Source organism: Cyprinodon tularosa, unplaced genomic scaffold (assembly GCF_016077235.1).
Source record: "Cyprinodon tularosa strain WSP-4 unplaced genomic scaffold, ASM1607723v1 ctg10, whole genome shotgun sequence".
NCBI classification, from domain to species: Eukaryota; Metazoa; Chordata; class Actinopteri; order Cyprinodontiformes; family Cyprinodontidae; genus Cyprinodon; species Cyprinodon tularosa.
This window is the reverse complement of record NW_024037782.1, coordinates 798,066-942,244: the sequence shown is the minus strand read 5'-3', so window position 1 is coordinate 942,244 and position 144,179 is coordinate 798,066. Positions and strand designations below refer to the sequence as shown.

The window sequence follows — 144,179 nt, the reverse complement described above, 5'->3', positions numbered from 1 at the left end:
TCTTAATGGCATTTTGCTGTGAATGCATGTAAATCCCATATGCCAACAATTTGTTCACATTGAGCAAGGTTGGGGGCATATACAAAGAGCAATTTATTTGAACAATTTACCTATTTTACCCACAAGTAAGTTTTGATCACTATAGAATAAAAAGAGTAAATAAAATCCATATTCAGGTTTTTGATAAAAAAAAAAAGTATTACTAAAACATTAGAGTCTGTGCACTCTAATGAGATGTACAGGACCTTAATAAGAAATGGCCATTACATGGCAGAACATCAACCATACCTTACAGTAGGAAGGAGGAACTTGTTCATGTATTCTTCCATTATTTTACACCTGAAGCATTCATAGCTGAAACATTGTTGGTTTATCTCAGATAACAATTTTTTTTACTGTATTTTTAGGCTTTAGTGACCTTTTTTGTCTCTTGTATTATTACTTTTTTTTCTGATAACCGTTAAGGCAATTCAAGCTTCAACTTTATTCATGTTAAAATGTGGTATGTAATATTCTTTTTTTACTTGATGATCTGTATTTTAACTATTAAGTTAAGAAACACACACATACAAAAATAACTGCTCTGGTACTGAGCTTCTGTAACATTAAGCAAATGTTAGTGTGGACCATAGAGTCAAGTAGAAAATGGACTTTGGGACACAATGATATTAATCTAATTAGCATATTTAATATTATATGTATTTGTATATATTACCTAATTAGCGAATTTAGATAATATAATTCAATAACTGGTTTATTTCCTCAACTTTCTACAAGTCTCTGTAAATAAGAATCAATTTAATTGAATTGCCAAAGAGTAAAGAATAAATCACATGAGGAAGAAACAAGGAAGAACCAGTCTGGACTTCATCTATAGAGAGGTTATATGAAGGTGCTCTGAGACTGTAGATGCGTCCCTCTCTGATTTCTTGGCAATTCCTCATAATAACCACAAAGCATGTAAGAACTAATTATATTTTGGCTTAGGAACCTATTTTGAGTCTTAAATCAGAAAAAGTTTGGTCATTTGATTCCTTTTCAGAAATTAAATTCAATTAAGAATAATGATGATAATAAGAAAATATGTTTTTACTCTAAAAGGCACACGAGATAAAAGAATACAGTACTTATATGCAAATAAATCCATAATAGTAGTTGATAAGCTAGTGATGTTTCTTGTGGTTGTTTTCCTTGTTGAATTGACTTTGCTTTATATTGAATATTAATTAATTTCCACTCACCCAGTTAGTAAATTAAAGCCTTTTACACTGTAATTGTATAGGTCATAAGCTGAAATGTTTTAATGGAATAAGGCCTTCTGTATTGGTAGCAAGATGCAATTCCTCCTGCCACGTCTCTTTTGTCATAATTTTGGTTTCTTTTTAAATATAGCTTTGTCAGTACGGGCAAGTTTACTGTTTACTAGCAAGTTTACTGCAAGTTTACAACTATTTTCTTGTATACCATTGCCTAATCTATAAAGATCAACACATATCTACCTTGACTTAAATAATAATTTGTCAATAATCCAAAAGAGAAAGGTCACATGATATTCATGCAGCAGGAAAATTCAAAGTCGTATATTCAGTGCTAAATAAAAGTTTACCCTATGGCCAGTTGTAATAACCTAAATAATGAATTAGTAGTATAAAAAAGCTGTAGATACTGTAGATTCATTTATGGGAACTGTTTGAGATGGAATGGTAAATTTGTGATTTATTTAAAAACAATTTGTTTTAAATGAATTATTTCTCATTCAATAAAAGTACTCCTTGAATTTCTAAAACTGTTGTTGAAAAAAGATAGGTTTAATTCATTTGAAACTTCTATACTAGAATTCCAGTAGTTATAGGGGCTCCTGTATAATAAACTGCACATCAACTGCACTTTATTAAAGTGATGTATTAAGACAAAGATCTTTCACTGAGACCGAAAAACTACACAAAACAAAATAAATAATAATCTTAAGTTGCTTTGCAGAGGCAGAAAAATTGTAGATTAGTGAAGCTCTTGCTGTTTAGGAATGAGGTCTGTCTGGAAAGACAATCAGAAAGTTTAGAGGGAAAAAGTAGAGAGAAAGGAGAAAAATGGGCTAGACAGCAAAGGGAGGTTCAGAATTGTTAAAAATGTGAGAGAGAGTCAGAGGTAAGGTGGGTGGGAAAGTTGGAATGCTGAAGGAATGGTGGGAAGAGACATCTGAAAAAGGAGACACACTGAGTAGGAAGGAGGATGAGATCCACAGGCGCAAAGGCTTTAACTGAAGCCATGTGAGACCACAGCAGAAATAACAAAAGCTGTGACATCACCAGCTGCATTGGCACTGAAAAGCAAACTTTAGGTACAATAATATTACTTCCAATAGCCTGCTTCCTTCCACAGGGAAACATTCAGAAAGAATTCACTGTTTTATGTTGTTACACTCTAATAATAATAACAATAAATAATCAGAATAAATATTACATTTTCCTGAAGGAGATCTTTTAAAAAAAGTGTTAATTGTAAAGTTAGAAATTTGTTGATATCAAATTATATTATAAGTACTTTAAATAATACTCTTTTTGAATTTCAAAGAAATACACTGACCCGTCGACTATCAAAAGACTGTACACAGTCTTTAATTAAGAGCAATAAAATCTGCTGTCATCCACATACACTTCTGTGTTTAGAAAGGGTACTTGAAAAAGGGGCTGGGAATTCGTAGACAAATGTGTTTACACCCTGGCAAAATAAACTGTATCAACTAAACACTGTGTGGTCAATTGATTTTCAACATGACTGTGAAGATAATTAACTCAAACTGTTATGTATATTTTTAAGCCCAGTTGTTTCTGTTATGTGCAACTGGTATTTTCCTGTTTTAAAACAGAATGCTGATTTCTGTTTTGATTTTGACGTTGAAGTGCAGCTTACAATCTCCATATTAAGACATAAAAGAGTTTCAGTTTCTGAAAATAACAGATGCCACTAGTTCATTTCAAACCAGTGTATTTATATTGCACAAAAGTACAGCACACATCATGTAAAGGTGCATTACAGAGTCAGTTTTATCAAATCATGCAGAGATTAGTTAAAAGTTTTCTATAGGAGGAAATCAAGCAGATTGCATTAACTCATTTACTGAAGGATTTGTTGTTCCTAAACAAGCTTGTAGTGACAGTAGACACGCTTTTCGATTTTTTTGTTTACTCTGAAGCGATCCCTTTAGCCAAGCATGCAGCGCGGGTGGAGAGGAAAAATTGTATTTTAACAAAAAGAAACCTCTAGCAGATTCAAGCTCAGAGTGATCAGCATTTTATCATGGCTGAATAGGGCAATGAGAAGGCAGTGACAGAAACACAAAATGAAAAGAGAAGCCCTGATCCATACTCTCTATGACAGATGATGTATATGTACACTAGCTCCATAGGTGGCCTTGTCTAATTGCACATTTAAAATGAAAGATTGGAGCACTGTGCATCCTCTCTTGGCTTAAATATGTGTGTGTTTTTTAATGATAAAACTAATGCTGTCAAAATACTCCAAACCTTGGGGTAAGCTGTGGCATCTCTGTATCACCGTTTCTCATTTCTGTTTGCTTGTGCTTGTTTGTTTGAAAGGAAAGTTCTTGATTCAGAGACAGCTCCCCGTCTGATTTAAGTTTGGAGCATTTATGTTTACCAAGGCTTTTTGTTGTTTCACCCAAATCCTTCTCTGTTTGGATTAGCAGCAGCTGACATCCAAGTGTGAACCTACCAGAGATTCCTTAGTTGTTTTGAAGTGAGACAAAAGAGAAATGTTCAAGCAATCTTACCATTGGTGCTGCAAATTATTTTTTATAACTCAGATTACTCAATAGTAATATCAAACTATCCAAAATCACAGAAATAATATCAGGGTGATCATTTGCAATGTAATTTTGTTTAATCGTCTCTCTCTTTTCAGAGTAAATCTAGAGAGCTTTGTTAATTGAATAAAGTGGATGTTGCTTGACAGGAAATATGCTTTCAGACTGATGAAAGCAGTATGCACTAGGCAAGTCTTGGTCTAAAATGACAAAAGATTGAATATTCATTAAAGTTTAGAAAGAATAAAAGAAGAAATAAACAAATTTCTAGACTGCAACTATTTTAAACATGCAGAAATTACTTAACTACCTGTTAATGACAGCTGTTTGCTCTACACACTGTTGAGAACCCTTCCCTGCTTGCCCAGGGTCAGGTTGAAGAAAAACATTTTTTTTTACACGTTGAAACTTAGTTCGTAAACCCACCTATAACACTTCTTAAATCTTTTTAGATTTTTTTTTCCTGAATGGGTTTTTCTCTAAGTGGTGGTTGGCTTGACTCTTTCATTGTCTGAAACAATTAAGATGATAACATCTGTAAATATTCTGTACAGCCATTTTTTTTTTCAAAGATACAGCTCTATAATGATAAATTCAAATAAATGTCAGTTCCCCATAATAGAAGTCACCAGGGTTACGTAACTAACTGGATTGAAAGTGTGAAGAAAATTCTCTTTCTAGCAACAGCCAGAACAGATGGGAAGCGGGGGTTAAAAAGGCAGATTCAAAAACTGAAGAGAAAATGGGAAAAAGCTGTGGCACAATCTGTGGAAACCTATTGAAGTGGTTGGGGGTGGGGAAGGTGTGCAGTAGTCTACATCTCTTCTGAAAAGTTTGGTTTTACTAGTGGAAGCATGTGTGCTGAGAGTCCCTGAGAGTCAGAGAGAGAGGAGCACCAATGATGATGAGGAATAACGGTAGTGAGGAAGGAGGAGTGGAAAATTCATAAGCATCTACTATGCTTTTGTAGAGAAAGCTTAGATGCTTTGCATTTTTCTCTGAACTCATACATATCTTGGAGTATTTTAGCAGGAAAAAAAAGACCAACAAGTTGAAAAATACAGATACTTATTTGTTATTTTTTGTACAACTTTAACAATACAGCCGACAGAAAATAGAAATGTATAAATCTTGAGAAAAAGGGATGTTTAACTGGACAATCAAATATGTGTTTACAATTGCATCTCTCTTTTGTTTCTTGTTTTGGTACCTGCCATAGCAATACAGGGAACGTCATTGCTTTGCATGGATTGCCATATCTGCTGGGCCAGACTGGCCGGATGATTCCATAACACAGATAACCAGTGTGCTTAAACGTCTTATTTACAAAAGCAATGAGAATCTTGAAGCGGAGAAAAGTACAAAGTCAGTTGAACTTTCTGGTTGGTCTGTGGGCAGAAAGTAGATGGATCAGGAAGGAGTTGGTGATGCCAACTGATTAACTTGCTTACTTAAGCTATGAAGGGGAAGAAGCATGCAGGTGTTTGATTCACTTGGCTTTGCAGACTGTAGTCCAGAGGTCCAGGTGAGAGCGAGTGAGAGCGTTGGTACTTGCAGGAGACTTAGTGCTTGAGAGTGGACAGGCAGGTGATGAAGACAGAGAACTGCTGCACACAGATAAGACCTTTTTTGTGAAGATCAGAGATGAACTGTGGTTCGCTAGTTGTCTGGATCAATAACAGAGTCAACAGTAAAAGAGATTCACAAAAAGATAACATTTCAACAAGAATAAAAGATATTCCTGGTGTAGGTTTTTGTCTGGAATACTATCAGGGGTAATCACACAGCAAAGAAATATGGTCCTTCGCTTAGCTACATTTTATTCATCTTGATAGAGAAACGTTGGGTGTGCAGCAACGTGTGACGGCTCATCCACCAGCAAAGATCTTCTCTGTGAGAGGAAGCCCTCTCCCACCGGAAAAACTTTAAAATGCCAGAGACCCTGACAGTTGTTGCATGTTCCAGGAAATTATGGGTTTTACTCAAGTTCTTTTTGCATGAACATTTTCCAAACTGTGTTCATGCCTTCATCAGGATGTAGCTCTTGTTGGTGTGAGATTAGGAAAGCACTGTTCTAAAATATAGAACATACAACCAGAATATAGAGAACCTGCTAGAGACCTGTAGGTCCATATGGGTCTAATTAGCCTGCTATAACGGAAGAATTGCATAGAAGTCATTTAATGTTTAAACGTGCATCCTTTTATGGGGAAGCTTTTCCTTATATACTGTCACTTTCTATAAATGCTGTTATTTTATCTTATTCAGAGAACAATTGTGCAAATTGATCTTTTCTGTTCATCACAAGGAAAATAAATTTGGTTTTTTTAAGGCCCAGAGTTTATGAAATCAATTCTATAAATTATGTATGTTTAATCTATATAAGCTTTTGCAAGCCAAGTATATCAGCATAAAATCAGAACGTTTCTTACCACTTAACCCCAGATTCCTCTTCCCAAGTCAGTATATAAGGTTCAGATGATATTTCATCATGGCTTTACAGAATTAACAAAAGCTGAGCAAGTTAAAAAACATGTCAAGGACTGTGTGCATCTTACAACCGATGGCTATGACACAAAGAAAACATCAGAGGCCATTCCTGACAAAAGACTACTGTGGTGTTGCTTGTACGTATGGAGCTAATTTCCTGCAGCAGATCAGTTGAAGCTGGATACATGAATAGACATCTTTGAGGCTTCAGAGGTCCTTGCAGATGAAAGTAACTTCTGGAAATTCAAAGGTGTTGAAAACAGAAAATGAGGGTAAATAATACAATATGTACTTTATGTTTATAGTTGTTCTGATTAGCCTTGCTCCTCTTTGTAAATGTTTGAAATCACCAGTAGTTCAAACTACTAATGATAGCACTAAATTTAGAATTAAACTAATGAAAATTAAAATTCTATGCAAAAATTTTAGATTATTAAACAGTGTGCCATATACCATTTACAACTGTTATTTTGAAAAACTATTTTAATCCGACAATACAAGCCTTATCAAAACCCATATTCTAATTTATTAATAATAAACTTAGGGAACAGTTTGAAATAATATTTACAATGCTTATTGTTTGTTTCATATTGTCATGATGGATCAAAGGAGCAAGCCCATATGCAGAACACACACGTAGGAGGCAGGGAAAAAGTTCAAAGGTTTATTAAAAGTTCTGAATACGAGATCATAAACAAGTTCTGAGACTGGTTCACTGAAGTCTTGACTGGGACCGGAGACTGTTGGTTAGCAGAGTTCATGAGAAGCTAAGCGTCTAGCTTCAGGCTTAGCATGGCAGACCTTGATGTGAGCTTCCAGCTCATTGCAGAGAACAACAGGGAAAATCTACATAGGATTCTTCAGGCTGAGCTTCCAGCTCATTGCAGAGAACAACAGGAAATATCCACATAGGATTCTTCAGGCTGAGCTTCCAGCTCATTGCAGAGAACAACAGGGAATATCCACATAGGATTTTTCAGGCTGATTCCACATAGGAATCTTCAGGTAAACTCCACATAGAAGTCTTCAGGTTAAATCCACATAGGAATCTTCAGGTAAACTCCACATAGAAGTCTTCAGGTTAAATCCACATAGGAATCTTCAGGTTGGCTCACCAGGGCAGATTAGCAGGTTAGGCTCACCTAGAGCTTCAGGCTAGAGACAGGGTTCCAGTGAGGCAGCTCATCCAGAGCTTCAGACTAGCGACAGGTTTCCTGTGAGGCATAGACAAAGGAGAGATTAGAATCTGATCTCACACTTGAGACAACTAAGATTCAATCAGTAACAGGGTCTCAGGTAGCTAACCAAACTAAGATCAACACTGCGGCGTGGAAGCAAGGTCTGGCAGGAGCTTATAAAGGGGAGGTCTCCTGATGAGTAGATGAACAACAGGTGTGCTGGAAGACTCCAGCCCTAGGAGACCCACGGCGCACTCTGCTGGAGACAGAGGGTAATCTCCAGATCCCAACAGTAACTCCAGTCCTAAAAGACAATAACAAAGAGCAGAAGAGGATCCTCGGTGCCCACTGGTGGGCAAGCCTGAGGATCCCAACACATATGTTGTTTTAATGCTTTTCTGGTTTTCTTTTTTTTAGTGAAATGCCTACAGTACATTATAGCCTACTGATAATCTTAAGCGAACTTTTCGAAATTCTGTTTATTTTTCCAACTCAGAAAATGTAATCAAAATTGAACAGAAATCCCCTTGACTTTATTTAGATGTTCAACAATAAAACATTCTAGAAAAGTGTTATTCATGCTTCAACTGAAACCAATTGTATTGATAAGTTATGAAACTTATTGTACTTTTAATGCTTATTAGAACTGTTTGAGGTACAAGCAGCAACGTTGTTAAGAGTCCAACAGTCACACTGTAACATCTGACAACACCTGAACTGAATTGAGAAGGTAAGTTGATTGAAAACCATCAAAAATAGAGAAGGAAGAAGGAAATCCTCAACTACCTTTCCAAAGTCACTGAACTACATTCATTTAAATTATTTAGGAAGCAAGTTTTAGCTTGTTTGTTTGACACTTTGGAGAAACACACTGAATTACTTACTTCCAGCAGGAGCAGTAGCTTAAAAAACAGCCATGATCAAGTTGCTCGCCTCGAGCAAGGATGTCGATCTTTAAACAACTTAAAAATTTTAAACAGACCCCATCATCCAGAAGTCAATTTATCACTAATCCCTGGAGCTGGAGAACTATTTTAACAATGTTTTGACTCTGCACAGCAAGCATACAAACACACACACTAAAAAGTGTGATATGTGATATCAATCTTTTGAAGAAATCCAAAGTCATTATTCTGTTCCGTTTTAAGAATCACAATGGACTTGCATCACTTCATGGCAAAAATGCGTTTGTGAAAATGAATCCTACTTGGCAGTCATCTTTTGCCAAAAACAGTGAGTCATAAAAATCACATAGACCCACGTCCAAGAAAATAGAGAGAGAAGAAAAGTGAGGCAGAAAAGGACAGGTGTAATGAAAAAGAGATCAACTCTTGGCACAATATTCATCCACACCAGTTTTTATTCTCCGGGTAGCTTTATATGGAGTCTCTTCAAAGAAACATAAATATAATTTTTTTTTGTATTTGTCTTTACCTCTTAAATTGCTTGGCTTGATTTCCTGACCCATTGATCAGTAAAAACAGTCTTAGCTGTTGTTCTCTCTCCCCCCACCTCTGCTTTTCTGCATGTCCATCTGGAGTCATTCTTTTAAAATAAGAACAGCTAAGGGCACTTTAGAGTCAGCTGCTGTCAGCACAGCTGCAGTACCCCTGCAGCTCTGCAAAAAAAAATCACTGAAATCACATGAATTATCTAAGGTAAAAATCCTTTTAACAGACCAATTTGAGGTATCATAAAGGACTGAATCTCAAAGTTGGCATCCGGACCCTAGAGTGGGTTTAGCCAAAATCTAGTGCAACATTTAAACATGAGATCAAGAAATAAGATTTAATTTGAAACTGCTTCAATCACCGGGGGTGTTGCTAGCCATTTAGTTGCCCTAAGGGCAAATGCTTTGTGGTGCCCCCACTCTAATCGGCCATAGGCCATTAATAGGACAAGGCCCCGTCAACTTGTGATCCTCTTGAAAATGTGGGCGTACAGGAACTACTAAAATTGATAAACACTTGTCTATATCAGATCATATTCAGTCAGAACAAGGGCTCTTATTTGAATATAATGTTAAATTTAGATAAATCAAAGGAAATGCACTAGTTAACTCACAATTAATTACAAATGTTGTCAATTTAACTTTTAGAACAATTGTTGTGTTTCTAATATTTGTTTAAGCATTGGGGTGAACAAATACACTTGTTTTATACAAATGCTTGTTTAATATGATTGCAGTAACATCAAATATGACAGTTTATTCTAAATGAAAAATTAAGGAAATTAATTTTTATTAAAAAAGAAAATGCTGGAAGAACTCTTATGTGTATACTTCAAAACAAGATTACTGTGTTATAAATTTGATGGATAAAAATTAGGTCGGCACTCTTGCCTTGCAGCAAGAAAGTTCTAGGGTCTTTCTGCTTAGAGTTTACATGTTCTCCCTGTGCATTTTTGGGTTCCTTCTAGGTACTTTGGCTTCCTCCCTTGTTCCACAAACATGACTTTTTAGGTTATTGGCTTTCTCTAAATTGTCTTTAGGTAGGAGTTTGTGTGTGTGAATGGTTGTATGTCTCTGTGTATCTCTATGTTGCCCTTCGACAGACTGGGGACCAGCCCAGGGGGTACTCTGCCTCTTGCCCGTAGACTGTCATAGATAGGCACTGGCCCCTCCATGACCCTAATGGAATAAGCAGGAGAAGATGGATGGATGGGAAAAAAAACTAATAAACATAACAGATTAAAACAGAGAAAAAAACAAAGTAGGCCTAAAATGAAAAATATGCTCATGAAGATTCTCAGTCATGCAGGTCATAGTCATTCCAAAAAAGTCAAAAAACAATCCACTGGACTTTGTCTCCAAATTTGAAGATGTTTCGCTTCCCATCCAGGAATGTCTTGTTTTTGCTTAGAAAGCACCAAATTGAACCAGAAGAATGGAGTCGTTTGGGGCTTTTCTTAATTGTAAAGAAAACAGACCTGCTCTCACTGTCACAGTTGGAGTTTTTTAATCATAAATACAAAATATAATGTAAATTACCTTTATAGACTGGAAACTGGAGCCACAACAAAGAGTGCAAATTTTTTTTATAACAAGAAGGCCAGTGAAAAGTAATTTACAAAGAGTTTTTTGTGAAATTTAATATAGTTATTTTTCTATAACTAAAGGGAGAGCAGGATGTGGGCTGAAGCAGAGTAACAGTGTTAAATTTAATTACACAAGAAATGCACAGCTTGGCATTTATCATAATTTTTCCTGTTTTTTATTTGTTCAGTGAAGCTAAGTGTTGCTTCTGTAATGGATAGTTGCATGTGAAATTATGCTTAGCAATTTTTTTTGTCCACAACAGTAAAAAATCAGTTCTCTCTCTCAGCCCCTACTGAGGGTTTAACAAAGCCAGTCTGAGCAGCTAGGTGGATAGGAGGAGATCAGAATGGAATTGTATTCCCATCTCTTGAAGACAAAGAAGAAACAGCTAAAAATAACAGAAATAAAATTCCAAGAAAAGTGAAGACAAGGTCCAAAAACTGCGGAAGTATGCCCTTTACTTGGTGTATACTATTGCTCATACCGAAAAACAAGCATTATTTTCATGATCTTCGCCCTAATGGCTGGATTTGTCCCTTTTATCCCATCTGCTTAGCTCCGCCAGAGCTCATTACCACTCATCAAATTGACCTGTTCCTGATTTCTATTTAAGCTGCTGCCTGTTCCCAGCCTTTGGGACCAGATTATTCAGGCCAAGTTTGAGTGTTTTCTAGCCTTCCTGGGAGTTTCTGATTATCTGATCCTGACTCGTTTCTGTCCCTGGACTTCTGAGTATTGGTTATCCCTATTCTGCTGTTTTTGCCTGATCTGTTTCTGGATGGTTACCTGGATCCTGCCTGTTAATGAACTTTGACCTGTCTCCTGACTTTGGAAGTCCCTTCGGCACTTCTTCGGACTTCTGATCTTCTGGCCTGGAAACCTGTTCCTCCTCTACCTTTGGATCAACCCTTAATTTCTTCTGCTTATCTGCATGCTCTGACTTCATCTAGTCGTTGCTCCGCTTCTCTCCTGGAACTCTGACTCACAAGCTCATTATCTTTTCACGTCTGAGTTCTGAAGTCACCAACCTGAGTTCCCATCTCTACACAGTATCCAGAGAACCTGCCCCAGCTGACGAGCAGCTGCACACCTACTTTTAACAAAAAGGCTTGTTTTGAAATCACCCTGATCTGCCTGCTTGAACTCTGGGTCCTACATTCTGAGCTTCTGGCATTTATTTATTTTATTCTAAATATTTTTGTTTTATTATGACTACTGTATGAGTATGATGATTTTTTTTTTTTTTTTACCAACCTTATTCTTCTGGTGGGCATGAACAGAACACCATCGCTGGCTAAAATCAAATGATCTCCAAATTTTAGTCAAGTTAGCACCTTAAATGGATAAACTATGGGGCATGGTCTCAGAATATACAGGTTTGAGAGTCGCTGCTACAGCTGATGCTTTGTGAATTTATGACAGAAAGATTTGGTATTCTTGAAAATTAAAAGGAGTTGCAATAGGAATGAATGGCTTCTGTAGTATGAAAAAATATTATTGGCAATGAGGTTCATTTTTTTTGGACCTCCCCTTTTGGTCACCATAGTCCATAGTAGTGGCCTGATTAAAAAGTACGAGATTTACACATCAAACATTTAGGCCAAGAAGTGTGTTTGCCCAGCTTTGAAACTTGCAGTGAATTATGTTACGGACGTCCCTCAGAAAACAAAATGGTTGCAGCTATCTGCTCCAACTGAATCAATAGAAGCTTGCACTGTCACAATGCTGCTCTTCTGACCTGAGCCCACTCTCTAAAATGCTCTGTCTCAAATAGGAATGCATGCACTCACACACACAAATATATGCTTAGTCATAGTCAGGGACAGGCAAACAGACAAAGTTACACACTCACACATACAAGACACCAGACCATTCACAAACACAAACATTCCTCACACCCAAATGAAATCCTCAGTTCCTTCGTTTGACCTTCCTACTCATCAGTCCTATTAGACATTTGAGTTTGCTGAATTACTCCAGCTATTCGTTTCTCTGATTACCTTCAACAGCCACAATCTAGATCAGTATATTGTCAAGAAAGAGGATCAATTGATTTCTTTTATATTAATCATGGCGTTAATAAACAACAAATCAATTGAATATTACATTTTTTGTCAACAAAGCAAGGCATCTATAAATTCAAAACTAAAGAGTTTTCTTATTTGATATTAGCAAGAAAAAATGGGTAGGTGTCTTTTTGGATGTGTTGTATTCAAAGAATTTTCATTTGTTATTTCTAAAGTTTATTAAACGAAACATTACAAATCAGAAAAGGTTTAGTCTGTCTGATTTGAAACATTTCCTTTAAAATCAAAGAAAAATGTATTCATCTTTGATGCTGAGCGTTTTTTTTATTTAAGACTGGCAGACTTTTGGGTAAACATGTCTACAGTAGAGCCCATTGATGAAGTAGACATCTTTTAAGAGTGAACCCCCACCCCACCCCATCCAATAATGGCAATACATTGGTGAATATATAAATGTATGCTTTCATAGTTAGCTAAAAAAACAACAGTAATTTTAATTAATTGAACTTTATTAATCACACATTAAAGAAATTTTCCTCTGCATTTAACCCATCTCCTTCGGGAGTAGTGGGCTGCCACTGAGAGGCACCCGGGGAGCAGTGTGGAGTTAAGGGTCTTTCTCAGGAACCCAGAGTGGAGGCTGTTGGGATCGAACCAGGTACTTGCAACCTTCTCAGAGCACAAGCACACTGGTCTAAACATTAGGCCAACACTCCAGCTTTCAAAACAAAAACTCACCCTAATTGGTTTTTACAAGACTAAAAATAAAAAACAAGATTATTTTAGAATGTTCTTGTTTACTTTGGATGTTCAATTTACAAATTTTATTGTATGAGTGAACAGATGACTGTAACTAATCCAAGTAGGCTAAAAGCATTTCAGATTAAACACAGGCTTCTTTTTGTTTCTGGTGTGAAAATTCAGTAGAGATAATAAAGCAGATATTAACAATAACATCATTTAACACTTCACTTCATTTTGCCTGTTTTAAGAAATGGTGCCAGTTTATTTCTCTTTCAGCTTGTTCCATCCAGACTTCAGGCCACGGTCAGTGCTCTAGCTGACTCTGTAATCTGGCTGAAAGGAGGCCACATGGCTCCCGATCTCGTGAGGAGATCCCTCTGTGTGGCTACTCATTCTTTTCACCTGGGATCTAAGCCTCTGAAGAATGCTGAACTCTCAGACTCAGACTGAGTGTGCATAGTGTGCACATGTAGCATGAGATGTTGTGCCTCACCTTGTGTCTATTAGAATAGGTTACCATTGGTTGCCATGGACTAATTTTTATAATTATGTGTAGTGTAATTGGGTGCAAAAGTCCACCATAAACACTTAAGTTACAAACAACATTTCTATTCAAACTCTCCTCACTCCCATTTGGGCCCTCAAAGTCTTACAGAATTATGGTTCTGAGTTACACGTGATAATGCAACAATTGGGTCCAGCTGAACTCATTAACCCAGAGGGCAATTAAATGGGTCATTTCAAACACCACTGAGCACTTGCACAGACATTCACTGAATTATGTGAAAAAAAACTTAATGGAGTCATAAATATCTGTTCTAAGGATCATTTACTTAAAATTGCTGCTAAAACACCTTTCCTTTGTGTTCATGTTTTATATAAATGGTTAAGAACTGGTAAAGTAACCATATACAACATGGAGCCATATTGTGTTGACTGCAATGAATGCCTGTGTAAATTCTCAGTCATCCGGGTGATGGCAACCTGAAAACAGCTCTAAATTGGAACTGAAAAACTGTTTTTTCCCACAGACAGAACACCGAAACCTAAGTTTGGCTGCATTGCACATGTGATCCATGCAGTGAATACTCCTATATTTTAGAAACCAAAAACAACCAAAACAACTATTGAAATTCCTGGATCAGCATAGGAGAGCCAGGAACCCTGGTGCAAGATTCAGCTATACACTTACACCTGAAGAGCAAAGGTTGCACATTTGAAGACTAAAAAGTTCAGATTTTGGACAAAGAGGACAAATGTTGTGAAAGAGTTTTGAAGGAAGCCATCTTTGTTAAAAGAGAAAAAAACACCAAATAGAGGGCCAGGATTGAGGTTTCAGCATTCATGCATTCACAATATAGTCATGGAACTCATTCCAAATAAATTACTTAAAGCTACAGTGTGTAATAATTACAGGGATATAAAGTCAGAAATTTAATATATTATACATAACTATGTTATTTATCATCACCTATGAGCTCAGCCTTTTAACCATAATATTTGCGTTGCCTTAGAATTCGTTATTTATAATTACATAGGAGCGGGTCTCGCAGCCATGGAGGCAGACATCTTTGCGCTACGGCAACCGCAGAGGCAACAAACTAGCGATTGCGAGATCTCCCATTACGCTCGAAAATAACTATGGCAAGTTGAGAGAGATGAACTGAGACGGTACTGAACAGTAGATGGCAGTATTATGCCTGAGAAGCGTTTAGTCTGCCTGAAACCAAAGAAGAAGAAGAAGCAGGTATACTGCGCCTCAGTAACAAGAAAGGTGAACAAGGCGGCAGGCGTGAGTGACTTTGCAAACTGTTTGGCACTGTGTGGCCAAACATCAGACGAATGGAGGATCATGCCTACTCTGTATCACAACGAAAAGCGGCGGACACCGAACCCCCGTCATCTAAGAAGCGGAAACACGACGAGAATAAACGCAAGCGTGACAAGAAACGGCAAAAAACACGGATCAACATTGGCACGGCATTTACACGATGGAAGTCACTGATGGAGGAAAAAGGTTTTCAAAGTGACGCTCAAGTTGCCAGTTTTCTCTTGGACAGGTAATTAATCCTACACACACAATTGTCTAATATCACTGCAGTTTTTGGAGTACAGGATGCTCAGACCTGTCTAAAACAATAACATGCTGCGTGATGATGCTGTTACTCTCCAGTATACTTATTCAGCAACGTCCCTGACGTTTCACAGGTAATGATTCAGTAATTTTCTGTAAAATAATTTTCTGGATATATACCTCGGTTACTTCTCTCCGGCTCCATTTTGAGATCTTCAAGCCTTTTCTCCTCTGCTCTAGTCATCCCGCTGGCACCCCTCGCTCGCCTGGCCCTGGCTGCATGCCCTCTCCCTCTTCCTCTTCCTCTTCCTCGCCTTGTAACCGCCGCGCCACAAACAAGACTTGGACTCTGTAAACAGGGAATATATATTCTTCCAGCGAACACAATCTCGCTGTTAAACTAATGACTACAATTACTTCGTCTGTTTATATCACCATGCAAAGCAGCTCACCAAAACGTCACAACGACGTAGAAAAAATAACGGGTATATTTATTATCTAAAGTCTACATGAAATCTATACCCTACACAGACTAATGAAATACTATCTGTAAAATTATCTATGTAAACAAACCTCATCACTTGAGAAGGTAGGTGATGCGGACGTCGTGGAAGACATTTTGTCCCGTAACGCTCGCCGTACTGTTGGGGGGGAGAAGCGGTGGCGGGGAGATGTTCATGTTGCTGCAGTCTGCAGTCTGGACGTTAGATGTCGCTGAAAATTACACACTGTAGCTTTAAGAAAAAATCATACATTCAATATATTCTGATTCAAAAGGTCAAACACACAGCCTGTTCACAAAAATGTCTCCAGGAGCATGAGAGCAACGGGTGGCCATTTGATTTGCATTTCACTTGGTATGTGCTTAGGAGCTAAAACCTCCATCCTGCTTTAGTACATCAGTCCTCCAAATACACTTTGTCCTATTGTTAGCCAAAAAAATCCTGACAACTCCTGGATAGGTGTTAAAATATATCTTCAGAAATAACTGAGTGAAAGTCCGGTTTCCTTCCAATTCAAGCCTGTGAATGTATCATAAGCCAGCTGCAATGCAGGAAGGAAACGTGGTAAAAAATATATTGATTAGAAAGTTCATAGCACAAAACGGATCCATAGACTCACAGATCAGTTTTTTTGTTATGGACAATAAGGACAGAGTTATATTGAAAAATAAGGAAATCAACCATAAACCAGGGAAACACATTTTTGGACTATGGTAGAGGCCTTGATCATGCAAACAATGCAAACAAATAAACACAGCGTACTAAATTCAACTAAATGGTCTCTCTTTATTCTCTTTCAACATATCTGTCTTTGTGACTTTAATGCCATTACATTGCTGTCCAATTTCACCAATATACTCAATTATCTGTGCTGTTAGGGACCAGTGGGTTAATTGCTGTAACCTCCTTCTCACCATTACTCGGCTTTATGGGCACTGAGTGATTCTTAATCTTTAACTCAAAAATATTTACTCCCTGATTTTATATGAAGCAACTGACTCCGAATTCAATAATCAGAGTGTGATATTTGATTAACAAAAATAAATATTTTGCAAAAATGTATTGTTCTTTATTATTTGTTGTTGGTTATGGTTGTAAAACTGCTCAATTCTCACTGTAGTCATACAATTTTCATGTTTAAAATCTCAGCTTTTTTACAGCAGTAGTTGGGCTCATTCCTTCTGGTTAAAGACCAAAGTAAGGGAACAGGGTGGAGGTCTGTACTCTGGTAGCTAAGGTATTTTTTTTTCCAGGACAGCATGGCCCTTGAAACTACACCTCCTCATTTCTCTCCACTGTAATCCCTCCTCCTCAGATCCTGCAGAACTTCTGCTTTGTAACCCTTACAAAATCTCATCAATAGCCTTTTGAATGCATCTTCCTTGGACTAAATAGAGGTTTAAAGGAGGGGTTAAAAACTGTTGCTGGTGGCCACTTTCCAAAAGGAGTTAAAGAGAGAGTGAAAAAAAATTGAACAGAGGTTGGAATGAGAGAACGCCTGGTAGAGGAGGGAGGGGGAAAGAAAATGAGGGCAGAAGGTGTCCAAGTGTGTTTGTGAAAGGTTCCACCATAGCCTGTCATCCCAAGGCATCCTAAGGTGAGCAGCATGCAAAAAGAGGTTGGGCTCTGTGCTCCCCCCTTGATGCTCTGACACAAAGGAGCTCTTTATGGGGAACTTCAGGAATTCTGTGGATAAGATAATTGAAAGCTGGACTTTGAGGAGAGAGAAACATATGGAGAGACAGGCTACGTCTTGCAGGTAATAGATACAGGTTAAAGATGCAGAAGTGATGATGAAAAATGTATTAATAATATACTCTTTCATTTAAAACTGAAGCTGATTCGACTGCAAGTTTTTTTTAGGATTTTTTTTCTTAGAAAGCATTTTGACTTTAAGTTAAAATATTTAAAATATTTAATAAATTTTGCTTCTCTTTTGGCTGTGAAGTCACAGTCAAACAGGAACAGACCAGACAAAACTACTATGAGAAAAAAGCAGGGAGAACATAAAGTTAGAGACTAAACTGACAAATTCTACATAGTGGGAGAATAGAGATAGAATGTTGCAGAATCATGAAATGGGGTCCCTCTATCCTCCAGCAGTCTAAGCCTATAGCAAACAAGGTTTCATTCTCAATGGGATTTTAGTTTATTTAGATAAATTAAATGAAATCTTTGACTGACAGAGCCCAGGTAGTTTGGGTCTAGCTAAAGAGCTTCAAAATCCTATCCTCAATTTTCTTATCTGAAATTCTACTTAAAAAAGATGCTAAACTAAAAACTTAGTTACCAACAATACCAAAAACTAGGGAAGGTAGACAAATAAGCAGGGGCATTAGCCGGGGCTTGTGTCATAATCCTCAGTTTTTATACAATTAGTCTTCAGTTTGTCATCATAATTTCACACACCTTTGTTTTGTATTATGTTTCTATATTATCGACATAAGACTAGAGCTGTAAAAATTCTGTACTGTTATGGCCTTAGAACCTAGATTAAATAATGTTAAAAGTTAAGTTTTATTTGAGAGTTGTGTACTATAAGAATAAGAGTTATATAAAACATTATTTGAAGAATGCAATGCTTGCTCTAGAAATGGGAATAAGCCCTAAGGTGTAAGCGCCTTATGAGAGCAATAGCTTACATTACAGAAGCTATTGTATTTAAAAACATGGATGGTCTAAACTTTTTGTTTCATGGCTTTATTTTTATTTTCTTTTGGCTATTAAGAGTAGTAATGCTGCCATAAAAAGTGAAATGTGTTGTTCTGAGCACTGTAAATAATTCTTTCTTCATCTCTGTAAGAAGAGAAACACAGGTTTCAGGTAATGTATTATAAATCGTTTATAATAACCCAGAAGGGTCTTTACAGAAATGTGAAAGTGTGGCTTAGAAAAAACACAAAACCAGGTTTTATATTTTGGTTTGTCGAAGAATGATCAGGTTTATATTCAAGTATAAAGGTTCAACTGAAATCCACATGAATAAACCCTATGTGTGGGGAAATAAACAGTGTGTATTTTTAACATGCTTATATAAATGGCTCTAGTATTTAATGCAAACTCTGGAAGGATGAGAGACTGTAAAAGCTTTTCTGTTAAACAAAGGTTTATTATCATTTATAGCAGGAAACAAGAGCCCTCTAAGCAATTTACATACTGTAATAAATGAAAATCAAGCATTCATTCAAACTGTAATCTCTACCAATATAATAGTTGTTTTTTTTATCTCTGAATAAAAAAAGGTAATCTATTACTTAAAGATAATATTTCAAATTAACTTATTTAGATCCATTTTACAAAATGCTATGATTTCTGCATGTTTATGTAAAGTTTGAATAAATCTTTCTGATCACGACAGCAGTTTGAGAAAAATAACTCTGTAAAGGAAACAATAGAATTTAGGCTGTTAAGGGGTTGAAACTTTTCTGATTTTGTCAACCTTACTGGTTATTTCATTATATGGATTGTAAGGTTGCTTTGCTCAGCATGCAACAGAAGTTCAGGAAATAGATCCAGTAAATGGCTCTCCTATGCACTTTTGTCTTTCTGATGGGAAATTTAGCTGTAAGTCACATTAAAGATAAGGATCTTTCTGATAAGGTATTAGATCAGGATCACCTGGCAAAAGAATACTGCAGAGATACAAACAGATGCCCATACCTGAGGGCCTGGCTGTTCGACTGCAGAGGTACACCAAAGAGTTAGAAGCCAGACGGTTAAACAGACAGTTTTCAACTGAACCAGGTGTACTACCAGTGGCAGGGTAATAACACATGAACCCACCTGCCAATGGAGAATGAACAATACTGAAAAGGTATGTGAGAGAAAAAAGCATCACATAACAATGCACAGTGACTAAAAGACCTAATAGGAGACCATGCTAACCTCCCTGAGCAAGGTCCAGCGAATGGCTGACTAAAAGCCAAATATTGCCGATAGTGGAAAAAAAAGAAAGGGGAAAGTCCAACAATCAACCATGACCTGTCTGGCATCATAGTGGCTACGATAGGTAGGAATATGGATCAACACATGAAAGTGTCATGATGGGTACACTAAGAGTGACCCAAATATGCAGAATACCACTAGACGGACACAGGAGTAAAAGTTTAACAAGTTTATTTTGTCACAAGCACACTGATTTGACTGGTTCTGGTTCGGGCCTGGAAACTGGTTCACCGGAGTCTGCGTGAGAGACAGTTCAGTTAGCGTTGCACCTTGGAGCTTGCGTTCTTGGTTGTAACTGATTGTACCTTGAGGATTCTTGTAGATAACTTTGAGAGGGTCACTGTTGGATCTGGAGAGGAGTTGATCAGCAGAGTCCGTTAACTGCTTCAGCGTATTACTTCTAGTTCTGAGCAGACCTTGGCTTAGGGTTTTCCAGCTCTTAGTCCAGAGCTGCATGGAAGTTCACTGAGGTTCTTCAGGTTTGGCTCTGAGGGTCGGCTCGGCAGGTTAGCTCTTCCTGAGCTCCACAAAGGAGAAACTGGTTTCCTGGAAGACAGAGACAAGGATTAGAATCCAGGCTGGATTCAAAGTAAAAAAGATTCACTGAGAGTCTAGGCTTAGGCGCTGACCAACTGGATCAACACTGCGGCGTTGAGGCAAGGTCTGAAGACAGCTTATGTAGTGGATCCTCTGATGATCTGATGGGCTGCAGCTGTGCAGAAGGCTCACTCAGGAGGATGCACGGCGGACTCTGCTGGAGAAAGGTGGAACTTCTCCAGCTCCCAACAGAAAGAGGTGCAATAAGGCATTTGCGATCAAAACAGGAGGCAGCTACATGTAAGATGAATGGTATGTAGAAAAACTAAGGTTGATGTGATCCTAAATAGATGCTAATGCAATTGATATGTAAAGACACATTAATATGATTTATTTAACTACTTTACTAGTAATAAAAATCATATGAAAAAGATGGGATGAAGTTTGGATGTATCCATGCTTGCAGCTGTGGTGGGACGCTATTGTTCCAGTTATGACTTAGACTTGGTCATAGACAAACTTTATTGTCAAATGCCAATCAAGCTCCATGGTGCCGGGCAGTGAACACAGGGCCCACTAGAGGACGTCGGACCCTCAGGCCACCCTCGTGAATTCTGTTTCTGATTGTTTAGTCAGGGACGTTCACACCAGTGGCCTGCTGGAGGTCATTTTGTAGGGGCCCTGGCAGTGCTCCTCCATCTCCTCCTTGCACAAAGGAGCAGATACCGATCCTGCTGATGTGTTGAAGACCTTCTACGGCCCTGTCCAGCTCTCCTGGAGTAACTGCCTTTCTCCTGGAATCTCCTTTATGATCTTGAGATTGTGCTGGGATACACAGAAAACCTTCTGGAAATGGCACGTATTTATGTGCCATCCTGGAGGAGTTGGACTGCCTGTGCAACCTCTGTAGGGTCCAGGCATTATTTTGGTTTGGTGTTATCAGTGCGATGCAGAGTCAGTGACTTGATTTAGAGTTTTTTTCAACAGTTCAGCAGTCTGATGGCAGTGTGGAAAAATCTGTTGCAGAATCTACTGGACCTGCATTGAATGCTGCAAAGCCTCTTCCCAAAGCCGGCAGGAAGAAAAGTCCATGGTGGGGGGATTGAGGGGTCATAAATGATGCAATGGCCTCAAGACACGCAGTGCTGGGATGAAATTTTTGTAATGGAGAGAAGAGGGGCCCCGATGATCCTCTCTGCTGTTCTCACCCCTCTTCTCACTTTCTTCCAGTCTGAGGCACTGCAGCCTCCACACCGTGCAGTGAGACAGCCGGTCAGAATGCTCTCTGGTGCTACTGTAGAAGGCAACCCAGTCTCATGGGAAAATGTACCCCCAAATCGTTTATTAAGAGGAAAGAAATTGAAAAATGGCAAAAAAAAAAAGGTGGAATGAAGATAAAAAGGAAGAAGGTTATATAAAGTACAAAAGTCAGTATTAAATATAAATATTAATGAGAGAAACCGAAGGGAAGAAATAATAATGATCAGATTAAGAGTAGGTCATACTTATTTAAATGACAATTTATACTTAATAGGGAGGAAAATTAATGATAAATGTGAAGGATGTGGAGAGATAGAAAATGTAGAACATGTATTGATGAACTTTAAAACATCTGGACCTGAAAGGAAGAAATTGAAAAGAGTTGAAAGGACAGGCCAAGAATGGAGTCTTAAAGGATTATTGGGAAATAAAGGAAATATTAAGGATATTTATAGATTAAGAAAAGCATTATTTATTTATCTTCAGAATACAAAATTAAAAAATAGAATTTAATAGATGTAAAACAATGTTGCTACACACTCATGAACAGTAGGTGGCGGTATGCACGCCCCTTCCCTAGAGCCCGGTGGGATCGAAAACATTTTGAATGGAAATCAATGGGGAGAAATTAATAAACTTCTGGTCCCAGTCGCTCTCTGTCACTGATTCCAGATATGCTGGTTGTGTATTTAAATTGTTTTGTTTTTTTTGAGTTCCTCTTTGGTCAAAATCTGGTCAAAATCCATCAATGAGATCGCACCAAACACGAAGTTAAATGCACAAAGGATCCGGTAGATTTCCAAATAAAACACATCCGATCTTAACCCATGATCCTTTTTTTAACTAGTTTAATTAGTTTCTCCCGTATGCCACGACGTAATGCATTGATCCGAAAATCAACCTCAGACGCAACGCACGCAGTGGCGAGGGTTTGATCCGTCAGATGGAGTTAAATCACAAAGAATTCAATGTTGAATCGGGGCGGCAGCTAAATGCTAGGCGATGGGTAGCAGCCAAAATGTTGCAATTTCACATAATCCTGACGAGATCCGAAAAACTGTTCACTAAGTAAATATTATGTAAATAAACCCTACACCTCTCGCTATAAATGTAATCAAAACCCATTTAAATGCAGAAACTGATTGAAATAATTGATTTTCCCACTAAAAGTTAGAGAAATCTCAGCCATGTTTATACCAAAACGTTTCAGTTTCACAATATCTTGAAAAATCTTTGCAAGAAACGAACAAGCAAGTGAATATGTACATTCCCTGAGTAAATATTCTGGCAACAAACTATACATTTCTCACTAGAAATATAATCAAAACTCATTTTAATGCAAAAACAAACTCAAGTTATTAATCCTTCCACAAAAAAATGAGCGAATGTCGGCCATCTATATATATTTTTTTCTTCTCCCAGCTGGAATCTTGAAAGTCACGTGACTAGGACGTAAAACAATAGAAAGCGTATAGGCAGAAGAAACGTAACAGTACCACAAAAAAATGGCCATTAATGTACCTCCACTACGTTTTGCAGTGTGGACCAACGTAGTGGGGGTACATTTCCCCATGAGACTGGGTTGTGGAAGGCCGTGAGGATGGGTGGGGTCAGGTGGGCTCTCCTCATCCTCTGCAGGAAGAACAAGCGCTTCTGTGCCCTTTTCACCAGTGAGATGGTGTTAACAGTCCAGGTGAGGTTGTCTGTGATGTGCAACCCCAAGAATTTGGTGCTGCTGACCTCTGCAGCTGAGCTGTTGATGACCAGTGGAGCATGGTTAGGCCGGTTCTTCCTGAAGTTGATGAAGATCTCCTACGTCTTCATTCCTACGCCATATCCAGGATCAGGCTGTTATCTCTGCATCAGCAAATCAGCTGCTCCACCTCATCTCTGTGGTCCTGGTCGTTGTCATTTCATCACCGTGGTGTTGTCTGCAAACTTCACAATGTAAACCTGGGGACACAGTCGTGTGTCATCAGAGTGAACAGCAGGCTCTGGACGCAGCCTTGAGGGGAGCCTGTGCTTAGGGTGATTACATTAGAGGTGTTCTGTCCAACTTGGACTGACTGAGGTTTGTTTGTAAAGAAATCTAGCAGCCAATTGCAAAGGGGTGTATTGAAGCCCAGCTGATCCAGTTTGCCTATCAGATGCTGTGGGATGATGGTGTTGAAAGCTGAACTGAAGTCCAGGAACAGCATCTGCACGTGGGTGTTCTTCTCCTCCAGGTGTGCCATGCTTAGGTGAAGAGCTGAGGATATGGTGTTCTCATTGGAGCGGTTCTGTCGGTATGCAAACTGGAACGGGTTGAATGTTGGGGGGAGACTAGAGACGATGTGTTCTCTATCCAGCCTTTTGAAGTACTTCATAATTATGGGAGTCAGTGCAAGCTGCGGGTAGTCATTGAGCGAGGTGATCTGAGGCTTCTTTAGGACCAGAATGATGGCAGACTTAAAGCATGCTGCACTATGCTCTGTGGACTGGAGATGTTAAAAATGTCCGTGAGGACACCAGCCAGCTGACCTTTACACTCCTTGAAAACCCGCCCAGTTATGTTATCGGGGCCTGGGGCCTTTCTTTGGTTGACTCTCCTCAGTCTTCCACACATCAGCTGTGTCAAGGTTGAGTGTCTCCTCTCCCTGATGTGGAATGGCTTTCATTGCTGGAGTGCTGTTTAATGCCTCAAACCTTCCCAAGAAATTGTTTAATTCATATAGGAATTCAGCATCAGCTACACCGACCAGGGGGGAGGGTGCGTTGTAGTCTGCGATTGCCCGGATGCCTTGTCACATCCTCCTGGTGTTGCTGGCATCATGGAAGAGATCCTGGATCTTCCGGCTGTGGTTCTGCTTCACTGATCTGACGTCAGTGTTCAAGGTAGCTCGTACTGTCCTCAGTACCTTTCTATCGCCAGACTTGAAAGCTAATTTCTGTGCTTTTAGTGATTTCAGAACATCCCCATTCGTCCAGGGTCGTTTGGTGGCCCGGGTGGTGATGTACTTTATGGTGCTAAAGTCTGCAATGGATTTGCTTATTGAGGCTAAAACAGTTAATGTAACTGCACTGAATGCATCTTTAATGTTAGAGTAGGCTAAATCCAGAGTGTTTTGTCCCTGAGTTGAGAAGTCCACATGTTGGTCAAACTGAGGGAACACAGTCTTCTTGTTAGTGTGATTAAAGTCCCTAGCAATGATGAAAATGCCCACTGTGTGTCTTTGGGCTTAAACTGCTGGAGGACAAAGGAACCCCCTTTCATCATCCAGCATGACTCTGCGGAGTGAAAGAAAATATCAGGAAGGAATATGGAACGTGACAGGTACTGAAACATCTGTGCAGAATTCATCCTAGAGACCCCCAGGTCAGAATTGGAGCTACCTCCCGAGGAGGTGGAGATTGAGTGAGCTAAGATCTTCTGGCACTTCCAGATATGAACAGACAAAATGGGTGAGGCCAACTAACCAGATATCGTGATTATCAATAAGAAGGAAATTACAGCCACAGTAATCAATGTGACCATCCCAAATGAGGGAAAACACGGGAGAAAGAAACACAAGGAACTGGAGAAATAGCAAGGGCTAAGTGAAGAATTAGAAAGATCCTGGAAGGCGAAGGTACGGTAACTGTAGTGCCAGTGGTCATTGGAGCACTTGGGGCAGTAACCCACACACCAGAGATTTATATATACATAAAATTGACAAAAATATTTTGATTAAGATTTTAGAGCACACATATGACAAAGAGATCTTTATCAGTTTGAATAAACATATGGTTATCTCAGCTCTGAAAAGCATGTTTTGCAGCTACTGTCTCAGTAGAAATGGACCCATCAGCATTTTGGGCAATTTTGACATCAAAGGGAGGAAAAGGAAAATTTGTGGTGGAACGCCATAAATATCCGCCCCATGCTATTGTTCTAATGAGGAGAAACGGAAGAAGATAACGAACTGTTGGGGTGCCAGAATTTATGTTATCTCCCAGATGGTTTCCAAATGAAAAACTTTTTTCATTCTGAGAATTACAAGGTATTTCACTAGTAAGAAAATAAGTTAAGTTAAACACTCAACTCAAACGCATTTCTACAAAAATATATTTCTAAAATCCCAGATAACTCTGCTGACCTGAATGAAATACATAATTTTGAAGATCAATAAAACTTTTAGCCAAAGCATAACATACTTTTTTACTGAAGCTGTGTGCAGTGAGTAAAACCGTCCTGTGTCCTTACAGTGAAAAGGAAAAGACTGAACAGCCTCCTGCACATAGCTTTAGAAAGCAGGCAAATGTAAGCTGTATTTGTTTGCTGTAAAAACATTGACTGAGGGAGGTTTTCAGGGTTTGTTAGTTTAATATTGGAACGTTGGGTTACGTTGTACCTATATTACGCCCTACATAGATCTTTATTATGTTATGACCTATATGGAACAGATAATCTTTATGGAAAACATTAAATAAAAATTTTTGGTACAAATAGATGAATAACGTTTTGCTCATATGTTAAGATGAGTTGTCGCTATAGGAATAGTATTTATATTACTTTTTTCATTGCTTACCTGTAGTCTTTAAATAAAGCAAAGTCACTGGGTAGACCATTGACTTCTCAGCCTGTTTTTCTGTATATTTATTAGATTCTAACTAAATCCTTAATATCATCAAAAGTGTAATTTCTCAACCTGTGTAGTGTTTTTTAGCCCTAAAATTGGCTTTATTGTTCAGTTCTGGAGGGACTTGAATGCAGTGAAAAAGGAATATCTGCTTTAAATGAAAGGAAACTCAAATTTGAGAGTATGAGATAGGAAAAGCAAAGTATAATGCTGAGCAAAGTTAATTAATGCACAAGGTTAGTCCCAGCAGATTTTTGAAGAATTTCAACTAGGGCACGGTTCTTAGCCAATAATTTAACTTGCTATATGTGAAAATTCCAAATCCAAATGCAAAATAAGTTCAAAATAATAATCAAACTTAGCAAATCATTATCTTTTAATGTTAGGCTAATCTCTTAGAAAAACAAATTTTGAAGATTTGGTCTGAAGACTTTCAAGGAAATGTAATCCACTGCAATTTGGGAGACCACCACAATAAACAGAAGCCTCTCTCTAAATGTAGGCAATAAATTTAAAGCCCCACTCTGGCCATGAGTTTATTAGTGCTCAGTTGGCCCCCATTAGAAAGGCTTTGTTAAGTGCTATCTCTACCCAAGAATCTCAAACAAACTAAACTTCAGCTCTGTTTGTTTCTCTCTAACCTCTCTCACCACCCGTCATGCTTCTTGAAGCAGTTTCCCTGGATACTACCAGCCCTCCCAAAAGTAGAGGTCAATATTAGGGAGCTCACGGACCAATAATGGCCTTAAAAAAAAGTTATTTAAGGGCTTGAAAAAACTGTATTTCCTTTATTGAAAGTAATTTGAAAAATCCGCTGTCACGAATATCAAGGCTAAAATGTGATAACTGGCCCAAACATCAGTAGAGCATTAGACAGAGATAAGACAGCTTGTTATTGGTAGGGTTTTTAATCTTTCTTAGCTTAGTCAAAATGTGAATTTATAGGATTGTGGCAAAGAATTTATTGAATTTAGAAAATATATTTACAAAGAACTATTCACCATCTTCACAAACGTTCTTTAATTAGATTCCTAAATACCGGTATACAAAATGTGTTGTTGTAAATGTAATAAATATGAGCAGATGAATGATTAAAAAACCCCAGACATTTTCACATTTACATTAAAAAATACATGAATTATGCAACAGGAGAAAGCAGCGCAGATGAGCTCAACGTTTAACTTGTCATTCTTTGATTTGTGTTAAAATAAAATAAATTGAAAGATGTACATTTACCAAATGTGATAAAATGTGCTGATGTGCTAAAATGCTTGGAAATCAGGCTTTTCAATAAAGAGTACAATGAAGCTGATTAGGAGATAAAATCAGGGACTCTTTTGTTCACATCAAACATTGGGTCAGACCTACACCACTGAGAATTCTGCGTAGAATCACACTTTTGTTTCTTATTGATGCATTCAGACTTTTTAACCTGGTTTAAAGCTTTATTATTTCTTCCCTATGGTTTTCTCTCAAGCAATACAGAAAACAAACAGTTGGATAAGATAAATATTTCTTTACTTTTTTACTCATTTGAAGAGAAGTAGAAAAGTATCATTGTAATTTTGGCCAGGTAAGTGATGGTGATTGTGGCGAGAACTCAGAGTTCTAACCAAGTCGGCATGGGTATCCTTTAACAAAGCAGCCATTCATTCTCCTTCTTAGCGAAAAAAAAAAGTCCTATTAAACACTGAAACCAGAGCCTTGGGCAGATCTGCTAAGACAACACGCAGAGAGAGATTCCTGTCTTTGTGGATTAAGACCAGTTTGTAGTAAATTACATTAAAATATTCACACAGGTAGATGACCATGAACTTGCCTACAAAACAACAAAGAGGATTTAAAAACCAGACATTCTTCATCCATCAGATGAAGGTCAATAAAGAACTGTAGGAAGGCAACCAGTTCAAAATCCTGGGCCTGCAAACTGTGCATCTGAATCATTCTTTACATTTCACTGATAAATATGCAGGTATTTGTATACACTTGCTGTTATATAAATGTAACATAGCTGGCAGTTAGAAAGAAGACATAAGAACATATACTATCTAACTCCTAAAATCATATTTATCACAAGTATCGGAGCACTCTACACCAGACTCCAACGTACTTGTTGTTTACTTGTCTCACATGGAAATTACCTTTGAATTACCTTTTGCTTTTTCACCAGATGGTTGAAAAGGCTCATCTGAGGATGCTCTTATGACATCTGTTTTAGGTTGCATTTGAAACAGCCCGCTGTTTTGGTTCTTAGCCATGATTGTGTTTTTACATCTGTAGTGCTACTGTACCAATGTGTGTAGCTTTCCAAGAAGAAGAAAATGGTTTAGTTAGTACTGTTGCAAATTGGCATTTTTATTATTATTATTTAAAATTATTTTTCATTACTTATTCTATCAAATTATCGCCCCTTATTACAACAAAGTTTATCCATGAATGTAATTTTTGCAAAGGGAAAATGTTAAGGGTGAGTGTGCATCATACATTTTTTTGTGCTTTTTCTTACATGTACAGTGTCCTAATGAAGCCCAGGCATAAATTCAACTGAAGACTGTTATGTGCAATCATCTCCTTATGCACCCCTGCTCCAGCCTCACCTCACCCTATTAGTTATCAACACTCTTCATTTAAACCTCCAAAACCTAGGATGCTCTCCCCTTCTAGTCAAACTGCTACCCTCCTCTGCAGATCCACCACCACGGTCATTCATGCAGATCTTTTAAAATCAGCTCCAAAGGCTTCTGTCAGGGTCTGAGTGTGAAAGACTTAATTTCTTTATGTCAATAAAACGTTCTAATCACTGCTTTTCTCTGTCGGAGTCAAATAGAGAAATTGATGAATGTTAGTCAGAGATTTGACCCAGGGCAGATCTAAAAATGTTGCTTACAGCAATTTCTTCCTTAAAAATGCATTGCCCCCATGTGGATTTTTTTTTCTTTTTTACCAATATGTGCTTTTGTACATTTTGAGAAATAAATCTATAATGTCTGACTGTTCTTTATCACTTTACATGATCCAACTCCATTGGATCATTCTTTTCTCGATTTAAATGTTGAAAGATCAAAATGATCTAATCGTATTTGTTGTAGCTTTTATAATTTACCCAAATGGAAACAGGGTGCTATCCATATCTTTATTTATCTTATTTGCTCATACTGACCTACTGACATATGAGGAGACACAGAATAAAGTGACCCGATGTCCTGTTGTCAAGAGGAATCTCAAAGTCCAAGAAAAATTATCCTGCTATACAGTGTTTTTTCTCTGATGTCTAATTTAGGTGAAATAAATGTTTTGAAGTGTATCATGTTTCTCCTACCATAAGTGATTCAATGTTAATTTTTTTTTCAAACCAATTATATACATGTTTTTTTAGAATAATTTTGTTTTATGGTAATTTTACAGAAAAGTTCTTAAAACTCTCTCAGTTCCTTTAAAAATTCTACTTTACTCCATATTCTTTGGTCTTTTTTTATTACTTATTCAAAACTCAATTTTTTTTTTGCTAAGCAATTTTTAAACCTTAATTATGTTGGTCACTTAAATAGTTCCATAGAACTATAGAAAATGCCCATCTTTTATCAGCTTGTTTAGACAAAAAAAAGTATTTCTCTTCTTCCTAAAATATATATCTATCCAGCCCAACTCAATATTCAATACAGATATTCAGTTATTTATTTATTTATCTATTTTTGCACAAGTGATTTGCTTCCCCGAGTTGCATGAGCCAGATAATAAAAAATCTTGATCAACTGTCATTCTACAAACAAATGTGAGCTTTTACATAAAGTACCATCCCAAAAATCAAGAGGCATCCTTCTTATGTAATACCTTTGTTTTGTTAAATGACCTCATTAGAAATTATTTGGGAATTCAACATTTTATTTTATACTCTAATTCAACCTTTTCTATTCTGCTATTTGTTTACTTGATCATCTATATTTTGCCAATCATGTTCTGAAACATACACAAATAATAAATGTAGTGCCAGAAGTTTTAAGCATTTAATATTTTCTATGTATAACATGCAGAGGCCAAGTGAAAAGTAAATCTACGGTCCAAAGTATTTAATACCTAAACATCACTGGACACATGCTCCCCTGAGGGTGAATCCTACCGTTGATGGATGAGCAACCTAAGGTCAGTTGGTTTAATGTGATTTTATTGACTTGCTATTGGGAATGACTGGTGATTTGGTCAGACCTTTAGCATTGATTGTAAAAATAGCGGTTCACTGGCAAACCAAAATCAGTCCAAATCCGCTGCTGGCTTCAGCTAAAAAACGGCAAGAATAACTAACTTCATAGAAATTTACTTAGTGTGAGTCGTGCACTTATATATTATTCAGCATAGCTTAGCATTTAAAGTGCAATAATAACAAAAAGAAAAATAGACACATTTACAACATAGCAACATTGCTATCAAAAAGGACATTCTCTGCCTTGACGTATAAAGAATGCCATCCATGGGCTAAACGTCCTGACAAATTTGATAAAGAGATAGTTAAAAATCTACATTTTGTTCTAATCAAAACAAGACTTCTCTCGTGTGAATGGGTTTGATGAAAGCCTGTTTACATTGGCAGCGATTCTGCTTTCACAATACTATAAAAGCTTGGATGGGATGAAGATCAAAAGAGAGAAAAAGCTTTGGGTGGCCTCCGAGCTTCTGATTGCCCATATTGTGTTTGGTAAAAAGTTTTATTATGTTTAGGGGGGTCTTAGTTTTCTATGGGCACTAGTCTGAGTCTGGACATCCTGTTTCCTGAGGAGAAGATGTTTGTCTCTTCCCTTCTCTATCCTGGGGAGTTTCCTACAGTGCTGGACAAAGTTGAAGGTTATGATTGTTGATGTTTACTGAAACTGAAAAAAGCATTTAAGTTGTGTTTGGGCGTGAGATGAAAGTTCCCAGCAGAAGATAACTACCATTGGCAGCTCAGTGTGTCAAAGAGAAGAAGAATGTGAAACACTTAAGAAATAAAAAGAGGAAAATTGGTTCTTTTTTACGAAGTACTGTTTCAAGAAGCACTTTAGCATCAAGCTGAATATGCATCTCTGAATTATCAGTCATCCAGGTCAAGGCAACCACTTAAATGGTTGACAATTGGATTCTTACTCAGTTTCTCAGAGGACAATTTAACACCTTTTGAAGAGCCTATGTCAATTTAAACCTACCAGAATTGTAACATGGAACATTTACTGATTCTCTGAAGTAGAGTTTCTTAAAACTCTGTATGTCCTACTGACAAGGCAGAAAAAAAATAAATCTACACCAGCAGACATGGTTGCACAGTTATTCTCAAAGGACATGTTGTTATGAATTCCAGGTGTTTGTGAAGCCATGAACACAAAAGCACCATGAAAACTGATTTCTATGCAAGAACAACACAAGGTCTCTTTTAAGATGGAGCAAAAACCCCCCAAAAACATGCTCCTCTTTCTGTCCGAACAATCGCTCATTCTCTTTCCTAATTTTGAGAGGGCATATTTCCTCTCTCAGCATAAACTGAGGAGAAAAGAAAGCAAACTCTTTGTTATGACGGCTCATTGATATTTTCCCTTTTATTTCCTGTTTCAGAAGAAATTAAACTACTGAGCCCTATGCAACAACATGCAGACTAAGGAAAATAATCAAAACCATACATAGATGGATAATACAAAACTATGTAAAATTATATTATTGGACCATAATATAAAATAAATATGAATAAAAAAAAATCACTGAATAATTATGGTGACAAAGGGCTTTAAATTCAATTTAATTCAGTTTATTTATATAGTGCCAATTCACAGCACCTGTCAGACAATTCAACCGGACCATACTGTCAAATTGTCCTCCATCAGTCTAACGCTATAGCAGCAAAACTATAGAGATAGCTGTGGATAACCTGAGCCACTTTAACGATAAGCTTTATGTAAAAGGAACGTTTTAAGCCTACCCTTTAAAGTAGACTGGGTGTCTGCCTCATGGACTAAAACTGGTAGTTGGTTCCACAGGAGAGGAGCCTGATAACTAAAATATCTGCCTCCCATTCTACTTTTAGAAATTCTAGGAACCACTAGTAAACCTGCACATTGAGAGCGAAGTGCTCTGTTAGGAACATACTGTAAGGCACAATCAGGTCTCTAATATAAGATGGAGCTTGGCCATTTAAAGCTTTATATCTGAGAAGAAGAATTTTAAATTCTATTCTGGATTTAATAGGAAGCCAATGAAGAGAAGCCAGGATATGAGAGATACGATCTCACTTTTTAATTTTCATCAGAATTCTGGCGGAAGCATTTCAGCTGAAGGCTTTTAACTGCAGTTTGACTGTGGTCCAAAGACTGTGGTCCAAAGGTTGTAACTACATGGTTGGGAAGACACCACTTTAAATATATAATTGGGTTATGGCCTGCAGACTTTGCTCTTTCTACATTTCTTTTTTTTTTTTCACTGCATGCATATAATTGCATTTAAACAAATAAGAAGTACAAACCCACACATACATACATGTATCTACGGAAGCGTATTGCATTCACCGAAGAAAAAAAACCTGACATCTTATCATAATTACGAGATATTAGCTCATAATTACAAGATATTTTCTCATAATTACGAGATAATATCTCGTAATTATGAAATAATATCTATATATTTGGTTACGATTACTTAAGCCTGTAATGTAGAATCTCTCACAAAACTGGTTCATGATTACTTATTAAGAATATCTGCATCTGTTCCACTGAACAGTTCTCTGTAGGTCTAACATGATATCCGTTGGACTTCTGCTCCTGTTTTTCACTTAATCAGTAAATCCATCTTTAACCCTGGGATTACTACTTGTGGAGTAAGCATGCAGCGATATGACCATACGTGAAAATCAGTCAACAGCTCTATTAATAGAGTTTCTGTTTGGTTTTAGTATTTCATATGAATCGACATGCTGCATCAAGTTCGGACCTTGTCGTTTTAAACGATTCTGAAGCTGTCATGATGATTTCCCTTTCCCCTATGCTCCCCTGTCTAATTGGTCCTGCGGCTGATTAACCCCGATCATTTCCACCTGGTTATTCAGCTATTTACGTTGCGTGCTTGCCTTTTTTTCTTCGGTGAATGCAATACGCTTCCGTATGTTTCCCTTCTGTATAAAACACAAAAAAATACAGTATGCTCTTTTTAAAAATGTAATTATTTTAATTTCACTGAATATGGTATAAATCAATTTATTTTCTGTTTTGTCATAGTAATGCTATTTCATTTATTTTAACGCTTCTCCCATTTCACAACCATACAAAACTTACTTGGTCCTGTGAGCTGGATTTTGGCTGGCTCATCACATCATCACATCCTGTCATGATTTTACTAAAGTTCAGACCCAAATGCTGAAGACCAAACAGGGAGACCAGGAGAAAAGGTTTAAGAGGTTTTATTGAAGAGATAATGCATAGAGAAGTGTTGTTCTGAACACTGCTCAACCGGAACTGAAAAGTGAGGGAAAGACACAGCGATTAGTTCAGTCTCAGTGGGAAATTTGATTTGTGAACTTGGAGAAGAGGATCTGGTTGCTGACTCAAGTTTCCAGAGAAGTTGTTGAATCTTTGACTCCAGTCTGTATGCTGTTGTTCCAGTGTTTGTCTGATTCGGTGGAGGGCGGAACAGGGTTTACCCAGAATGCAGTTGTTTGTAGGTGAACCTAGAAGCTGACTGCCACTCAGATTTCCTGCGGTACTTGAACGGGTCATAGTGGAGATGAATCCCGTTGTAGTGGAGATGAATCCCTTTCTCAGTGTGAAGCTCAAACGATCTCTTGGAGAAAGTTTGTAACCCCAGCTCAGCTTGAAGCTCTGTTGATCCTTCCAGGGAGAGAAGGTCAGAAAAATCCAGTTTGCAGGATGATTTCCTGCCAAGAGGCAAAGACAAAAACAATGTTAAAACTCAGGTTGACAAGAACTCAGTTTGACTCAGCAGAACTCAGCTTGGCTAGAGTACCCAAAACTGGCAAACACTCAGGCGTCGAGGTAGTGGCAGTCAGCAGCTTAAGAACACTCCGTTAACGAGGAAACCATCAGCAGGTGTGTGAGGAGGCGGACCAGAACCAGGCGCCTCCTGGTGGAGGAAGGGAGTCAAACACAGAACACAAACACAGACAGGAATCCTGACACATCCTGGCTCATCACATCCTTAATCTGGCATTAATAGAACATACAGTATTCGAAAGGGACGAGATAATGCACATTACATGAACAAAGAGACAAAAGAAAAGGTGGAGGTAGATGCGCGATGAATTAGGATTGATGTGTATAAAGCCATGCACAGCTTTTTGATATTTATATTCTAAAGGTATTGCAATACAGAGCTATTGTGGTTTTTGTTATTGTTGAACTAAAAAGGTATTTTGGTCTGTTTGCCCCATTTGCTTAATGCTTCCCCCATTTCAAAACAGAACTAATTAAAAATATGTTGCAAAGAAGAGTATGGTACTGGTACAAGTTTGGAGAGAGTATGGTAGTAAAAGCAAACAAACTATGTAAACAAGACATGATTAATTACCAAAATAGTTTTCACTTCAGTCAGTATCATATTAGCAGAAAAAGAAATAAATTGTGTGAATTACAACATACATTTATTAAAATGAGTTTGAAATATATTTAAAAATTTCTGTCTATGTCATTCATAAATCTCTAAACAGATTAGAAGAATTTCAGAATGTAAAGGGTGCAAGCCTTTATTGCACAACCGATAATGTCTGAGTTGTCAGAAAGGAACCAATATAGGGGATTCAGAAAAGGCTAGTAAAAACACAAAGGGAAAACATTGCCCTTTGCTTTTATTTTTTTAACATAATATAAGGATACAGGCCCTGCCTAAAATTGGAAATTCTTTATTTGTAGTAAACCTCAGACCTAACTATAAATATGTGTCGATTAAAATTACTTATTCATGTTTGGGTATTTTCACTTAACAGCTTGTTCTAAAAACAGTATTCTTAAAGGCATCCTTTCCCAGTCCATTTAAACTCTAAAAAGCAGGTTATGGGAGAAGGAATATAGTAATTTGAGAGTGTAAAGATTAGGATTAATAAGAGGAAAAATGCAGCTGGACCTCAAGATTTACCTGGGGTGAGGCAGGAAAATACTTTCTTAAAAACAACGTGCATTTGCAAAGATGTGCATAAAGATGACAAAACAAGTGTGGTTCATTTTTTAATGACTGTAAATGCTATGACAAACAGTGGAACCTTTTTCTGTCAAAGATAGAAGTTGCAGTGTGCATCATCCCAAGGAAATCCACAAAACACGTAGAGTCAAACGTAACATGTAATGAAGGCTTCATACAGAATATTTCTGCTTTTTCATCATGTAGTTTTATTGCATACAGCTACTTGTAAGCTGGGTACATACCTTCACAGTGTACTGCACTGAATATGGATGCTTGACCAAAAATATTATAAATCTGTTACACTCTGATGGAGACAATTACATGTTAATCATCACTTTCATCACCTTTCATCGAGATGTGATGACAACTTAATAGAAATCTGGTTTGACCTTGGTTACCATGGAAACAATTGAGCATCCATGTTAAGAATTACATACTGAAAGAGTAACAAATGTGTTAATATAGTTAAAACATCTACCATTTTCTAACACTAAATCTGGAGAATATCATAGGCAAAAGAGACTTTTTCAACTGAGCAACAAGGACAAACTGTATGCAGAGTTAAGGCTTTAAATTCAGCATATGTATTTTCATACAGTAGAAAAAGGAGAAAAAAGTCAAGTGGTATCAAGAAAAGAAACCAAAGAAAACATTACCCAATCATGTCATTATTCATGTAGTTATTCATGCAGTTTTCAACTTTTAGATGCATTATTTTACAGAATCTCAGTCTGCTGCTCTGTACCAGCAATTCACATGCACATGTGGGACAGTAAATGACTAAGAGGAGTTTGATGATAAGGCTTTAATTGTGTTGAGGTCAGTGGTTTTTCATTAATATGACCAAAAACTCTACAACAGAGGACAAATTTAGGAAATGGAAAGTGAAAAAAGATGAGAAAATATATACAGTACTTAGGGGGAGAGGTATTAGAATCATCATCCAGTCCCTGTGATTTTATTCATGTGCTGTTGGATAAGAACATTGGACTCTCTGTGCCTATAAAGGTGATGCCTACTGAGAGATGCTATCTTTACCTCATAGGTACAAAGGCCTCATACACTACAGGCAGTTGGGCCTAAACCACAGGTCTACATAACCACACAGCTCAGCCAGACCAACTGCCAGGAAAAGTCTGCCACCTAGAGGTACTGACAGAAATTAAGACAGGAATTAAGAGTATGAGGATTGAGACTGTTATGGCTGTAATACTTTCAAGGATTTGTTTCAGGAAGCTCTTTTCTGGTGTAACAATGGTTCACAAAGCCAGATTAATTATCTATTATTTTATTTAACTGATAAATAAAAAATAACTATTTGAAAAAGGAAAATTTTAAAACTAATGCAGTTAAAATATTTTTAGTTAACAAGACAAAATACTATAAGTGTCTACTAGTGAAAGTCCCATCTTCTTTCAATTAGAGTGTTTTCGGTATCAGGAAATTAGTAAAATATTATGGTATTAATAAGGGTTTAAAATGATCTAACTAGAAATAGTAAAATTATATGAAACAGATTCCTATCTTTAATTATTTCCTAAACAAAATAAAGCCAAAACAGTAAGGCTGAATAACAGTCAGGGAGATCAGCACTGACTTGAGAGAAGCAACTAAATCAATCTACCATTAATCAGTGAAATGTTACATGCCATTTTCAAACAATATGAGAAATTTTATTTTACTTTGAGAAAGATTATTCAGAAGGGGAAAATATTTAAAATATTAAAGAGCCCAGGTCTTTAAAATGCGTAAAACAGCATTAAATTCAGGGGATTGCAAAGAACCAAGACCTCCATTTCAGGTTATTACTCATACTTGTGAACTAGCAAGGCAGCAGGCTAAGTAGAGATGCTCAGACTTCATTCTACTCACATTCTCACATAATCACATCCTTCATCTCGTCTAAGGAAGGCTGAAATGTTCCAAGGCTTTCCTCTCAATGGAGGAGCAGTGGCTTTATTCTGAGCCTTTCCAAGATGGTCGAGTTCCTCACCCTATTCTTAAAGATGAGTTCACCCCAAATTTAAATAACTCATCTTAAGCCAGGGATTTAGATGTTATCTCTATGTAAAGGGGCATCAGGGGTGACTAAATAGTTCGCAAAGAGGCATTTCAAATGTATATTTGGTGATTGGAGGGAGCAGGGGTAAAAATATAGGTGCGCTAGATAGAGTGAAATAAAACTTTGCAGAAGTTTAAAAAAATCTGTTTTTTTATCGCATAAACAAATTGGAGACTGGATGTCGTTGTGACATGAGTTTAAGTACCGCAGTGGATGCAAAGTTTTTGTTAGCCAAAGCTCACAACAACCGTTCAGTCTGTCCCTCTGCAGTGGCAGGGCAGTTCCTGTAGTGGTGATCAGGTTGATGTTGTTGACGTTCAGCCTTCCATATCACATAGAAACTCACTAAGGGCCATGGTGAATTTAACAGACAACAGAAAGTGTTATAACATATTCGATGTCCCCATTGGTGATGGCGCACAGAATATAATGTAACACTGGTTAGGGGATAGACACTCTACCTGTTGTGAGTAGTGAAGTGAACTGGGTTGAATTTCATTGTGGTCTCTACAACAGGGAGCTGATTGTCAAGCAACTAAACTAAACTAGTAAAAATTTTATTTTTTTGTGAATATACCCAGCAGAGGAGGCTTGTTTTAGCCACTTATGATGTCTTTCTTTGGGTCATGTACCAGATTCCATTAGTAGGTGAGGCAAGGAACCTAGACCAAGTAGTAAAATGAGAGCTTTGGTTTTCAGCTTAGGATTCTCTTCACAACATAATGGTGTATTGTCCTTATAACTGAGGCAGCCAAACAGATCCAACTGTTAAATATTAATATTGTAGTTTATATTAATAGAATCTGAAGTACAGTTTCTTTAAAGAGCAAAAAGTAATTTCTATAAAATGAATATACATAGAAGCATGGCTTAAGATGTTTGACCATAACATGCAGCAAAATGTCTGTCAAGGACCGAACATATCAGTTAAAACGCCTCATACCTTCCGCCAAGTATGGTGTTGGAGGGATGATTGTTAGGTTTATTCAATGATGATTATAAAATTAATGTGTGCTTATAAAACATTTTTGCAAGGGGATGCTCTACTCCTGTGACATGATTCAGTCAGGAGACCATCCTGCCTTGTCATTCTGATGGAGCATTCTGTCTTCATGAACAGATCAATTGTTCTGTCAGAACAATACTCTGTTTGTAACCATGTGTCATGTTCTGTTAATAAACGCTCTGCGGAGGAGGTCCAGTGGGAGACAGTGCGTTTGAGTCTGGGGTTCAACTGTCTCTCCTTCCTGCAGGAATTGTATCCATAATTTGTGTATTTCAGTTCTTCTTAAGCAAAAACCTACATTTTATGAACCCGACAATGATGATGTCAGCTTGCTTTGCAACCACACAACCTGGGAATCTTGCAATTGTTAGGAGGGCCATCAACTCCTCTGTATGCCAAACTATTATAGACCTACATGTGTGGTGGTTTTTTAGAACTGAAGTTTGTTCAAAAAAGGGTGAATTATTCATACTACACAAAAAAATATATGACAGGATGCTTAAAAAATCTGAAAAATCAAAGCCCAGACCTCATTTGGACTAAAATGTGGTTCTTTAGAGACCTGTACATAAAAAAAGGAAATAGAAAGATAGGCCTGGATCCATCTAGAGCAATATCATAGACGGGGTCAAATAGAAATGAACATTTGAAATAAATATTTTCTATTCTATACAGTTTAAATGTCCTGACATGTTAGCATGTGGCATCATGAGACTTTTGATTCCCCACATCTAAATAATCATCATAGTAGTATTTACATGAGTTTATTACGAACTAACACCTTTGGTTGAGAGATGTTTTTATATGTGAAACAGTGGAAACATCCTTCTCTCTACATGGTAAAGTAGTTTAACTGACTGTAAGGTGAGGGACCAAGTCTGTGAGCAAGTTGCGATAACATGATTTTTCTTTTTTTTTTCTGGGAAAAGCTGTGTCATTGTCAGCAGCAAAAATGTGTGCCTATCCTGTACTTTTTATTTTTTTATACCAGTTGACAATAAAACATCTGAATCTGAATGTGTTTTTATTTCTTACTTGAGCATTATTTTAAATTTATGCCCATCTGGTTGACATCTATAAAGATACTCTTAAATCAATATGTCACAAAAACTAATAGACTTTGATTGTCAGGGATAAGTTCATTTCACTTAAATAGTGCACTAAATCAAGCTGCATTGGCTAAAACTGCTTCAATTTTCAACTCAAAATATTTCAGTGACTCTGTCTCTGTTTCAGTCTGGTATGACAGAACAGTATTTGTCTAACCTGACAAACAGTAATACTACTTGTACAAAGATCCTGCCTTTTTTTGTTTTTATAGGCTTTTGGATTTTTTTTTGCAAAAGAGAGGCTTGCTTAGTAGCAACTCTTTGAAGGTCTGGATGCATGCCAGGCTGCAGGTATTTCCTTTTGGCAAATATTTGCTGCTAATGACGAGACATTTTGGCTAGCATGAGGAAAGATGAGGGGAGGCTTGGAGGTAGATGGGAACATTTAGCTTGGTTCAAATGCTAGGGCTTACATAACAAATAGAGAGTGCGCACAGTCCATTACATTGCAGGAAATATATCCCTTTCTACATTTCATGCCAGGGAGCAACTTTACCACAATTGTTGTATTTTCTTTATTTCTCCTTCCCCTCTTTTTTACAATTATCTCCATTCATCTGCCCCATTTTCCTCTTTTATCATCACTCCTTGTCTTTCTTTCTCACAGATCCTTTTTATGGCAGATATTTGCCGATATATAAATGGAATAATTTTTAAACCAGAAATAAGCATTAGGCTTGATTAGGAAGTGCTTTAATCCTGACAATACCAACAAAAAAAGCAAATCCAGAAAACAAAATTGCACAAGCATATTTATCATTAGATTATGATTCTAAGTTTCTTGTAGAAAGCTTTTGTTTACATTTCTTAATCAGCGCAAATAAAGAAATTAAGTAGAAACATAAACAGTTGAAAACAAAGAATCCAAATGAAACCAGCTGTTCTTGAATCGGAGCTACCAGCTGAGAGGTGGATAGGCAGCTGCCCTTTTTTTGATGTAGAGCCAAGCTGCCTGTGAGCAATTAGCATTCCTATCACTGAAGGTTTGACAATTTTTCGGCAGCTTGTTAAAATAATAAAACAAAGCACATCAGCCTCAAAGATATGTCACAATAACATACTTTTTAAGCACTAACTTGTTGCTTTGATCTAGATTTGGAGTTCTTATTGCATTTCTGTGTTCAGGCAGTCCAAACATTATCTTGGTCAGCACATTGAGGCAAAGTAGGAGGGGATTGCTGTGAGAAACTGGTCCATAAAAATAGCTCCAAATTGACCTTTTGAAAGGTCATTGTACAGGGAAAGAACCCACCCAGCCTAAATGAGCCCTGACAAGCTCTCGGAGAAAAAACGTACAGTTAGAAACAAGAAACAATGCCTCAGAACTAGCTAACCCAGGCAAACTGCTGATATTTTTTTTTTTTACATTGTCTTTGTTCTTTGTTCCGCCATATTGTTAGCAATGTGCATAGAAATAACAAGTCAGTTTTGAGAAAATAGGGATTAAAATGTACAGGTATTTACATTTTTTTTTTTCCTTTTCCCCAAGTTTATTCTACCTAAGAATTACCCTTTTGTTACCTGAGCATCTGGATAAAACTCCCCTATTAAACTAAGGATTCATTCTAACTACCTCTAAAACTCTCAGTGAAGTCTCCCTGCTGTCACCATCCTGTTGGACTGAGGAACCAAAATTTAGCTTCTATGCCTTCTACTGATTTTGAGGAAGCTATGGTTGTTTATTGAACTTATTCCCTTCATTTAGTTCATGCCCAGCCACTGATCTTTCTCTTTTCTTCTCCAGATCTACCTCACTCTGCTGGTGGTGTTTTAATAAAGTAATTCTGATTCTGATTTTCCTGCTGATTCCTAAATTCATTTTTCAATAAATTATTTAACTAGTGCTGTTGGGATCTCTATTCTCCATATGACATTCAAGTAAAAGTAAACATGGGGTGCAGCAAAAGTACTCCAGATAATGGTTTTTCAAAAGTTGCAAAAGTAAATGCATTGTGATCATTGATAAGCAGCACAGGACCTCCGTAGTGATCAATAAGGACATCCATTATGATGGAAACCTCAGGAATAAGAACAGGAGCAAGATAATAATAGTCATAATTATTTAAACTTGTATGATCACTCTTCAAATACATTCCATTTACATACAAGCTGTAACAACCAAAGCTTTGCTGCTGTGTGCTGTTGCAGCTTGTCAGTGTTTAAGTATTTTTTTTTCAGGTGGTATTATATATATTATCCTCCTCCACCTCCCTCCTTTCTGTCTCTGTGCCATGTCCCAACATGCCAAAAAAGAATGTCAACTCTTACAACTCCTCCACATGTTTTAACATTTAGATGTGTAATTATATGCAGTATTGTGTCGTACAGCAAAGGCAAAATGCTACTCATGTTTTATTAAAAGAAATTCCACATTCTAGCCAGACATGAGAGTTGCAGATAGTATGAAACAGCTGATTTGTGTAAACAATGCTGAAGTCCACCAACTTCTTTATTGTAGTAGACTGTAGCATTGTACATACAACCTATCAAAGTTTTTGTTGACTGGATGGACAATTGAGGAAAATTGATCAACTTAAAGACTATGTTTTTCCAGTCTTTGCTTTGTATTGTATCACTATATATATCCATGATTAAGTCTTTATGGTCTACTTTTTTATTCTTGAAAAGAGTCCACAAATGGTAATAAGTGGGACATGAAAGCAGCTATATATATTGCATTACAGAATAATCAGGAGTAACACTCCTTATTAGCACAGTTTTAGAGAAAAACAAAACTTTAGCTAAAGTTCAATGTAACTGCTTTAAAATATATTTTTTATGCAAGTTTCATTTATTGAGATTTAGATATGAATAAAGCATTTGACCCATTAAAAGTAAAAGAAAGAGACATTTCAATACACAAGCAGTTCCTCAGCACAGAATGAAGTATTCCTGGGAACAAAAGGAATGTTTACACAGCAGTCAGAAGGAAAGTGAGAAATGCCCCTTTTAAATGAAAGGTATTGGTTTGAGGTAATATTTGGGGCTAGAGATAAAAAGGAAACCTTATCAATTATACAAATAAATAGCATTGCTCTATTTAACCATATTCAAGGCCTAATTTCATGTGTGGCTCATGTAGATTGTAGTATGAAGAGTTGTCTGTATGGATGTTTAGGGCACTGAAGAGCTGGACTCTGGATATAATTTTGTCATAGGAAAAATTTTTGCATTTTCCCTTGGGTTACATGTCTAAAACCAAAGTACAGTTTTAGCAATTGGGGTAACGTACTGGGAAATCCCAGAGCTTGCTGATGAATAGGTTGTCTGAAAGAGGACCAGAGCAGTTCAATTTGAAAAGTTTAAGACCGTCGTTGTCAGCATGACTTTTCACTGTCACACAGAAGACCAACTAAATGCATATGGAATAAAAGGGAATATTGTCTGTCCCAACTGCTGAATGATCATATGTCATAGCTATGGCAAACTTATCTCTATATAAACGATGGTCACCTACATTATACCTCAATTTTATTTGAACCATGGGACATTTATCTGGGCGATTTAACAGTGAATGAAAACTTCGTCAGAAATATTCAAAATTAAGTAGGTACCCACCCAAATTTTCAAAACTTCCACACAGTGTATGAACACATTTTCTTCTTTAGAAAGACCACTTGCTTTTACTCTCTCCTTTCCACTCACATCTGGTCTGCAGTCGGCGCTCGGAGCACTTCCTCTATTTTCATGATAACAGAATACAGTGAAATCTTTACTGTCTAGATGCTTCATTAAACTATATGTATATTTAATTATATTTCTTTTAATCCATTATTCTAGCTACTTTTTTCTAAATCAGTGAGTTGTTCTTGGTTTGCTAAATAAATTAGATATATGGCACCTGACTGTGACTGTTCTATTCATCTCTAATTTCAAGTTGCATGAAAATAAAAATAAATAAAATTAGAAGAAGAATCTGTTGGTATCTTTAAAGAATACAGTTGTAAATTAATTTCACACTTGCATATTTCAGATTTCTAAATGCTGTTTATTAAACCTGAATGACTGTTCTAACTGTGAGCACTTCTTGCAACAATACCTTATTTTTTTTTTATTATTATTTTATGCAGTCTTGGTAAACTGCTGATTCAGCTGTTAGATCAACAGGGCATTGCAACAGGCTGATCAAATCATAGGTATCCCACCATCTCTCTGATTATTAGCTAGAAAATAATCCTTCTGTTTCCTTTTCTTACTTAGAGAAACTCCTGATCCGCCTTCCTCGATTGTCTGCTCCTCCTCCCACATCCACATTTTCCTGTCTGTCTCTCTATCCAGCCTTGTTAACATGTCTGCAGCTCAGTCTCTGAAAACATTGATATAATAAACAAATTATTTACTTAACTCCACTCAATGGTCGCCCTCACTAAAGGTTATAAACATAATGAATGTGCTGTGATCTTTCCACTTACATTTTCTTGTCTGTTCACCAAATTCCTGCTGAAGTTACTGAAGCCCTGTGACGAGAATCGGGAAACAACACTTGGATGTGGAATAACTTCAGGACATGATGAAGATATTTTGTCTGAGTACTTTATATGAGTAATAAAAGTTCAGAAGAAAATTTGGAGATTACAGATTGAATCTTTTTTTCTTCTTCTTCTTTTTCTATTTTTATTTGGTCATATAGAAATGACTGTAATCACCATAGATTTTTTATAACAGACAACATAAAGTTAAAAACAAGTTTTTGGAATAACTGCCAATAAGGTAAATGACTTACTTTATCTTTTTGTGCAAAAATGTTGCCGTACTCTTTTTCACAGGAATGATTCAGTCTAGTTATGTTGGAAAGCTTTTGAGCTGAAGGTCCAGGTCCTGAAGTAGAATAGGAACTTTATACCGTCACACTATCATGTGTGAATATCTCTATGTGCTTTTTCTGAAATTCTCAGCTATTTATCTTACGTGTTACATGTCTCACACAATACAAAACAATAAACTTTTGTCTCAATAGTTCACACATCATCATTCCAAAGGTCTTTGGGACCACATGTGTTTGGCGAGTGTGAGAAAATCGTATTTATTTTTCTTTCTTTTGGTCAGCAGGGGTTTTGACCCTTGACTCTTTTCTAAAGACCATTTTGTCCAAGCACTTCGTCCTGAATCATGTACCTTAATGTTAGGCAAGTGAGGTCTAAAATGCTTTAGAGCAGAGGTCTTCAACAGGGGGTCTGCGACCCCTAGGGGGTCCAAGAGGTACTCTGTGGGGGTCGAAAAAAGTTTTGGTTGATTAGCCGTTTTTATTTTTTTTATATTCCCCCCTGTAATTTTTTTTCCACAAGATGAAATGTCTTTAAATACACATTACCATGAATTCAACACACTGTAGTAAACAGATAAATGGAGGCAGAAGATGTCTTTCAATCATCAATGCACACATTCAGTGACACAGAGGAGCTCTTTCAAGCTGGGCTTCATTCAAAACACCTGTTTCATCAACGAGGAATAAGAATCAGAATTACTTTAATAGTCCCAGGGTGAAATTACTTTTGTTACATTACTCCATATGTAATAGAGTGAAAATATAACCAGTTTGATGTAACACAATTTCATACAATATATTTAATTAGGGGGTCCCCGTTCCATCTCGCCATCATTTTGGGGTTCTTGGCCTAGAAAAAGTTGAAGACACCTGCTTTAGAGTGTTCTGTATTATTTTTTGACCTCCATAATGCAGTTTGGAGTAAACTTCAGTAGGTCACTCTTAAAGGAATAGTACACCCAAAACATGATTAGCCTTCATTTTCTACTCACCCCCATGCTGAACAACACTCTGGAGTACTTTTTTGATATCTCAAATGCATCTGGAGATCTGGGAGGCTTCTTGCTGTCTGCTGACATTCAAATAATGGAGGTCTATGGTGCCCGAGACAGAAAGGTCCATAAAAGTCCACAAAAAACGTGTCAATATTCCTCCATACTGCTCGTCCAATGTATTCCAAGTGTCATGAGTGGGTAGCATCCAGAATTTACTCGAAACGAAGTCATTTAGAATGTTTTTAGAGCATAAACAGTAGTGTATAGGATTTCCTGAAAGCGCGCACATGCGCGTTCACGAGCCTACGGAAGCCGGCAGACCAAACCAGCGCATTCAGCTCGGCAAAGAACTCATGCTCTTCCTCAACACTGAAGTCCTCAGACATTTTTCTTTCATTGTTTCTTTCTTTGCACAGGTAAACAGCACATTTCTTCTTCTACGCTTGCATTATTGGCAGAGCAGACGCTGAATGCGCACTTTCATCTGGTTTGGTCTGCCGGCTTCCGTAGGCTCGTGAACGCGCATGTGCGCGCTTTCAGGAAATACTATACACTACTGTTTATGCTCTAAAAACATTCTAAATGACTTCGTTTCGAGTAAATTCTGGATGCTACCCACTCAGGACACTTGGAATACATTGGACGAGCAGTATGGAGGAATATTGACACGTTTTTTGTGGAATTTTTATGGACCTTTCTGTCTCGGACACCATAGACCTCCATTATTTGAATGTCAGCAGACAGCAAGAAGCCTCCCAGATCTTCAGATGCATTTGAGATATCAAAAAAGTACTCCAGGGTGTTGTTCAGCATGGGGGTGAGTAGAAAATGAGGGCTAATCATGTTTTGGGTGTACTATTCCTTTAAGTGTCAAAACAAAAGCAAAAATGGAGGGAAAAAATTAAAGGTTTGATTTCACAGCACCATCATTCTTCAGGAATAGCATGGCACCTTTTTTCCAGATGTTAGTGGGTATCAGTAACACCAGCTGGAGATTGTCCATAAATCACACAAAATGCTTTCAGGCTTCAGTTATTGGTGTTTTATAAAAAAAAAAATGCCAAGCTATACGTATTGATGTATTAGGTTCAATTATGTGATTTATTTTGACTGAGCTAATTTTATTACACTGTATAAACAGGAATATTTTACCCTTTAAAACATGATCTATTTGCTAGCCAGAGAAGGTAAGTTTAGTTATTAAATAGCGCCATCTGGTGGTTATCATGTTATCTTGCCACTGTTTTTAAATAAATACATATACAAATACATACACAACAAAACATATTATTTAAAAGTTAGGTTCAGAGATTCAAAACAAAAAGTGACGGTAACATCTTAGGTAAACTGATTACATAGAGTTTAGAGCATTTGTAATGTTTTTTTTCTGACAATTGTAATAATTACTTCCAAAAAAATTAAATGTAACCCCCTATTTTAGTTTATCAGAAAAGGAAAATATAGCATGAAATCAATGAAAAAAAAAAAAAAGTACATTTATGTGATAAAGCAAAATGTATATTCCAGGACAATACAGCACTAAAAATGGGGAGTATTTTGCATGAATTACTGTATCACTGCAGGGTAGCATGGAGCCTGTCAGCCTATGGCTCTTCCAGCTTGCTCTGACAGTGGTCTTCCGCTCTGGACTGTTTGCACTCTTGTCTTTCATATTTCTCCTAAAAATACATGAAAGAATCTTAAAGAGTTACTCAGATGGGTTTGCTGACCAGGCATGCCTTTGTAACAATAGGAACCTTAAAATGGAGCCTAGGCGGAAGTTCAACTGAAGAAACTTATTGCTTCTCTACATCCACCTGCGACACAGCCAATCAGCTTTGAACCACACATCCACGAAAACGATTCGGCATCAAAAGTTCATCTTAAAAGGCCTCCGATATGCACTTGTCTGCTCCTGTGTGCAGTTGGTGGATGCGCTGTGACTTCATTCAGATGATACCGTTTCAACCCATCTCCAGCCCCTCCTCCACCTTCGTAGCTAAAGCTTCATCAGAGTGTCATTCCTCCCGGACTCTTACTGCTTTCCCTGTCTCATCTTAACTGGTCCGGCAGAAGACCGCCATGTTGAGCCTGGTTCTGCCAGAGGTTTATTCCCAAAGGGGAGTTTTTCCTCTACAGACTGACCAACTCCATCTATCTCCACTCCACCACCAGGTTCAGGCTTGGAGGAAACAGCCCTATTCTTTGCTCCTGTTCATGCATATCTAACAAAATTAAACGCTATGTTTCCTGCCAAGGTCTGAGCACGAAAGACAAAGTAATTGTGTCAATACATTTCTCCCAATTGTCTTTACTCTTTGTTTGAGTTTTTCTGATTGGGTTAGGGTTCCAAAATGTCTTTTGGAAAATGCTGCAATGCACTGCGACCAGATGGCCGCCGGCTCAAACCCCAGCTCAGTGGTTGTGGCCTTTGGATAAGATGTTTCACCTGCATTGCCTACTGATTTAGTCAGCGGGCCTGGAGGTGCCTGCATATGGAAAAGCTACACAGGCTTTTAAAAACATCAGGCTTTTGAGTGGCTTAAGGAAATGGGTTAATGTAGCACGCCCCCATGAATGATTGGATTAGTTGGAATCCCCTGGCTTGGAAAGGTGTTATATCACTGAAGTGAATTTACCATAAAGTGTTGTACTCTGTTTGTTTTGAATCTGTAAATTATGAGTATATGTTTTGCACTGAAATACGTAAATCTATTAAGTTTTTATCAAATTCTTATTCTAAATGCAAGTCTACTAATTTTAAAATGTTGATTTAAGAGTAAATTTGGCAATCCTTAAAATCTTTATAAAAGCTCTTTAATATGCTGCACCGTCCTACCCGCTTGCTGCTGGCTCCCTTGCATGTAAAATACAGTTTAGGGAAGTATCTGACTTTAAAAGGTATAAATTTAGCTTTGAGGAAGCATGCCTTTGTAGCATATTTATAATGCAACAGCTTGATTATTGTAAATATACGCTTAACACATGTGATGTTAGTGTGTTAGTGTGTGATGTTAGTGTGTTAGTGTGATGTTTTAGAAAAAATTGTTATTTAATCATCATTATCTGATACATTTGAATGGGTGTCATATCTTCCTTCAAGACACGTAGGAGAACGTTAGACATGGCTCATTTTTTAGCTCCACCTCCCCCGATCAGTCCCATGTGACTTGGTGACAGGGTGAGGCTCTGGGTGCACTTGTTTCTGTGGGTTCGACTTCTTTATAGAACCAGGAGGCCAAGGTTTAAACGGTGGGGAAGGTTTTCTTTTCCTGAATAATGGATTACCAACAGAAACTGGCGGAAAAACTCACCATCCTCAATGAGAGGGGCAACGGGGTGCTGATACGCATGAACTACATTAAAAAGGTGAGGAATAGATGTAAGAATTAATAGGCATATGATACAAATACCAAAGACAAGAAATAAGGAACTAATATATTTTCTATCATTTGTTTAATAACAAGAATTATGCTTCTTCAATCAAGTTATAAAACTTGATATGTTGCTTCAGCTGTAGTTATTTATCTCAGAATTTAACAGGATGATTGAAGATTGACGGAATGAAATGTCAGTCAATAGGTCTAAAGAATATGTTTCAGAATTCATGGCAAAAACTGCAGAGCCTTCCTTTAGAGCACTGAGTTGACACTAATATCAGATCTAAATAAGGTGAACTGAGATAAACCTGCTCTTTTTTACTTCTTTGTGTCTGCTGGCTGTGAACTGTGGCCAGCACAGTTTCCAAACTGCAAGTGTGCTTCTTTCTCAAAAAAAGGAAGTGCAAACAGGAAGTCAGTGGTGTCTGTCATCAAAAGTTTCAGTTATTCTGAGCTGTAAGCAGTGACTCCCTGGTTTACAAAAACAAAGACAGAAAAGAGGCTGAACCAGCTAAATGGGAAATAATTAGAATGATAAATTTCTATAAGCAGAATGTATTATTGTATATTGCTGGTTTGCACAGTAAAAGCTCATGTATGAAAGTGCGGCCTTCTTGGGAAATCGCTGCAATTTTACTTACTTAGTTTTAGTTTACTTTACTGACATCTATCTAACAAACATACCAGCCCAAAAGCCAACTCCCCTTCCTCAAGAAAACAAACCCTTTTTGAGGGAAGGCCTCAGTTCAGCTTTAAGTCCATCCTGGATAAAGAAGCAATCAGCCCTATATTTAAGGTGGACCTCACCCTGTTTACTGAGGAAGATAATTTCTGCTTCTATCCAGTATTTTTGTTGTTATAATCTTTGCTGTTGTCCATGATGCATAGCTTATAAAAGCAGTTATAGCTTTTATAAGCTATAACTGTTTCAGCTCTTCAGCAGGCTGGAGCAAAGCTGGTATAACTGCAATTGCCCATCTGTGGTTGATTTCTATAATCAGGAATCTCTGAGTGCTTTTAGACATTTAGACCTTTCAAATTTAAGAAGCAATTGTCTATAGCAGTAGAGACCTGCTTTTATGTCAGAATTCAAAGACTAAATCTTACATTCCTCCCCAAAAACTTTAAAACTCTTTTCCATTTATTCATAATCTTGAAATTACATAAATGTAGCTTCTTATATTTAGGTCTTGAATTGATCATTTCACCTTTAATAGATGTATATAGGATTCCTGTCCATTTCCTTGCTAATTATAGATTATTTTACTCAATTAAAAATTTATATCAATTATGAATTAACTGTTCTTCTTAACAAATACAATTCAAAAAGAGCATCGAGATCTTCTAGTCACATGCATTCCGTGCAGCTTTTGGCTAAATTAAACTGTAGAGTTGACCAACCTTTGCTGTGGCAGCTCTCAGTCTCTGGGATCGGCAGCCGCTTGATATTTATTCAGAGCCTATATAAGCTTCTCTATGCCTGTTTTTATGCACTGCCTGGCCAAAAAAAAGTCACCACCTGGATTCAACTAAGCAAATAGGTATGAGCCTCCTATTGGATAATTACTGCATGGGTGATTATCTTTCAGCAGGATAAAAGGTTTGGTTCTTTTCCCAAACTCTTTGCGTTCTGATTGGTCCAGAGTTCTTCATAGGGGATCTCCTATGAAGAACTCTGAGAAATATCAGCTGTGCTGCTGATGGCAGCAGCACAGCTGATATTTCTCTCCAGGATGGACTCACAGCCAAACAGGAACAGACCAGATGAAGCTACTATGAAAGATAATAAATTTTTTGACATTGCAGAAGCTTATCGAAACAATGGCACAGCAAATGCGTGGCATAATCAAGTCAAGTCAAGTCAGCTTTTATTGTCATTTTGTACATATGTACTGTACAAGACATACAAGGGAAATTAAATTACGTTTACTCTCTGCAATATACAAATATACAAGAAATATACAAGACTGACATTTAAAAACTGACATAAAGTGCGAGACATGACAGGTAACAGTGGTAAGATAAATATAAATATGAAGTATAAACATTACAATAAAAAGCAATATAAACTGCATCAATAGTTTGTTCCAGGCTGAGGTAGTGCAGGTAAGGTGCAGTCTCTGGTACAGTGTATGTGTGTGTGTGTGTGTGAGAGGTGTGTGGGTCTGTGTGTGAGAGAGAGAGAGAGAGAGAGAGAGAGGGAGAGAGAGAGAGAGACAGAGAGAGAGAGAGGGGCAGTCTTAGCTTCCTTTCTGCCTGGTGGCTGGAGCAGACCGTGTGGGGGTGGGGGGGGGGGGGGGGGGGGGGGTGGTGGAGGGAGTTCAGCATTCTGATGGCCTGGTGGATGAAGGTGTTCGCCAGCCGGGTGGTTCTGGACCGTAGGCTCCTGTATCTCTTTCCGGAGGGCAGAAGACGGATCAGGGTTGTGTGCTGGGTGGGTGTCATCCTTCAAAATTGAAAGGGCTTTGCGGGTGAGGCGGCTGGAGTAGATGTCTTGCAGGGAGGGGAGAGGTGCCTTGATGATCCTCCCAGCTGTGTTCAATATTTGTTGCAGGGCTTTCCTGTTGTAGTCAGTGCAGCTCCCGCCCCATACAGTGATACAGCTGGTGATGATGCTTTCAGTGGTTCCTCTGTAGAAGGAGGTCATGATGGCTGGTGGGGCACTGGCCTGATTCAGCTTCCGCAGGAAGTAATCAAAGCTAATAGGCGGTCCAACAAAGTATTAGAGTGAATTACCTTTTTTTTTGGTGGCGACTTTTTTTTTGGCCAGGCAGTGTATAATGTGAAACTCTTTGGTCATGGTCATCTGTTGTTAAATGTGCTATATAAATAGAATTAACATTAACATGAACAAGGTACCAAGTACTTGAACTTTTGCTCTTAGGAATGAGACTGAATCCCACAGAGAGGGAGAAATGCTTCCTTTACCCTTTCAGACTTTGACAAGTTAATTGGATTCTCATCTTCATCTAGATATTACTTTGAATAATGTGTATAACAATATTTTTGCAAAAATAGAAAAACAACAGCATTTGGATACATGAAGTGAATTTTGTTTTTGTTTTGTTTTTTTGTTGCTAATAAGGCATGTTACAAGATGTACTGCAATAATAGCTGCTATTCCAGACAAAGACATGCATATTAACAAGGTTGTAGATAAAGATACCGGTAATAATGTAACTGTAGATATAAAAGTTAAGCCATAATGGCAGTGTCCTTTACATTTTATAAAATGACGATAGAGCCAACAATCCTGTTTCCAGAAATGTTACATTTTCATGTTTCTAATAAAATAATGGTCTCTGTGTCCTTCAGCTGAGTAGATTTTGACTTATGGTGGACATGACAATTATTTCTGAAATGTAGAATTTATTTTAGGACTTAGTTTTTAACCTCAGCATCTGCTTTTTAAAGATCTATTACTGTCTTCAAAACATCTGCTGAGATGAGAGCCTTTTTATAAACTTTAGAACAACACAGGTAATCTTGAAGATAACGTTTGTTTGGTAAGGGACTGTGAAAAGTAATGCCTCTCAATGCTAATGATTTATTTTTGTCAGTGCAATTGAAGTAAAGTGCTTCAACTTTTGTCAAGGAGCAACCGGACTTCAAAACTTCATCAATAATATTGTGATTGATGTTGCCAGCAACTACAATGACCTTTAAGTATTGAGTTATTCTTCGCTTTTTTCCAGATTTGTTCGGACCCCAAGCTGCGTCCAGGCTTCCTCACAGAAAAAGCAATGGAACCGGCCGTCAAGTACATCAATAAGAAATTTCCTAACATTGACTTTAGAGGAAACATTGTAAGTAGGGCTGTCTTTGCTCAAGCTTTTTTCTCCTTTTTCTGAATCTAACAGAATATGGTCTAACTCCAAATATGTCCAATGTGGTGCCATTAATAATATAGATCAATCATGTAATGGTAATTTTCAAATGATAATATGTTTTTTGGGGTTGATTGAATTAGTTACTTTACATCTGACCAGTTATTCCTTTTTTTTTCTATATTCGGTGTTAAAGCAAAACCTCACCAGCATCCAGCGACAGAAATCTGAGGTGTTAGCAGCTACAGCAAGCTACTATGACTCCTTCCTGGACGTCATAGAGTTCAGGGTGATTATTGTTCTTTTCTGTTCTTCCCTGTTTGTTTGACTTATTTTTCCCATGTAATAAAAATATTAGATTGTCTCACATAACATAAAAATATGTTTTTCTTAAACAGAAACCTGTGACAGAGTAAATACGCTATTTAATGTTTTCTAATGGATAAAAAGCTGTGTTTCTCCTTATCTCAAAGAGGTCTATGTTTTTCAAATAATGTTTTAATTCAATTTGCTTATTCAAAACAACTAGAAGATAACAATGTTGTTATCATTGTTACCAATCCTTTCTTTTATTTGGCTCCTGTGCAGGACCAGTGCATCATTACCCTTTAATTATTCATTATGCAAATCTGTCTTTATTAATCAGTTGTTGTTTTTATGTCACTGTTAGGCAAACGAAGAGATGAAAAAAAAAATATACATATATATATTTTGTTATTGTCAGTACTGCTGTTTGTCCCAAAACATAATCTTTCTGTTTTTCTCTCAGGATCATGTTTATGAGCTGCTGAACACTATTGATGCCTGTCAGTGCTTCTTTGATATTGTAAGCATTCTTTGGCATAATTCAAATGATGTCACATGTTGCTGTTATTAGATTTTTACACTTCTGTGACCATTTAGTTTACTCATACATTTTTTTCATGCTCTAAATTCTTTTTTTTTTAGCTGTTCTTTTTATCAGTACTAAAAGTCTTTTCTTTTTTTTTTTACTTCAAAAAAGGACTTGCGCATAACACTGCTGTCACACTATTTTGTGGTTTAAAACGATATAATCCCATTATAAAGTTCTAATGTATGACCAAATAAAATAATTAAACCTCATTTAACACCAAAGTGTGAGTTTTGGTGAAGATGCACCTACAAGACCTAGAAAGTTAAGACTGTAAATGATGGCTTTGCCCACTTCCTGTTTGATTAATGCATATATGGATCTACACATTTGAGGACAACTATAGAACAATGAAAATTGAATTCCCAGAATGTCACCTTATCATTCAAAATGAAAATTTTAAAAATGACAATCATAAAACTATGCTGTGAGGTCAAAGTAAAGCATATGTACTTTCTCCTGAGACAGTGAAACATTCAGTCATTCCTCTATACTTGCACTTTACAAAATAGGATTTCATAAGATTATTCACATTCTTTAAACATATTACAGGAACTGATAGTCCCCAAAAGGCAATTCATGACCTCATGTTTAGACCTTAGTACCAGCTGCATGATTCATTTTACACATTTTACATTATATAATCTGTCCTGATGTAGTGATGAAGAAAGTGTTTTAGGTGGTGTTGAAAAACTAATGAATGGACGAATTTTCTTAACAATACTACCTTTTTAAATTCAGGCTTTCAACTTTGATTTTACCAAAAACTACTTGGATCTGATAACCACCTACACGTCTGTTATCGTCATGCTCTCTCGCATCGATGACAAGAAGGCCTTGGTGGGAATGTTCAACTGTGCTCATGAGATGACCAATGGGAGCAGGTAAGGAAAATAAAAATGCTGAACATAATTCAGGTTTACTGGAAAGTGATCGATGCATATCCTGACCTCCAAGGGGTAGATCAGTGACCATTCAATCCTATATGTAGATTGTACAGTAGCACTATTGGAAGAAACCAGAGAATCTGGAAGTAGTCAAATGCATGACTAAACATGGACACGTGTTGAATAAATGCGCCATTACAGGTGTAATTAATTGCATTTCTCAATATAGCAGATTTAAACTAAAATTCTTTACAGGCTTATTACCACAAGTGTAAGAGAACCAGGTGGATTTTAAACCTGTCTGCTATATTCAATTTAAATGGTATTGTTTTTGCACAATATAACATTGGCTTTTTTTTCACAATTTAATGGAACTCCTCAACACCTAAATCTATATATATATATATATATATATAATCTCCAATGATATGTTGCTATTGCAGTTCTATAGCACCATCACATTCTTGCTGAAAAACCTTTAATTTCTATCAATTGGGAATCAAATAATTTTTCTTGCAACAACCACACCTGCAGTGATCCCTCTTACCCACGGCTTGGACAGATGTTTTTGGAATATGACCATCCATGGAAGAAGCTGACTGAAGAGTTTGGTCCTCACACCAAGGTAAATTCATCTCAAGGTTGTTTGGTTTATGTATAATTAGATATTGTATAGATTTTTTTCTAATTCACCTGAGGATTTCAACCTATCATCATATGGGATTCCATGCTTCAGTCCTGAAACCAAACAATTTACAGTATTATTATGGTCTAGGTTTGCAATAAGATGATGTGATAGGATATTTGTAGCATAATAGATTTCAAGCATGTTTTTGGCCTATCCTGGTGGGCTGTGAACTTTGAAATTAATGTAATGTAACTTTTCAAATTAAACCGAAGCAGCAGTGTTTGGTTAAATATTTTATTTTGTTTTATTTCTACCAGTAAATGCTGCATCTTATTTATTATGAAATATTTATTTGTGTATCAAATAGAATGTTAAATTTAAGATTTTTTTCTCCTTATTGCTTTTTATCACTGTCCTTAATTATTCATTTAATTTCCTCTGTCTTACTTCTCTTCTTCTCAGTCTGTGACAGCAGCCTTGCTTTCACTGAAGACAATCTACCCTCGCAGGAACCTGCCTGCAGAACAATGGAGGAGTGCTCAGCTCCTTAGCCTGCTCAGCACCCCAGCTGCCATGCTGGACCCAGCCTGCTGTGAAACTGTGAGTCTGCTTTCATATTTCGGGCTCTGCTATTTATTACTTTTTTGTTTTAAGCTAAAATGCTTATTGACATTTTAGGCTCTCTGAAGGCTTCACATGTTCATTCTAATAGAATGACTATGACCTGGGTGACTGAGAATCTTCATCAGCATGCTTCGCATATTGTTTTTTTTTTTGTTTTTCTCTTTTGTATGTTATTTTATTAATTTTCACCATACTTAAAAAAGTAAAAAAAAAAAAAGTCTGATTGGTTCATAAACACCTTACAAGCAGTCTGCTAAAAGTCCCAACAATTTTATATATTCCTAAAATAAAGGAGACAGGGCCGGATTTATCAAGATCCAATTTTGCGTGCAGTAATTTGCGCTCCCAAACTGGAATTTTGCGCGAGGAGCTGAACCATGGTTTGCGGTTGATTTAACAAGAGTGATTGCGTATCTGGTGGCAGGTGCAAAACTGTTGGAGACGCCCTATTTAAATGATGGTTTTGCGCATTTTGTGGTTTGCGGCAAAGTAGTTTGTAGTTTGTACCAACTAGTGCATTACGAATTTTAAATCTGTGGATGAGATTACTGCACGTACGCATCCCCGCAGCATTGGCATGTTGCTCCACAGGCGCAGGGGGAAGGTCTGGTTTCTCCGGTAGGGCGTCAGGGCGACATGGCATTTAGAACGTCGGACAGCACTTCTGAAAAACTAGATTGGGAGATCCAATGTTGCAAGGAGTTTTGTCATATCTGGTATTGCGTGGGTCCTCCTTGTGGCTGGCTCCAAATCCATTCTGAGTTCCCCCAACAGCTCCAAAATGTCAATGCTGGATAAACAATATGTTTTGATGATCGTTTCCTCGTTCATTCCAAAAATATTCACACGGAGTGAAAAAATGCGTTCTCTGCGTCTCCTTGCTTCATTTCGATGTCTCCTTCTTGCGACAATAACCGCTGCCATGTGTGCGCAATTACGCATTTGCACCTTCTTTTGAAACGTGTTAAATATAGAGTCAGATACCGTTAGCAAAATAGCTTTCAGGTTTAATAAATCACTTTGCGAGTGCTAAATTAATATATTTACATGTTCTCCTCCCACAAGACGCACTTTTGCGTGTAAACGCCCCATATAGCATATTCATTGCAGAAAAAGTATTAAATGGATAAGAGACGCTATTTAGTACGTTTTAAAGACGAAATCCTTTTAGCACGCTGTTGATAGATCAGTTTGTAAATTTTTTAGCGTGCGCAGTGAAATAGCTCACGTTTTTATACACGCAAACCTTTGATAGATCCGGCCCACAGAGATGGATGGACGGACGGACAGACAGACAGACAGATAGATAGATAGATAGATAGATAGATAGATAGATAGATAGATAGATAGATAGATAGATAGATTACTGAGATTCAACACATATTCTTTCTACATTTACCTAACTTTTATTTCTAACTCTCAGATAAGGAAAGTTAATGAACTTGTCCTCCTGTACAGATGGCGTGTGAATACCTGCCTTTGGACGTAATGGAACGCTGGATCATTAGTAAGTCATTCTCTTTGTAGACTCTAATTTGTTATAAATAATACGTGCTGACAGTAACGGCAGGCACTAACACAGTATGGTTTAAGAGCTTTCTAAAAACTACTAGCAGAACCCATTTACAAGCTCAACTTGGTTTTGTATGACGATTGCAACTCAATATTCTAAATCAGGCAAGACTGTACGTTGTTTATTGTGGTAATATAATTTGTAATTTATTTGTTGTTGCTAACTATTAGTAGTCAGTTAGCGGATGTCAGCAGTGGTATATGTAGCCAATAAAAACACAATTTGTTGAAGATTATGATAAAGAAAGAGGGAAATCTGAAAAATTAGAGAGACAGAAGAAATATTATGCATTTTATTATCAGTTTATCATCCTTTATGTAATAATAAACTTTGATGACTCTAACTGATGTTTCTTCATTAGTTGGCTTCCTGCTGTGCCACAGCAGTCTGAATACAAACCAAGCCTCCCAGGAGCTTTGGAAGATGGCTCTACGAAGCGGCCTCTTCCTCAACTACACCAGAGATGAAGTCCTGAATATACACAAAGTCACCGAGGACCACTTTGATGGCATGAAAGGGTACATAGTCTGATTCTCTGAATATCCGCCCACAGAAGGATCTTACAAAAAGGAATAGCAAATGTGTTCAGGACAATCTGTGGAGCCAAAAAAAAAAAAGTTTTCATTGTCTTTTATTGATTCTTGCTTTGATCACTGGCGCCACCTAGAGGGGCCAGACTTATATACAAAGTTTTTTGAAAATATATCAGAGAAAAAAATGAGCTTTATAAAGTCAAAACATTAGGTTATTGTGTAAATTTTAGCTTATTAGTTTCTTCAAACAGGATTGGAAAAATAAAAAGTAGTAGAACATATAATGATACAAGCACTCAAGAATTTTTTCACATTATTCACAGCATGACAGCTCAGTTGTATTCAAAGTAAGATAGAACAATGAAACATTGAATAAACAATATAAATCCTGACTTAGTACCTAAAAATAAAAAATGTCATTTTCTCTTTATATTGATAAATCAGATGGTAGCCACTATTATACGTAAGCTTAAAGAACGAACATTGGTCTGGAACTTGTGGATTGGATTTTACCAACACTTTATTTACACAATTTAAACGATAGAATCAAATATTAATGTAAAGCAAGTGTCAGTTAAAATCATTAAATGAGGAGCTTGTTAAATTGTAGCTGTCCTTCATCTGACACAGTACATAAAATGTTGTTAAAGCTGAAGTCTGTAAGTTTTTAAAAATCACTTTTTTGTCATATTGGCTAAAACTCTCCCTATGCCCAGACAGCAGTACATGTGATATGTAACTGAATAAAATCCTCCATGTTCTGTGTGGCCCTGTGGAAGTGAAACTCCAGCCTTATTCTGGCTTTAAATTATTAGAAAGAGGCTCAGCATGAAATTGCATTAGATTAGATTAGATTCCTCACACAAAAAATGAATACAAAGGAAAATAAAGACATTAAACACATTGATCCAGCGCAAGAGATTTAACATATGACCTATGAATAAGTTAGGTCCTTTTCACTTAATGCAGTTCAGTAATACTTTATTATTCTCAAAGGGAAAATCAATTAACACTGCAAAAGAGATGTGGCAAGACAAACATTACTTTAATTAAAATCTTTTGTGAGCACTTTAAACTTTATTCCTTAAAGACTTGTTTTGCATCAGATCAGAAATGATTAGGAACACAAGTGGTGAAAACCTTTTCTATGTGAGGCACTGATGTTTTTTTTTTCTTCTTTTAAATCATTCCTGCCACACTGTCAGCTTTGAAATATAAAAAGATTAAGTTTTTGTAGTGAAAAAAATCAAAGCTTACAATCAATTACAAAAGGGTTCTCTCCAGAGCAGAAAGTGACATGATTTATAGTTCAATGACGACAGTGTTTTATAGACTAGAGTCTAGGGGTGCGTTATTTCTATTTTAAACTTTCAATTTTATTTATAATAAAGACTAATGGTACAACCACCTCAATAATCTAAGAGCATTCTGATTACTCTCAGTTATCATCTGTGAGAAAGTAAATTTGTTTTTTGTTTTTTTTTCTTCCTTCTTTTACATAATCAGATACAGCAAGCGCATTGCAGACATCAAGGAATGCCGAGAGCACGTTCTGGCCAATTGGTAAAATCTTTTTACCCTTTATAACTATTCTGTCATGCAGTCACTCTTAATGGTTTGTTTTATTTTCTGTTAACAGTGGAGCTATGCACAGAGAGAGGAGACATTTTCTGAGAGTAGCTTTGAAGGAATTATATAAAGTTCTAGAAGATGAACCTGGACTTCTTGGACCAAAGGTGGGAAATGGATGAGAACTTGCAGGACTAAAGTGTTTTCTTAAGCTGATCCAGTTTCCATCTGTGGAAAAAAAGAATGACCTTTCCTAATTTTCTCAATTTTTCTGCTCTTTGGTCCATTTAAATCCCAAAGGCCCTATTTGTCATGATGGCTTTGTCATTTTCCCGTGACGAAGTCCTCTGGCTCGTCAGACACTCAGAGAACATGCCAAAAATGAAGACTCTAGACGACTACAATGACAAGTAGGTACTCAGGAAGTTAACCCTTGACTGCTGAGATTATGTACTGTTGCCGTCACATTAAAAGTGTGTAGATATCTGGCACTGACAAACTTAAGCTCTGTACCACATCACTGGACTAAATGAGGCATAAGTATCTATAGGTCTCTTGGATTATTAGATTTTTTCTCATTAGGAGCACCAGATATTTATCATTATCTTAAATAGTGTAAATTACATAATGATAAAATATCTCCCCACAAATATTGGCTAAGATCTGAGTCTGATAAGGTTTTTTTTGTTTCTCCTTGCAGTCAGATGGCTGAGCTGCTGTTTCATATGGAGAAGTTGAGAGGACTGATGAGAAAGTATAACCATGTTGTCCAGCGCTACCATGTTCAGTACCTGGCACAGTATGATGCTTTGCTTCTCAATGACACCATACAGGTGCATAACTCTAACATAATATACATGCATAGTTTATGAGTTCAATCTTTGAAGTTTTATCTGAGCAACATTCATAACATCTCTTTTACTCCACTTCAGAACATGTATGTTTGTCCAGAGGAGGAGTCCGTTCTAATGAGCTCCTTTGTTTCGACCCTTTCTGCTCTTTCTATTAAACAAGGTAACTACCACAAAGTATGATTTATATCACTATAATATAAAAAAATAATAAAACAACAAAATTAATCTAAATTACAATATATAATTTAATAATTATGTATTTTTTTTAGCTGATTAACAAATATTTATTTAAAAAAAATAGAGTATATCTTCTTTAACTTTAATGCTTTTATGTTTCCTATATTTTTAGCAGTGATACAGTATTGATTTGTGTTATTTTTATTCTAAAAGAGCCCGATAAGATTTTAAACATGTAGGAATGAGGAAAATAATTTTAAAGTGAACAATACTCTGGATTTTCAATAGTTAGTTCAACAAAGCCTCAGTCCTGCCATGATGATTTTAGTTAAAGAGAAGCAGGAATACTGGTTATTATTTTGACAGTGAGTCTTAGTGGAAAATCTTAAAAGATGTCTAAATTTCCAACAAACTGTATAATTTCAGCTTATATCTGAAATAATCTAGTCAAGAAGACCATTTTTAGCACTGACATATTCCAAAAAGATTTTAAACATTTAGACATTTAGATTTTTCAAAAGAAGATCTTCACATTACCTCTAGATATGACAAGGTTGGGATTTCTAGATATTTGTATAAAATCTATTTTCACCCTCTGTGTACTGGATCGTTTCAGAATATTTTTCATTTTATTTTGAGATAAAGTGACACAAAAAGCAAATCAAGAGGCTTTAGTGTCAAATTATAAAAAAAAGAAAATAGGAAAGATATATCCTTTGAGTTATTCATTTAAAGTTCGAAATTACTTAAGTACTGAACTCTAAAGCTTAAAATGCTTTCAATAACACTTTTGGGTATTACACTCCTCAGTGGGAAGTTTTAAAATGCAAACATTCTCTCTGAAACTTCCTCCAATTGTGATTATGACTAAAATTAAAAGTGACGCAAGTGAAATATATTGTAATGGAGAAACTGTTTGTCTGATCTCTGCAGTGGACAACAAAGAGGAGTTTGATCTTAGAGGAATAAGAATGGACTGGCTGAGACTTCAGGTTTTTTATTTATTGTGTTTTAAAGAATAAAAACAAATTAAAAACTGATTTAAAGTTCCATGTTTCTAACAAACAAGATTAATCATTTGACTCTAGGCCTACACAAGTGTGAATAAGGCCCCTCTTCCACTGAAAGACTATCCGGACTTGGCTAAGGTGATGAACATGATCCAGTTTCACACCAGGATGGTAGACAGTGTGGAAGAAATGCTCTACGAGACATCAGAGCTCTCCATACTTTGGTCAGTCTCTCCTCTGCTTTCATCTCTTCTGCACTAGATTTCTTGTGTCCTTTAAAGGTCACCGTTTGATTTTTCTCTCCACCAGCTTCTACCCCCGTGTCTTTGAAAAGATGTTCACCCAGAGCAGCGAGGAGATGACAATGAAGCGATACCTCATGTCCTTCCCTTTCATTTGTTCTCACTTCAGTCAGTGTGGACACCCTCTCTGTCCAGAAGAGGTCAGTATTCTGTCATCTGTTTAAAATTACATCCAATAGTTGGGACAATGGTTAACACACAGAGTGAAGGTTCATTTATAACCCTCACTTTGCTTAAATTTTTGAAATAAAAAAAACTATCTTTTTTTTTATTTTACAGTAAATTGTGTGCAATGCACAGTCAAACTTTCCCTTTGTTTGCCTGTGTTTTCATGTGTAGACAGAGATATTGGAGAAGCGAAGTCTGCGGCTTTGTGTGACCTTCTTGGAGCAGATAGCAAAGCAGACGAGCAGTGTGGTGATGGAAATATGCGCAGAACAGCGCAATCTCAATGACCAGGTGGAGTCTACATCAACTTTTAGAAAACTAATTATACAGCAGCATGTTTCTGCCAAAGTCCATATCCACACACAGTCAATCTGTCCATTTAACCAATTGAGAACAGTTACATTTTCAGATGATAAGATTGCACATTTCTCTTTATCTCAGGCAATGTAAATGAAAATAGCAGACTGCTTCTTTTGTACATCCGGTTTAATTCTTCTACCTTCCTCTTTTTTTTTCTCTATTGCTTTTTCTGGCTTCCCATTTATTTGCACCCTTTTAAATCATGGCTTAGCTACTGCCTAAACACTGTGCTGAATCAATCAGTGCTGCTCGCTACAGAAAGCAGAAGAAACCAATGCCAAAGAAAGGAGAGGTCCAAAAAGAGAAACCGGGTGCTGAGAGCCTGAGAAAAGACAGAACAGTGGCCACCAAGTAAGCTTCTACTACACAAGTTTCCCTCTAATGATAACTGTTCTTCTCATTTTTACAATGTGTAAAAAAAAAATAATGTAACTCAGCAGAAAATAGTTATACTTTGTAAAAACCATGCATAATAGAACCATAATAATAGTTGCAAATTGTTTATAAAGTATGAATATATAAACCATTGACACCTAGAGACAGATTCAGCATACTTAGAGAATATAAAAATAATTGATAATTTTCAAGATAGAATTTTGGATCAGAAAATGTGAAATGTATTACATTTATGTAAGAATTATGCTCAAAACCCAGAAACTTCACTAATGTGCTAATAAAAGTACAAGTCAGTATTTACCATTCTTCTTCTTATCATAAAAGACACCATCCTTCAATCATATAAATATTAGCTGCTACTAAAAAATACAAACACATCAAAGAGTTTCTGTGGATATTGGGAAGTCATTTTTTTTTAAACCAAACCCCATATCAGTCTCTGAAAGCTGAATGAAACTCTTAGTAGACTGTTCAGTTTGAAAGAAAAAAGATAATAGAAAAGTATTTTAAATGTTATCAGGGGCATATCTTACGTAAAGTTTAAGTTGGGTGAGTCCCTTCTTTACTGCCCAAGTGATGCTGAAATATGGTTAAAAAAGGAATATTTTTCGTCCTTTAATGATATTGTTTTACCCAATGGTTTAAAAAATCATATTCCCTAAAACAACACTGTGAAAGTCAATTTACTAAATTTCCAAATCAGAAGCTGCAACTCAGATTGCACCTTTAGCCAACCACAGTGTAGTGTCATGTTCAAATGCGGTCGTGCACCATTCCAGGTTGATAGGACTTTTAATTAAGCAGCTGAGAATATATTAGATTGACAGTAATGGATAACTTTTCCTCAAAAAAAATATCAAGTACTTGAGTAAAACATCCAGTCCAAAAATGATTTCTGCCTGGGTAGAGAATCATATTCCACATATGAACTGTTGCTACAAAATTTTCTTTTAATTATCGGGCCTGAATTGGGTTTAAAATTCAATTCAAATGCATGCTCACACTTTTCAAACATTCTCTTCTTCTTAGAACATTTTAAGCTTTTGTTATTAGTGGACAGACAAAATAGGAAATATGTCACCAAGCAGATATAATATGCTTTATGCCGTACTTTACTACCCTTCAAGTTGATTTAAGTTAGGTACAGTTTATTTAAGCCAATACATTGTAGAACAAAATGCCTGTGCTGCATAGATAAAATTGTACCGTGCAATGTTATTATATAAATTTTATATTTGTGGTTTTTATAATTACTTTAGTTTTCATTCAAAGCTAACCAGGTTCTGGAGAAATGTAATCCTATCCTTTTTCTTCTCTGTGTTTCATTTTGAAAACATGCCGTCACTTCTCTGTTATCATTATTACCTTATTTGTGAGAGAAACTTATACTCTGAGGTAATTGTTAAAACATTTCTCCTAACCTCCTGAAGAACTGAATTGTCCTCCCTCTGTCTCTCTGTCTTGTAGCGTGGACAAGATGCACATGATGCTGACAGAGCTCTGCTCCTCCTACAGTCTCGGCAGTGACTTTATGGTCTTTGAACATGTTGTCGTTCCAGCAGAGTTCCTCCTTTCCCAGTTGGAAATGCGTCTGACTGAGTAAGCTGACTAAAACCAAAGAGAGAAAGATGAGTTAATGAAAACGACCCTGAAGTGACATTTTACTAAGAGTAGCTAAATCGATCTTTAAACATGCTGTCACTCCACAGTACTGTTATTTTTATTTAGCCAAACTACTTTTTTTAGGCTAGTATAAATTAAAACAATCTACATAACACATAGAATCTGTAAAGACTGAAAATAGAAAACATTTCCACATGATGTGTTATTATTTCGAATTGTCTTGCTCACCACAGCCATAAAGTCTGGAACAATATCTGATTTCTTTCTGTTACGCTGTGTTAAACACACTGATGTCATTCCCTGGCTCTTCAGTTCTAATTGTTTATATAAGTTTTTGGCCCCAGAGGGACCTAATGATGCTCTGGATATTTTCTGTTTTGTCTCTATGTCATCGTTGATGACTATCTGTCCTCTCACATCAAACTTAGGTCCCTTGAGTAGCAGCATTCTTCTAGTGATAGGTCTCTATGGGTGAAGCTATAAATACAATAAGTGAGAGAAAAAGAGAGAAGTACATGCTTTGACATAAAAGTGAAGTAATTTCTCGTGAAGCTTTTTGGAGCCCCAGAATCATTTACTTACACTGCCAACCCACCATTGCTCACTCAACTACTTTTAAGATCCCTTCTGAGAACCCTCAGCCCGCTGACAAGTGACACTGTTTAAACATGTTTCTCCAGAATCATCATCAAGATGACCAATTATAATCAGACCACCCAGGAGATAACACGTCCGTCTGACCTGCTGGCAGGGATAAGATCCTACACATCCTGCCTGCACAGCCTCGCAAGCTACATCAGTGTGGACGTCACACGGCTGGTGAAGAATGTGCTGCTGCAGCAAACGCAGCCGCTAGACTCCCAAGGAGGCCCGACAGTTACACACTACTACACGACCTGGTGGGTTTGGGGAAATGTATATTTATTGCAGGGATACCCCTTTTACTTCTTCTCATTTTGCCACTTTACATGCAGAAGCTTGATTACAAGCCGGCATGATATTATGGGAGTGAACCGTGTTTTCTTTCTATTGTACATGATGTAGAAAGAAAAGAAAAACGATTTAGGATAAAAACTCTAAGTAATTTCGAACTTTAAATGAATAACTCAAAGGATATATCTTTCCTATGTTTTTTTTTTTATATATATATATATATAATTTGACACTAAAGCCTCTTGATTTGCTTTTTGTGTCACTTTATCTCAAAATAAAATGAAAAATATTCATGAAACGATTCAGTACACAGAGGGTGAACTTTTTTTTTTTCCCAAAAAGAAACCCTGAAAGATGTGGCATGCAAAGGTATTTAGATCTATTTGTTTAGCAAATACAACATAAAATCCAGGGCAATAAATGGCCTTAACCTCTTACACCCTAAGGGGGTGTAAATAAATTTCTGCCTGACAAAAACACACAAAAGTAAATAACTTATAGCCTCAAAGCTATTAGATTTAAGAAGAAACTTTTGGTACGTCTGTAAAGGTAAGATGTCATAGAATGGTTTTCTGGTGTCAGCACAATTGTAGCTTTGACCCTGCCTGAAATATTAGGGACAAAATACAAAATATTTTGCATTTTTTGAACCTCGCCAAAATTTTCTTTGAAATAAACATTGCAAAACACTACCAAAATATTATTTATAGCACAAAAAAGTAGTACAGACTTTCAAATCTAAATGTTGTGTAAAAATATACCAAATTTGGACTCATATTTATGAATCATATTTATTTTAGAATGGTATTAGTGAGAAATTTCTTAGGCGGAGAGGCCATTTTGGCACATTTATCCATAAATGTCACCAAACTGTGCCAAATATGTTTTTTACATCAATACTGGGGGTTTGGTAAAACTACGAGGTCATGTAGCAGCTGGACCGTAGGGTTCAAGGGGTTAAGAAGTAACTCAAGATAGAGTAAGTTGAGTCCATTGAGATCGAATTTACTCACAGCATAAATACATATTTTGTGAAGGTTTGTCTGAGTTTGTTAGAGATTATTATTAAGCAAATAGAACCAGAAAGGGACTAAGGGACACATAAGATAGATTAGAGGTAAAGCTGTAGATAGGACTGAAAAATTGTTGAGTTATAAAACAATGTAACAGATGTTTGAGCTTTTGATTGATCACATTTCATTATTGACAGCTTATTCATTAAAACATTGAAAACAGCCAACCTATCTAGACAAAACCGTCCCCTAGAGATGAGAGTCTGGGCAAAAGAAACAGCCAGTATACCCTTTGCAAATCTGGAGTGACCACGCAGTACCCTGGCTCAGGAAATGTTTTTCTACACTCAAATTATCTGGCCTTTGCAAAAGGCTCCAATTCCAAAGGCCATTGCTTAGGGAAAGTCACTAGAAGTCCCATTTTCAGGTGGGTAAAAGGCTTGTAGGGTCAGCACAATCACTTCCAGCCCTTTAGTGGAACACTTTAGATGAAACACATAGTCAAGTGTTAGATTTAAAGGTTAAACTTCAGTACAAGAATGTGCCAAAGCTTGTGCTAATCTGAAAAGATGAATAGACCAATAATTTCAGTCTATATGTGTGAAAATGACTTGAAGCAGTAATTGATTCTGAAACCTTGTAACCAAACTATACAAAGCCCTGATTCATTGGGGCTGAATACTAATGCAAACCACAGTCTTTCCACATTTTATTTTGGAATCTTTTAAATAAACCCGCTGTTGTTTTCCTTCCCTTTATACTTCTGCTCTACCTTGTATTGATCTATCCAGCAAACAGAGTTAAAGGAAATGAGAATGTACATTATACAACAGATAGCAATACTATGCAGGCACTGTAAATGCATTTCATACACATAGAGTCAAATGTGTATGACATGCATTACATAACTTGTTTCTGCCTTGTTTTCTAACCTTCTGAGTCATGCAGAAAAGTGGTATTTATTCAATTTATTTCAATTTATATGGTAAACAGCAGAGTATTTTTTTCTGCTTTCTCATGATTTTTTTGTTTTCCTGCACTTCAGGTATCTAGAGGCTCTTTTACGTCAAGCAAGCAGTTCCATGATTGTCCATTGTCCTACTATGCAGTGCTTTGTCAGTCAGAGTACAGAAAATGAACAAAGCTTCAGAGCAGAGGAATTCTCTGATGTTTCCGGTAAGCCCCAGAGCTTGAAAGACTTGTAATCAGGTTCTGGCCATGAAATATTAATTTTACAAACTAAAACAGAATTAATTCTGGCAATACATGCATGTTCCCTTTGTGCATAAAATTGGTTCAAAAGCCTTTTAGTCAGTATTAAGGCCCTGTCAATAACGTCCAGTTAAATACTAGAGCCAATAGTAGATGCAGAAACCCGAAAGATGAAGATGGACTTTATACAGCAACAGTGAATGAGAAAGTAGGGATTGAGATGAAACCTGCATGAATACAGTACATCTCCCTCCCAGTTCAAACACCACACATGCAAAATCAAACATTTCCTGCAAGACCTCCAAAAGAGCATCTTCTCAATGTGTAACTATTTAAAAATATTAAGAACTTAAGTTATTGCAATCTTTAAATAAAGATATTTATTTTGGGTTATTTTGGGTACGTAATATTTGAAGGAAACTCTGTAATTTATATTTTCAAATGGAAATGCTGTTATTTTCATGTTTGACAGAAACATGGGATTAGGAAAAAAAGCCATGAGCCCAAATCCTAGCTGCATAATGCATCATCACACAATCAACAAATATTATTTTCCAAACCAAAATACACTGCATATACATGTTTTCTTTATATATCACACAGAACTGGATCAAACTTGTTCATCACTTGTTCAAATCTGGGAGACAACAGAAAAAAATTAAGGAAAAATGTTAAAGGATTCAAAATTGCAATAAAGTTTTCCTTGAGTTTAAAACTTATTTCTGTTTTAGAGTACTATAGTTGATTATATTCCTCTCTGTTGTTCATGAAAACTATAAATCAAATGTATATGTATTTCAAACATATTAAGCATATTAAGCCAGATTTCAGTAACTGTTGTAATTAGAGTGTAAAAACTTACATTTTAACAAACATCTTGTTCAGTTAAACTGTTGGAATAGAAAGAAATGAATGTTGGAAGAGATGTTTTACTTTTCTCTGAAAATATTCTCCATTTTAAATACTTTAAGTGAGAGCTTATAAAATATTTTTAGTTTAGTTCCTGAAAAAACTCACTGTTTGCAAAAGACAAAACCTGCAGATCTATGTCAATGTGGCACCCGAGAGGTGCAATCATCTTAAAAAAAAAAAAAAAAACATAAAACCAAACAGACTGCAGCGATTGTGAGCAGGGCTTTAAAAAGTTGCAATGTGGCCTCCAAACAAAATCCCAAAAAAACATGCAACACACAAAATTAAAAAACAAGCAAACAAGTTCAAAAATAAAGAAAATCAAAATTAGAAAACATGCAACAACTAAACAAAAAGGCCACATTACCACATCCCCCCACACTTTAACAAGGCCCGTCCCGGCCGATCCATAGTCCTGAGAGCACATTCCCATCTGATCTTAAATAAATAAAATAAAATCCGTTAAAACATTGCTCACAACCCCGCAGTCCTACCAGCAACGCCAGATTCTGTGGCACCCGAGAGGTGCAATCATCTTTAAAAAAAAAAACATAAAACCAGACAGACTGCGGCGATTGTGAGCAGGGCTTTAAAAAGTTTAATAGATTAAAGTCCAATAAAAAAAATAAAACGACAAGCTAAAAGGGAAAAGATTAAAAAGAAAGATAAAAATACGGATGGTGAAGAGCAGCAGAGTCAATGGGCCAGTCTGTTAAAAGACGCGTACTTGGCGGGTACAATGGAGGGCACCGTCCACCCCAGCGCTGGGTCCTCTTTCCGGCGCGCTGCGGGTGTGGGCCTCTCCAGCATAGCTGGCCTTAGCAAGGTCACCTCCAACACGCGCCTCCACCCCAGCGCTGGATCCTCGTTCCGGCACGCTGCGCGTGTGGGCCTCTCCAGCATAGCTGGCCTGCGAGGTCACCTCCAACACGCGCCTCTCGCCAGCGTGCCTCTGCGCCTCGCTCCATGACGGGCCTCTCTGCACCCCGCTCCGGCGTGCGTCTCTGCGCCTCGCTCCATCACGGGCCTCTCTGCACCCCACTCCGGCGTGCGTCTCTGCACCTCGCTCCGGTGCGCGTCCCTGCACCTCGTTTCGGTGCGCGTCCCTGCACCTCGCTCCGGTGCGCGTCCCTGCACCTCACTCCGGTGCGCGTCCCTGCACCTCGCTCCGGTGCGCGTCCCTGCACCTCGCTCCGGTGCGCGTCCCTGCACCTCGCTCCGGTGCGCGTCCCTGCACCTCGCTCCGGTGCGCGTCCCTGCACCTCGCTCCGGCGGCCTCCGGCCGTCAGTCCCCAAACCTCTCCCGCTGCTTCTCTCTCACCCGCTCCGTCCGGCTCCCTCCATGATCGGCCTTCCTATGTCCGGTGTCTGTCTCCAACCAAACCTTCCCATGTCCGGTGTCTGTCTCCCCAACCAAACAGCTGCCTTTTTAAATCAGCGTCCCAGTTGGCACGCTGCTTGGTTGATGGGGAACACCTGTGCCGTTGCTGTGGGCGTGTCCAGGTGTGAGTGGCAATGTGGCCTCCAAACAAAATCCCAAAAAAACATGCAACACACAAAATTAAAAAACAAGCAAACAAGTTCAAAAATAAAGAAAATCAAAATTAGAAAACATGCAACAACTAAACAAAAAGGCCACATTACCACATCAACAGTGTGCATATGAAAGAGGTTTGGTTGCTCAAGAGGATGTGGAGTTTGCAATTGTGTTGGTGTGCAATGTTTTCTCTCTCACCACTTGTCAGTTTATCCTGACATTGCCCAGTTCATTTAATCGTCGGTACCTTCTATTATTCACCCTATTCCTCTCTCTACTCCACATGCAACTATAATAGTATCACACATGTCTCCTCTCCACAGAGCTTCTCATTCCACCTCCACATTACCTCAGAGCAGCAGTATAGGTCCTTATGAAGACCATATTCACTCTACTACACACTTTCATGTTTACACGTTGAGTGTTAGAATTGCACACGCATCACAAGGACACCTCTGTGCTGCAGTTAACGCCTCCACACATTGTCATCCCTGCTGTCTATATTTACTCTTCCTTTCTTGCCAAATTCATTGCTTACCTTCATTTTAAAATGCATTCAGAAAAAAAAAATCTTTCAGCTCCCGTTTTCTAGGTTCATTGATTCAGCTACACTCGTTGATCAAATTTAATGTTTGCAAAATCAGAATGCAAGTCAGGCTTTGTATTGAATTCCTTTGAAAACACCGCATTAGGAAACCATATCATTCTGAGCTGTGCTGCTGTAAATCCACATTTTTTGCACTATGTCTGAGCATTGAAAATGTTAACTTAATCGCATGTTTTCTGCAGAGTTACAGAGCTTGGCAGAACTGATCGGCCCATATGGCATGAAGTTTCTGGGAGAAAACCTGATGTGGCATATAACGTCTCAAGTCTCTGAGCTGAAGGTACAGTGTGATGTGAAGCTAAAATGATTTCAACAACAAATGTTAGGTCTGATATTCTTATAATATTTGACAGTAACAGGCAAAATAAAGTCATTTTACATTCAAATATTTTTTTACACAAAACATCAGAAGAGTGAGTTAGATCATAAAATGTATACAAAACAATCTTTTTGATCGTTTTTGTAGAGATTTCTAGGAAAAATATTTATAAAATCTTTTTTTTATTTTATTTAAATTTGTCACAATATAGTTGCCATTTGACAGTCTTCTAAGTAAAAACATTAGAAATAAGAGGTACTTACCAGAAATATTATCAATCTGTGAACAGGTATGCTATTGTTTTTTTTATTTGAATAGATGATAAAACAATTAAGTAGTCTCCCTGCTCTTTTTTCACACACTGCTATGGGTACTTAAAGTATTTGAAATTCATCCAGTTTTTTTTTTCTTTTTTCTTTTACCCCCTTCTCTGGACATGCACTTAAATCGGTTGATCAAACTTACTTTGATCAGCTGCTCTGAAACGGAAAACTCTTATCATGCTCCATTTCAAAGGTAATCAGCTTAACGTTTGGTGTTGCACTCAGATGTTGTTAAAGCAGTTTTTTTTTTTTTCTTTTGTCCACCAAAATATTACTTATATGGACAAGTATGTGGTTCAAGGCTTGAGCTCAGAGGCGAGTATTTCCCCTCATCCGAAGGGGACATTCAGAATTATTACTTTAATTTGTCAAACCTGTATGAACCTGCAGTTTTGTATTTAAAAAATGATAATTTCTTCTCAACTGTATGCAAATATGATAAAGTCACAGCTATGAGTTTACAGTGGATACTATCAAAGAGATCAACCACAGCTACGTATTTTTTATCTTTTCAAAACACAAACCTAAAGGGGGTTTTATCTCTTATTTCACTTCTTATTCTCTGTCAGAAAATGGTGATAGAGAACATGGACATCCTGGTACAGATGAAAAACAACTTTGACAAGCCCGAGGAGATGGCCAATCTCAAAAAGAGGCTGACAGGTGAGAAGTGACATTGATTTAATCAGAGATAGAGGTGTGAAGATTTAGCCAAGGGACTGAGAAAAAAATGCAGAGGGAGACGTGCACAGTACAAAGCATAAAAAAGAGAAAGGTAGAAAAGAATTGAAAAAAATATGAAAACAGGAACTGTAAAGATATAGATGACTTACTCTTTATGTGTGCTAAACCCTCTTTTGGTAGTTTATTTAAAACTCATACTTATTTGCATTTTTTGAGGTAAAACTATAAGCAAATAAGATGTCTAATTCTGATAAGTTAAGTTTCATATTTAGACATTTCTGTGCTTCAGAGGAAGGGTATTGTTAAATGTGGCTATAAGCTTCTTTCAAACAAATGATGAGTTTTCTGTGCTCTTCCAGGTGGAGAAAATGTCCTAAAAAGGATGACCATCATTGGAGTGATCCTGTCATTCAGATCCATGGCAATGAACTGTCTGAAAGATGTAATGTTTAACAGATTCCATAGAATTAAAGATAAATTTGTGCATATAAATGCATGTATCCATCTTCTACTGCTTATTGCTAAGGGTCACTAGCGATATGTTTAAGCAGGCCAATAACTTCTTCCTAATCTGTAATTAAAGTTTGCATTTTAAATATTTATTTAAATAAGCAGTCATGTATTATATTTATATATTATAGTTTTATATTTTAAAATATTTTACAGTAGAGTATTGCATTGTTTATCTTTTAAGACTTCACTAGTATGTTATTCTTATACATTTTCTATGATTCATATTTGTGTGACAATTTTTTTCAATAATCTTTTTGCAGCTGTAAACACCTTCCACATTGTGGGACAATAAAGGGATTTTCTATTCTATTTATATTATGTTCTATATCATACAATAGTATAACCTTATTGTGATGATGTAATCTAGATCCTGCGGAAACATTGCCCCTTCCTGATGGCACCCATCGAATGTCTGAGGGACTTCATCTCCCCTGAGACTGACATCAAGGTAAAAACAGCTGTTAACTGCATTTCAAACAGCCCTTCAAAGGTAGAGATATGTAGCATACAGCTTCATACTAGTTTCACTTTAAAGTAACCAAACATTTTCTAAAAGCTTGATTTAAAATTGTTCACTTCAAGAAAGAGTGTTGGTGTGATGCAGAGTACATCTATAAAATAGATAATATTTTCCAGCAAATCTAAGTTTGGTTGCCGGAGAGGAATGAGATATATCAGCTTCTCTGTACCCACTGAACTGAATTCCTGATCTCCCTCAGGGGCAATCTTTGGGACTGTGACTCATGAACTCCCCCGTCCCTTTACTTACGTCTGGCCTCTGAGCGAGGCATGACAACCGTGCCACAGTCTGGGCCAGGATAACCCGAAAGACGTCAGCAGCCCTCTTATGCCTCCGTGAGAGAGAGTCTGATTGCGGCTGCAGCTTTGCACTCTGAACCACATCAGTGGAAACATTTTCTCTTGACAGGATGACCTCGCATGCAACTAGAAATAGGCCAAAGGCAGAAGTCGTGTGTCAAGACAAAGACACCTTCTACTGTTAGAACAAATTCTGTGAAGCGGTTTGCTCAATTTTATATCCTGAGAAAGAAAACGAGAAAAAGACCATCCCCTTTTGAATCAAAAATGATTTAGCATAATGGCATTCAAACCAGAAACATCTGAATTTCATTTAACTTCTTCTGCAAGCAGGAAAAGAAAAGAGGAAACTCTACTGCCTCTGAGAGGTTGAACAGGCTTCCTGTGATTTTTTGATCTCTCACAAATAATTATTCGAAATATGCATGTTTTCCTGCAGGTGACTTTGAGTGTTTTTGAACTGGCTTCTGCTGCAGGAATAAAATGTGACATTGATCCTGCCCTTGTTGCAGCCATTGGCAGTATGCAAACAGGTAAAATAATACTTTCTAATTGGTCACAGCTTTCTGTACATTATCAAAACAAGGGCATAAATAGACTTTTACATTTTTACTCTGTTGAAATGTTGCAGATAACACACCGGTTGAAGAGGAATTCAAGCTCTCTCGTTTGTTACTGGTCTACATAGCCGTGTCGCTGCCTATCCTAGCTCTGGACCCCAACTCCTTGTATAGCAGAGAACATGGAGGTGCACATTTGCTTGCTCATTTCAGCTTCCACAGGCTTTGCTTGACAGTAATCACTCTTCAGACAGACAAGTAAACACTAATCAGTTGTTCCTCCAGCAATTATTCAACAGCTGCTGATAGTGTATATAAAGGGTACTTCACCCTGAAAATCTAGCATCATACTTTCCAGTCTGATACGATCCGGAGTAAAGCCTGGACGTTAATAAGAAACACATTTTGTTGAGAGGCTTTAGTTTACAGATAACTCTGGCTGACGTGCATGGATGCAGTTACTCCTGGCATTCAGCCCTGCTGACCCTAACTGCTTGGCTTTGAGCCTAGACTGAGACATTAAGAGCAGCAAATTGCCAAGATTTCTATCACGGCATACAGTGGTATTAGTCTCTGATTATTTTCTTTGTCCTTATTTTCCATTGACATAAGTGAAATAAATTAACCCTGTGAGCCAGTGGAAATATGCCCAGCAAGCTTCCTATTAAGAGTTACAGTTCATTAAGTAGAATTTCTCCAATCACTCTGGTCTCTAAAACTTCCTCTCCTCATTTGATTCAGTAGAGGACATGCTTTTCCACAGTCGTGTTTACCTACAGCTTTTCCTTTCATTTTTTTTCCTTAGGTCACAACAACAACATCCACTGTTTAGCTGCAGCAATCAATCAACTGGCTGCTGCCATGTTTACCGCCCAGAACAAAAACATCGAGCAGCAGCTAAAAGAGTTCCTATTGGTGAGCAGGGAAGATTTTCTGTATAACTTAGCATTTTACATTGTGAAAACAGGAGCACACCCAATAGGTGCATATTGTGTACTTATTAGAGTACTTATTGGCAGTTAGAGTGTTATCTACAATTTACCTTTGATCCAAATACAAGTTTACAGACTTACAAGGTGACCTGTTATTTACCTACACTGATACATAAAAGGAGAGAACCTCTCTGGTACATATAGGATACTTACTGATTACTTGAATTTGGGATCATATAGGGTTCTGCACTTACACTTGGCTACTTACAGTGCTTTGTGTTGTCAAATTCAAAAAAATAGTTTCCTGAACTGGGCTGCCTGTGGATGGGGTCTGCAGTTACCTTTTGTGTCTCTGCTTCTTTCTGTATTTCTGCTTCTGTCTCCTTGAACCCCAGTCGGCCTCGGCAGATGGTCGCTCACACTGAGCCTGGTTCTATTGAAAGTATTTTTTCCTGTTAAAAGGGAGTTTTTCCTCTCCACTGTCACTACAAGCGTGCTTGGTGTGAGGGATTGCCTTCAAATCAATGAGTCATTGCAATCAAATCATTTTCCTTAGATAGAAAACTTTGAATTACTGTAATTTGACTGTATGATCTGGTTGAATTGTATCTATAAAGTGCCTTGAGATGACATGTATTGTGAATTGGTGCTATATAAATAAACTGTGTTGAAATGAATTGAAATGCGCTTTTTAGAGTGCAGACCTCTAAAATATATCCAGATGAAAACATTTAAAAGAGTAAACTCTCTATCTAGGAATTGCTTAACTTATTACAAGCACAAGATTTAAAGGCACTACTGTATGTTTCAGGGATTGTTTTAATTCTGTTGCTCTAAGATACACATAATTTGATTAAATTGCTCTCCCATTCAATGAGTCAAAAGACAAATAGGTGCTTTAATGAGCTACCCTGAAGATGTTTCTGCTGAAAAAGCTTTCTCTACACTTCGAATCAGTTTTTTCACTTTCTTTTGTACACCCCTGTCTTTACACAGCTGGCTTCCTCCACCCTGCTTCAGCTGGGACAAAACGTGGAAAGGATGGATGTCAAAAATCGGGAGTCTGTCTACCTGCTTCTGCACATGGTAGACCGCTTCCAAATCATTTCTAAACTGCTCTACAAAGCATGATATTTCTGTCATAAAAATTAATATAGTTTCACCAAAGCCATTATTATTATTATTAATTAATACTGCAGTTAATTGTAAGTAAGTAATACAGAGCTTTAAAGAAATGGATTTTAGGAACAATTTGACTTTGTTAGATACTAAAAATATCTATACTAAATATTTGACAACCAGTATTAGCCAAGCATTGTGTATTAACAAGGTCTTGTCCTTTTATTGTTGACTGATCTAGATTGTGGAAGACTCTCCATTTCTAAGCCAAGATATGCTGGAAAGCTGCTTCCCTTATGTTCTCCTCCGAAATGCCTACAGGGAGGTGCACAAGGCTTTCGTCATTACTTTGGCCTGAATTTTTTTTTTCCTCTAGATTGTTTATTGACCAAAAACTGGTTTTAATTCATGCATTTTTGTCTTATTTGGTTTTCTTCTGCTTTGGATCTACCTATGTCTCCATTTTGGCTAATCATGAGTTTGACCCTCACCCAATTGATTGTAAAGAGAATTCATTTTAATTCTTTACTTTAAAGAAAGGTACGTTTCATTAATATACAATACACTCATACATTTGTGTTACCCTGTATTATATCGTCGGAAATTATCTAAACAATGATTTCCTGTAACATTTTGCCAACATTTGCAATATCTTCAAACAATGAATACAACGAAATTGTGATAAACTTTTATTTCGTTTTTCATTCATAATTATTGTAAGTATGTAAGTCTTTGTATCTTCAAGCATCATGTATAATATGCATGATGCATTCCAGTTTTGCAGAATTAAAAATACCTGTGACTAATTTTAGGCATACCAACCAACCAGTGCTATCTCTCCGTTCTTCCATCTCTGCTTCCTGTTCGCTTTCTATTCAACCAGGGATGCAGCTCCTGCGTATCTGCTTAGTTTCCACACTGGAGATGCATACATTTATGTAGCTCATGCATTTGTGTGGTAGTGTGGGTGTGTTCGTGTGAGGTTGTGAAAGTGCTTTCCTGAGTTGTATTAAGGTTTTCAGTATCTTAGGCTGAGCCTCCTCTTGAGGGCTGAAGATGATTCCCACTAGAGAGAACATTTGCATGGATACACAGATGAGAAAGCATTAGAACAGTGTGTTGAAGAATAACAAAGCAGAGTTACAAGCTGACCGGCTTTAGCAGTGAACTAATTTTTCTTTGACATTGTTTTATGTTTCACCACCTCTTATCACCGTTCAGCTTTGCATATTTTCACGTTTTTTTTTGCCCAGTCATCCCGTTTCACAGGTAGTTAGGCCTATTTTTATTCCATCACTCCCTAAATTATTGCATAACTCCTCACATGGTTGGAAAATTCAGCTTTTGTCAAGTTTCAAAGATAAACTTTGCTTGCAGCATAGGTGTGACTGTTGCTGTTTATGGTATCAACAAAGCTGCAGCTTCTTTAGTAAACACAGGGTTTTAATTGCTCCAAGTCTTGGGCCCTATGGAGTGCTGCTGCACTGATTAGTAAATGTTAAATTCAAATTCACCATCCTTCTCTGCTAAATGTCTTAAACAATGTGGGATTTTGACATGACCAGGTCAACTCCAAATTTAACCAGGATGTTCTAAAAAAAAAAACATCATTGCATTTTCAAAAATAACTAAAAAGTAAGTATGTATGTAAAATGTATTTGTATAAATACAGATAAAAATCACAAAGTGCTTCACAGCAAAAATGTGATACAATAAAACAATGTAGAATATAATGTATATCAACATTTTAAAAACAAATGGAAACATACAAACAAAGCCATAAAAACCACACATATAATTAAAAGCCGGCTTAAATACATATGTCTTCAGTTCCTTTTTAAAAGAATCAACAGAATTCATACAGCGTAAAGAAGGAGGCAAAGCATTCCACAGCCTCGGAGCCACTGCCTCGAAGGAACGATCCCCTCTGGTTTTAAAACAAGTGTGTGGAACTACAAACAATGTTTGACACGCTGACCTCAGACTATGGGACGGAGGCTAGATCTCTATCAGCCCAGAGATATAGGCAGGAACTTGACCGTGTAGGGCTCTAAAAGTAAGAACAAGGATTTTAAATTAGATTCTATACTGGACTGGTAACCAGTGCAGAGCTCCTAATACTGGTGTAATGTTCAGAGTTCTGGACAACCTGAAAACGGTAAAGCTCCCTCTTACTTAAATAAGTAAAAAGACTGGTGCAATGGTCTAACCATGAGGAGATCAAAGCATGAATAATAATTTCCAACTCACCCTTTTGACACCAGTGGTCTTAATCTGGAAATATTCTTTAGTTGGAAGTAAGAGTTCCTAACTAATGTTTTTAGAGTTGTTCTCCACGGACATTGTTGAATCGAACACAACAGCTAAGCTCCTGAGGCTGAACAGACAAGCCTAAGTCAGCAATATTTTGCTTTATCTGAGGGATTTTGTTTCAGGTGCGATTATTAGTGCTTCATTTTCCTCAGAGTTCAGAAGCAGGAAATTGTCACATAACCACAATTAATACTGATCAGGCAGTTAGTTAAGGAAGAAAAAAAGAAGGGTTACCCAGAAATTCATCGGCCACAAAGTACAAAAAGCAAAAAAGCCTAATACCTGCCATTGCAAATACTTGATCACAGATGTTCCTGCATGATAGTATGATCAAATATTTATTCAGCTAGAGACCCAGGTTGGGATGGCTTAATCTTTTTTTATTTAAATAAATATTTAAAACTGTTTGGGTTTTTTTTTTTTTTTTTATCAGATTCAGATAATGATTACTTAACATTAAATACTGTTATCCAATGTAGTAAAGAGTAAAAAAGAAGACAACTTTAAGGGGAGAAAAACTGGTCAAATAATTGACTATGGTTAACATTATAAAACTAATAATTTGCGATATAGGTTAGGTTTTGTTCAGTACCAGAATAGGTCGAAATGCACAAAAGCTACTGCTGTATCTGTTTTGTATCATTTCTGTATGTTTAGGATTTGCATGCAAGCAAACTGTTCTCCTTGCAGCTCCTCTTCTCCTATCCAAAGACCCAGTGGGATGGTTAATGATGGAAACTCTGGTCCCAACATACGGACTCTCTGCTGATGGTGTTGGTGACATAGTGCCTCTTCTGTTGAGTTGTTATGCACTAAGGATTACACACATACACACACCTTAATACAAACCACACAGACTTCTCAATACACAGAGGAGAGCTCTGTGTATGTGCGAGTGTCAAAGGAACTGAAAAACATAAACTCTAGCCATTTACACACATCAAACAATCACATGCTGGACTCACAGTGACGCATAGAGGAATAATCTTACTCTGTACTTCTGTACAACACTGACAAATACACACATGAACGTAATCTGGAAAAAGGAGTTATGACACCTGCATGCAAGATACACAGAAGGTCTGATAGAAATCTAAGCATTGTGACGTGGATGATGACTTTGGAACGGTAAGGGTTTCTCTTTTACTTTTTTTTGTGCTATCCTGCATTAGATATAGCAAATCAAAAACTGAAGTTGATGGTATCAGTTAAAACTGTTTAATATAAATTTTTTTTTGTTTTTTTTGTCGTTGGATAATGTCTGTTTATAAATATTTAAGGTACAGGTAGATTTATTTGAAATGACATCTTCTGCACCTATATAACACTTTCAAAGAGATGCTATGAAGTTTTTAGAGTCCATACTTTAGAGATATATTTAGGATAAAGTTAAAAAAGTTTAGAATTTATGTGTGATTTGGAAAAGTATTTTCCCTCATTTGCATTTCTTCTATGTTAGCCTTTTGTATTCTTAAATGTTTCAGCTATCATTATTATAATTCTATTAAATTTCATTTTATTTATGAAGAGAAAATTTAAAAGGTATTGAGTTAAACATTTATATTCCCTTACCTAATGCTTGTTCCACGGCCTGTACCAACTACACTGTGTGTTTTTGAGAACAGTAATATTTATTTTATATAATTGTTTAGGAAATAATTTTCCACAAGTTTTTTAATTTTAACTTTAATTTTTTTAAATTTATTTTAGCATGACTGGTTTGCTTGCAGTCAGTCCACATTTATCAATCAGATTTAAGTATGGAATTTGAAACGGCAATTTAAAAACCTGACATATTTGGAGCCAACAAAATGTGGACACTTTGCGCCCGTGCTTTGGATTATTGTCCTGCTGCATAACCCAAGTGCTTGTGATTTTAGAGTAATTAAAATGGTTGAATATTCTAATATAGGATTAGTAGACTATATATTTCATAATTTTATCAGATACATTTAAACAATTAATTTAAATGAACTACTTTAAATGATATTTATCATTGTTATTATCATTGTAAGTAGTAGTAGTAACTTATTTTTTTAAATTAAGAAAACTGAAGTTAAAAAAAACAACCATATAAAAAAAACAATTATATTAAGGAATAACTAAATGAAAGTTATTATTATTATCATTGTTAGTAGAACTAGTAGTAGTTACTTACTAAATCTGAAATAAACAAACTAAAATACAACAATAATAAGATCAATAACTATTAAATAATGTAAATATAAAAAAATATTAACATTTTCATTTTTATTAGTAGCCCAGAAAGTTCATTGTTAAATATAATATTTTATTAGATATAAATTATGTTTATTTTCAATTTATACAGGTAATTTTTACTAGGGCTGCAACTAACGATTATTTTAAAAATCGATGAATCGGACGATTATTTTTTCGATTAATCGATGAATCGGACAAAAAATATTTTTTATATTAACCTCTTTTTTCCAAAATAAACATTATAGACAGAACAAACAAGCACACAAGTACAGGTTGCTCATTAACTGTACTGATGCAATATGAAAAATAAATGTTTGTGTTAAAACTACGCAAACTTACATGAGAAATGTAGATGTACATCCACAAAATATAGGGTACTTTGTTTCATAAAGCGCAAAAAAAGACATTTTTGTTTTTAAAAGCCTCTAAGGGGTTCAAACAATAGGCCCCCCCATTTCAACAAATGAGTTTTTTTTAGACTAGAAGAGTTCTGCCTTTTAAGACAGGAAAGTATAGCAGTTAAAGTTGCTACTTGAGAAAATACTGAACCATAGAGATAAAAATAGCCCTGTGATTCAAATTATAAATTGTATTTGGAATAAAAATGAGAGAACTAGGGGTGCTAAAAAACACATCCTCCAAAGACAGATATTTACATGGGAATGTGGCATATAATTAATTGACATATTACTGATCTTGCTGGATTTTATTCTGCTTTACTTCTATAAATTGCAGGATCATCTTTACTTTATCTTTGCCAGATTTAAACTTTAAAAGTCTTGCCCTCATAATTTGCAAGTTAATTTATTTATAAAGTAAATGTAAACGCTGCTTAAGCTAGTTCAAATGAAATTTAAAGTAAAATAAGTAGCCAACCTTATCACTGTCTGTAACCTACTAACAAGATAAGGAAAGCATCAGATGAGCTACCTGAGAAACTAACGTTACGTTTCCCCACTTTAAAACCAAACAAACATGGTGGTTCCGTGCCATGTTAATTTCTTTTGAAAAAAGTTGCATGTTATCACTTTTTTCACTTTACAAAGCGCAGGCTATTTTAATTATTGTGATCAATTTGCGCCGTCAATCCCGGTGCATGCGCGCTTCATTTGCAGTCTGGACGCTGAGGCTCTGACTGAGAGGGACTCCTGCGGGAAAACGCGGTTGGGGTGGGGGAGGCGCCCCACGGCAGAGTAGGAATGATACATGCTTTCACGTAAGAGTCTCCAAAAGCCACCAGTGACAACGAAAAAAGTCGCCAGATTTGTCGCTAGTCGCTTTTTTGAAAAATAGTCGCTGGAGGGGTCTGAAAAGTCGCGGAGTTGGCAACACTGCTCCTGCGGCGCTGACTCGCTCTGCCATATTTTTTTTCCTTCCTCTTTCAGTCAAGAGGCAGTGATGACGGCGCAGCGGATGACGCAATAATCGCGCGACACAACTAATCGATGATGAAATTCGTTGCCAACGCTTTTAAAAGTCGATTTTTATCGATTTTATCGATTCGTTGTTGCAGCCCTAATTTTTACCTTTAGTGACTGAATGTGAATTATGTTTCTAGAACACAATTGTCCAGTCATTTTAATGGTTAAACAGGGGAGACTACATTAAACCCAGTTTTTTGTTTTAGCAAGAGGAGGTCATCTGTCAGAGTTATGAAACCTTTCAATGGTGTTTTGTTTCATCAGAAATGTTTTACACTCTCTCTCATTTCTTCTCTCCCATGAAGTTTAAGTAAATAAATAGAAAACCTTTCAATGCAACTTGTGAAGACTAGTTTTGCCTTTTTCATGAAGGTTGGAGTTTGTGAGTAATAATTGGCTCAGAATAGTTTTTAACAAAGAGATAATGAAGTGTCTGTTTGTAAATGACGGTAAAAAACTATAAGCATCTAATCAGAAAATGTTGACAAAACCAGGATGTTTAAAAACTCACAGTTTCCGTTTTTAGTGCTTCTATAGTTTAGTTATGCTACACAGGGGATTTTATGGTTTGAGTTATTTCTCTCCTTTTTCACCATGTATTTTGGCATGTCAAAGAGCATGGGAGCCTGAGAGTCGGTCTGACCCAACAGGCAAGGCAGGAGATGGACAGCAGGCAGGGGTTTTCCCAGGCCACTTTGTCACACTGCTTTAACAACATTCTATAAATATAGACTACTGATAGATTTAGAATTACTGATAGATTTACCTAGAATTGTAAAGTGAAGAGGAACATCTTTTTCTTGATATCGACAATAAGTTTCCTATTTTTTCATTGTCCTTTTAAGGGGCCTCAAAATAAATAAATTACCTTTTTTTTTTTTTTTCAAAAAAACCTTCCTCTCTCTACAGTACACTGCCTAAAGCTCTTAGCATGTATTTCATCATGCAACCTTCATGTAGATATTTGGATTAGTATTAGTCTAATTAGTCTAATAAAACAATTTTGATCTTATCTCTATAATCTGGGGTCCAACAAAGCTGCATTTTTTGGGGCTCTGAATGCTATGGGATGGAATAGAATGGTGTGGCACTTTGATATTGTATACTGTTTTTGTTTGAAGGGCTCTGCAAAAAATTCCAAAAAAATCTCGGTTCAGCCTTTCCACTTTTTTGTCATAAAGCAACTACAAATGTATGTTTTAATCCAGCACCACTAAATGCATTCAGTGCAGCTCTTTGCATTCAGAAGTCAGAGAGAAGAATGAAAAACACTTTTTTTTCTTTTTTAGAACATAAAGCTGATCAAGCTTGTAGGAGGAACTCTTGGAAGCCAGTCATGGCAGTTTTACTTACTTTACTAACAATAACGCTGAGCTTGAGCTATATTAAAAAACAGAATGTAAAACAAATACTAAATATGTAAGGCTGGTAGAGAAAATTCCCAGAAAACCTGGAGCCGTGATCACAGGAAAATTAGCCAATATATGCATCCCACACCTCTCAGATTATCATTTGTTGAACTATTTGAAATAAACTTGATAATTTCCCACCCTTTCACAAATTTAAACGACTGTGGTGGTCATTAACATTAAATAATAAATCTGAATTTTTTAAAGTTTAATTTGGAATGTTCAGGCTAAAATGATAAAAAGCTAAGTGGTTTTAATTTAGGCATTTATCTCACATTTACACACTACCCAAATGGTGCTAGCCTTTTTTTTTTTTTTTTTTTTTGGGTGCCTTTAGGTGTTGGATAAAGCCTCCCAGTGCAGTCCCCTGATTTTGAGGTTGCTGTGGAAAATTCTCCTTTGGGATTTGAGTATATACACACACTAACACAAATACACTTGCACACACAGCTTGAAAGCCTTGCAGTCAACACTTCATCAGCAAGTGAGGTCAACTCTCTCACACTTCATACAATGGGTGTATACAGATACACAAACACTCAGACACTGAAGAAATAAAAACAGCAGCTCTCTCTCTTTCTCTCTTTTTTTTTTTACCCACACAAGCACATAGACACTGACACAGTTTGGAGCTGACTAACCAATCAGAGTAAAGTGGAGTAGGTCCCCCCAGAAGTGGGTGGGAGAGCTGCTCAAGCTGTTTCAAGACACATAAAGTTTGTGTTGGTGGTTTGCAGAACTTTTCAGCTCACTACTCCTCTGAAACAACTTTACTTTTCATCATCTGGATTAATTTTTTTTCTAATTGAACTCTGGGGTCGATCAGAGCACAGGTTAAATGTGGAATGGCTGAACTGGTGCAAATCAGAAAGAAAAACCTGCAAATACCTATCTCTAGGTAAGACATAGGCTTTTGGTTTATAGAGATTTTATTATGCATCAAACTGTTTAAATGTCATCCGATAATATAAGATAGAAAAATTGCTGAATTTCTGGATTGGAGACACAACAAATGTTCTTTCTTATAAGTTGCATTTCTCTCAGGGTGGTGGCTACTTGCTTTGCAGAAATGGAAACTTGTGACTCAGTAAATACCTTCTTGTGCAGATGGTTTCAGCAGATATTACGCCTGTCATGTAAGAGCAAAAACAAGGCACTATTCTCATACATTTAGAAGTTATACACCACTTGCCAGGGGTGTAAGTTGGTTTCTAAGGAACAAAAAAAAAGTTTCTTGCTACAAATGCCGCAGGCAAAGACACTTGTCTTGCCGACTTACTGTGGGGGGGAGAGCAGTTGGTGGGTCATGTGGTTTTTGTTTTGGTTACACACTGATGTACATCTATATGAAGAGGCCAATTGCCTGTTGAATAATGAGAATGCTAGAATTTCTTGATCTATTTTACAATTAAAATGAGGTTAGAGTAATTAAAATTATAATATGTGATCTTCTCTGAATCAGAAATTTGAAATAAATACACTTTTTTTAAATTTAGCTGTAAAATACAAAGAGAGAGAAATAATCTAACCAGTGAGCTCAACTTTGTAGCTGTTAGGTTATTATTACATATGATATCTGGCACCACAGAGATAGCAAATTGTCAGTCAAAAAGGGGATTTCTGATTATGCTATAAACACGGTTTTATGAGAATTTTTGACTCGTAATTTCCTGTGAGCGTCATGTCAAAGGTTTTCCAACTCCCAACAGTCAAATCAAAAAGCATTGCCTTATCATGAGAGATTACTTGAGATTCAAAGTGAGCCAAGGAGGTATGCTATTTCTACAACTCCACAGCTTTTAAAAACCCCTGCCAGCATGAAAAACACTTGAAAAAGCTGTGAGCATCTTATCCGTAGCGGCTGAGTTCCCAGTGGAACACCAGCTTGAAAACTGTTGATCTCCTTTTGTGTGTTTAATTAGTGTTTTAGAAAATAACATCAATGGAAGCTATATGTTGTGAGATCAAAGTAATCTTTTTAAAACAGATTTCAATTTCTACAAACGAGACACATTCTTTTTTCCCTACTTTATCAGATCTCAACCAGGTTTACCTTTGAGATTAGGCTAAAAAAACAAAAAACAGGCGGTGGTTAAAATATTGATGACACATGGTGGAGGCATTAACTTTTTGTTCCATTGCAATGGTTGTGTATGCTTACCCCTTTTTCTAACTCATAACGCCATTAAGTAATTCCAAGCGGTGGAACGTTGTCTCAGAGGTGCTCAAAATTTAGGCAGGGTTATATTTCTTAAATTTGTATTTTTTTATTTAATTCATGTTACATAATACCCTAAACAAAGGAAGCTTTTCTCTCTCATGGAAAGTTTGCTTCTGATGCTGCCCTTTTAGCAGCGGTTGTCCCTGGACAGTTTGACATTTATGCAATTTCCCAATGATTCAGTTCTACTTATTAAGATTTTAATGTACTGTTTATGCATGACAAAGAAAGAGGGCTTCCAAATTATAACACTTTAGTTTACAGAATCTCATCAAGTTTAAGTTGATTTACAGAATCTCATCAAGTTTAAGTTGATTTATACAGTAGTACACCATGCAAATAAAGCTCAAAGTACTTTTAAAACAGCAGACAAGCAGCGAAACAATGTCTTAAACAGCTTTTATTAGCTTTGAATGTTTGCGGTTATCTCAGTTGTTATTAGGGCCGGTACATTTAGTTGGTCAATTTACCATTTTATTTATCCAAATGTGAATTCCCCGTAACTTGACCCGTGTTTTCTACTTTTAGGTTGAGAAGCATGCTGAAGAAGATTGAGGAGAAGGATGTTGATTTTGAAGAAATAAAAAAAAATTTGGATTTCACTGCATCGTTACTGGAGGCAGTTTATCTCGATGGAACAAGGTAAGGCAATATAAATAAATCCAAGGTGGCCTAAAAATGCAGTAATTGTAGTTGCAAGGAGTCACATAGGTCAGAAAAACAATAAGCTAGATTGATTTAAAAGTGTAACATGTAACATCAACTTTTTGAGATATGTGAAATCTAAGACATAAAAAATATCCTTTATAGACTCGCAGAGGAAAGTCGGCAGCAAATGGAAAATATATATATATATATATATTTTTTTTAAGATTCTTTTTATAAACAGCAGCTTTTAAAAGATATTTATGGTGTATAGCAAGCATTTACAGTTATACTGAAAGTTATATTTTATAAAACAACAAAACAAAATATAACACTAACATTTGCAGAGTAAAATAAATATAAATAAATAAATGTCGTAATCTGACATATTATACAGTATTTTAACAATGCTGAGTCCCTAATGACGCTGAACAGATTAGGTAGGAAATTGCACGTTCAAGGTTACAGGCCAAATTGACAATTTTCCTATTTACAGGAATAATTCCCTTGAGGATCTTAATACCTCAGCTGTTTGACTAGCTTGGTGTGCTAAATGAGCTGGCAGTAAAGACATAATGTTACATTACATTCCCTTATGCTGATTCAAGACACAATTTCCAACCTAGAGAGACTAACAAGGAGGCAATAGGAGAGCTTATTGACATGAATTAATTTAATTATTTCAGCATTTGGACCTTGGCAGAAGACAAAGAGCCATTCTGATAATGATAGAGCAGATTTATCAAAATAGAAATGTGGAGGACTGATTGGAGGGAGAGGGAAGGCTGGAGAAGGAGGTAGACCAGGCCAGGGAAGGGGCTGGAGAGGGCTTGCAGCCCGGTTTGAAGGGGGATATTCCACAATGAATGAATTAAAAATGAGAGCTTTAGATGCTGAAGATGCTCAGAGTGCAAAAGAAAGTTGGCAGAGGTGGATGTTGATGATGTGAGAGGATGTACAGGTAAGGCTTTGCAAAGTCCTCCAGCTTAAAAATACTTCTAGGCTTCATTTTGAAGCATCAGCCACAAGACAAGAGACAACAGGAAACATCTAAAATGACTCAATTAGTTTTTTGGTTATTTATCCTCCATCTCATTCTTGGTTTCAATACCCATACTTGTTTTTTGACGTAGCACACTAAACCCACTGAAAACCGGCTGAGTAATTGTGAAGAGCCAAAAAGCTATTTTTATTCATTTAATTTTTTTAATGGGTACACTGTCAGGGTTTGATGGAAATTAGTTGAGGACCTACATGCAGAAAAGAGGCAGAGATTAGTGTGCTGATTTATTGGGAAATTGATAGCAACAGAAGAACACATTCAAGAAACCAAAAAACAGGAGATACCAGGGAGAAACAAGACACAGGCAGCAAAGCAATGAAGCAAAAACACAACAAGAAACCAATGAACTGCAGAGGCAGTGCATATATGGAGAACAGAACAAAGAATGGGCTAATGAACTAATATGGAGCAGGTGTGGGTAGAAGGAACTAGAAGGCAGCCAAGGGAAAAAGAAACAGACACAAGGGGGCAACAGAGAGTAACACAAAACACAACACTGCCAGAAAAAAAAAAATAATAATAATAATAAACAAAGGGCATAACCCTGACATACACTCCAGATTATAAAGTGCAGTTTTCAATGTTGTCCATTGTACCAAACTCATTACTGTATAGCTGTAGCTTTGACTTCAGAAATGTTGTGTCCCTTTGCAATTAGTAAGGGGCCTGAGGTTAACTTTTCACCAGCCACTGAATCAGGTGGACTGTGAAATCCACCAGCCACATGGTATTTTGACTAGATCTACATCATGACATCTGGTCTGATTTCACTTTCTTAGAAGCCATATACACTCACCGGCCACTTTATTAGGTAGACATGTAGACATGGTCAAGACAATCTCCTGCAGTTCCAGCATCAGTATGGGGAAGAAAGGTGATTTCAGTGACTTTGAACGTGGCATGATTGTTGGTGCCAGAAGGGCTGGTCTGAGTATTTCAGAAACTGCTGATCTACTGGGATTTTCACGCACAACCATCTCTAGGGTTTACAGAGAATGGTCCGAAAAAGAAAAAACATCCAGTGAGCGGCAGTTCTGTGGGCGGAAATGCCTTGTTGATGCCAGAGGTCAGAGGAGAATGGTCAGACTGGTTCGAGCTGATAGAAGGGCAACAGTGACTCAAATAACCACCCGTTACAACCAAGGTGGGCAGAAGAGCATCTCTGAACGCACAGTACGTCGAACTTTGAGGCACATGGGCTACAGCAGCAGAAGACCACACCGGGTGCCACTCCTTTCAGTTAAGAACAGGAAACTGAGGCTACAATTTGCACAAGCTCATCGAAATTGGACAATAGAAGATTGTAAAAACGTTGCCTGGTCTGATGAGTCTCGATTTCTGCTGCGAGATTCGGATGGTAGGGTCAGAATTTGGCGTCTACAACATGAAAGCATGGATCCATCCTGCCTTGTATCAACGTTTCATCCCTTTATGACCACAATGTACCCAACTTCTGATGGCTACTTTCAGCAGGATAATGCGCCATGTCATAAAGCTGGAATCATCTCAGACTGGTTTCTTGAACATGACAATGAGTTCACTGTACTCAAATGGCCTCCACAGTCACCAGATCTCAATCCAATAGAGCATCTTTGGGATGTGGTGGAACGGGAGATTCGCATCATGGATGTGCAGCCGACCAATCTGCGGCAACTGTGTGATGCCATCATGTCAATATGGACCAAACTCCCTGAGGAATGCTTCCAGCACCTTGTTGAAACTATGCCACAAAGAATTGAGGCAGTTCTGAAGGCAAAAGGGGGTCCAACCCGTTACTAGCATGGGGTACCTAATAAAGTGGCCGGTGAGTGTACACGGCAAACCCAACTGTGCATTTCCTCTGTGGTGATAGCAGCCAGTCGCGAACCTCTCTGTTCATTCCCACATCAAATCAAAACTTCTGTTTTTCAATTTTTTATAAACTATTTCTGACCTTTCTGTCCATCACATCCTTTACATGCTGGGAGTATTGGCCTAGTGGGTTAGAGCAGTGCACTTATGGTCTTAGAGAGTTGCAGGTACCCGGTTCAATCCCCACAACCTCCACTCTGGATTTATGCAGAAAACCCTTAACCCCTGATTGCTCCCTGGTTTGCACAAAATGGCAGCCCACTGTTCCCTGAGGGGATAGGTTGAAATGCAGACAACATATTTCCCCATTGTGGGACAGTAAAGGTATTTACACTTCTTTTTTTTTACATTACAGCCTGTGGCTCCCAAATAAGCCAATATATCTTGTCACATTTTGTTTTAAAAAAATACAAGAAAAAAGTGGGGCTTGTTTAAAAAAATAAGCTATGTGATTGGCAATTAGATTGACAGTTTCACCCACCAATCACAAAAGGTACCTGCATTTGGCGTTCGGGCGGGTGCCAATTTCATCCCGTGGATGAGAAGCTATAAAACTTCAGATATTTATGGTACAAGAAAACCTCTTTCTACAGCTTCTCTGAAAACTTAATATCAGAAAATTCTGTAGTCTGACTTTACGTACTTTTCAGCTGAAGATGCCACAAATTAATCCTTCTTATCACTTCTTGTCACTTCAGCTATGGCTAGGTTGAGTGCCTCCTCTTCCCGGATGTTGAACAGCTTTCACTTCTACAGCGCAGTTTATTGCCTCAAACCTTCCAAAGAAGTTGTTCAGTTCATTTAGGAATTCAGCGTTTGCTGCATCTACCAACCATTTATATTTACATTTCTTCCAACCACTAATATTACAGTCCTTAATGTTTGTTTTCTTCCAGCCAGTGCAGTAAGTATGCACTGATATACCACAACGAAATATAAACCTGCATCATTCCTAAAACTCCATTTAAATTATAAAAAAGAGACACATTAAAATATATAAAGAACAAAGAAAAACAGGCATTTACTTTGCTTAATTTAGCAGAGCCAGCATCAGTCATAACATAACTGCTGGTGAGGGCCCCTCCCAGAGCGTTTGGTGTGGACCTGAAGTCCTTATGTTAGTGTACAAATAACACCGGGTTTCATTCATTTACAAGGAGAAGTCCGATTTTCTCTGATTAAAGGTCCATGGTTGTAATCTGTGCACAAGCTCAGTTAGGTTGCATGATATAAATACCCCGGCTAACTTTAATAAGACACTGAAACAGTGCAGCAGTCAGAAATGCATGGTGAATAACCTGCAATGTAGATGAATGTCAGCTGACGGTTGGTGGAACCCACAGAGAAGTTTACCGTCATTCATAAAACAGTGATTATATGGTTACAGCAAATGCACCTGCTGCATGCTCAAAGGAGAAAAAACATACCTGAAGATTCCTGCTGCCAATCTTTGTAGCTCAAAATGTAATCCTTCACCGGTCAGGAGTGACTGACTAATGCTTAGAGTGTATAGTTTCTGTGTTAATCCATGATTTTACTTGTTATTTAAAACACTGACCTTTATTTTCAGGATAATAAGTAGAGATTATTCTTTTATTATTTTATTATTTTACTTCTGTTTCCATTCAAACAATCAATGTCTGATCTTAGACAGTGTCTGGAGTCAGAGGACGATCTTCAGCAGCTGCAGTCAGATGGAGTGCCATCGGAGGTCACTGACTGGTTGGCGTCCACCTTCACCCAGAGGATACGACGACCTTTGAGACGCTCAGATGAGAAGCCCAAGTTTCGTAGCATTGTGCATGCAGTGCAGGCTGGGATTTTTGTGGAAAGGTAGTACATCTCAAACCTTTCTTTTTGATATTTCATGAGAAAAGGGAGTAGAACCTCTTCTCTGTATTCTGTAGGTGATCATTATTGAATAAGACATATAGATAGACAGATATTTAGCAAAACATGTAGAGCACATATTTCCTGTTTCAGTGTTTAAACTTTAAAGCTCATTAAGTTTATTTTACAACTACAGATGATAACTGTAAAACATTAGCCTTATTTCATTCCTGTAAAACATTCTTTCAAAAAGGGTAGGGACCTTAGAGGATTTGTATAAACACCTCCTGAGTCAGGTTTGCTGCACAGTATCAACATCTGAACTTTAACTGAACTCAGCATAAACATTGCATTATTCCAGGATGTTCAAGAGGGCGTACACAGCGACCATGCCAGACCAACCTGCAGCAGTCGTAACCTGCTTAAGGGTACTTCTGCAATCATCTCAAATCTCACAGTGTGCAAAATATTGGCTTGATATATGGCTGAGTTTTAGAAAAAAGATCAGTTTAGGTATGCACTGGCAGAACTGTTACTTGTCTCTCTTTCTCTTTAGGATGTGGATCGTTGGAGCTTTGATGTTTTTGCTCTGAACTCTGCCAGCTCCGATCATGCACTACAAACTCTGTTCTTTGAACTGATCACAAGATATGACCTCAACAGTCGCTTTAAGGTCTTTAATATTTTACTGATGTTGTATAAAGATGTCTTTCAACAAATAGATTTTTCCATGCATTTATGTGTTTTGTCTAGACATCCCTAAGTGACATTAACCCAAATTACTTATTCATACTAAGCGTAACTGATGGAAAATAACCAGAGACTGTTTCCATTTTATGGTATTTGAAAATGCCAATCTTTGAACCATCTGCATTATTTAACCTTTTTACCTAATTCAGGTTGTTTTTCATGTTAAATTCAGGCACAGGTATTAATTGATTATATAATACATTCTCTAGATTCCTATCGCATGCCTGACTGAATTCCTGTCTGCCCTGGAAAAAGGATACTGCAAATACAACAATCCATATCACAACCTTATTCATGCGGCTGATGTGACTCAGACCATGCACTGTCTGCTGCTGCGTTCCGGCCTCGTGGTACGGCACACTCCAATGAATACTAAAGTAAAGCAGCTTTCTTTGCAGCTAATTCCTTACATTCATATAACTTTTTTAAGAAAATGAAAAACATTCTCCTTTAATTTGGAATTACTGTAGTTCTATTTATTTTTAACACTCAAAGGGCATATATACTGTATTTACTACTACCATCTCCCTCTCAAATCTGTCCGTCTTTCAAGTTGTGCTTGAATGTTTCCATACCCTTCCATTAAAGACAAAAAAAAATCAGCTGCCCGTAACATAAATAGAAATTGTACTTTAATTACTTTAAGTACTGTAATTAGTACTTTTTTTTCCCGCTATTATTCCATTTTTCAGTTTTGTGGTATTTGAATTACTACTGTAAATTTATGATTTTCTTTCAGAGGAAGGTATGTGAACTTTCAAGCACAACTGTACATGCATAAGTTATCAGCTTTAAATTATTCTCTTTCTATGTTGTTGCAGAAATAGACTAAAAAATATGCAGTAATGTAAAATAATATTCACTGTCGGTTTTTCATCTGTTATGTTTTAGCAAGCCAGTGTTTTATCCTTTGCGTGTGAGAGTGTTACGGTGATTGATAAAAAATTTCTGAGTCAGTGGCTTATAGACGTGGCTTATAGACGTGGCTTATAGACGATTAATTTCAAAACTATCACTGACTCACTCACTGTAGAATTAGAACACTAAACACTTTTTTTGATAAAAACAGAGCTCCCAAGGTGTAAAATAATGAATCAACAATGTTGATTTTGTTGGAATTAAGAGTATTTAAGGATTTTGCATTTGTTAAACAGACAATGATGAGTAGTTTTGTTTTCTGAAAATGTAAATTCAACAAAATATGGTGTTAAAGCCTCTCAGAAAGTGACTGTAAAGTCATGATGTGTCTGATGTTACTTTCTTACTTCTTCTTGCATATAAAAGCATTTTGTTATTTGTTCGTGTTGTTCAGCACTTAGATGTTTTGAAACATTACACGTCTGTTCCATCTGGCATACAGTATTTACTTGTTTATTCATTATTTTGTCCCTTTTCTACGTTAAGCACTGGCTGACAGAGCTTGAGGTGATGGCTTCGCTGTTTGCTGCTGCCATTCATGACTTTGAACACACAGGAACCACAAACAACTTTCACATCCACACAAGGTCAGCTTCATTTTTTTGCTGCATCTTTTATAAACTTCAACCATTCTGCACAAAGTGCATACTGTGTAGATGTCACATCCTGTTCTGTAATACCCAAAGAGCTATAGATAGAAGGCAGGTTTCAAAGTGGGGAGAAAATAGGTTTTATTTAAAACTTTTTAGGGACATTTAAACCATTTGGGGAATGGGACAAGAGCTTACTAAAGCAAACAGAACTTTATGGAAGGAAAAACAGTATTTTTAGATTTTTTCCAATGCAGTCTCTTGGTACCAAATTTGTTTGTTTAATCTTTATAATAATGAAAATATCTGACCATAGTTAAATATATGTCTTAGATACTGCATAGCAACGATAATAAAATTCTTATATGTTAAGAGTAGCAGAAATGCTTTCAGTGTTATCTGTGTCAAAGTCCAAAAATTATTAAAAATATTTATATATTTATTAGGTTGTACTGCTTTACTTTTTTTCTAATTTCACATCACGTTCACCACACTTCCTTTACATTGTATTAAATCGAAAAAAACAGCAGTAAAATAAAATACTTGTTTCTAAAAGTCAGATTCTTTTATCTTTCACGGAGTCAACACAGCAAGAACACAAACCAGGTAGAAAAGAATCACCGGACTGCTGTTCTCAATCCAGACAGCCTTCAGCCTTAGGACGTCATTATGCTTCTGGCGCACATATGAATGACACAGGTCAATTGGAACTACAGCTTTTGAGACAAGAAATAAAAAATAAATAAAAAAAACAAGGATGCACAAATGTAACGACCAGCTAAAGCTCTTTGTGATAAAACCCAAAAACATATCAATGTATGAACATGAGCATGTGTCACAGATTACATGTCACAGTAAAATGCATTTTGATCAAACTTCGTGGGTGTCATTGTTTTGTTAAGGCTTCCGACCCACATGCAAAGACAACAAACTCCCAGGAGATAAACAGATCAGATAATTGAGTTTGTTTAAGAGGAGGGGATAAGGCAAAGGGGAGATCAGGAACTTTATGGGAGGCATGAGCTCTGAAAACAGACCACAGGATTAGGACTGGACAGAGTGAGGGAATTAATCCAGCAGGCCGCCAGATTACATGTGTGTGGGAATCCTTCCGCCAGGTTTAAATGAGTGACGTCCCAGGTTGTAGCCTCAAGTCGGTGGTGTTGACTTTGGTTCTGTCAGATAAAACATGATATTGAGAGGATGATTATAGCTGCAGGGCGGGTAGGCTGTGAAGATGGAGCAGTTCCAGTCCGGTAGATGAATCCAGTTAACTTCTTGGTAATCGGTTGGTGACTCAGTAGAGTAGTTTGCAGACGCATTCTAAGAACGGTAAAATGAAAATAACAAACTGAGATTAATAGGGACAGAAAGTATTTCCAAGTGTTGAGAGGCTGAGAGTTACCGTGTGTAACACTCTGGCAAACAGTGACTGGAGTCCTGCTCCTCTTATGCAGCCCGGGTAATGAGGATGATTTTCCGCACTATAAGGCACAACACATTGTAAGGCACACCTTCAATGAATAGCCTAATTTACCTTTTTTTTTTAAATATAAGGTGCATCGCACTGTAAGACACATACAATAGAGGCTACTGTAGTGGTGGGGTTGCGTTATGCATCCACTAGATGCAGCGGCACTACAGAGAATGTCAATAAACAGTCAGATAAGTAAGCCAAACTTGACTTCTCATTCCCTGTGGTGTGGTGAGTGGAACCTCCTAGCTGTTGATGATGTACTCTGGTACCTTGTTTTAGCAGTAAGCGTGGAAAGAGGCCAGCTTTTATTTGTAGTCTTTTTGCAGTTGCTGCAAAACATTAGTCTGTGTGCAGATGAGATTACGACTTTTCATAAACCGAAAGCACCAATAAGGACCGCCCCTAAAGTAATTGATGTTGAGTTTGCGTGCTAGCACTGTTACCTTCATTCAAATAGTATTTATTGACACACTTCTACTTGCTGCTGTCTGTTCAATAACCCACTGCTCGATTTTATCCTCTAACTGTATCCATCTTGTTTTGTTCCCTTTGAAACAGTGTTTAGTCTCCTTTACTTGGTTGAGGACATCTTCTTGCTTCCTCCACTTCCGCACCATTGATTCATTAATGTTAAATTCTTGAGCTGCTGCTCTATTCCCATGTTTACTGCATAACTGATAGCATTGACTTTAAACTCTGCATCGTGCACGTTACTCTTGAAAGTTTTATTATGGGGTCTTAACTCTCAAAAATGGAAATGAAAATTACCAGCATACACCGCGCACTACTTCTTTTATGCGGGAAAAAGGGAGATGGCGGCTGCTCCCCATAGTTGCGAGCCCTGTTGAAGCTTAGTCTTGATCCATACATAGGGTTCACCGGAATATAATGCGCACTGTCGGCTTTTGAGAAAAAAGAAGGCTTTTTATAGTGCAGAAAATATGGTACATATAATTTAAGTTGATTTACTTAAGAAGTCTGCCTCAACAAATGGGAACCAACTTTCATGTAATTATAAAAAGCCATTTCCACGGTAAAGCAAATAAAAAAATTGAGACTTTTATTTGATGGGTGATAATTATATCCATTATATATAGTTTATGTCAGTAAATCCATGTAACTATTACAGAGTGTACCTTTAAAACTTACCTTCAGTGGACAACAAATAATTATAAAGTAACCTAATAAGCCAATAACAAAACAAAAAAACTTAGGCAAAAATCAGAATGAGTGACCATAAAGTCTTCCCCCATTATGGTGCTCTGCATGACATCACCCAATCAGCACTGCCTGGCCTGGATCAGAGTGTGCTTACCTGAGTCAAACCATTTCTCCTCCATTTAGCAGTTTAGGAAGCATTAGCAGGTAATTACATTACTACAATTCTTGATATAGTTTTGTGCCATGAAATATTTGATTTACCTATATTCTGCTTTAAAAGACTCGGCCAGAAAAAAACACTTCTCGTAGGATTGTATGCCCATGAAATTCTGCTGGCTTTGTTAGCTAGAACTATGAATGTATAAATGTCTGCACAGCAAGTGGTTAATATAGTAGTTTATTTAAGTGCACAATTTGCAGAGGCTTATAAATAAAATCTTACTGGAAAATTCTAAGAATAATTTTTAGTACCTATTTGAACACTCTAATATGTAAAATGGCTTATCAAGAGATTTGTTAATTACCCTGTTAATAGTGAATCATTCATGCACAGAAACTCATCATTACAGTTATGCAGTCACAGTTATTAAATTGCACCCTAAGGCTTCTACTTTTATCACTTTATTTTAAACCCCTCCCCAGTTCGAAACAGTCATAGACTGTATCTTTATACATTTATATGCTTCAGGGCCATGAGATCAGATGATTTTCTGTGTATTTGTAATATCTTTCTTTTTGTCTGTCTTCCAGGTCAGAGTTTGCTCTGATTTATAATGACAGATCTGTGCAGGAAAGTCATCACTTAAGTGCAGCGTTTCGCCTGCTGCAGGACGACAAGCTGAACATCTTCATTAATTTGACTCGAGAGGAGTGGATGTAAGATAATTAGGTTTATTCCTTTTGAATATTTACTGATATTTTACATTAAATTCAAGAAAATATATGTAAAAATCAAAATTTATAATGAAACCAACTGATGTGAAACATAAAAGGATCCAGATTTTCCACCAAAATTCAAACTGACCTTATGAATGGTATTAGCCAACAAGACACAACTAAATTAAACAACTAAAAAATAAAATAATTTTACTATAACCATAGAAATATGGCTTCAACTGATCAGATCAAAAATTGGATCTTTTTCAATATAGTAATCACTTTGCTTTCTTGTGTGAAATATAAAAAAATCAAACAAGATACAGAAATTTCATAGATATTTTCCAGAATTCTTAAGGTATCCTGGTCCTTTGTTCAAACAGTTACATGCAGTAGCAGCAATTATGGAGGTGGGTTCTGTATCCCTGAGATAGATGTTTGTTGGTGAGAAATGCTTGTATGTACAGTAAAAAAACAAATGCAGGGGATGCTGGGTGATTTCTGTGCAAACTTGAAAAGAGCAGCCACTCAGAGGTAGAAGAAGCTACTATTCATAATGTAACATGAACAGCCAATTGCACAAATGTAGACAGAAAATGCTCTGTGGCCTAAAGAAACTGTGATTATAATGCTCTTTTGTTTAGCTATGACCATTGTGATATTTGAATAAAAAAAAGGGTCCTAACATGGGAACACCAATGACATTCCTTTGTGGTTGTGTTTTGGGACAGACTATGGCAGTTTCTAAAATGGATAAGGTAATGAAGAATATCCATTCTAGTGAAAAAACATCTGAACGCATCAGCCTGGAAGCTTGTCAACATCTTGGTCTTCCAACTACATGAAAATCTATGGGACTAAGCTAATTAATTGAAATCAAAGCTTTCAAATAGACATCACAAAATCATTAAGTTTACCCAGAGGAAATATGTAGGCAGCAATAAAAAGCTGTATGCAAGATATGTGCGCTACAACATCAGTCGATGAACAGCTCTGTCATAGAGATTTGGCTCCAACTGAAACTATAGGGTTAAACTCCCCTAGACAACAATAAGACTCTACAAAAGATCATGCTATGCAATAAGGAGTAGTTGAAAAGTGAATATGTTTCATAACTTATTACTGCAGGTACATATAGCAGACATAATGATATTACAATGCAGAGTTTACATAATTGATGGGTGTTGGCTTTGGTTTAAATCTAATGCCCCCTTGTCAGTGTAAACATCCCCATTGGAGTTTGTTTTGAAAAAAATGATTAACAGCATGTATACTGTCTGTATTATTAAGCCGTTTGCTTATACAGTATATCCCAGACCCAGTGTGGCTGTAATATACACGGAGGAGCTGTGCAGAGATAAACACAGCAGTATGCTGCAACAGGATTCTTTAGCAGTCAGTGTTACCATGAGAACAAGGAAATCCATCAGTGAAGCTAAATAGGTTACCACCTCACAGTGTCATCCTCCTAACGACTTCTACTTTATATGGTTCCTTCATGTGCTTCAAGGTCAGCTGCTGAACTTTGTGTCTGTCTGTGTGTGTTTACAGGGAGATGCGATCCCTTGTTATAGATATGGTTTTGGCCACTGACATGTCCTCCCACCTACTTCAAGTTAAAGCCATGAAGTCCTGTCTACAACAACAGGAGCGGTAGGTTGAAAACTTCGAGTTTATCTGTTGGATCTTTTAAGACTAGTGAGATGTTTTCAACTAAAACTGGAATGCCTCATGACTGCAGCACAAACAACCAGAGCATTTTTCTTTCTCCGTCAGGATTGATAAGCCCAAAGCGCTGTCTCTGTTACTGCACACAGCTGACATCAGCCATCCATCCAAGCCCTGGGCTCTGCACTCTCGCTGGACCAAAGCATTAATGGAGGAGTTCTTCAGGCAGGTAAGCATCTAAGTAGATCTGAACTATCAAAGGCAATTTTTTGTTCCTCCTTTGAATTTAAAAGCTCATTCTTAGATTTATGTTCAGTAATTGGATCTAATCATCAGCATTAGAGGGATTCCTAGAAAGCTGCAACTTTCATCTATAAAAAAGGACAAGTTAAAGGTTGTGGAAATGTCAGTTTCATTTCCGCTAGCTCATATGATTGTACTTTTGCCTTCATGTTTGTGTGAAAAAAAGATTTGGGAATTAATCAAAATATGCATTTAAAAACAGTTGGGACCTTTATATGTTCCTAAAAAAAACATTTGCCCTCTTACATTTTCTAAGCTTATACCGAAATTTTCTGGGGTGAAAAAAGAATGTCACGTCACAGCTGTTGTAACTGAAGTCCAAATTACCAAGCGGGTTGACTCTGATGTGGTTATCATTTTCTTTAAATTGCATATTAAAGGAACTACTAGTTATTCTCTGAAATTCTCCTCTAAGAGATCTGTGCTGGAAATGATTCACTGGAATGTCAGAAGGTTTTTAAATGTAAAAAAGCAAGAAAAAAAATCCTGCTGTTCCTACAATGCTGTTAAAAACTGTTAATTCCATTGCAACATTATTCTGTTTTTGCTTATTTTGTCATATATAAGAACTTTTGTTGTTCTTATGTTTGTGAACGTTTGTCACCTATGAAAAAAATAGCAAATTATTTCTAAATTGTTCTCCTAATAACACGTTTTAGACTAAAAGACCTTAAAAAAAATGAACGAATAATACCAAATGAAAATTGAATACAGCTTAGTGTTGCAGCATTTGATTTTTAACTATATTATGCTCATCAATTTTGGCGTTAAACATGTTTCAGCTTTCACTAGAGGAACTAAAAAAGGTTTAATTTCTTGGCTTAATTCCCATTCGTACATTATGTTCTGCCATTGATATTTGTATTTTAGAATATTTGCATTTTTTATATAAAGATAACCTCAAAATAACTTTAAAGTGATAAATATAACATTTGGGGAGTTTAGTTTGTATGAGATAAGTTTCTGTCCCAAAACAGAGTATGCTGAGTTGTTTTGATGCTGAGGTGTGGGCTATATGTTGAAATCAGTTTTTAGTGATTTCGGATTAGGTAACAATGAAAACATTTTAGCTGCTGCATGTTTAAAAATTGAACTGGTGAAAACATTTTTATATACTAATTACAGTGCTGACCGCGGCGCAACTTACTATCTTTCAAAAACAGGAGTCAGCTCATACTTTATGAGCATTTAGATTTGAAAATGACAATTTTTAAAGTCTTTCATCTTAAAGACACAGCACGTCAAGTCACCACAGCTCATTTGTATCCACTGTACGCTGGGACTTATTCGTAAATTATTTCTTTAAAAAAGACTATTTGACAAGTATAGCACAGTCCTGTTCTCTCTGTGGAAACAAGAAATGGAAACTATTGTGCTTTAAATACTAAGAGCTACCCAGTCATAAGGTAGTCTATTTAAAAGTTTCAGTTGGTGTGTGTTGGAATAAAATAACCTCAGAAAGTTATTTCAGTTCATAAGTGGGATGCCAATGAATCTCCTCTTGTTTTTTCTATCTTTGTGAGGGCGATAGAGAGGCGGAGCTTGGCCTTCCCTTCTCTCCACTGTGTGATCGAAACAGTACCTTAGTAGCTGAGTCCCAGATAGGTATGTCTCATAAAACATTACCTTTTCTTTAACAAATGTTTTTAATTTTCCTGTTTGTAAACTGTTCCTTTTTGTGAACAGCATCTGTTTGTTTACAATACTTATGTAAATAACGTTTTTTGCCATAACTTATAGTTGTTTACCTTTTAAACTGAAGAGTCTTGCAGCTTAATTATATATATCTTTTAATTGCAGCATCACTTAATCAAATGAGGTTCAACTCTTGAGTTTAAATATCTGAGATTATTTTTCTTACTTATCAAAGTATATTTATGACCACTAGGGTTGGTAATTGATAAGATTTTCACCATTCCGATTCTCTTATCGTTTCTCTGAAACAATTTGATTCCTTATCGGATCTCTTATCGATTTTCGTCACAGTTATCTTAATCTAATGGAGAAGGCATCCCTTTAATGAAAAAGGATTACTGTACACTTTCGGGAAATGAACTCATCTCCCCCTGATTTGAATAAACGAGCGTCACCTTTCTCTCTCGCTCCCTGAACTGCGAAGCAACTTTGTAGCATGTTTTGTTACATGCTTTGCAATAGCTAGAATCATATAAGAACTCCAGCTACCAGTTATAATTAAACATACTAGCAATGATGGGCTGGATTATCAATAAAGGTGCACTCCCTTAATAACCCAAAAGAGAGGTAGGAAATGGGTTTATTTCCAGAAATGGGCTATGATTTACTAGGAACCAAATTAACACAGCACAGCCAGTCACATAAAACTAGCTACTTGCCACCAGAGTTGCCTTCCATGCTGGTCATAACTTTAGCTTCTCTTTGGAAGCATAAAAAACAAGGCATTCGTAAAAATGTATGCCATGTTGTGTGCGCAAGTTTTTCTGCATGTTGGATCAATTTCCTCCCGCTGATGTAGTTGCCCCTGTGCAATGATTGCAAAGCACCTTGTTGCCATCTTTCTCTTCCTTAAAATTTAGGGTGACCAAATTTGGGTTTCTGAAAAGGAGTACACTTTTTTTTTGTCGACTGCTGGGCCGCTGACTGGACCGTACCTCAGCAGAGAGCCATGAGCCGTCTGTCCTCAGTCGGAGGAAGGGGGCTGGGGACCGGTAAGGCAGGCGGGGGGAAGCACAGGTCCGCCATTGTCCAGGCTACCGTTACCGGGTCAGGCTCGGTCGCTCTGTCCCCCGCTGGTCCCTGTTTTGACTACGAGCTGTACTGCAGTCGACCAAAATCCCGGATGATTTTGAAAATCCTCTCGGACATTTTTTTAAGGTCTGAAAAATAGGACATGTCCGGGAAAAAGACGACGTCTGGTTTCCCTACTAAAATAAAGCCAAACTTTCAATCGGTTTACCCGATGGGACGCCATTTTTTTTGTTTTGCTTTTCTAGACATACGCCTGGTCACATCGTACTTGCTTACTGAATGCTGTGTGTGTAACTTGCATAAAAGAATGTGACGTAAGTCGTGTTGCCCAGAGCCCTAGGCTTTGGTGCTGCCTGGAATCGATGAGAATTGTTAAGCGAGCTGCCAAATGGCGCCATGAAATTGGAACACACGGAACAGTTTTCGATTCCCATCCCTAATGACCACGTTTAAAATATTTATTCCCCAAGAGTTTTTTAGAGTTTGTCATGGCTGTTCTTTGTAGGGCTTTAAAGTTTGTTATAAAAGTTTGTTATGAAATATTAATTAACAAACAGCATCATGAGAAGCAAGGGGCACAACAGACACCTCAGACATAAAAAAGTGTGTGTGGGTGTATGTGTGGAGGGGTTAAACCAAGTTTACTTCGTACAACAGTCTCACTTTTGAACATTTCCGAGTTACAAACTTAAAGAAAATGGGTGTGACGCAACTGCAAGGGCAGTAGGACATGACTAGCAGCATTTTTTTCTTTGACAGGGAAAGGTGAACCAGGTCAGAAACTGTGGGAAAATTAATGAAGTTAAAGACAGGATGATGTCTGCAATGCAGCGAGCTGACTCTGAGGTTTACATTTGTGTTTAAGCAGCACAACCCTGCAGACAGAGCTGCAATGTGATGGTTTAGATTTAATCACACGCATCAGTTAGAATGGCCCTGTAAAGGGCCAGAGCTAAATGCAATTTAAAAACCTGTGGCAAAATGTAGAAACGACCTTATTACAGAAACTTTCATTAATAGTTATGACTGAGTTTAAACCATTTGAAAGTAGGATATGAAACATTATCATTTCTAGAAACAACTTGACTTTTTTGAAAACCATATTTATTTCTATTCCACCTCATCTAAGGTTTCCAGATCATCGGAAAGCAACACAAAGACAGACAACCACACGAAGACACCTAGTGACAGTTTAGAGATGCCTATTAACCCAGCAGTCATGTTTTTGGACTGTCGGAAGAACCCATGCATGTACAACATGCAAACTCCATGCAGGAAGACCCCAGGTCAATAATCGAACCCAGGACCTTCCTGTTGCAAGGCAACAGTGCTAACAACTGTCCCACCATAAAGCTACTATATATTGACAAAGTTTGTAGGTTAAAGAGATATACATTGTAATGTAACGTACAGTAAGTAGGGCAATAACATATGATAGAATTTGTCATTGCAGGTTTCATTGACTTCATTGTGTATCCTACATTTTCCTTGTTGACGGACATAGCAGAAAAAATCGTTATTCCCTTGGTGGAGGAGAACCCAGGTCCCCCAGACCCCTGCAACAGACACAGGTGACAAAAAACAGGACCTCCAAGCTTCTACACCAAGAGTGATACAAACATAAATTATAGTATTGACAAAAGCTATCGTATTTTTATGTTTTTTTTTAAAAACATGGGATGTTTTCACATAGGACTTAGATCCAGCAATTCAAAATGTAAAAAAAAAACAAATGATCAATGTAAGGCATAGCTAAATTACATCTAAATTAGACAAATAGTAGATAAACACCAATATCTGCTTGTTCTGTGGTGAAATATTACTCTATTCACTTCCCAATTATGGTACCAACAGTCTTCATAATGATTAAACCAGCTGATGTCAATTAACCCTGATAATAAGCATGATCGCTTTCTACAAATTCATTTTAACTATTCTGTTTACTTTCTGTGCCCTTTTTAGATTGTTTTCCTCTTATTTCAACACATATTGACTGTAGTAATATATTTCATTACTCATAATTTCTCATAGTTTCTCCTTTTGTAAAATTGGAATACTTGATTTGTTCACAACATATGGCATAAAATGTATGTCAATAGCTCAGTTTCCTGAGCCTCTGGCCATGCTGATACTTTTTTTACATAACAGAGGAAGAAATTGCTTTTATTAATGTTCTGATATAAAGATTAATTAAAAACAAAAAGTTTTCCAAAGCTTTTTGTAATTAAACTCTGCATTCAAATTGAGATTGAACGGGCTCTACTTGATGCCTAATAAACACAACATGCAACATAACAGATACTAAATCCTTTTGGATACATTATAGGGAAGCTTTGACATTTTTTTTTACATTTTTATTGAGATATGTACATTGACTTGTTTGACCAAACTTAACTTAATTCTAGGAGAGTAAGCATACATTTTCATGCTTTTAAAAAGAAACTGCAAGCATTTTTAACATAGCTACTTAATTACATTTTAGAGATCATTGAACTATATTGTGCCACAAAGACTTCAACAGAGCCTAGTGCATTATTTGAGCTCAACTAATGAAAGTGAAAGCTCAAAACCTTATATTTTAGAGGTTATTTTTCTATCTGTACATACTCAGCTGTCAGCAACAAATAGAATGTTGTCTTGCTTTGACCACAAAGATTCTTCTTTGTAATAATACACATTCATAATACACAGACAGCAAGCAGGGAGGTGAATCTCCCCGTCTCTTCCTCAGCTGAAAAATGTACACCTTAGTCTCCTTAACAATAACATAGGCTGCCTCGTCGACAAATTACAATAGATACAAGGCAAGGAACCAGAGCTGCAAAACAGAACTGTGTGAGACACCAGAAGTAATCTTGGTCTAGATTTATATGCTCAGAACTAAACGGAATATGGCAGCATGTAAATTTGATACAAAAGGAAATAAAAAAATTGAATTGTTATATTATATATTTAATATGAAATTGTGACAAAAACTGACCAACAACTTTTCCAAAATGTCTAGTAGACCATGGAGGACAAATGGTATTTATGTTCATAATAACAGGAAAAATAAATGTAATTTCTTTCGTAATAGTTTTCCAACATTAAATGTCACTTTGAATGCAAATAAGTTGAATGCATTTCATGTGCCACTTTTAGATGACAGATGTCACTGATTGACCTTTAAATACACTTCCTAAGAACATATTTAAAGCAAATGGCTTTTCAAAGCAAAAATAATTCAAATCTTGTTCATCTAAGGATCCTTTTTTTGTTTAGAGGAAAAATGTTTAACATAAAGTAGGGCTACAAATCAACCACATTAGATTATAATTGGTCTAGTCCTGTTGGCTCTACATAAGAAGTCTGGATCAATGAAGCATTTGGGATTCATTTAAAGTTAGCATGAGCATCAATGAGAATGTAAATGACTTGTCATTTGATCACAGCAATCTTTGGAAAGAGAGCTCCAGAGGTCTGCAGTGGAGTCTTGCACACATCACTGCTGAGCTGGTGAGTTTTCGCTCTACTTGGACGAGACACACAGAGGACAACAAGCTCAAATGGAAAGAGAGCGGCTCGAATGGTAGGTTGCACATGTTGTATTGGTTTGGCTTCAAAGTTTAAAAGCACACATTTCTCAAAAAGAAAACAAGACGCTATTGGTATGAATTCAAAGCTGTTTGACTTAGACACAATTTATTCTGATATTTAAGAAACATTTAAATTAAAGTTTCATCACTCGTACCTAAGTATGATAAAGGAACTGCTGCTAACACATCTTACAATCTTGCCAGAGTTCAAGATTCTTGACTATGATTTGATTTAATGTCTAAATTTATTTCATATTGTTCTTGTTTTCAGATTAACAGATACGGATATGTTGTTTTACTTAGAGCTTATCAAAATTTTCCAATGCCTTGTCCAACCTTTTATATTCCCTTTAGGATTTTCAGACTCCAGTGTTACAAAAGAACAACGATCCAGGCAGGCGGAGCGGTCCGAAAAATCTCTGCAAGAAACCACTGAAAAAACAAAACAGTAGAAGGGACTTTTTGGGGATACTGGTCTGTTTTCAATGATCTACACACAGTTCAACTGAGGCTGGGAATAGACTTAAGATCATCTTCAAAAGATGATGTGCAATAGCAATGAGATAATTATGTCTTATTTTAAGAATTGCATAATACAGTAATTTAAATGGGGACATGCTGGTCATGTCATTGAGTAGTAAACGGTTTTAACTTAAGTTGCCACAACAGAAGCTTTTTTTTTCCAGTTGTAAAGAATGAACTACATAAACATATTAACCTGCATTAAACTTTAAAACAAACTTAATCTTTGGTTTCTGAGAGTTATTTAAAGGAATTTAGTTGTTTGTAAGGAATTATGCAGAGCTCAGCAGTTTCACCTGTTTATCATTTTACAGTGTTATGAAAGAAGGAAGTTAAATGTAGTTGGGACTCCCTATTTTAATTTCAAAATGCATGGTGACAGTCACAATAAAATGTACACCCCATATAACAATCTGGCATTTAGCTTATTTATTTATAGCGTTTAAATCTTAGATGGCACTTAACTTTACAGAGGGGGTTAGAAACAGTCTGCGCTGTAAGAAGCGTAATCTGAGAATGGCACACTATTAATCTGGTACTTTAGAAACTGCCTTTTTAAATCTATGTTCATGAACAAAATTTTATGGTTTTAGGGACAATTTTAACCCACATGCAGAACACTCTCAGGATACAGAAATAAATAAAAATTTAAAAAAGTTAAGATTTTTGTGAAAATATGGGGAATGATATGAAGAGAATCCAGGGCTCCAGAACCTGGATTGGTGTGCAGCAGTTGTTCTGAAGTAAGACGGTAGGTTAGGAAAAGAAAAGGAACTGTCAGAATTAAGAATATAATGGTTCATACAGTATACAGGGAGACTAAGCAATGTTGGCAAAAGTAGTCAACAGTAGTAATAGAGTAAAACTATTAATACTCAGGGAAATCTCTACTACTAGTAAAAGTTACTTGGTCAATCATCTACACAAGTACTGAAGTACTGACCTTTGAAATTACTTCAACACTCAAACTGACATGCTTTTAAAAGTACTTAAGTATGCAAAAATAACGAAATAAAATTTACATCAGAACATTTCTGTTTAATTTTCAGAGTACGTAATTTTAAAGAACCTTGTAACTTTAAGAAACCACCAGATGTATTGATGCATAGAACCACTCTAATACAAATTCTACACCACCTGTAAAGAATTTCAGCATAAAAATGCTACAAAAATATCAAAGCTATTTTGATTATTATTTTTATTCAATAAAAAACCAAAAAGAAAATATAAGTGTCTTGATTCTCCTGACACACCGGCTTCCTTCCACAGTCCAAAAACATGACTGTTAGGTTAATTGGCTTCTCTAAATTCTCCTTAGGTGTGAGTGTGTGCATGAATGGCTGTTTGTCCTGTTTGTCTCTATGTTGCCCTGCGATGGACTGGCGACCTGTCCAGGATGTTCCCCGCCAGGATGTACTCTCGCCCCTTAGACAGCTGGAGATAGGCACCAGCACCCCTCACAACCTCACTTGGGATTAAGCGTGTAAGAAAATGGATGGATGGATGGATGGATTCTCCTCACACTTTCACTATGGAATAGAGGTTTAAGGTTGAATCTATTACCAAAAAGAAACTACAACTCAGCTTTAAGAACTCATTCTGCTGAACTTGGCCACATAGCTACAATTAAGGCCTTAGTAAAATGTATAAACTACATATAACTGCCCTGAGTTCCTTACAATTTTGAAATTTCATTAAATCTCTTAAAGAGTGGTGTCTAAATTCAGTTTTAAGGGCTGCTATCTTACATGTTGAAATTGCATTTCAAGAAAGAAAAACAGCAACAGCAGATTACAAAGCTAAGCTAAGCCAAAAGAACCAAGTAACTAACAGCTTCCACAAAATGTAGTGGAGAAGAAAGTACATTTGATTTTGAAATGTAGTGGAGTGAAAGTTATAAGCTCATAGGACTGAGCTTGGGTGTCTTAAAATTATTAACTGAAGGTCCATGTTGGAGGGTGGGTAGGAGCCGGAAACAACCACCACGGTGGCAAAAAAGTGGAGAACACAAAGATTCCAGGAAGGGATTTCAAATCCAACAGCTTCTAAATGTTTCTAGGAGAAACATGAATCAGGAGGAGCTGGAACAGAATCCAGAACTCTTAGGGAAAAAAAGCTGGGAACAAAAGTACCAATGAGTAACTCTCTCATTAACGAAACAAGGCTCACATTGGAGGGCAAGAATTTAGCACACATGCAAAAATGGACAGGCAGCAGGCTTCTTTTAAACACCACTCCTGATTATGTTAGATGTGAAACACCTGCTGCTCCACCCAGCCACAATGCTCTCACTGATGCCATCTGGAGGAGAATACAGAAAAGCAAAAAGAAAGTGAAAACAAAAAAAGACACGAGTCCAATGTCCTAGATTTTGACACTAGTCCTGTGGTTTGTATTGTTTCTATATTATATACACTTACTGAAAATTGACAGGGTTGCAGCATGAACTTGATGCTCTTTGATTAATTTTGGTACTCTGGCTAAATCATTTATAAAATGAACCAATTTGGCACATTTAGAAAGGGAACGCTAAAACACTAAAGTATGTCTATAGTATGAATTATTTTTAATCTAACTTTGTATTCTATTTTACATCTTATGAGAAAATATAGTTGAGTTCAGCTGATTATTGTAAAAAAAAATAGACATTTTCCATCTACAGTAAGACAACCCAGCTGATTAGTTGAGTTCCCAACTTTGTAATAGTCCCTCCTACAAACAAGCATACTACAACAATTGAATACTGAATCTCTTTTAACAGGAAGAAACCTCTAATTGCAGCCATCTATGAAGAGTGTTTAGGTTTAAATAGACAACAATACAAGCGCACTTGTCCCTTTTGTTCCCTCACAGGAGCGGGAACAGGGTTAAGCATGTGCGTTTTTTCTTTTTTTTTAACAGTGTCCTGTTTGGCAATGTGGCAATAAGAATTGTCTTGGTGCCAACAAGAGCCCAACAGATTTTACTTTCACAAGTGGAGCAGTAGAGCTATTGCCATAGTGTTCCGCTTGTATCATGCATATAAATTGCTTTATTATAATTAAAATTTTTTATACATATTTTTTTTTTTTTTTTACTGGAGAGGGCGGATCTTTTCAAAAAATCCTTCACTATACCTAAGCCAAAACAAAACAAACATACCTAAGCCAAAACAAGATTATAGATGGCCATGTTGAAAATGTACAATATCGATAGGTGTGGATGGCAGCACACAGCTAATATTTCTCTACAGGATGGAGTCAAAGCCATACAGGAACAAATAAGACAAAGTTGCTATAAAAGTAGAGAGAACATAAAGTTTTGGGTTGAACAAAAAAAATTCTACAAAAGCGAAGAAAAGAGATACAATGAAGCATAACGGTCTCTATGTCCTCCAGCAGCCTAAAGCTATAGCAGCATAAATGTAGAAAATGCTCATAATAATCTCATTATTTTCACTGAGTTATAACAAAGGTAGAGCAAAGGATAAACCCTCTGTCTGAATAGAATTCTTCCCTGCCAGATCAGGTCTTCCCTCTACCTCCTCCTACTTCTCAGCTCACCTAGTGACTAAGCAAACAAAAGTCTTTTTTCAATTATAAGCCTTTTCAAAAGAAAGTTTTAAGCCTTGTCCTAAAAGTTGACTGGGTGTCTGCTTGGATAATACAAACTGGTGGTTGGTTCCACAGGAGAGGACCTTGATGACAAAAAGAACCTGCCTTCCATTCTAGTTTTACATATTGTACTGTACGAAGCACTAGTAAACCTGCAGATTGAAAGCAAAGCGCTATGCTGAGAGCATATGAAACAGTTAGTGCTCTGATATAAACTGGCGCTTGCTTATATGGTGCTATGTATGAGAGAAGGAGGATTTTTAATTCTATTATTAATCTAACAGGGAGACAATTAAGGAAAGTTTAGGTAGGAGAAATATAATCTCCCTTTTCAATTTTAAACAGAACTCTGGCTGCACCATTTTGGATCAGCCAAACGCTTTTAACTACAGTTTGTGGACTTCCAAATAGTAAAGAATTACATGAGTCAAGCCTCAAAGTAGCAAATGCATTTCTCAACTTTCATCTGTGGAAAAAATATTTCCCTTGTTCTATTAAGGGTCATTTTATACAGCAATAGAGTTTTTTTCCGATTAGGTAGGCATTTAGAGCGCCATTATGCTTCAAAGTGCAAAGCTCTGTATACAAACATGCAAATGGTAACCGATGAATGGGTCGACCCATTCATCGGTTACCATTTGCATGTTTCCAAGCGATACAAGGCTTTGTCTATGTAAGACTCAAACTCACTGCGGATCCAGACATTTGAATTGAGAAAGCTTCCTGGAGAGGTGGCGAAACGTCTTCAAATCTTGGAAACCAAGTAAAGTGGATATTTTTTGAATTTCTACGGAATGACTATGACCTGGATGACTGAGAATCTTCATCAGCATTAAGTCTTGTCAATTTTAAACATTATTCTTATTTTCTAATACAAAGATAACACATTATGACCTACTTTATCTAGATACACAACATACGTCTATATGATGTGGGATATTATTATTAGATGAAGCATTTATATTTGTCCGCAGGGGTATCACTTATAGCATAAAATGCTGCAGTGTTACAAATCCTGCCTTCTTCATGAAAGATATATGTGATTTTGTGCACTTAGGTCTGAGTGTAAATCAATTATTTAAACCAAACGGCCTATTTTTAGGGTCAAGTCAAAATTTACCCCAACTAAAAACATTGCATCTGGTGCAATGCTAAGCTTAAACACTCGGGTGTTTCACATTTGAATAAAAGAGCAGATCTCAACTCACTCTGCCTGGACATTTATCTTGACTTTATGCTGACAAACAGGCTGTCGGGCTTACTCTTCAAACATTTAGAAAGTGATTTAGGGTGAGTTTCCTGGATTAGAGTGAAAGAAACATTACCCTTCATCAACTTAAACGTTTTATTGTATAAAACAAATTAAACGCACACAATCATCTATTCATTCAAGTCAACAAGAAAAAACAACTTCCAAATATAACAAATTTTAAGTATACTGTGACCATTTCAAAACATAACAAATATTAGAGGGTTTATAATTGCTGATACCGAAAAATAAAAGCCTTTACAAGAATGTTTTACTATCTTTCAGTGTTTGTTGTGGATAGATACCATTATTGCGATTGTTCAGTTAAGTGGTTCTGTTTCATTTCTGTTCTTTAGTTTCTTTCAATCATGGTAAAAATAATGTGGTTATGGAAGAATTATCACATAATTGCAGTGATTGCAGTGAAATAAACTCTTCAGAGTGTAATGAGAATACTTAAAAAAATGGTGAACAAATCATGGTTTCTTTTGCACATAGAAAACTAGAATATATTACAGAAAATACATACATTTTGATGTGTGTCCAAATTTTAAGGGTCAGGTTGTAGTACAAAATAAAGCCAAGGAAATATCCCAAATTCATACCTAAAAACGTCAACACTTTACATTCAGAGCCATGCAGAAAGATATTTGTTATAAAACTCCCAATATATATGGATGTGTTAAAAATGACAGCTCAATTTGCTTAGTGGAGAATTTTTTCCTTGCTAATCCAAAACTGTAAACTCATTCGTAGATAAATCCCAAAGTAATGAACTCTGCTTGTCAGCCGCACATTTACAGCCTCGTGGTCTAAATGCTCTCAATAGGGTGTAACAACATATAACTATCTCTATACAGTGAAGCCATACAATTATGAAATTGTCACCCAGCTCAAAAATGAAAATATTTTGGGGACTTGGTAAATTGAGGAGTCTAACCAAAATTTCACAGTTGCCTGTCAGCAAATATTTCACTCTATCGATGAAATAACATGGACATAAAAATACATTTACAACTTAGGTGTTTAATTTGAAACTAAACATTAAAGTAGTTTCCATTTTGCTTTAGAGGAAGAGTCTGCAGAGCCAAGAGTCAAACTGCTGACCATCTCTCTGTGAGGCTGTAATAAGAGCCATTACACTCATTATTTTTACTCCTACAGACACTGTAATTTTGGAGAGGTATAGATTAAATCCCAGCTCATGATCTCAGTCTCATACTGGGATCATTATCATAGAGATGGAGAAGGAGAGAAAGCAAAAACAGCTCACTGTGTAAGGGATAACTACCCGAAGCACAGTGAAACTTTTAACAAAATGCAAAATAAGCTAAATAGTGATCGTTTGGAGTAGCATTTTAATATATCAGCTTAATTGATATAAAGTAATATTAGTCTAATAGTGGAACATAACGTTTTTACAATTTCTGGCAAATAATCAGAAAATAATCTAGCAATTAGATGAGAGGTTCTGGGTAAAAAAAAATAAAAATAAGCAGTATGATTAAACATTAATAATAAATTAAGTGATTGTGTCCATAAAATGGTTTACAAGAGTGAAGAAAAATAATGCGATACAAAATCAATACAAAATGAAAATGTTTTCCTGTCTGTCATTAGGTATATGTTTGCAAAAGAAGTCAATATTTTCCATAGCACTTAAAGGTAAAACCAATCATACCATTAAATAAAAACCTCATACTTGTTAGGTATATTGTGCTATATGATAATCATTTATTGCACATTAAAAAATCTTCAAATTAAGTTTAAATAAAATGAGATTGTAAAAGTAATTCCTGCACATAAAGTGTGATACACCAGGTTTGAAATAGTGGCTAGTGCACTCTGGTGACCAAAACCATTCAGGTATTTTGGTAATTTTTTTGTAATTTATTTTCAGAAGCATTTACTTTCAGTGCTAGACAATCACTGAAGTGGTATGTATTAAATAACTTACTTGAAACACTTTTGGAAAAGGAAATGTACAGTATGTTAAGACACTTGTTATGTTGGTGAAAGTTTAACAAAAAATTGTGATACACTTATTTGAAAATAAGTTATTTAATTTTTGTATAATTTTAAGGTTATTGATGACAAAACAAATATCATAGCTTAGAGTATTTAGACAGTTATCAAACTGAAAAATTTAAGGGTTATTATTATGAAATGTGGCAAATGTAATCATTATACGCATTCAAAACTATTTTTACTCTTCACAAATGAGACATACTAATTGTACAGTTTGGGATTATGTTTGTAATCAGGGTTTAAACTGAAACCATTTCATTAGTTTTAGTTGTTTATGATGTAATGATCCATTTTACTGATTTGAAATGAATAAAACATGTGTAAAAATATATAAGAGGCCATGTCTGTTTTTTCCCAATCAATACAGGGAATATAAGGTATTAAGCATCACTATGATTTTGTTACTGAAGCATAAATCACAGATTTATACTCACAGATAGTTAGTTTGATGAATTAAACATTATAACAAATTATGTTTAATTATTGTTTTCTAAACTATTTATTTTTCCGAAATAAATGTAGAAATATTTTGTCTTGTTCTCAAGGTGGTAACTAAGGCCCAGCTGTAGAGGGATAGAAATATTCTGATGCTTCCGGAACTGCACTAAAAATCCTTTGTCACTCTGTTGGGCTGACTGAGCAGACTAGACAACACTTGGCTGCACAGACGTCTTTATTTCTTTGTCTCCAGGCTGCCTTTCTTCGTATTCTTCTCTGATGGCTGATTTTCACTGGAAGCTCCTGCTTCTGTGTCTGAAAATACAGACATGCATAAATAGTTAGAGTAGATACAGAGTGTGCTCTGAGTTTTATTGGTTTTCAGAACATTTCATGAAAAATGCAAACATACTCAATACGATAAAACACATGTCACACACTTTAATGTCTTTTAGAGAACAAATGTTTGCATCTTTTTGTTCATATAAACATGTCAAAGGTGCATAGTCATGTTATATAAGTTTTTAAAATGCATTCAGCTTTAGTTCTGTAGTTGGTTACAAAGTTCTTCTAAAAGGTTTTTTGCATGCTGCTGGCATATTACTTGTTTTTTTAAGCTTTCCTTTTGCTTAATGCAGTACAATACTGCACATGTTTGCAGGGGAAACAAGGATATAATGTGGCTAAGCCAGTTAGCAGCGGCCAGCTGAATTAAGAAAATAATGAGAAAAAGACCAAGATCCATTGTGAAAAAGTACAAAAGAGTATTGATTCCAAAAGAGATAAGTCTCTAATATCACTCACAATACAGTATGCTGGTGTTCAATAACAGGAAGGTAAACGTCATGGCTTAGAACAGAGGACCCAGTATTCAAGCCAAGACAAAGCTAATATTTTGTTAGTTGCAGGCTGGCTTGGCCACATTACTACCTTGTTTATCCCCTGTGCACACAGGCAGTATCATACCTTCAAAGTTATTGTAAACATTTTAATAAACAAGCTAAGCAAAAACAAAAGCATAAAAGATAAAAAAAATAATTCACCAGCAGAAATAAATAATTTGATATTTACTTGCTTTCTCGTTAGTTTGATTAAAGCATAATTAACTGGCTAACTTGATGAACATTTGTTAGTGGATCTAAATGATAGCAGAGTTGCTTGATTTATGCTGATTTGCAACCTTATCAGATATCATACAAAAGCTATAAATCTTTTTTCTGACAACAGTTCTCATGATGGTTTTCCCAAGCCACCGAATATTTAATAATAATTATTCACTCATACAGACTGTTTAAGGACTGTGTCTATCCAAATGCAAAAAACCCTACTTTGCGCCAGCTCTGTAAAGCAGCATTCAATATTTTATGTGGTTTATTATTTCAAGGTTTAAATCTACAGTTTTTTGCAGAGCCAAGAAGAGGTAATTTAAAAAATATTCTGCTGTAGAACAGAACAGTTTAGACATTAGCATCTTCAAGCTCTCAAGACCCAGCTACATGCCTACAGCATCTGGATACCAGGATATGCAAGCCATGAAGTGCCATCAAAGCCACTTGCATTTGTTTAATGACTAGCTATGGTTATATGAAACCAACCAAATCTTGTTTACCTACTAGGCATAAACAAACCCTGTGTACTTAGTTAAACGAAAAAGAAAATTGCTTTAAATGGAAAAGAAAAAGTAGATAAGGGTGGGAAATATTTGTGTGTAACTTATCCTTGTCTACCTTTTCGTGCAGTTTTTTTTTGGGACAAGGGATCAGCTATGCTGGCTGCACTGGAACAATCGTTTTTCTCCTTAGAGAGGGGGCACTCAAGTTCACCGCCAGCATCTAATAGACTCTCCCTGGAGAACTCTGCAGGGAGTAGAGAGACAAATAAAAGTTGACCAGAGAGAACGCACACTCCCTGATAAAAACTCAACGTACTAAAGATGGAACAAGTGTTGGTAAATAAAGCTGCTTCAGCTTTTATTAATAAATGCCAAATGACATTTACAGTTGAGGGTTATTTACCCCTCAGAACAAAATCAAACCTCTTATCTTTGAGAGGATCTATACTCTACAGGACTGGTGTTAATGGACATTGATTTGCTTTCCCCAGCTTCCTTTTTCTGTCTTTCATCTAGTATGATGAACTTAATTTGAACCTCCATAGAGAACCTTTCAAAAGAACATGATAATTTTTTACTCTTGTACAGCAGCATTTTATGCTGCACACCACACTTTGTAGTGAATTGAAATTTAAACCATCACACCGTGGAACAGTATTGCTGTTTAAAAAAAATAAACCCAATGCACTCTGAACTCATTAGTCAAGGGCAACTGCTGAGGTGTATGCTCTACCGTTACAGTTTATTGTTTGCTACAGCTAGTTTATTTCTTCATTAAAAGTAAAAAAAAGTTTTGCCTATTATCTGCAAACCTTTTAGTTTTACTGTGTAAGGAGTGTATTTGTTATCACACAGAGTTTAAAGAGAAGAAATCAGTGTTGATAAGTAACTTTGCGGATAGCATGTTGGCATATAGTCTTTTTCATTTCAATATTTGAATTACAAGTACATTTTAATGGCTAAATGAGATCATATTAGTTGATGCCTTTGTGGCAAGTTTAAATTTGGTGTGTTTTGTTCTGGGTGCATTCTGATTTACATTCAGTTAAGAGTTGTAATTTCCTCTTAAAGGTGTGTTTCTTACTTTAGCTTTCTCTGCATTTATTAGATTCCCTCCCTCCCTAAGCTGTTCTATCTTTGGTCTGATGCAGTTGCCCCATATGTCTTTTAAAATTTTATCCCATGTTTTATTTGTCACTTTCCAACCCTGGCTGAGTATATAATCTCACTGATTCTCTTTGTTCACTGTAGATCCTTACATTCCTGTGACACTATAAATTTACTCTCCCAGTTTTTCTTCCCATGCTACATGTCCTGTTCTGCTCATGTCTTGTTGAAAATGTTGCTTGTTTGACCATTAACTTCATGTTAAGAAGTTTGTATTATTTTAACTGACAAAGAAAAAGTTTGGCTTAACTGCAAACCTCAAAGATACAGCTCTCTTCATTTGTTTACTGAACAATAATCAATTACACAGCAGCAATCTTAGAGGGGTGGACGGAGAAAAGCAAGAAAAAAAGAATATGTCTAAATATTCCTTAAAAGATATCCACTGTTTTTTAATTTGTGATTGGGCTTCCAATTAAAAAGCTCATCTACATTTCTATCCAATGGAATGGCCATTTTGAATGGCTGCTACTATATATCTTACCTTCCATTTGGAAGCGTAATTTTTCAAAGGCCTCTGTAGTAGCCTCGTCATCATGTGGGAGTTCCTCCCCAGTAGGAACAGAGTCAGGACTGGGCCGGTCAGACAAACAGCTCTCTGAGGAACATTCGTCTCCTGCTCCCTGTTGCTGTCGGTAAAGGTGATGTTCTACTAGAAACTGCAGCTCTTGGAAGAGGGAGGTAATAAAAGAGACATTAACATGAGAAAAGAGCGGTTAATGCCTACCAAACATGATACAGAAGAAATCCAAGAAGCTAAACTTATTGTGTGTTAAACAGCTATAAACTGCTGACATTCAATTAAATACTTACAATATTAAAAGTAAAAAAAAAAAAAAAAACATTAAAATATTGAAAAATATATAATTTCCTTTTTTATTTTTTTCATGTCATAATGTAACAGTTTTAACCCACACTATAATATGGTTTTATTATAGAATATTAGAGAAATAATAAAAACAGTCAATGTTTAAAATGATGCTATAAAATGGCTATTCTTTTTTCATTACAGAGTTAATTAAAATCGATTGTACTTTGACTCTCTCTGCTCCCTTATATTCTATATATTTAAAAATATATAGGAAACTTCTGTTTTAGAGAATTGACATTTTTAATCTCTCTCAAAATGGAAAAAAAACATTTTCTTTATTATGACCAAAAATTATTGGATAAAAAAAAAATTGAATAGAGAAAAGGTTAACAGCAGCCCACCTTTCATTGTTGGTGTCCCCTTTTGTCCTTTTCTTCGTTGTCGAGGGGAATTCAACAAGGCAGCCTGGAAAATATCAACATTATGTATAAACTAAGGAAGCAGAAAGCAAACCAATAGTGGTGAAATTCAATATAACAAAAAGAAAACAGATCATGGGATTTTTTTTTATAGTTGCATTGCAGTAAAATTGGCTTTTAGAGAGCATGATTGAATTACCTTATACAACTGGTTTGGGAGCCGATCTTCATCTATTTCTGTCACAAAGCAAACAGTCAATTTAGTTTTGGACGCAGTGAAACAGGGAAAAAAGCAACAATTAGTAACCACAACAAAAAAGTATGACTGCTTTGGCACTAAATCCCTGCTTTAGTGCATTCTCTTCACAGATGGAGCTCTGCTGTGCATCCAAATGGAAAAGAGAAAACCATTTTGCCTTGTTCAAGTACCGCTGCGCTGTGTGTTTTAACTGTCTTTTTGATGCCACACACCTAACTTAAATGAATCAGCCTTCTGAAGCACTCGATGGCTGCTTAGATTCATTTAATCATTTGAATCAGGTGTACTGCAACAGAGAGACGGTTTATACAGGCAGGACAGTGGTACCGGTAATAGAGGAACAGGTTTGAAAACCACTCTACTAGAAAAACAGTAAATGTCGGACTGAGATCTTGTGTATGCCCCACTTTTTCAGTTATTGGTTTGTCCACAGTTCTCTCCTTTTCCAAACTCTCAAAAAAATCCTTCTCTGAGTTCGATCTAACTTGTTCAACTTGTTAGAATCACATGACATTAAATGAAATCTTGAAACAATTTGTGTTTTTTTTTTTTTTACAAAATGGAAAAACAAAAAAATATTTGGTCAAGAAAAACAAAGTCTGGTATTACCATCCTTGATTTGCAGATTGTTTTGTGTGTGTGCAGCCCGTCTGTGGTACAGAATGAGGAAAAGAGCCAATAAAAAGATTTTACAGCAGTGATGAGTAGGGGTGTGCAAAATAATCGTCATATCGATGCATCGCGATTCTAATTGTTGTGATCTACTGCATCGATTCTTGAAGGCAAGAATCGATTATAAAAAAAAAAAAAAAAAAAAAAATTTTTTTTTTTTTTTTTTTTTTTTATCATTTCAGTTTTCAAGTTGAAACATTTTAATGTTTTCGTTTCATTGGTTTGAAGGACCACTGAGGCCATGTAAACGGCACTGATTATCCTTATTTTGTTATTTTAAGTTTGATGAATCCTAAGATCTTTTTGTCAGTGTGTCCACGCCGGTAATAGTAATATTTCTGTCCAGTATTTGTTTTCATGGCAACACCTCCAAAAGTCATTTCAATAAATACAGCTATGTATGAATTCGGTTGCTTTCAGTTATGTATCAATTGAAGACACTATCCAGATCATACCCAGCCAGTCAGCCACTGGTAAGGGCTGTATCCTTTTACTACAGTGTTCAGTGAAAATATTGCAATGCATCGCAGTATTTCAAGTATCGTGATGCATCGTGATAGAATCGCATCGTGGCATGTGAATCGTGATTCGAATCGAATCGTGACTTCTTTGCCAATACCCACCCCTAGTGATGAGTCTATCACAGCATCTCTCTGCTGACTGACTGAGAGAAAACAAGACGAAAACAAAGACAGACTTCTGACTCGCAGCCAACCCTCTTAATTTCTATTGTGTAAAATTCTAACTGGCTTCAGTTCAAAGCTCTTTAGCAGCTTAGAAAAAAAAAAAAATAATGACATGTATTTCTTTGTGTGGCATCCTTCCATCTATTTTCTTCCACTTACTGTAGTCCTGTCACAGTGTGGTCAGTGTATCAGTCTGTCGCAGGGCAACACAGACACAAACAAAGACACAAAACCATTCACACACGCCTAACGACAATATAGAGAGGCAAATTAACCTAACAGTCATGTTTCTGGACTGTGGGAGGAATCCGGAGTACCTGGAGAGAACCCAAGGAGAACATGCAAACTCCATGCTAAAGACCCTGGGCCAAGAATCGAACCCAGAGCCTTCTTGTTGCAAGACAGCAAGAACCGTGCATCCTGCTTTGTGTGGCAAATTATGCAAAATATATGCAACATTGATCATTGATAGAATAAAAAAACATTTTATATGTTTTATTTCTCTCCTTTGGAGTATGAAGAGGAAGAGTCTGTTTTGTCTTTTTAATCATTAAACATAAGAGGCTCCTTTCTTTCCATGCTAAACACATCGTGCCTCCTTTACTCCTATTGGTCTTTCAACAAAACATCCACTGTGCTGTACTTCTCCCGCAGATACAATCTCATCAACAAATTCAATGACAACAGTGATTATTAAGGTAACTATGGAAATAGAAACGTCATGATTCTCTACACATCTGCTTGGCTCTTTCATATGTGAGTTATTTAATCACTTTATATTTACTTATTTAGATTTCTTTCTCAAACCTGCAGAATTGGTATCTTTGGCCAGTATTTTTTTATACTTATTTTAAATGTTTGTTTAAACGTCATGATGTGTTATGCATGATAAGTGACATTTTTTGCATATATTCTGTCTAAAAAACTTTTATGAAGCAAAAAAGCATGCAGAATGGTCAGTGTCTTTTATTAAATCAGATTTTTTTTAAATCTCCATCATATGAGCAATGATTACCAAATGTATTTCTATCACCTAAATTTAGGAATAAAGAAAAGGAGGTTTCCTTTTTTAATTACTTTAAAATAAAAAGTTGTATGTATGGGGAGCCCTACATCTTTAAAACTGTTTTTGATAGCCCCAATGATGAATTTGAGGGTTAATTTTAGTGATATAAAAGGACACATGTTAATATATTTTAAGTTAGAACCTCACATACTCTACTTCCTTGACTTTAGGGGATTAACAACCAACATGTTATAGGGAGAGAATTGTTGAACTCCAGAAGTCTGGTTTTATCCTTGGGTAGAATTTTAATGAAGCCTCAATGTTCCACATTTGTTTAATCAATCATTCTATAAACATTCTACTGTTGAGGTAGGAGATGAAAATGTTTTCCAGTTTAGAAAAAAACAGACAATGCTAGCTGAAGCTGGTGTTATATCATTACCCACAATGAAGCATCTTCTGTACAAACAAAAGCTACTAAAAATCATTGGTGTGGCAGAAAAATTTTGGTGTGAGCATTTTGCTGCAAGACTGAATGCAAGATGGGCTAGTGTTCATCACAAAATAGATAAGAGAAAAAAACATTATCTACAAAAAAAGCAAAGTGATCTGTAATTATACAGAACCTTTTCCAAGCCCGAGGACTTGACACTACACTCACTCACTCACTCACTCACTCACTCACTCACTCACTCACTCACTCACTCACTCACTCACTCACTCACTCACTCACTCACTCACTCACTCACTCACTCACTCACTCACTCACTCACTCACTCACTCACTCACATTGATAGAAGTGCTCTCTTTTAGTGTTCTTCAGATTTTCAGATGGAGCAAATCTTAGGGTTCTCCTTTTCTATAAAAGGTTGTCATATGGGGATGCACTGTATATACTGTATATATCCAATGCAACTTTTTCTTCCTTTGGCACGTTCTTCTTCTTTGAGTATTCGAGCTGATGTAACAAGTAAATTTTTCCACTCTGAGATCAATAAAGTCAATAAAGCGATCAATCACTCAATTAATCAATCATACCCACATATGAGTATTGACCAGTTTTACTTAGAGGAAGAGGCCTACATTTCACAAACTAAAATGGGAACCTTTTGGAAGAATGCACACAAAATTTTGTCATATAATTTACTCTATAAAGGGAATTCCATGAAATACTTTGGAAAAGTATAAAAATTCCTTAAATTAAAGATAATGGGAAACAATTACATTTTTTCACTCCTTATTCTTATATTTAAAAACTTATGTTTTGAGTTACACAAAGTTAAGGCACAAATAATAACCATATAGCTATTAAACCCATAACTGGGTGACAGTGGCGTTGGATGTAGGAGTTTGACCTGAAATCGAAGGGTTGACGGTTTAAGCCCCGACTCCGACTTTCATTGTCGTTGTGTCCTTGGGCAAGACACTTCACCTGCATTGTCAACTGATAGTGGTCAGAGGGCCCGGTGGCGCCAGTGTACGGCAGCCTCGCTTCTGTCAGTGAGCCCCAGGGCAGCTGTGGCTACAATGTAGCTTGCCACCATCAGTGTGAGTGTGTGCGTGAATGGGTGAATGAATGTAGTGTAAAGCGCTTTGGTCAAGTCTCCTAACTTGAAAAAAGGTGCTATATAAGTACATGCCATTTACCATTTTACCATAACACACCTACACATATTTTATTAATTCTTACTTTCCAATAAAAGGAAAGAAACTAATGTGGAAGGCTTTTAAACCTGCCTTACAAAGATATTTAGTCTTGCTCTTTTGTTACCTCCATGTCTGTTTTTTACTCCCTCAGCTGATCCAGCTCCGAAAAAAGTTCATACCTGCAATTAGATTTTCTGAGCTACTTGTGAATGAGTCATCTGACAACTGAAGGTTTTGCATTTAAATCCCGCTATAGACTGAAATGTGCTATGCAAGGCATAAAATCCCATGTTGCTCATCTGTGATCTGAGTGGACAATAAATTCATAAATAAATGCACTCAATTTGTGAAAGTGGTAAATACAAACAAATCATTTTGACTTTACAAATATGGAGGTTTGTGTTTTTTAAACAGCTCAGTTTTTTATATCACGATGGTACAGAAGAATAAACATTAGGTTTTCTAAAGTGCTTATTACAATGCAAAATATGAGACAAGGCATGTTGATTTATATAGCCATAAATTTAAGTGCTGGACATCAGACATTCTTAATGCGCTTAAGTTTTTTTAAGAAGAAAGCCTATGATGTGTACAATGTTCTAAATGATAAAGAATAGCTGTGCCATTATTTAGTCAGTTCTCTACTAGTCGTACAAACAATCCGATGATAATCACTTATAAATCTTAGTAATTGAATGAAAAAAAACACTCCTTTTACTCTGAGATGAGTCTCTTCAAAATATAAAATCCACAAAATCCTTGCTTAGCCTTGAAGAAAACTGAAATCTCTCCACCCTTTTCAGGATCCTTCTTCATTACTTTGCCCTCAGCATGTGACTTAGATGTATCTGCTCCTCTGATGTGCTTTTGGGGTTCACAACACATAGAGCAGAGAAATCTGTAGCACATTTAATAATGCAGAGATCTATCTGATGTGGGGCACACCATTACTGCATCAGTGCAGCTCTTCTTCCTCATCATCATATCTGGTTTATCCCATCCCCCTTCTCCTCTTTGGCACAAGCTTTTACTCTCACACGCAACAGCACTGAAAGTGGATCACAACTGCTGTGATATTGTGTGTCTGTGCATCTTTGAATCTCCTCCACTTAGTCCCTCTCATTATCTCAGTTTTTAATGTTGCTTTTGTAATTCACTGGAAGTAATATTTAAGCTAATCAAGAGACAAGTCATAGCTGTGCTTCAACGGAAATAAAAAGAAAATATTTTTTGAACGAATAAAGGGAGGGTTCAAAATATTGTGGAATAAGATGGATGGATTTCTACAGTAGCAATTCAATATGAATATGCAAATAAAAGAAGTAATTTATTCAAGACATGGAGGTGAAGCTGAAGCCTAGAGTAAAGTAGATATAACAAAAGTTCTGTATGCTTGTAAATATAAATTGTATGTGAGGATGCATTTAATCTCAAACAGTCTGATAGCTTTATACTTGTTTATACAAGCAGCTTGTAAGCTAATCAACTAGGGTATTTCTACTCAAATTGGAAGAATCAGTGGGAATCAAATCCAAAATGATCTGTGAAAGTTGTCAGTCAGGATTGGGGACCTGAGAACCACTAATCTGCTTTACAGTAATTTATAGCATAACAATAATTTGGCTAATCACTGCTTGAAAATGTGTCTGTAAAAAAGTGTTTGCTTCTATACAGATTTATTGTGCTTTTGTTTTTTGTAGCACTTGAATATCTCAGAAAACGGAACTAATCTTGAAAGTGGATAAACACAAAGAGAAATTATAAAATGATTTCATTTATGAAGAAAAAAGACGTAATGCAGCATAACTCTAACAAATAGACTACTATCTTTTTTTTTATTGATACACAGAAAACATGCAGTGGTTGTTTCCTTTTGAATATTTCCCTTTAATAAAAGTTCATACACCAACACATACGTGAAAAATATTATCACCAATAAATACAAAACATTTTTGTTTTTGTTTGATTTTTGGCTGCTCAGTGTCACAGTGGGTAGCACTGCTGCCTTGCTGCAAGAATGTTCTGGGTTCGATTCCCAGCCGGGGGTCTTTCTGCATGGAGTTTGCATGTTCTCCCTGAGCATGTGTTGGTTTCGGGTACTCCGGCTTCCTCCCACAGTCCAAAAACATGAATGTTAGGTTAATTGGCTTCTCTAAAGTCCCCTTAGGTGTAAGTGTGTGTGAATGTTTTTTTGTCTCTGTGTTGCCCTGCGATGGACTGGTGACCTGTCCAGGGTATACCCCGGCTCTTGCCCGTTGACAGCTGGGATAAGTGCAACCCCACTTGGGCTAAGCGTGTTTGAAAACAGATGGATGAATTTAGCGATTTCAATTGTGCTACTCGAGCTTGTTTCTCAGTCAGTTATCTATTTGGAGTCGTGATTATTTGAACATTATCCTTTTATTAAGGGGGACTTGAGCTGTTGCACAGTAAAAAGTATTCTATTTTCATAAGAATTATTGCAACCTTAAGTAGTGCCTTCTTGGCAGCATCCAATCATCAACAGTGCACTGTCACAATTTTTACTCATTTGGAAGTATCACTGTTTCAGATAAGAATATCCGTGGCTGAATATATCTATTTTGCCTATTCATGCTTCAGTGCAAATATATGTGTAAATGGCAATAATTCACATACATGTAGTTTTAGATGTGCTTGCCCTTAGTCTATGATATAAAGTTCATAAATGCATTCATTTGTGTAAGGTTTATTTTTTTGGTTTTAAGATATTACCAGTATGTCTTAAGGCAGAGTTGCATCTTATTAGGGAGGATAAATACTGCAAGAAATGATGGCTGTGGGTGTTTGTACCTCAGAAAATTTTTGACTCAGTAAAATGTAGTGAAATGAGGTTTATTATAATAAAGGCACTAAACTGAAATCAGATGAATTCATGCTCTCTGTAGGTATGCAGCCCCGGTATCCTTGCATGGAAATGTCATCTATTAGATTTACCTTGAGTTGCTTTTCCCTTTGTTCTATCTTTCGTCTTGGTTTTATATATATAAGTTCCTGTTAATAATTTTATCTGTCATTATATTGCTTCATTCTTATAGTATATATTATTTATTGTATTTAATCTACAAAAAGATTCTGATGCTTTTATGTCTAATAGATTCTGCTTTATTTCAATGGGATGAAACTCATTAGTACAGTGCAATGATTAACATAAACTTACACAATTCTCCATTATGTTTTGTTTTGTTTTATACTCTTCTACATAATAGCCTGCAAAGTTTTACAATTCTCTCTCCCTGACAGAGAAGGCAAAAATCGTTCTTTTGACACTTAAAATAAGTGAGTAAGGCTGCTGCAGACATGTTTAGAGGCCAACCAGCGCGTCAACAGATCAACATCTACGTATTTTACAGTAAAGGAAACAACTTAAAAAAATGATCCTAGAATATATCCTTTAAGAAATGGTTATTATTTGCAATGCCTGACTTTTAAGTGGAATAAAATATAAACAGTGAGATGAAGGCTAAAAAAGCATTTTAATAGTATTATTTTATCATTCCATTACCTCAGTGACTCATCATCTCGTACTCATTCACGCTGGTGAACACAAGCATCTTTTCTCACTAGGAGAAAATTATTCTCTCTGCTTTCATCTTTTAAATCTGCAGTAGGTCACTTTGCACACAAACGCATTCCCAGAGTGAGGCAGTGAGGAAAACAGGGAGCCGATGGATGACTCATACAGCTGGAGAACTCCTCAGAGGTTGCCTGTTATATTTGATCATTAAGATCCCATGAGAGGAATAGAAGCTGCTTTTGTTGCTGTAATGCAGCAGGAGGATTCATACTCTGGTTACAAGAGATGAGATGCAGAATCCCAGAAGTAAAAAAAAAAAAAAAAAGAGAAACGTTTTTTTTTTCTTATTCCTTCTTATTTGAGATTTTAAGTGTAGATTGCGTTAAAAATGTAGTGAGTAATAAAATAAGCTTTGTTGCAAAGGTCTGTGCTTCAAGTTAGTTTGTCTAATAGTGGTAAACATGAAATACACTGTGATCATATTTTTTAAAGCTTAGCAGGATATTTTCAGCCTAAACACAAATGAAAAAAAGCAGATATCTCTTTCTTCATGTTAAAAAAAAGAACATTGTTTGTTGTAAATTTTTTATTTTTTTTTTTCAAAATGTAAGGACATTTTTAAAGATATGGCAGTCAAATTGGAAAAGGTCACAACAGTGAAAGAATAAAGGTTTGTTTTCAAGCATAACATAAATTAAAGCATTGTTTAAAAAAGGAATCATAAAGCACTGTATTAAAAGAAATAATTAAATAAAAACAAAATAAAACAAATGATCCCACAAAAAATCAGTTTTCAATGTCAATCCAATGAAAAAAAACCAACACTATTAACAAGTTAAAAGACAAAATAACATTCAACCTTATTAAACTATGAAGTTGGATAGGTTTTTACAGCTTAATTATATATTTGATTGAAAGTAACTAAATACCAAATCAAATATTTTTTATTTATATAGCGCTACTTAACAATTCATATCCTATCAAGGCACTTTACAAATTATGCAGTTAAATCATAGAGACCGACTAGTTAAATTTCTTCTGTCTAAGGAAACCCAACAGATGGCAACGAGTCATGAAATGGGAAATTAATTCCTACTGGATACCGGGAAAGATAAAGTTATATGTTATTCAGCTAAATATTAATTTACATCACTTAGTCAATTTCTTCTATTTTTGTTGCTGTTTACCCCTCGAAAAGGGATTGTTAATCTTTCTTGTTAATTTTTTATTTTTTTGTAATAAAGATTAAAGTAAAATGAGTCCCTTAGAATTGGAACTAAAACTCGTCTTTTAAACTAAAAGACGATAACGATGACAAAGACTTTAATACTAAGAGAATAAAACTGCCTAAAATATGTTAAATTAGACCTAAAATCCATAATGGAAAGAAGAGTGAAAACATTTCTTTACTCTTGTAGAGAATATAAGAGAACAATATGAATTGTTAAATTTTTACCAATTTGCTTCTCCATAACCATCTGAGTTTATCTTGCTTTGCGCTTGTTAGTGTAATCTAACCAATTAAAAAGATTTTATTATTGAATTTCATGATCTTTATAGAACAGCAGCAGTTAGAGGATTGTATGTAAAGTGAGGGTGTTTCCATTGGAGTCTCTTACCAGGTGAGGACTGATCACTGGATGCCACCAGAGTGGCAGGAGTTGGTCTACGTCTTCTGATCTAAAAATGATAAAACATTCTGTTTAATATCTTTCACATCTTAATCCTTCACACAAATAAAAGAAAAATACAGTTTCACTTACAGACAGGTGTGGGGAAAAAATTAACAGCACAATAATGCAAACTTAATTCCCTTACATATTAGAGAATTACATCTGCTTATTTGATCAAAACACCTCTTTACAGTTGCACTTTTTCAGTATTCGGTTTATAGGCAGTATTGCAACCTTTCTCCAGCCTTAGCAGAAGGAAGGTCAGCCCAGCATCCAGAATCATGTTCCTGTCAGACCAGTGGAGGTGTAGGAGTACTGGGATTCTACAGACTTTACAGATGGCTGATTTGAAAGACAACAACAGTGTATACCACAGTACTGAGATTAGAAAAGAGTTTTCCACCATCTGCTTGTTTCTCGGATCAGAATCAACAACACTCTTCAGCTTGAAGAGGATTTTGAACAGCAAATAAAAACTGAATTGCTTAGACGGGCTGAAACATTTGATTGCTGAACATAAAGCTCTAAGCTCAATGAATAAAATAACTGAACAGAACGTTTTAAAATGTTGCTGTTTTACCCTGGTGCACGATTTATGTGTGCATCATTTTTAACCAACAACATTTTGCCTTAAGTCAAAGAGGAGCTTAGACTGGCGTAAAGCACTAGTGACGAATCCGACCCTCTCGAGTTACATAAGTGAATATTTCAGAAGAGCAGCCCACACAGAACATCGATACACACCAATTGCTGTATATTGACCTGAAAAATCTTTTAAATATTTACCTCCATTTGAGCTAATACCTGGGTCAAACTTGAAGCAGTGTTGCTTTAGTGATTTCTCTAAAGCAGTTGAGTGAAAGCTTTGACATGGTGGGGGTTTTTATTCTTGAGACACACCACAGAACTGTACATTCAATTTAATTCTTTTGTTCCATTAATATAAAGAGTTATAACAAAGTAAGCTCCAAGTGTGTTAACTATCTTAGCCATTTCACATCCTGACATCTTGATTTACACCAACAGGAACAGTTGTACTGCTGCTGACAAGGCTGCTGAGTCATGCCGGCTTCATCATTCTTATAGCTACATGTGCACTTATAAGTAGTTGGATCTTAACCCAGACACACCAGCATCTCATTGTGTTTTGTGTATTATAAAAAGGAATCTCAGTTAAATGTAGCTGTTTTGAATTAATGTGTTGAATTAATATGAATCTGGACTAGAAAAGAAGAAATATTTGTATCTGTTAGTCCCCAGGTAAAATCACTAAGATGTATTCATAGATTTACTTAATAGAGAAAACCACATATCTTTGCTTTCAGTTTTATTCATCTTGAATTTTGCATGATCATAATGTTCTCTCACTCCCCTTCTTTTCAAACATGATTTAATACCTGAGTTAATATCTCTGCTATATGCAATGCATAGTGATATTTTAAATGTAGGTGCTTCACAAGATCTTGGAGCTGAAATATTAAGCTTCATGCTTCAACACTAAAAACTAGCTGTGACCATGGGAGATTCTATCTTTAAAATGCATACTGAATGGTGTAATTCAGATTTAAGGGGAGGACCAACATCTTTAAAATTCAAAGGTTTTGAGCCAGAGGGCTGTGAAAATGCAATGACAATAGATTCATTTTCTTTTCTTTACCAGCCAGGCAGAGGAATGTAACTGATGTAAATAACTACAGGTAATTTATGAGAAAACTGCCTGAAGTCAGATCACGCTGTAATGAGTGCAGCCTTCAATTGGACACAGAGCAACTCTGTTGGGTGATACAGTTCACAGTCAAAACACCCTGATAAAACATAAGGTACAAATGTTTTATTCTGGTTTCCTTAAACATATTTTTAAAGCTATTTTATATTTGCTAAAAAAAACTGCGGGTTGAGTTGCACAAAAAAATTTATTTGGATAAAGTAAGAACAACGTCTTGTTTCCAGATCAGCATTGCTTTTGCATTAAATACTCTGAAACTGTGGAACAGACTGCCCCTGCACATAAGGACCTCTCCTACATTAGATACTTTCAAATCTAATTTAAAAAACATTCTTATTCACAGGCTTTGAAACCTGCCTGAACCACTGTCTTCCTTCATAATAGCATTTTATCTTTTGATGATCTACAAGTTATACGGCACTGTGGTAAGCTATTGTTGTTTTCAAATGTAGTTTTAAAGCTAAACTGAATTCACCATACAGTCCGCATTGCAAATCAAGAGCTCTGCATGCCTTTCGTTAAAAAAAAAAATAAAAATTAACAATAAACTCCCAGTGAGACCAGGTTGGCTATTTTGTTCTAAAAATAACCTCATGAATGAAAACAAAAACTGTAACTTTACCAATATATAATTCCCTTTTTTATATATAAAAGGGAATTATATATTGGTAAAATCATTTTTCTAATCATTTTGCAACTCCATGTTTTAGTTTCCTTTCATGCTTTACAGTACCTTGCACAACAACACTAGAACTGTATTTTTCTTTGGTGGAATAATAATACCAACACCAGTAGGGCAACTAAGACAATCACTTTAAATAACTTGTAGGTGACACTAGTAGTAAATCAGCCCCTAAGCATGATGCCACCACCATCGTGTTTGAGAGGTTCATGTTATTTAAAAAGGTCTCCAAATACACTTCTGATCATTTGAAACAAACATTGACAGAGAAACTGATGATCCAGCAGTTTTTAGTGGCAATGAGGCTTAAGAGCTGATCATTCTGAAGTTCTTTCATTAAAATCCAAAAGTGTTTTAGCATAATCTTTTTTATTGTTATTGTTTCTTATTTAGTCTTTCAGTTGGCAACAATTCTTAACACACATCCAGACTGGTTCAGAGAAGGATGAAATGGGCTTGATTAATTTCCTCGACCCTACTATTTTGCAAGTTCTCCCATTTAGAAATCATGGAGGGGTCTGAAATTGTCATCGTAGGAGCATTCTGCAAAACAACAGTTTGTTGAGATACTTATTTTCCTCACTGTTAATGGTAATAACTTGTTCTAATGTGCTTGTTAAAGTAATATTAACATTTAAGTAGAAGTGGAACCCTAAAATGTATATATATGAGTATTTATTGATGATAACAAAAAACAGCTTCAAAGGAGCAGAGCTAAGGTTTTCAAATCTCAAAGCCTACCACGTAACTGACACTATCTTCTGCCTCTTTATATTTTTATATTTTGCTCCTAACAATGTAGAAATCCAACCGATAAATCACACTGCTCTTTTAGCTTTTGTTTAGTCATCATGTGCCCCCAGAGCAAATTTGTAGCTAAAATAAATTTAGAAATGAAACAAAATCTGAGGAGTAGACATTTTTAATCCCTTATTGACCATGAGGCCTTTTTTTTTAAAGTTTTGTTTTTTAGTCCTGAAACATTAGCCACATATAACAACATCCACAGCTGCATAAAAATAGTTTTAAGTCATCATTAAGTAAGTAAGGTTTGTAACTGGGTGAGTTGTATTAGACACTTTTCACTGTGAAGAGATTATATCAGTCCAGGAGGCATAATGTGACTCCTTATCTTTCATTCTGTCATTTGACACACAATCCTGGTATTGCTCAGGCAAGAGCTAAGCCATAATGAATCCTTCAGACCCTCCAACAGTGGGTTGACTTTGATTAAGATGAATTACTCCAATAGTAAGACTTAAGATATCCGCATCTATATGTGGGGTTTTAAATTCCTCCGTCTGCCTCTAAGATTCTGTCCCTTCTTTGTTGCAAATATTACGCTCTGTTAAATGAATTATCTTTCACATTCTTGTTTGTGATGTCAGCTAAAATGTTTTTTGTAAGTCTGTACAATAACTGATCAGCAAGGCTGAGCTAAACTGTATTGAGACTGAGAATTCATTTTACTTCTGTAAACCAGGACACAAAAACTCAAACTGAAAAATGTTCACAGTGAAGGACAAAGATAAAGTAATTGTAGGGAACATTAGAGAACAAAGTCTTAATCCTGAATTATAGGCTACACATGAAATCACAGTTTCTTTCTTACTCGTTGAGTCATTATCCCGCGAAGAAACACGTTGTATTTAATTTTCAACAGTTTTTCTAAAAAGCACTTTGTTTTTTATGTTGTAAATCGGTGGGGTTATTTAAACTGCACTGAGCAATTTTCTCCAAATCAATAAAAAGAAAAGAGAAAAGAAATCAAAATCTATGGAGGTTTCTAGTTTCAGTCTTTTGACCCAAAATACAAAAAAAATAATGAGAGAAAAATATGATAAAGGAGCAGCTTAACACAATGCCAGACCATCAGTCAGTATAAAGCTTTAAGATATACAGACAAGAGAAATGCAAAATAAAATAAATAAAACTATAACCTACTTCTACTACATAAATTAACACATTTCCTCATGTCCAATGTTGTTGGAGAGGGAGGATTCAGCATGATTCCTGTCAGTACTCTTATAAAATCTCAATTCAAAACATTTCCTTTAAGCGCTTAATCTACCATTAGTTATAATATATACCAAAAATGGTCAAGCAATAGAATATGAAAGTGGAGAAGAAATTAGATGTCCTTATATTTTAATAACATTTGTAAGACAACCTAAGGTGGCAATTAAAAGCCTGGATCCCTGGTTAGACTAAAAAGAAGGGTTCATCAGTAAATTTCAGGTTTCTGATCATAGGTTAAAACAATTGCTTTTTTCTCATTTATTTTCTCTTAATAAAAAACAAATAATAAAAACTCAGATAATGACACATGATTCCTTCTATAAAATGAAAGACACAGAAACCCTCCCTCCATTTCAATTACGATTTTTTTTCTGTTTGAGCCACATTTTACGTTTTGTACCTCTATTGCTCTAGCATAAGTGTATTACAGTATGTACTTGGTGCTCCCAAATAAAAATCATGCAGTAATAAAAACTGCAAACTTGAAAACAAAGAGACCCTAGCTGAGACCTTAACATGTTTGATAATCATAAAAAAGGCAAGAATAATAAAAGCAAAAAAAGTAAAGAAAAAAAATTGCTGATTCAAAATGTGTTCTGGTAGCAGCTTGGTGAACCAAACAAACTGGCTGAGCTTTGTATCAGTACCTTTCTTCTATCTAAAAGTTGAAAAAACATATTTTTTTTGCTAACTATCACTTCTGTCAAGCTGTAACCCCCATTTACCCTACTGTATAAAGCATACCTGTAAGAATAAGTTCAGCTGAACTTTTGGATGAGTAAAAAAGAAAATTTGTTAGTTTTTTTCTCAGAGCTTTTGTGCCTGAATATTTTGTAGCTAAAAACAAAGATCTTTTGGATTGTTTTATCTCTGAAAGTGTTTTGCTCTCTTAATTCAATTCAATTTAGCTCATTCATATAACACCTTTCTACAACATGTCATCATAAGGCACTTTACAGAGAAAATTCAGCCAAATTATACAGAAGGATTATAAAAAATGATTTTTATCAAAGGAAACTCATCTGATTGCATAGTGGCACTGCTTATGCAGGACTGCTTCTCCTAAATAAGCATGTAGCGAAATTCAAAGTGGCCTTCGTCTAGAGCTGCGGTCTTCTGCTTGGTCCTAGTGCTCAACAAATGTCTGTGTACTGTAGTGTAACATTGTTCTTGGACACTAAAATGGGCAGGGGGGCAAAAGAGATGTTTGAAAAAGTGCAGTGGACATGCCCCCCCAAAAAAATGACCTTAATGATAAAATATAATACTCTCTTAGAAAAGAAATAGTAGACCAGTTCTATAGGCGGCCCTGGTAAGACAAAACAATCAAGCAAATTACATCTTTGTCATTATCACAGCCCCAGTAGCTGTTTTGATTACTCACTTCATTCACCTGCCGTTCCCTCCCCGCTCTCTAATTGTCATTCATCATATCCACCTGCTCCCTCTGTTATATATACGGTTAAGCCCAGCTATCACGGACAGATAACTGTTTGTGCTATGTTTTAGTGTTATTTTATTAATGTGTTAGTTGTTCATGTGTGTTTGTTTTTGAGTTTAGGTAAGTCCATGGTTCATGTCCTGCCTCTTGGGAGCGTTTGTGTCGAGATGGTGTAGTGTTTGTCGCCTTTCCCCTGATCTTGTTCCGGCTCTTCTCCTCTGAACCCTGAAAGTTTTGGCTAGGCTTGCGGGGGAGCTCTGGTTCTGGCCCTTCTCTGCGGAGCCCTCTGGTTTTGGCTCAGAGTGCGGGGGAGACCAGTTTTAATTCTAATTTTAATCCTGGCTCCTGGTAGGAGTTCAGTTTAAAGTTCTCTCTGTCCCTCTCAACTGCTGAGCCCCCCTGTCTCCATCTGTGTGTCTCGCAGCTGGACTCATGGAACTCTGAACCTGTCTGAACGCTCTGTGTATTCCTGGAACACTGGATCTGTCAGTTCCTATTTGGATCGGAACCCCTGGTCGGGCTACGGACTCCTGGATCTCAGAACAATCCTGTTCAAACTATTTCTCGAACCTGGATCTGTCTCCTGCCTGCTCACTGGGGTTGCTGCATTGGGGACACTCTGGACGTCTCAGCACCACATCTCGTTGGCAGTGCATCAGCTGATCCTGCCTTTCATGAGAGGATGAACTAAACTGTCAAACCAGGTAAGTGACTCACATGGATAATCATCTTGTGTCAGATTATTGTGGTCACTTACCTGTATTTCTCCCACATCCAAAGTGCCAGTGATGAGCGATGCTCTGCCTCCCCCTTGCCGCCGCTGCAGGTTCCCTGATCTACAGCGGCCTGCGTTTCTGTTCTGTTCTGTAATATTATTTTTGTCATTGAACATTTTGAAACTTCCCACTGTCTGACTCGTCTGATTACTGGGTCCATCTGTCCTGTTTGATGACAATCAGCCATTTTTCATGTCAAAAATATTGAAAGAGAGAGCATACGGTTAGACAGAGCAAAAGATGAGCCCAGAGAGAAACGGGATCAAAAACAGATCCAATGGTTCTAAAACCAAAAACAATTATTTCTAGTTAAGCTTAGCATCAATGTTAATAGCTTTAAACAGGGTCCAGGGTTGCCATTTCTAAGTTTATCAATTTATAACCTATAATGTGTTCTTTCCTGTTACCCTTTGAAAATCTTTTCATTTTGTCAAGTTACAAAAGACAAACCAACAGATTCAATTGAAAAATAAATAATAAAATATCCCAGAAGAGTTCTTAAGGAAACATTTCCAATGTTATTGACACGGCATAATCTGGAATCCCAATTAATTCCAATATTTTTTTGGTATAAGCTTTCCTAAGGTAGTCCTGTTAAAGAGACAGTCCCTTGATTCTGTATGTAATTCTACATCAGCATGACATAATAACCATCAACCACTGAGAAAAAAAGAAAAACAAAGAAAATAACAATAGAAAATATTGAAAAGAGAACATTGTAAAAAACAGAATAGAAAATAAATATCTTAACTCCTAATCTTTGTTGAGAACTGAAACATTTAAGCCTTTTATAAATCCAACAACTTTCCCTTAATCAGCTGACTCCTCTGTCTCCTTTTATATTGGCCTCAGGAACAGAATCAATCGCCTTTGACATTGTCGATGATGAAACACCAACATGTTTGGCCTTGTTAACATTATCTGTGCAGATTGTATATCTGTAGACTATGAAACAAGCCTTCTGTTGTTCTGTGTTAACAATTTTCTCTGAGGGTTAGCTATTTAATGGTGCAGTCCTGTTGATGGGAAATTGACCACATATGAAGTGCTCACAATAATGGGCTGTCTCTTTAAAAGGATTTATGATTGATCAAGATCTGTTCTACTTTCTGAGGAAGGTGTACACCAACATGCCTTATATGATTGTTTGCCTTTCAGATTATGTTGAAAACATTTCAGAAAAAGGTAGCTTGGAGCTTTTTTGGCTTTGAAATGTATCGGAATCAGAATCAAGTTTACTGCCAAGCAGGTTTGCACTTGCAAGGAAAGGAAGGCTTTGTGTTGATGGTGAAGGCAAATTTATATATACATATATAGATATAGATATATCTATCTATATCTATATATATATATAGAGAGAGAGATGCTCATGAGGTCATGAGATCTCCTGCAGATGCAGTAGTTCTTATGTCTGATCTAAAGAGCACAGTGTCTGTCATCAGAACAGACCTCTAGATAAATATTGTTTTTATTTCAATGATATCTTACTAAATAGATGAAAACAAGCATTATTTGATAAGAAAATGTTTAGAGAGGTTTAATAGGAGAGGGGTTAAAAGCTCATATCACAAATGACTAAAAGCTAATGGAGAACTGATCCATCTGTTGGACATGAAAAGAATGCAGCACAACCTAAAACCTTCTAATATATAGGCACCTAGATAAACTAACAGGTGGAGAGGCCACAGCTTAGAAACTCAGCGTTTCACTCTGGGCCCCTGAGAAAAACCCTTAACCCAAGAACAGTCACTCAACCACTGCTTCCTAAGGGGTGAGTTAAACAAAAAGAACACATCTCCCCACTGGAGGACTACAAAAGGACTTTGTCTTTCCCTATACTCTCTAAAAAGCTAGCTTTAATGGAAGAGCGGTAAAAAGCCATGAAGGAGACACAGCAAACATGAGTATAAAAAGTCCTATGATCTGAAAAAAAGCAAATTTAACTCTTTTGTACCCCAAAAAAAAAAAATCCCGTCCAATTCACTCTGGACAGACTGTTTTAAAATGTGGGTGAAGCAGCATCAGGACTAATGGGGAAAGTCTAAGAAAGGTCAGCCTTGCAAATAAAGGCTACAGAAGAGACAGCAGGATAGCAACCGTTAACATTAGCAAGCGCTAGCATTTTTATGTTTTTGTAACCAAACTGAAAATCTCCTGAAAGTCTTGAATTTTGATGTTCACGTTTGATCTCTAAGCAGTCGCAAAACATTTGAGCTTTTTCGGAAAAAAAGGTAAAACTTTTACTTATGGATGTAAGTTGAGAAAATATAAAGTCCGATCAGTTTTGATAGACACCAAATCTGCTCATTGACAGAGTAATTGGTTCAGAGTTTTGTTTTTGCTGATATTGGCCAAAAGGTTGCTAAACTGCTGAACAGTTATTACAATAATTTAATTAGTTTATAATATTACTGCAAACATGGCAGCTACATTTTTTTCTGATTAATACTTTCACAAATCAACACAGGACATTATACCTTTACAGCTGCAACCACCCTTCAACAAAATGTCACAGCCAAAAAGAAAAATTGCTAATTAAATAGCTAAAGAACAAAGAATTGACATTTTCTGCATAAATGCAATCTAGGAATTGATGATGGATCATCCATCCATCCATCCATCCATCCATGCATCCATACATACATACATACATACATACATACATACATACATACATACATACATACATACATACATACATACATACATACATACATACATACATACATACATACATACATACATACATACATACATACATACATACATACATCCTTCTAATACCACTAAGCAGTCTATGGGTAAAACGTAATTTCCCTGGTTAACTTACATTTTGAGATAAGTTCACAGTTTTGACAGGTGGCTTGTTCATTGCAATATTATTTATGAGCTATAAATAATCTTGATTGAGTAACAAAGCAAATCTTTTCAGCCAACACTGACATCATATAAGTATAACTCAGTCTGTGCCTTTAAATATACATTGAATTTATATACAATGTTGGTGTATTGGAGTTAGGGTAAAAAGATAAGGTTTTTTTTGCTGCTATCTTTTATGGACACACAGAGGTTTCCTGAGTGACACCACAGTTTTCTACAGAGGCCTGTGTACAAATTTATAAGCATAATCTTTTTACATTCAGAGGTTCTTCTCTGTTTATGTATCTACTCTTAAATGCCTGCCAGGCTTTCTGGTCACAGAGACATTTATAATAAAAATACAAAGTCACTTGAGAACCAGCTTGGAGGGTGATTTGCTTATAGTGATGCAAAAAAAAATAAAATAAAAAATTGCCTTCTGACAGGAAAGATTCCCACTGGCCATCTTGAAAGGTTTCCTCATACTTATTGATGTTGCAAACTGAAACCTTTATGAGTTTTGCAGAGCAGCAACGCAGTAGGTTTTTAGCATACAACTAAAAGGAAATATGTATTGTTGAATACAAATATATAAACATGAGGTTTTAAGTAATCTTGAGTTCTTATGTTAAACAGTTACCTCAAAGGATCAGATGTGTTTCAAATAAAATTCCATCTACACCATGTGCTCTGACTTGCAATATAATCTGCATACCTACTGAACATTTTCCCTTTAAAATCTGATTTTTATTGCAGACCAAAAAAAATTGTGTGCAACAGTGCAGTGAAATCAAAAACACTCATATTCTAAGGCATTCTACCAAATACAATAATGAACAAGGTTACATGGGGTTCTTTGATTAAATATACAGTCATTACAAAAGCAAGCTTGATGGGGTATGTTTCTATTATCTGTCTTTGAGAAGATGGTCATGTCAATTTTTCCTTTCAAAATAACTTAATTAGATTGTATGGAAAACATCTATGAACAGCATCTCTGGCAAGTATTGCCAGAGATTGCCTGCAGTTAAATCTGGATATTGTCTAGGCCACAAATTCCTGTCCATGAGTTCCAGGGTCCTGCATGTTTAAGATGTGTCTTTGCATTAAATGGCCGAGTCGTATTAATGTCCTGATTTTTTAACTCAGGTGTGTTGACACAAGATAAATGTAAAACATACAGGGCCCAGGCCTCCAGGACTAGAATTGAAGGTTCCCAGTCTATGCAATTGTAAAAGGGGAATATGCATTGATGCAAACAAGGGTTGTTAAAAAGTCAGGCCTTTCGGCCACTTGTGGCCCTTGGAAGAGTATTGTATTGTAAATTCCTTTATCGTCTCACAATGGGGAAATTCATTCTCTGCATTTAACCCATTCCTTTGGGAGCAGTGGGCTGCCATTGTGTGGCATCCTGGAAGCAGTGTGGGGTTAAGGGTCTTGCTTAGGCTGTGTGGATTGAACCGGGTACTTGCAACACTCCAGCACTCCCCACAATTTAAAGACTACTGGTCGGATTCAAATCTAATTCCCCACGTCAAGGACTAAAGCCTCCATACATGGTTCATGCGCGCTTACCACTGCGCCACCGTTGCTCCGAGTATAAATAACATAGTATGCAGGGCTTCATCCTGCAGCTGGAGGTTTGTCAAGATGAACCCCAGCTCTTTCCGTCTCAGGCATCCAAGGCACTTTACCTCACTTGCCACTGATGGTGGTCAGGTCCAGTGGTGCTTCTGCATGCCAGCCTTGGTTCTCTCATTGTGCCCCACATCAGCTGCGGCTACATTTAAGCTTGCCACCATCAATGCATGGTACAAAATGCATTGGAGCTCCCTGACTTGCAAAGGCACCAAATAATCACAGGCCATTTAGCATTTGTTTGGTCCTTGACTGCAATTCAACAACTGATTGTTGAATAGTTACATAAGTTATAATACTCTCTATATCTTGTATAAATTTGGCAGTTTACTTCAGTATTTATCGTATTTATCTGTATGTTTATCTTATATTTATCTTATATTAGTTTTTTTTTTCTTTAATCATGACAGATATTTTGGATTTTTTTAAAGCCAGCCCTCTGCAAGTCATCATTTAAGCATACACAAGACCTTTTCCCCCCATTGCATAATGTTTATAAAGGTTTTTATGTTGTGTACGGTGTGTACGTGTGAAAAGGCTGAAAGTAGTGAATATCTCTAACAAACTAAAAAGATAAATGCAAGATTGCTGTATGTTAACATTAAATTGTAATTTTTGCTCTGAACTTCTCCACTATGGCTGAATTTAACAATAAAGCAATTTGGAACTAAGCGTGTAAAATAATTTTTTTTTTCAGTTCCAACTTAAATTTACAACAGATTAAAACTGTAAGGGGCAAATGAGTTTTCAAAGACTAATGTGTCTTTTTAAAATAAGATCCATTAAAATACAAAGGAGATGTTCAACATGCCTGGTATCTTATATTACAGGCAAAAAAAAAAAAATGAATAATAATATTTAAAAAAGATATTTTTAGCTTCTGAAAGCAATGCTTTTCCAAAATAGTTTGCTGGCCAATTGATTAAAATAAAACCATAAACATAGAGCCAGTTTTGGCTACTTTTTGCAGTATGGGCCAGTATCATGTCCTGCTGTAAAATAAAATCCCTATCTCTAAAAAGCATAAGGTGCCCTGAAGGGTACTTTTAAGAGAGTTGACTGCAGACAGATAACAATGAAACATTACCGGCACAACCATCACTGAAACACGGACTCTCAGTCAGCAGTCCTTCCCTTGATCGTGTACAGTAGCCTACTGAACCAGGACAAGAGACCATCTGAAGGCTCAGGAAGCCTCTGTAGCTATTTTGAGTTTATTAGTTGATTAGAGTGTGACACCACGAGTTTCCTGTATTTCACTTCTGTGTAATCAAACTTTCTGAGACAATTAAGTTTTGGTTTTTATTATCTATAGACAATAATTGTCACAATTAGAATATCCCACTGTAGATGTGATGAATATTTATAATATATACCTTTTAACCTCTAAAAAAATTGAAAACTTCATGTTTTTCACAATATTCCTTTTATGCATTGAAAAAATCCCTGATTATCCACATGTTTCTCAGTCAGAGATATGAAAATAGTGAAAAGTAGAAATAGACAGGAAAAAAGTAGATAAGGGGCAAATGGGATGTAGGCAGATTCCTAAAGCTTTGTCAGCTGTACTCAAGGCTCTTTCATTATGAATGGCCATTACTGTTTATTTTATATTTATAAAAAAAGGAGAAAACGTGACATCCTTTCACACGGTATTCTCCACAGGCGCAAGAACTGCATGCACTGGGATTTGTCTTTGACTAACCTTTATGCTCCTATATCACAAGTCCAGATTTCTAGCATCTCCCCATAACAACTAAAATATAAAAATTGATTTAGTTTTCTATTAACTCAGATTTCATTTTATCATTAGAAGAGATATAGTGATTTATTTTGTTTAACCTTTGATGCAACATATAAACGGTCAATATTTCGGAGGTTAAACAAAGTCAGTAAAATTCCAAATAAATTCACTAAATGAACTAATGGAGACTTATTTAGGTCTAACAAAACTAAATAATTCTGGGATCCCAGGTGCTTCAATAAATCTGTAAATCCTTGAGTCAATATAGGAAATATTAATTGTAAATTAATGACTTTATTACTGCTCTGCATTGAGAACATACTCCATACTCATAATATCAAATGTAGTCTTAATTGAGGTTTCTTTGAAAACCATGCAGCATTTGAATTGAGACACACTCTGCTAAACAGCTCAGAATAAATGTGTCCTTGTTAATTTACAGCCAACAGTCTGATAATTTCCTCTTGGAATATTTAAAGGGAAAAATATATCTGCATACAAAAAGTGCTAATTGCTTTTCCAATAACAATGATGCACACAGAAAAAGATTCAGGGTCCTGACTGACCAACACTGTTCTTGCCCCTTTTTTCTCTTTTTATCCTTCCCGTTGCCTTCCACCTTACTTGTTCTGCTGCCTCTGGGTCCAGGTGGGTGTCCAGCAGGGGGACGGTAAACTGAATCTTTCTGGGGCTCCCAGTTTCCATGGTGGTACTGTCTGTCGGAGAGGAGAGCAAGAAGAAGAAAAAGAAGACGAAGAGGAGGAGAATCCGTACAGATGGGGGGGAAAAAACAGACTGGGAAAATAATTAAAAAAGAAGTGGCTTCCAGCTTTTTCCCAAAGAAAAAACAGAATATTTTTGTTAGTTTCTCTTTATTTTATCTATCTAACCCACACCTCAATCTAATGAGCTTTCTATTTTTAATCTGAACACTTATCCAATCTTCCAGTCTTCATCACCTTCCAGCAGCCCTCTCCTTTCTCTTTGCCTCTCCAAGCTCAGCGCTCAGGCAAGGGCATTTTGAGCAAGGAACACCTCTTTTCCTCTCCTTCGCAATCATTCGCTGCGCTATGCTCCTCTTCACACAAAGCCCCGCCCTCTCTTCAACATCCTCTCTTTCTGTATTGGCTGTTTGAGCTCTTGGCTGTTCTGCAGCATCCTCTGCACAGATGGCAGACTCAGGATGACAAAGGATGACAAAGAAACACTCTCTCTATCTCCAATCAAAGGAGGCTGAACGACCACAGCTTTGGTAGTATTTTTAAATCCAGCAACCTACATGTGCTTACAAACATCCTACACTGTGTTCTAGACTAAATGTGTGCAACTTGGCTCAGTATTCTGATTCTTTCATGCTCAATTTTAAGTATGGATAAATATACATACTGTAAGTTTAAAATAGTACACACAATACCACACATCTTCACTAGTTTTGATATCAAATGAAGGTTGATATCTGCATCTGTATTTAGCCAGATGAACTGGCTAAATGCATAATAATATACGAATTGATATGCATACAAATATCTGTATATAGATTTATAGAGAGATGAATGATAACTTTTTTGCAGTAATTATAACCAAAGCTTTGTTAGATTGTGTCCATGCAGTTCTTTTGTCTGTCAGCACACAGCCTATCGATCGTGTCTTGCCCCCATATCACACGTCAGCAGGGTCCTGATACCTGACACCTCACAAGTAGCATATGGTGCAACATATCCACTGTTTTTTGTGAGGAAAATATTCATCGCCTGATGCTTTCTAGCTCTGTATACTTCTGCAGGGATGTTGCTCAGAAAGAACATAAGCAAATCTGCAAATATCTATTACGTAAGTCTGCATCAAATACGTCAAAAAAAAACTCTAGTTAAAGATAGAATCTTAGAGAAATAAAAACAATATTTTTTGATCAGAGGTAGGTCAGTGTCAAGTTAAAACAGCAAATGGTGTATTGGTGTGAGTGCAATACCATCTCCACCCAACTGGTACGCGCCTCACAGAAATCAAGCGCACCCATCTCTCTCACTCAGGCCTTCAGGAGCCTATAAGGTAACTCAACACACCTGTGTTCTGGGCAATCTCTACAGACAAAGACCTCATCTTCAAGCTCCTGCAGAGACACCACTGGTAGGAAATGAACTTTAAAACATTAAACCTGCATTCAGAGGACCTAGCAGTAGTGATGGGCAAGTGAAGCCTCATGAAGCAATGAAGCTTACAACGCAAAGTGTTGAAAAAAGTTCATTACTCGATGCTTCATTCATCACTCACTAGTGACATCTGCTGGTGAAACTGTAACAGCCTTGTTACTCACTTCCAAATATTAGGAAATGCAATATTGTCACAAAGTTTTCATCAAACTCATGTTTAGTAAGAGGAGAATCCTATTCAATTGTCATGTTTTAATGATTAAAATGATTTGTAGCCAATCTAATCCTTGACCATCAGTGGTGGTGTTGGGTTTTCTTTTATGTCATGGACTTATTAGACAATGAAGATATGTGTTACTTTAATGTATTGAGAACGGAGTGACTGTTGCTGCAGACTCTGTGTACTTTGAGCTTGAAACTTGCTTCCTTAAAGACAGAATTTGTTTAAAATCATCTCTTCCTAGGAGTTCTAGTTCTGATTCTTAATATTAAGTTACACATAGAGTTTGCCTCTTCTAATGGCTTTTAGTCTGGTTTTGATGTGATTCTGATGCATCTCCTGATTAAACAAAAGAAAATATAGAAATTTCTGGATTTTAGGTTTAATTTGCTGATGAAGGTTCTCAGTCATCCAGGTCATAGTCATTCCGTAAAAATTCAAAAAATATCCACTGGACTTGGTTTTCAAGATTTGAAGACGTTTCGCCACCTCTCCAGGAAGCTTTCTCAATTCAAATGTCTGGATCCGCAGTGAGTTTGAGTCTTATATAGACAACGCCTTGTATCGCTTGGAAACATGCAATAGAAACCGATGAATGGGTCGTTAGTTCCATCGTTAGCCTGTAATATCTGAAACTGTCTATGATTCTAGGGGTCGGTCGTTAAAGGGGGGATTGTCATTAAGGGGGGGAGGTGAACAATACCTCCTTAACGACCAACCCTTAACAATCATAGACAGGTTTCAGGTATTACAGGAGACAATCCCCCCCTTAATGACAATCCCCCCTTTAACGACCGACCCCTAGAATCATAGACAGTTTCAGATATTACAGGCTAACGATGGAACTAACGACCCATTCATCGGTTTCTATTGCATGTTTCCAAGCGATACAAGGCGTTGTCTATATAAGACTCAAACTCACTGCGGATCCAGACATTTGAATTGAGAAAGCTTCCTGGAGAGGTGGCGAAACGTCTTCAAATCTTGAAAACCAAGTCCAGTTGATATTTTTTGAATTTTTACGGAATTTAGGTTTAATTGTTTTTATTTAGGAATAGGACTTTTTTCACTGTTTCAGGTTGTGATTGTGATCTGTCATCTCATAATACTCCCACATATGAGAGGTTTTTCTCTTTTTTGACGGCTCCATTACAACCACTACTGATGAAAACTGTTCTGCTGATACCAAACCACCTACTACAACCCACGAAGAAACAGGATTCATCGCGCTTTTATTTTGGAAACCGACACGCAAAATGAAGCAGTCACGTGACCAATGCAATGCGAGGCCTCGTTTGTTGCCAGTCACGTGGTTTTCAACAAGACAACACAGGCCTCGAAGCGGGGCTTCATTGACACGCCCCCTTATTACTCGGTACAAGCCTCGAAGCCTGGCTTCAGATAGCCCATCACTACCTAGCAGGCTTTACAAAGATGGATTTATGCGTTTGGAATTAACTTTATTTTGCTTATTTATTGATAACTTAAAAGTAAAAAACATTGACTGGAAACTTATTAATTCATTGTGTTTTGTTTGTTTGTTTTGTTTTCAACCTGCTTGGTTGTCATGTTTTTGAAAGTGAAGTGATTTAAAGAAAAAAAAGAGAAAAGAGAAAAAAAAAGCTGACACTGAGATGAGTTGGTCCTGGGTCTCTTTGATGGAAGCAAGCCCTTTTCAAGTTTGGGCAGAAGGCAAGGTGGTTTGTAGAGGCCAAAAACTTGACAGTTGAAAACCAGTTGGAAACCAACTGAAGACCTGATGAAGGTGAAGTCCTGACAAAAGGGCTTCGACAAATCAACTCAAGGAGGACATCAGGTCATCTCATCTGTACAATCCACAATGGCTGAAGAAATGTTTGGAAAGTCACTGAAACAATTGAAGTTGGATCGCACCATGGCAAAATCTTCCTTCACCAAGCAAGCAAACTTCCTGAGCAGAAAAGCTTCCAACATGACAGAGATGGAACTGCGAGAGGAGTTCAAAAAGCTAACCTCTGATGCCAGACATGTAAGTGATTCAAATGATGATTACAAAGCTGGACTATTAGCAGAGATGGAGATGAAGATTATGCAACATAACTGAGATTGTTTCTTTAAATGCATTTAAAGAAACAAAGTATCTTTTGGCTAAAACAATGAAAAATCTCTACATAAACCCGATTTTAGGGCAGAGATGAGAAGCACAGCATTTTAGACCCATAATTTTATTAGATGCAACAGCATATGCATGACAAACAGTCATATAAACAAAACATAAACACAATATAACTGTACACATTTAAAAATTTCTTTAATATTTACATTAATAGTGTCACAGTTCTGGTACTGCTATGTTTTCTTTTGAGTTTTCAGTTTTACTTTGCTCCATGTTTTCTAGTTTTAGTGGTTTAATTCTTATTTTGTTGTGTTCTCTGGTTATTATTCAGTTTTCAGGTTCTTATTTGTTGCCCTCTTGTGTTCTCCTTTTCCTTAGCTGCTTTCCTGTTCTGCTCTGTTCACACCTGCACCCAATCTGCTCGTTAGCCCTCTCTTTGTTTCAGTCTCCCATAAATACTTATGCAGCTCCTCAGTACTGGTTTCTCGTCAAAGTTCGACCTACACAGTCTTCCAGTGTCTTACCTCGTCATGATTGTTTTCCCCAGATTTCCCCTTGGTTTCTGGTTTGTTTAACTTTTTTCTTGTTGGATTTTTTGGATTTTTGGATTCCTGCCTCAGTTGTTTGTTTACCTTGCATTAAATCTACAAAAACTCACCTCTGCCTCTGCATTTGGGTCCACAAACCTCAACCCAATCCTGACAAAATAGCATGTCATTTGATCAGACAGTAGTTTGTGGGGTCACTTCTCTTAGTCTTACTCTTAGTCAAAATAACTCTGTGTTCTTTTAACTTTTTATGTCCTTCACTCCAGTTTCAAACTTTTTTTCAAATTTTGAATTTTTCTTTTTTTCACATTTGTTTTTTGTTTTTGGTCCCTTGAAATGTACCAAATTAACAAGGTCTTTCCAAAT

At 36.6% G+C, this 144,179-nt stretch overlaps 3 protein-coding genes and 1 long non-coding RNA gene across 7 annotated transcripts; 2 read left to right on the top strand and 2 right to left on the bottom strand.

The window, feature by feature from the left end:
* Positions 1 to 34,014: 34,014 nt before the first annotated feature.
* Positions 34,015 to 43,991, bottom strand: LOC119786146. The gene is made up of 3 exons (XR_005281154.1): positions 43,947 to 43,991; positions 43,731 to 43,840; positions 34,015 to 34,098 (listed from the first exon to the last, which is right to left on the bottom strand). It is a non-coding gene; the product is annotated as an uncharacterized LOC119786146 (long non-coding RNA).
* A 4,486-nt stretch (positions 43,992 to 48,477) lies between these two features.
* nckap1l (NCK associated protein 1 like) lies at positions 48,478 to 76,415 on the top strand. Its single transcript, XM_038293245.1, has 31 exons — positions 48,478 to 48,663; positions 52,370 to 52,480; positions 52,698 to 52,790; positions 53,271 to 53,327; positions 54,135 to 54,277; positions 54,815 to 54,905; positions 55,371 to 55,508; positions 56,991 to 57,039; positions 57,467 to 57,623; positions 59,145 to 59,201; positions 59,278 to 59,374; positions 59,508 to 59,617; positions 59,908 to 60,040; positions 60,140 to 60,221; positions 61,172 to 61,230; positions 61,327 to 61,472; positions 61,558 to 61,690; positions 61,890 to 62,009; positions 62,290 to 62,429; positions 63,942 to 64,073; positions 64,778 to 64,996; positions 67,089 to 67,219; positions 70,494 to 70,591; positions 71,523 to 71,616; positions 71,997 to 72,079; positions 72,518 to 72,598; positions 73,409 to 73,502; positions 73,601 to 73,717; positions 74,335 to 74,444; positions 75,458 to 75,547; positions 75,822 to 76,415. The coding sequence occupies exons 1-31, from the start codon at positions 48,574 to 48,576 to the stop codon at positions 75,936 to 75,938; spliced, it is 3,372 nt and encodes a 1,123-aa protein (XP_038149173.1). The 5' UTR covers positions 48,478 to 48,573; the 3' UTR covers positions 75,939 to 76,415.
* Positions 76,416 to 78,858: 2,443 nt separating this feature from the next.
* On the top strand, positions 78,859 to 105,113 carry LOC119788394 (calcium/calmodulin-dependent 3',5'-cyclic nucleotide phosphodiesterase 1B-like). 4 transcript variants are annotated; one of them, XM_038292747.1, is made up of 14 exons: positions 78,859 to 79,021; positions 85,693 to 85,806; positions 90,374 to 90,556; positions 90,915 to 90,981; positions 91,110 to 91,226; positions 91,513 to 91,680; positions 92,708 to 92,808; positions 96,200 to 96,325; positions 97,877 to 97,978; positions 98,102 to 98,222; positions 99,820 to 99,901; positions 102,477 to 102,594; positions 104,455 to 104,591; positions 104,953 to 105,113. In XM_038292747.1, the coding sequence occupies exons 1-14, from the start codon at positions 78,945 to 78,947 to the stop codon at positions 105,048 to 105,050; spliced, it is 1,611 nt and encodes a 536-aa protein (XP_038148675.1). In that variant the 5' UTR covers positions 78,859 to 78,944; the 3' UTR covers positions 105,051 to 105,113. The 4 variants fall into 4 exon arrangements, with proteins under 4 accessions (XP_038148675.1, XP_038148821.1, XP_038148744.1 ...); XM_038292893.1 differs by having other exon boundaries at positions 78,862 to 79,021; positions 91,513 to 91,653; XM_038292816.1 differs by lacking the exon at positions 78,859 to 79,021 and adding an exon at positions 83,646 to 83,841.
* A 6,269-nt stretch (positions 105,114 to 111,382) lies between these two features.
* Positions 111,383 to 139,821, bottom strand: LOC119788579 (protein phosphatase 1 regulatory subunit 1A-like). The gene is made up of 7 exons (XM_038293122.1): positions 139,425 to 139,821; positions 125,862 to 125,922; positions 116,637 to 116,674; positions 116,420 to 116,483; positions 115,692 to 115,874; positions 114,156 to 114,284; positions 111,383 to 112,743 (listed from the first exon to the last, which is right to left on the bottom strand). Exons 1-7 carry the CDS (start codon positions 139,503 to 139,505, stop codon positions 112,664 to 112,666), a joined length of 636 nt encoding a protein of 211 aa, XP_038149050.1. The 5' UTR covers positions 139,506 to 139,821; the 3' UTR covers positions 111,383 to 112,663.
* Between the last annotated feature and the right edge of the window lie 4,358 nt (positions 139,822 to 144,179).

Coding starts and splice junctions, on each gene's coding strand:
- nckap1l (XM_038293245.1), top strand. CDS start 48,574: ATGGATTACCAACAGAAACTGGCGGAAAAACTCACCATCCTCAATGAG. Junction 48,664..52,369: donor GCATGAACTACATTAAAAAG/GTGAGGAATAGA, acceptor GCTTTTTTCCAG/ATTTGTTCGGACCCCAAGCT. Junction 61,231..61,326: donor TGGACTGGCTGAGACTTCAG/GTTTTTTATTTA, acceptor ATTTGACTCTAG/GCCTACACAAGTGTGAATAA.
- LOC119788394 (XM_038292747.1), top strand. CDS start 78,945: ATGACACCTGCATGCAAGATACACAGAAGGTCTGATAGAAATCTAAGC. Junction 102,595..104,454: donor GACCCCTGCAACAGACACAG/GTGACAAAAAAC, acceptor ATTTGATCACAG/CAATCTTTGGAAAGAGAGCT. Junction 104,592..104,952: donor GAAAGAGAGCGGCTCGAATG/GTAGGTTGCACA, acceptor TATTCCCTTTAG/GATTTTCAGACTCCAGTGTT.
- LOC119788579 (XM_038293122.1), bottom strand. CDS start 139,505: ATGGAAACTGGGAGCCCCAGAAAGATTCAGTTTACCGTCCCCCTGCTG. Junction 116,675..125,861: donor CAGTGATCAGTCCTCACCTG/GTAAGAGACTCC, acceptor GCTTTGTGACAG/AAATAGATGAAGATCGGCTC. Junction 114,285..115,691: donor ATTACGCTTCCAAATGGAAG/GTAAGATATATA, acceptor TACTCCCTGCAG/AGTTCTCCAGGGAGAGTCTA.